This window comes from Ursus americanus, chromosome 7, assembly GCF_024610735.1.
Source record: "Ursus americanus isolate L20-20 chromosome 7, mUrsAme1.1.p, whole genome shotgun sequence".
In the NCBI taxonomy this organism is placed as follows: domain Eukaryota; kingdom Metazoa; phylum Chordata; class Mammalia; order Carnivora; family Ursidae; genus Ursus; species Ursus americanus.
This window is the reverse complement of record NC_142133.1, coordinates 30,982,762-31,104,484: the sequence shown is the minus strand read 5'-3', so window position 1 is coordinate 31,104,484 and position 121,723 is coordinate 30,982,762. Positions and strand designations below refer to the sequence as shown.

Below are 121,723 nucleotides of genomic sequence, written 5' to 3'. Positions count from 1 at the left end.
TTGCTTAGCAATACACATTTAAGGTTCCTCCATGTCCTTTTATGGCTTGATGGCTCATTTCTTTTTATTGTTGAATAATATTCCACTGTCCAGATATACCACTATTTGGTTATCCATTTACCTATTAAAGTTGCTTGCAAGTTTTGGCAGTTAAGCTGCTATAAACATTTGTGTGCAGGTTTTTGTGTGGATATAAGATTTCGATTCTTTTGGATAAATAGCTATGTGCATGATTGCTGGATCATATGGTAAGAGTATTTTTTTTTTTAAAGATTTTATTTATTTGAGAGAGAGAGCATGAGTGGAGGTGGGGGGAGAGAGGGTGGGCAGAGGAAGAGGGAGAAGCAGACTCCCTGCTGAGCTGGGAGCCCGATGTGGGGCTCCATCCCAGGACCCCGGGATCATGACCTAAGGTGAAATCAGATGCTTAACCGACTGAGCCACCCAGGCGCCCATGAGTATTTTTTGTAAGAAACTGCCGAACTTGTCTTCCAAAGCGGTTATGCTACCAGCAATGAGTGAGAGTCCCTGTTGCTCCACATTCTCTTCGGCATTTGGTGTTTCAGACGTTAGCCACTCTAACAGGTGTGCTGTGATACCTCGTTAATTTGCAGTTCCATAATGACATATGATGTTGATGATCTTTTCATATGCATATCTGCCATCTGATATACTGTCTATTCAGATCTTTTGCCCATTTTTAATTGGGTTGTTTCTATTCTTATTGTTGAAAAGTTCTTTGTATATTTAGGATACCAGCTCTTTATCAGATATGTGCTTTGCTAAGATTTTCTCCCCCTCTATGACTTCCTCTCATTCTCTTAGTAGTGTCTTTTGCAGAGCAGAAATGCTAAATTTTAATGAAGTCCAACTTCTTAATTTTCTCCTTCATGGATCACACTTTTGGTGTTTTATCTAAAAAATAGTCACCAAACCCAAGGTCACCTAGATCGCCTCCAATGTAATCTCGTAGAAGTTTCAAGTAGTTTTGCATTCTACATTTAAATCTATAATCTGTTTTGAGTTGATTTTTTGTGAAGAATCCAAGGTCTGTGTTTAGATTCGTTTGGTGTGTTGTGAATGCTCAGTTGTTCTAGCACCTTTTGTTGAAAGGACTATCATTTCTCCATTGAATTGCCTTTGCTCTTTTATCAAAGATTAGTTACTGTATTTCTGTGGGTCTGTTTCCGGGTACTGTGTTCTCTTCCACTCAACTGTGTTTCTTCTTCCCATACTGTGCCGTCTGGATCACTGTAGCTTTATTTGTAAGTCATGAGGTCAAGTGATCAGACCTTAAACTTTTTTTTCTCCTTCAACAGTCCCAACTCCTTCCCTGACCAGTCCTCCCCTCGCAACCTCATTTTTCCTAAGTGTTTTCCCTTGATTGGTGCCCCATGAGTCCATTAACCTTTCTGAAGTTGGACCACCACTCCAAGCTTGGTTTTGCTTCACAGGCATTTGCTGTGCCTTTCTCCTCTATCCTTGTATTTTGTTGGACCCTATGAAATTAGTATTTTTGTAGACAAAAAAAAAAAAGGTTAAATATCCGTGATTAGGTGGGGTTCTACCTAATATATTCCATTGTTTCTCATCCTCCAAGATTCAGCTCAAATGCCACCTCCTCAGAGTGGCCCATCCCTGACCACCCCACCCCACCCTCAGCCAGGCACATCGCTCTGTTTTATTCTCTTCATAACATTCATCGCCATGTGAGGTCATCTCATTCATTTATTTCCTTGTTTATTACCCATTTATTTCTTGTAGCATATAAACCTCCTAGCAGTAAAGACTTTATCTTGGCCAAAAAATTCTTCAGAGACCAGATGGGCTGAGGACCCTACATATTTGTACCATTCTAGGGAGGAGGATGCCTTCCCCCGACTCCGAAACTTTACTGATGTCATATTTCCAACCAGCAATCCTGTTGGGAATGGAGCCTGATTTACCTGACAGAACAATAGGGAAATATGATATCTTCCCCGTAAGTGTTGAGGACCAAATTCAGAATCTCCATGATCACGTGGTTGATAGTAGCATGGTTTGTTCACGAAAGGTATTCTATTGGAGGTGGAGAGCACTGGGTAAGAACCAGCTCAGCACCAGCAACACCCACTTGTTTCCTTGGCTACCACCTCTCCCCACCCGCCTGTCCTCCACTCAGCAACAGAATAGCTTCCTTACACCCCACGCGTTCCTCCAGATCTGTAACTTTTGGTGGTTCCTTATGGCCAGACCCTGCTGTCTCCTGCCCCATGGACTCTTTCTGGAATCCTTCCTCGCCTGGTACCTCACCAGACTCTGCCTGTCCTTTGGAGCTCAGAGTAAGCCCCGCCTCCTCCGACAGCCTTCCCTGCCTGCCTGACAGTGCCCGTCTCCTGGCAGCGACCTGTTATCTCGCTGGGTTCACAGGGTTTCTTTGACGATTGCTGCGGCCTGTTTCAGAGCTCAGGCTCCAGAAGAACAGGGACTGAGTCCAGAGACTGAGCGCCAGCCGGCTGCGTAGCTCCACCGCCAAGGAGTGTGACTTGCTAGAAGGGGAAGGAGGAGAGACTGAGGGGCCTCCCAGAGAGGGGGGACCTTTGTCTCCTCCTTGGTGGAGTCAGACCCCCAAGAACACACCAGCTCAGAGAGGTGGGGCATGGTTCCCCCCGCCCTCTCAGAGGGCCCTTGCAGCAGTCCCTCCTTCCTTTCCCCTCCCTCCCCCAGTGTGGAGCCGGGTTGACTCAAGTGGCAGGAAAAAACGCCCCCCCTTCCAAGCTGCTGCACATCTGTGCCCAGACAAAGCCAGCTATTAATCCTAGCTTTTGTGTGAGTGTTTGGGTGTTGAATTCCACTTGGATCTGCCGGCTTTTGGAAAGGAAGATTGGAGGGGATTTAGTGACAACAAAAGGAACCCACTGAGGGGAATGGGAGGGGGCCAGGGGAGCTAAGAAACCCAAGTGCATTCACTATGAGCCTGGTGGGGGCTCCTGGGAGCCCAGCTTCAGCGAGAGCCTAGCAAGGCTCCCAAATTCCCAGGGTCTGAGTCACAAAAAGGGGCCACTCCCCAAGAGCAAAACACCAGCTTTGTGGGCCTGCCTTGCACTCCAGATGCTGCCTGGTGCTGAGGCCACAGCTTGACCAGGCCTGGGCACTGCCCCTGGTACTGCTCCTTCCAGACTGGGGCAGCTCATTGCCGAGGGGAGCCCAAGGGTGGGAGACAGGAGAAAGGCACCAGGCAGAAGGCCAGAGCCCTGGGGACAAGTCCAGATCATCGGGGAAAGCCTCAAAGCCACCCCAGCTGAGTCAATAAAGCCAGAGACCCTGAGGCAAGAGGTTGCCCAGTGGCCTGCGTTGGGTTCTACCTAGAAGTTCTTGGGCACCTGGTCCCAGCCAGGAGCTCAACCTCCAAGGAATCCAGTCCACACAAATGCTAACTCTGGCTCAGGCATCCAAAACTCAGAATAGCCCAGGACAGCGTCCGCGTGTATATGTGGAGAGGGGTGGGCTGTGTGTCTTAAGAGTGTCAGGCAATGCTGAGGGGGAAGACCGATAGGCCGGCAGGTGTTACTCGGTTCTCTCGCTCAGCAGAAGCTCCGGTCTGGTTACTGGTGAGCGGGGAGAGCAGCCTGCCGTGGGAGTGGAAACCCCCTAATCTGCCCTGCCCCTCCTGCTTTGTTAATTTCACGTTTTTAAACGAGCTCCCATCTGTGGGTGCTTGACTCCAAATGCTCGCCAAGTTCTCAGGTCCCACCAGCAGGTGCAAGTGGTTTTAACTCCACGGGGCGTGGAGACACAGCCAGAGCTTCCTCCCCTTTTCGCTACCTTATCTCAGATGTCTGGGACGGTCGTTCGGTCATCCATTCCACTGATTGAACTGTTGCGCTGTGGGCCAAGTTCCATGTAGCTGCTGGGCAGCAAATGCAGAATGTGACTCCCTCCCGACACTTGTGTGCTCAACTAGCTTCTGGGTTTATTTCACTGTTTTCTTTTCTTTCTTTCTTTCTTTTTTTTTTAAGATTTTATTTATTTGAGGGAGGGAGAGCATGAGTGGGGGAGGGGCAGAGGGCGAGAGAGATCTCAGGCAGACTCCTGCTGAGCGAGGAGCCCGACGGCACAGGGCTCCATCTCACGACCCTGAGATCGTGACCTGAGCCAAAATGGAGAGTCAGCCGATTAATTGACTGAGCCGCCCAGGTGCCCCTATTTAACTATTTTCTAATGGTTAGACACAGAATTTTTAAAAACGGTGTTTATTTGACTGCAGTTGGCACACAATGGTACATTCGTTTCAGGTGTACAACATAGTGATTCAACATCTCTCTGTGTCAAGCCGCGCTCCCCACAAGGGTAGCTGCCATCTGTCACCACACAACGCTCTTCCAGTATCATTGACTGTATCCCCTATGCTGTCCCTTTTATTCCCGTGACTTATTTATTTCATAACCGGAAGCCTGTATCACCCGCTCCCCAACCCCCATTTTGCCCATCCCCCACCCCCTTCCCTCTGGCAACCGTCAGTTTGTTCTCTGTACTTACAGGTTTTAGATTCCACTTATGGTACTTGTCTTTCTCAATCTGACTTATTTCACTTAACATCATACCCTCCAGGTCCATCCATGTTGTTGTAAATGGCAAGATCTCATGCTTTTTTATGGCTGAATAATATTCCTCTGTGTGTGTGTGTGCACCACATCTTCTTTGTATGAATGTTTTATTCTATGTTAACTAACTCTAGAAATAAAAAAATAATTCATTTATTCATCCCCTCACTCATTCAGGATAGGTGAAGTCAAGCCAGCCCACCAGGTCATTTATACTAAAAACCCCAATTGTTTCCCCCGACTCTTTGCTGGTGCTCAGGGAAGAGGCTCTCACAGGTGCTCACTGTGTTTCCGTAAAGGTTCTTTCCTCCCAACACTGTTTCCCGGGGCCCTGGTCCCAGGCAGCCCTGCTCTGGAGGGGGGTGCAGAGCGGGCGGGCCAGTCGCTGCCTCCAGGGATGTGGCCTCCTCTGGGTGGAGGAGGGGGCACAGCTTCTCTATCTCCCAGATGGAGCCTTCTAGAAGACCGTAGAGCCACTCTGTTCCCAGTTTTGTCAAATGCGGCCTGCACCGTTGTCTAGGAGACTCCCCAAGCCCAAGGGACAGGTCCTAGCTGCTGCACTGACTGGAGAACCCTGACCCTTGCTCTGGACTGCAAAGCTGGGTCATCTCTGTGGGAACTTCCTTCTGGGTTGATAGTTGGTGGGGGGGGCTTGGCAACATAGAGGTGGTCATGGGGGTTGAGAGGATGGGTGGGTGGGTTTTTTTGAATCCTTTAGTCCCGCGTTGGGTGGTGAACAAGATAAGTTCACAGGACTTGGGGGGCTCTGAGGCATTCCCAAGTAGACCGTGATGAACGGAGGCACTGTGGAGGAAGGGTCAAGATGGGGACCCAGGCTTTGGGGGCATTTACAGGAAAGGAGGACAGGGCATGTGGGGAAGGGGCCACAGTTAAGAGCCCTCACCATGGGCGGCCTCCTAGGTGATAGGTCCAGCCCAGAGTCTAGAAGGCCCCTCCCGAGTCTGTGGGTCAGGGGTTTGGCTTCTCCTCCAGTTTCCTTCCCAAGATGGTCAAAAGGCCTTCAGTGAATGTCAGGACCGTCAGAGGCTTCCTGTGTGGCGACCCTACCTCTCGGGCAGGGAAGAGTCTGGCTTCCCAAATCAGAAATGATGAGAAGTGCCATTTATTGAGTGCTTTGTGCCAGGTGATGTGCTAAACCCTTTACATTGCATTATCTCAGTAAAGCCTTGTAATCACTAATAAGGTCAGCACTGTTATCACCCCCACTTTATAGCTGCACACAGTGAGGCTTGGAGAGGTTAAGGGTTTCACCCGAGGTTACGTAGCTAAATAGAGGTGGATCCAGGACTTCAGACCCTGGGTTCTTCTCCACCCTGATGGGGATTTCTCAGACCTTTGGATCCTCTTCTTCCCCAAAACCAACTTCCTAGCCAGTTCTCACGGCTCAAAAACGTGGGAAAGGCCTGGAAGGAGAGGAAAAATCCAAGTTGAGCCTCTCTTTTGGCTCCTTGGTCAAAGATGAGATGCTAGAGGAAGATGAGTGGTCAGGGGATTATCTGGAGATTTCATTGCTCCAAGATGTTGACCCTGCCCCTCCCAGAAGAAAACAGATTAGCAAATTTTGCTCTGGGAAGTAAGTTTTAAAATTAAAAATATTTTTTTTCCTTTTGACAAAAACAAGTATGTCCTTTGTAGGGCAAAGCTAGAAAATACAGAGAAGCAAAAATAAAAATGTAAAATATTCATTTTTGTATTAGAGGTGATGACTGCTGAAACCTTACATGTATTTTTGTTTCTTTCTAAGCGCAGACACATACGCACACATACACTTCTTCATACTCTTTATTTTTCTAACAAAGCAAAACTGTTACCATTATTATTTGGAAACTTTTTGCACTCAACAATTTATCTGAACATTTTCCCAAGCAGGGACATATTTTTTCATCTACTGTATCATATTCAGTGGCTCTGTGGCATTCGGTTCTATGGTTATACTGTAATTCATTGAACTAATTTCCTAATGTTAAATATTTAGGAATTTCTGATTTTTTGTTCTTGCTATGATTAACAACTCTAGTTAAAATCTCAGGACATCCTTATCTAGAATCTTGAAGTGAAATTGATGAGTCAAAAAGTGGGTGCTTGCTGCCAAGTGCCCTCTGTCCTCATGAACAATGCTTGCCCCCCCCCCCCCCGCCCCCAACACACTCACAAGACACTGTTGCCATTCCTAGGAATATTCTTCCATTTAAAAAAAAAAGGTTGACAATTTGATACATGAAATGCTATCTCATTATTGTTTTATTTAGCATTTCCTTAATTATTAATTGGGGTCAATAGTTTTTCATGTGCCTATTAGCCATTTTTATTTCTTCTCTGAAGTACCCATTCACATCCTGGGTCCATTTTTCTATTGGATCATCTTCTTTTTAACACAGTTGTCTTATTTAGGTAAGTAGTTCTCGACCCTGGCATATGAGAATCACCTGGAAGACTTTTTAAATAAAGAAAGGAAGAGAGGGAGGATGGAAGGAAGAAAGGGAGGGAGGGAGAAAGGAAGGGAAAAGGCCTCATCCCAGAGTAAATATTTGGTGGAGCCTGGCTATCAGTATGTTTGAAAGTGTCCTCGCGCTTCTAATCTGCAGCCATGGTTGAGAAGCTTTGTTATAAATTAGATTTCTCCCTGTCTGGCTCCAAACGCTTTTATTGCAGAATCTATTCTCCTTTCTTTGACACCCAGTTTTCTCTTGTGAAAAATGGGCAGCAGAACTGGGAAACAACACAGCACCCCCTCCTAAATTCTATAAATCCCATCAAGGAGGCCAGAGTTTCAGGAGAAAGGGTGAGGCAGATGCTGTGGTCAGGCTCTCTGCCAGGTGGATTGGAAAAAATTAAAAATGCTCACTCAGGCAATAAGGCCTTCCCTGAAGACAGCCTGAGCTCTAAGCCAGGGGCTGGGGGTTGGGGGGCGGGCGTGTAAGGTTGGATTTCTGTGGAACATGTTTGCTTCTCTATTGCATCCCCCCTTCAGATGCACAGCAATCTTGCCCTCTCTGGGCCTCGAGGTTTCCAGTGAAAGTCTTCTCTGAGGCATTTGATCTCCTTTCAGTTGTTGGTATGAGAGAGGAGTGCAGGCCCAAGGAATCAGATCGTCCAGGAGGGAACCATACCCCGCTCAGAGAGCCGCCTTGAGGGTGGGAGGGGTCCCATGGGTGGTGGGAGGGCTGCCTCCACTAAGGTCTGGTTGTCTCATGGGGTTTAGGACACTGTCAGAGCAAACTTCCTTGAATTCTGTTAAAACTCACAGGATCTGGCTGACCCGCCACCCCCCTCCACCCCGGCCTGTGCAGGGCCCACCTGGTGGACAGGATGGGATGAAAGGGTCTTTCTGGCAATGCCCTCAGGAAATTCCCTGGAAAGCCCCGGGCTGGCTCGGTGCCGCTCCAGGTGGTGCGGCTGAGGCCGTGCACAGGAAGGCCAGCGGGGTCTTCCAGGACCTACTCCCCGATGAGGGTGCAAGCCCCGCGTGGATCCTCGTCTTCCTCGTGCTGGTAAGCGACCCTGAGCCTCAGTGCCTATGGAGGTAGTAATGCTGGTGTTCAGGGTCGCTGAGAGGACCGTAAAAGCAGTATGTAGCACACTGTGGCTTCTGAGTATATGCCAGGGGCGCTCCGTGGACACCCCTCCACGCCCTTTCCCTGCATTCGCCAGTCACAGCTGAAGGCTCCGAGTCCAGCTTGAGTCCTCACCCTCTTTTTCATCTCTGTGTCCCCCACTTACTCCTTTGTTCCGGGATGGAGGAGGCAGTCTCCCAAAGTCCCGTCCCCACCTCCCCCCTGCGCTGAGCCTCCCCTACACCAGAAGCTGCACCCCTCTGTCTGCACTCAGCCCCCTGCCTCATCTTCTCCCCCCATGAGAATCCCACACGCCCGCATCGGTTCCCCACAGCCCTTGTGCTTTCCCACTCAGACTTGACTGAAGTTTTTACTGTAAATCTAATTTTATTGAGCTTACATTGTGCCAGGCACCATGCTTCATCTCCACGACCTTACGAACTGTTCACAGGAACAATTTTGTTATCCCATTTTACAGATGAGGAGAGTTAGACTAGCTCTGCATAGCTTGCCTGAAATCACGGGGTATTAGGGAGCAGGACTGAATTCTCAGGCCACCGTGCGCTGTGTTCCATGTCACGTACGCTGACCTTCTCCGTGCCTGGCCCCAAGGAGCTTCAAGTCCAGGAGGTGTTCTCCTCCCCTCCCCTGCACTCGCACCGTGTCATGCTCACCTCTCCAGGATTCATCCTACCCTGCTTTGAATTGGTATTTTTTGGGGTACCTCTAGTCTCCTTGGACCATAGAATTCCCCCCAGGGCAGAAAATATACTTTTGTTTTCTTATGCATCTTTGAGTCTGGTGCAATGCTTAGAACATTGTAAGTTCTTAAATTATTTTTTCTAATGCTAAAGTAAGAAGTGCTCATTCTAGAAAAAAATGGAAAACACAGAAAAAGTGAAATAGAAAACAAATATCACCTGTGATCCCACCACCCAGAGAAAACCTTTGTTAATATTTTGGTAACTTTCCTTCTAATACTTTGTTTTATTTATATATACATATAAATATATATATTACGATAATATGTATTTTTAGACAAATAATATGTATTTTGGATAAAGCGGAACAATATACAATACCATTTTTAAGAAAGATTTTATCTCCAAGTAGTCTCTATACCCAACATGGGGCTCGAACCCACAACCCTGAGATTAAGAGTCACACACTCCACCGACTAAGCCAGCCAGGCGCTCCTACTATACTATTTTTATGCTGCTTTTCAGCCTTATATCGTGAGCAACTCCCAGATCATTAGAAATAATTTGAAAATGGGATTTTTGATTGCTGTATATTGTTCTTTCATGTGACAGTGTTCCACCTATTTAAACTGCCCCCATATTGTGGTTCATTTACGCTTCTCTGATGATTCCCGCAAGAGAAATGCCTGAAGTGGAGTCATTGGGACAAAGACAAAGGATATTTGCAAGGCTCTTGACACACCACAGTTGGCTCTGAACAAGCCCCTGCTCTCTCAAATCCTCTCTCAGCTCACCTAACCCCTCTGACCTTTCAAACAGTCAGAAGCAGGTGGCAGGGTCACCTGGGAAATGGGACTGGAACGACATGGCCAACCCATGCCCAAATCTCCCCTCTCTGATCTGGACTCCATCATCGGAATTATTCCGTGGGTGAAGGGCAGTGTGGTTCGGTGCTGGTCGTAAACTGGTTGTAAAATGTCTCCAGTTGGAGACATTGCCCCTAAAACATGGCTACTAGGCTACCCTTCTCTGTCACTAGGTTAATAGCCAAGATTTGGGCCTTAGGGATTGGGACACCTTACTGAGCTATGCACGTTTAAAATTTTATTGAAAACATTATATAAAAATATTGAAGATTATTCTGGGAAAGAAGATGAAATATGACCATATCTTTCGTTCTTCCACATTGTTCTAGGCTAGTGAAGTAGCCTCTTCTTACGAAATGGGAACAACCGTTAGTGAGCTTTTAGATCAGCAGCTTCCAATTATCCACACCCCTCTTGGACAGTTTTCACTCCGCCTGGGAACGACCTCCGTGGAGCAGCGGCCCACGGCCCCCTCGCAGAAGGGGGGACAGGCGAGCCGCGTCAGGTGCTGCGGGCTCTTCAGAGGCCACGGCGAACGAGGGTCAGGGTGCCCTTCCAGCTCCACTGTGAACAATTTGGGGTTGAATCTAGGGAGATGCTGAGTGGATCAATTCTTTGAGGAACCCTGTCAATTTCCAAGGCCTTCCTGGTCATCATCCAGGAAAGAGGATTTTTATTAAAGACGCCAGGGCGGCCCCAGGAACACTTCTCCGGCTCCCCGCAGTCACTCAGCCGCAGAGGCGAACGGCTGCGCCCAACAGCCACGAACGGAGGGAACAAAGACGGGATCGGCGTCCCCGCGGAGACAGAGGGGCGCGGCGGTGTCTGCGCTCCAGAGCCGCGCTTCGCCAACTTCCGCGGACGTGACGGTCTCCTGCGGGCCTGCGGAGCGCGGCTCGAGCGCCGCCGACACTCGGCTGCCGGTTGGGGGCGCGGGCGGGGGTCCGGGTGGGCCCGAGAGCCTGCGCGTCCCACGGTCCCGGGGGGCCCGCCCGGTAGTGCGAGCCGGGGGGACGCAGCGGCGCCCCCGGGCGGCGGGACGGGCTCGGGCCCCGGGACGAGCGGGAGCGCGCGCGGGCGGACGGGCAGCGGCGTGGGGGGCGGGGGGGCTGGGGCCCGCCGAGGGGGGCGGCCGGGGCTGGCGGGCGGGACCCTGCTGATCGGCCCGCCGGCGGGGCCCGGGCCTCCCGAGCCCTTCCTCCTCTCCAGCAGCCTGTGGCTGGAGCGCGGCGCTCGCCCCCTGGCCCACAGGACCAGAAGGAGGTTCAAGGGCACCCCGGCCCCAGATCACGGGTCTAGCCACCTGGATCCTATCTCGGGGCTGTTCCTCACAGTGAGGCGGCCATCAACAGCTCACTTCACCTCTCTGGCCTCAGTTTCTCCTGTGTAAAGCCCCTGGGTTGGAGGGGGCATGGTTTCTGAGGTCCCTTCCAGCTGTACGGGGCTGTGATTGTCCGCCTGGACCGTGTAAGTGGGTGAGGGTGGGATGGGGTCCGCAGGAGGGCGGGGGATGGGAGCTGAGGCTAGGCAGAGAGCTATGCAGTGGGGGAGGAAAGGAGGATGAGGCAGGAGGCAGGCATCCTGGCCTCCAAAAGGGGAGGTCCCTGTGGGAATCCCCTCACTATCTGGGTGCCTGGTTTACAGTCACGTGTTTGCCTGGGGGGATGAGGGAAGGAACAGGAAGGAACGTGCAGACTTGACTGGAAAATCCAGCTGGACAGGAGACAGCTCCTGGCTGTCCCTCCCGCTGAGGCTGCAGCCTGGCCTGGCCCTGCCCCTGCACCACAGGCTGGCCCTGCTGGTCCGGGAGCCCCATCCAGGGCTGCAGCTGCCATTGGGCTGGGAGCTCCTGAACACAGCGTCTAGGACCCATGCTCCCAAGACTGGGTGGAAATGACATTATTTTAAACTTAAATCCATTTTCCTATAGATCTACTGAATGAGTTGAAAGAGGCTAGTTCTTAATTTATAAGCTTGGCAGCAGCTTCCAACACATTAACCCAGAGGCCTTCATGTGCTCCCCAGCCTACCCCTACCCCCCTCTGCAAGAAGGGAAGCTCCTACAAAATGTCCAGATGGGTCAGAGACGTATAGAACACAGTCTGGTTGCAAGTGGCAAAAATGCCCCTGCAAGTAGCTTAAAGATATATGTACGTATAGAATGTATAAATATGTGTACTATTTTGTATGTATATTTGCTTCACAGAATTTAGATAAAGGTCAAATACCAGTGGGAAGGGCAGGGTTGTGACGGGTCTTGAATGCAGTGGGACTTGGCCGGAAGCGCCCAAGCTTCAAGACTTGAGGTCTCACTGCAGCTCTTCTCCAAACATCGAGAGCAAGGGAATCCTTAGCAACCCACACAGAACATTTGAGAAAGGTCTGCTGGAGGTCCCGCCGGCTTCGGCCAGGCCTCTCTGCAGAGCTGTAAATAGGTTCCTGGTCAGCGGAAGTGGGACCGTGGTTGAGGAGGAGGTTGAGGTGAGGGAAGGTTCTGGAGGCTTGTGCATCTCTCTCTCCCCATGGAAAGGACTCCTCAGAAGACCCGGTGAATTTGACGCAGAAAAGGGAGTGAGAGGGGGTGTTAACCTTGACCCTGGGGCCCCACCTCACAAGCCATGTCTTCCAGGCTGGGGGCTGTGGAAGGAGGTAAAGCGATGGGGCCGGGGCGAGGACCCCTGCTTGGTGGCTCGCAGGAGCTGTCCCAGAGGCACCCGCAGCCGAGCCGCATGGCCTTCCAGCGTCCCATTGCTCCGTTCCCAACTCTTCCCCTGGTCACCCCTGCCCAGAGTGACCTCTCGCCCCTCGGAATTCCTCTGACTTTCTTTTTGGCTCTCAGCCCTCGCAGCAGGAGGTCTGGAAAGCCCAGGGTGACATCTGGCCAGTTACCCAACCTCAGCGTTATCACCTGTGCAATGGAGACGATCGCCGTAGACACTGCAGCGGGGCGGTGGGGAGGCTCGCCGGACATCAGAGCTGGAGCAACAGCGCAGGCACTCTAAACTCCAGGTTTCAATCCGATCTCCTGTGTGTTTTGGGCAAGTTACTTGAGCTTTCTGGGCCTCAGTTTTATGGTCTGTAAGGTGAGGTGAGAAGCGTGGCGCTGGGGGAGTGAATGCCCGGAGGGCACTTCGAGCGGTGTCTGGCCCTTACCGACCGCTAGGTGGGCACCTGCTGCTGTCAGAGAGCGGAGCCCTGTGCTGTGTGCCTGGGAGACTCGCAGGAAATGAGCCCCAACGCCCCAACGCCTCAACCCCCTCCTCGCTTCAGGCCTCATCTCCCCGTTAGCTTGCACTCTTGGGTGGGAGGAGCAGTGGCCGGAGTTTGACACAACTGTGTTGATTCACCCTCCAGAAAGCTGCCAGATGCCCTCTCTGTGTTTTTCTTACCCCCCTTCCCCCAGCCCTTTTTAGTGGGAGTGGAGGTTGAGGCTGTGTCACAAACTCTGCTGGGAAACTGATGAAAGCTCTGGACCGTCTCCCCAGAAAGGTGCTCAGAAGCAAGGATTCACAATATGTTGCACAGGCTTTCAGGGGATTCCCGGACCCCTTAAGGGCCAGGGTGAGAAGCCCCTCTTAAGATGATTCACCCTCCATGTCTTGTTTGTTGGTTTTACTCCAACAAAACAAAAGCTGCCGCTCTTCCTTTACTCATCAGTGGGTGGCACCTCGGTTTCCACCCTGGCTCCCACGCCCCTCAATCCCTCTCCCCAGGCCCCCTGGCTCACTGCCTACTCCAAGCCACGACCCTTGGCTAGGAGTTAAAGACAGCACCTGTTCAGCGTTTGAGGGCGAAGAAAAAGAAAGAGAAGAAGAAGGAGGAGAAGAAGGAGAAGAAAAAGGAGGAGGAGAAGAAGAAGAAGAAGAAAAAGAAGAAGGAGAAGAAGAAGAAGAAGAAGAAGAAGAAGAAGAAGAAGAAGAAGAAAGAAGAAGAAGAAGAGGAAAGAAGAAGAAGAAGGGGAAGAAGGGGAGGAGGAGGAGGGGAGGGGGAGGAGGAGGAGGAGGAAGAAGACTCAACTTAAAAAAAAACAGACAGGAGGAATCATCCTCCAAGCCAAACGCCATAATTCATCATGCCTTTATTCGCTGAGTGGGACTAACTGGTATTTATGACCAACAGGCCCTGGACTCACCCTGAGTTGAGCGATTCAGGAGTTGCCCAAACTCTGGCAGCAGGGAGGAAAGACACGGGGCTGGGGAGATCAGACAACTTGCAGGGGAGATTTTCTTATTCACGATTGGTGTGATTTTTTTTTATCTACTTAATGTTAAGTGTAGTTTCGGAATTTTCGTACAGGTTTCTGGGAAGATGATAACCTCAAACAGTATCTGTTCAGTTGAGGTCGGTTGTGGGCTTGGAACTGGGCTGTATGCTGTGGCCCCACGCACTCATTCATTCAAGATTTACTAGGTGCCTTCCTTACGCCTGAGAAGCTGTTGCAGGCCCTGGAGATAAAGCAGTGCTCAGGGCAGCAAAGGTCCCTGTCCTGATGAAGTTTACAGTCTTGTTTGTTTGTTTGCTTTTACATGGAGATACTTAATGATATCTTAGGTTTAGGCACCTTGATGTATCTTTTCATCTCTTTATGCTATATTTTTATTTGATATTGACATAACAGTGCTTTTCCTTATTTTTTTTTTTTTTGAAGTTTACGGTCTTGGCAGAAAGACACATAACCAAATAAATAGTAAATATATGTCGGTTGGTAATGTGTAGTGAGAAGAAAAACACGGCCCCCAGTGGCTAGAAGCCTAAAGGAAAAGGCCCCGGAGCCATGCAGAGGTGTGGGGAGGTCCCAGGGAGGAAGGAAGGTCATCCACCAGGTGGCCGATCCTGGTCGGGTTGGGACAGCCCAGCATGACTGTGGACCCAAGGGCCAGTCCCCATAGCTGGGAGTTTCTGGATGGCCGGGCTGCTGGATGCCCCCCTGCCCTCTGCTGGAACCTTTCCTGGGGCACATAGGTCCTTCCTGGCTGTGTGCTTGGGCCTCTGTCATGCTGAGAGCACCCCGAGGGCTGTTTCTCCCAGAGCCTTACCCCTCCCTATTGTACCTACACTTTGCAGAGCCCAAAGATTTCTGCCGAAAGCTGGATGGAGTCTGTGATATTTCAAGATGTTGACCTTAAGAATGGCTATACTGTTTGCTATAGACTGAACGTTTGTGGTTTGTGTCCTCTCAAAATTCCTATGTTGAAATCCTAAGCCCCAGTGTGATGGTATTCGGAGGTGGGACATTTGGGAGGCGATTAGGACTTTGGGATGGGATTAGTGCCCCCCCTAAGATCACCCAGAGAGCTCTCTTACCCCTTCTGCCATGCGAGGACCTGGTGAAAGACGGCTGAACCTAGCCAAGCTGGTGTCTTGACTTTGGACTTCCCAGCTTCTAGAATTGTGAGAAATAAACTTCTGATATTACAAACACCCCCGTCTATGGTACTTTTGCTTAAGCAGCCTGAAGAGACTAGATGATGTTAGAGGAAATATGGGGGACAGGGAAACGAACAAGCTACGTGACACCAGGAGGAGACAGCTACATCCAGAATGTGGGGCATTCTGCAACACAACCGGCCTGGTCTCTTTAAAAAAACCCAACAATGTAATAAAAAATAAGAGGATGGGAGAACTGTTCTAGATTCAAAGGAACATATAGTCAAATGGGATGCATCCTCCTTAAGCAGACCCTGGTTCGAAGAGGCAGGCTACGACAGACATTTTAGGGATGCTGTGGAGAATTCGAATAGACTGGTTTTCAAATGGTATTCGGATATTATTGTTCATTTTTGTAGATGTGATAATAGTATTGCAGTTAGATGAGAATATCTCTATTTTGATACGACAGTGGTGTGGGGGGGAGGGACATGGGATGATATCCATAATTCTGAAATTGTTCAGCAAATTAATAAGTAAATAAAATCCAAGATATCTAAGGTCTAGGATGGGTCAAGGAAGGAGAACGCGAGGCCCCACGGGCCGTGGCTCACCTTCCTGGAGCTGGCTGGGCCTCCACGCTGGCCAGACCCCAACCTGTGCACTTCCTGTGTGGCCAGCAGGGGACTGGGCGCCCGCACCTGGCCTTCACGTGCTTCATCGAAGATGGATGGATGCGTGGATAGCCTCTGTGGGACCGAGCGCGCCCCTTCACGTTTACCTCCCGCCTACCCTGCAAGCCCACCACAAGACCAGGAAAACCGTGGGCAGACTTCCACGGGTCACGTTTTACGGAAACGCCTGTGAGTTCTCTCTGGATGATTCCGGGCACCGCTGCCCTCTGCCCTCCTCTGGAGCCGCTCCGGCATGTCCAGGAGGCCTGCTCTTGGAGCCCAGTTATTTCTGTACCTCACCGTTCAGGTGGAGGGTAGGTTGCTCAGAATCACCGGGTCCTGAACAGCTGGCCTGCTGGGCCCTAATTATTTCTCTGACTCAGGGGCTGCACCCTAACAGCTGGGGCTCAAGAGGCCCCCAAGTCAGGCCAGGCACACGCAGGCGCGCGACAGAACTTGGCGTCCTCAATAATAATGCGATTCCGAACATTTCTTGAGCGCTTAGTATTTCCGAGTGTCATGCTAAGTGTTTCACATGAGTTCCGTGTTCAATTCTCCGAAGACGCCGGGGTTGGTGGTGTTCGCTCTGCCTGTGCAGTGTGCAGACTGGCTCACCGTCTCACAATTAGCCAGTGGCAGGTCAGGATGCGGACTCTCAACTCTGGTTGCCTCCTTGCTGCTTCTCTCCTGGGGGGATGTTCAGGCCGCCTCTCTGGTGGCCCTGGAAGCCCGGGGAGTCCCGTGTCGTGGGGCTGGTGACTGCTCGGACACAGCTAGCAAGGAAAGGCGCGAACCCCCAGGGCCTCGGGGCTGCAGCTCCCAAGCTCTGTGCTGCACCGATTCTCTGGAATGGTAGCTCGTGCCCCTTCTTCCACAGCCCTGCGGGAGCCACCGCAAGGCGAGGAAAGGTCGGGCTGATGGACAAGTGTCACCTTCTATGGAAGTGTCTGGGAGGACCCTCGGCCGCCAGAAATGGGAACCGCGGTGGCGGACTCTCCCCCTTCCGCTGGGAAAACAGCCGTTTCAAGCACCCTGGGCTTTCTTGTCCATCATGAGGGCAGGGCATTCCCGCCGGGTCCCCACGCGTACCGGAGCGGGGACCGAGCACCGTGTTTCGTCCTTGCTTCTCTCCCGGGGCGGGTGGCCCGTCCATCTCCGGGTCAGCTAAGGCGGATATTAGCTAAATACCAGTTGTCACCGGTGGGCTCTGCCCGGATTTGCTACCCTTGAATGCATCCTTTCAATAGGTGTTTGGTGACACAGGGCCCATGAGGTCCTGCCTGCCTCACAGATGTGAGGTTCCAGCCACAAAACCAAAAAAAAAAAAAAAAAAAAAAAAAAAAAAAAATCTGGGGTGGGAAAGAAGAGTCCAGATTTCACTGAAAATGAAGCTTTCCAGAGCTGCTGACTAAGGAGTTTTCTTTCCAAACATCTGAAACAGCAAACAGATTGTAAATTAAGAGGGAGTTACAAGATAGTAGCTGCAGGGAAACAACGCCTCCCTGTTCCCTGGGCCGAGCTGTGGCTGCCCCGCGGCCTGGCGGCCGGGAAAGGTGACTCGCCAGGCCCGGGAGGGGGACCGGGGCGCTGGAGGGTCCGCCACTGGTAGGAGGTGGCTGGGAGAGCTCTGGCCTCTCCTCGGAGCCAGGGAGAGCGGTTTCTTCTGACAAGGGGTGCAACGCTGGTCTGCGCCGTTCTCTGGAGCCGATGAATGAGTGACTCCCACCCAGATCACAGTTCAGGCTCCCACGGCAACCCAGCAAAAATAAAGGGAAGCAAATCGTAACCCATCAAACATGCTTCCCACGGGCAGAGCGTGAAGGGGGGAGCTGGACGGTCCTTGGGCCACGCTTCTCTCCTCCCACAGAGTAAAAATACTGATTTCAGTGAAATGTCTGCATTCGGTGGAGGCTTGAATTTATAGGGGAAGGTGAGCCCTGGGGTAGGTTGCTCTGGCAGCCGTCCTGCTGGGTCTGGGGTCCTGCGGCCAGGATGGCAGCCCGGGCCTGGAACCACACAGTCAGAAGCAATGCTCCCCACCATGCCTGCCCGCCACCAGCTCCGGAACGCAAGTCCTGCTTTGGATAACAGGACAGAAGAGAAGGGGTGGGGTAAAGGGGAGAGCGGATGGCCCGGGCAGGTTGCATCATGGAGCATGCCGCCAGGCATCCTCGTCCTGTCCCTGGGGGGTGGGGGGTAGTGACTGTCAGCGTGACCTCCCCTTTCAGGGCTCTCCAGCTTTGTCTGAGGACCCAACGGTGTGGTCATGTGAGCCCCTCTGAGTCACATCGGGCCTTGCTCAGAGACTGGGAGGCATCTTTCCTGATTTCCCATTTCCCAGAGAGCCATCTGCTCAGGGCCCGCTTTGGGAAATGGTCAAGATGATTCTAGGTTTGGGAGTATCCTCGGGAGCCGTGTCCGTTTCAGCCGGGAGCCGTGTCCGTTTCAGCCAGGAGCCGCTGGTGGTGTAGGCTACAGAGCTGTGCCCCGAAGTGGCCCAGATCCCCATGTGTCCAGCCCCTACTTGCTGCTCGCCCGAGGCAGGGATTGAGGCAAGGATTGAGGCAAAACCAAACCAGAACAAATAGCTTTTGACAAAATGGAAGCTGCAGAAGTTTGGTGTAGTGTTTGGGGTTTGCTTCAGAGCTTGAAGGGTTGAGTCAGTGGTCAATAGAATAGGATATGTTTTGGAAAAAATTCAGATGGGGCTCAAGGTGGGGTTTACAGTATTTGCAGGCAAAGGCAAGACACAGATTCTGGAAGGATCCCCATCCATTTCACTGAGAGGCTTATGCATAAACTGGTTTAGGAAGCAAACCAGGTGAGAGTTCGCCTACGTGTCAGGCACTGTGCCAGCGCCAGGGGGACAAATCTGGGCCAGACGCTGACCCTGCCCTCAAGGATCTCACAGCCTGCAGGAGCAAGAAGAGCAGATGGGTCATCCTAAAGCCGGGTGACAGGGGCAGTTAACAGCCCCTCAGCATGCCAAGAGGCTGATACCCTGCGGGAAGCATTCAGCCTTTGGGATCAGACTTGGGTTCTAGACTCTTCCTCTTCCTGGCCGAGTGACCTTGGGGACGTGACATCGTGTCTAAGTCTTGGTTTCCTCACCAGTGAGCTGGAGTCAGGTACAGTTCGGGGACTTCTTAGGGTTCCTTGGGAGGATTTGGGGAAAGTGTGCACGAAGCTCTCGTGTCTGGGCTCAGGAATGCTCGTGATCAATGTATGCCAGGTTTATTACGAGTGTTACATTATCAGAGAGGTTTGCTGAGCACTCTGGGAGGCCGGAGAGCGGCTCTGTGGGGTGAGGGGGGTCCGGGGTGGGGGGTGCTCAGAAAGGCTCCCAGAGGGAGGGGTGCTGGCTGGCTGGTGAGGAAGAGCTTTGCCGGCGGAGGCGCTAGCCCGGGTCGGTCCCCCGGAGCCCAGGGGCAGCGAGAGGACGATGATCTCAGGTGCCGTGTGCTCACACACATCATGCCAAGTGATTGGGACGCGCTCTTCTCCGCGACAGCCCAGGCCCAGAGGATCAGCCGGAACAACGGATAACCGACACGGAAGGCTCTGGAGGTCAGGCTGACTTACTGTCGGGAACACGACCGCGGGAGGCTGTGGGGACCCTGGTGTCCACTCGGTAGAAGTCCTGCTGGTCAGTGCTGGCCATCCAAGCAAGCACGGCTGGCGGCTGTCTTGGGAGATCCGGAGCTCACGCGAGGTCCCCGCGAATGTTCACGGCCGGCCTGGCCAGCCCTTCAGAGGGGAGACGCAGGAGAGTCAGGAAAACGGGGTTCAGGTCCTGCCTCTGCGGTTACAGATGCATGATGCCGTGAGTCAGTTTCCGGTGTAGACTTCCCACTGCCTCAGCTTGCAGAAGGGACTCATCCGTGGCTTTTTCGAATGTGTAATCGGCGACAGCCCTGCCCCCAGCCTAGAGGCCCGGGGCGCGAGCGCCGTGCGGGCACCGCGGGGCCAGCGCGCCGGGCTTCTGGGGCGGCTTTCGGGCGCCCGACCGGCTCACCTTCCAGCCCGAGGATTCTGTGATTCTCCGAGGTTTCTTCCTACCCTAGTTTTCAATTCTGCAGACTCTGAAGTACTGGAGACTTAGAAAAGGGATTTTATTCAACATCCTACCGCTGATTAGTGGAGAACTATATTTAGAAGACACGACTCCCAGCCTAATCCGGTGTCCCTTCTGCCTCCCCAGGCCGCCCCCTGCCACCGTCCGTGCTGTCTTAGCGCGCGCTCCTCCCGGGTCTCAGCAAACCTGTGCTGCCCTCTATAGATGCCTTTCCCTTTTACAAGAAAACACCAGAAGCCAACGGATCCAGCCCGAGACAACGATCCCGGAATTCCTTCCTCTAGGTCTGACGAGCTCCGCGAAATGCTGTATGAAATGTGAGGTGAAAAGAAGGCCCCGCTTTGCCGTGGTCCTACAGCATCTGTCCTCACCTTCTTACTACTAGAAGCCCGTGTAGGTGGCGGCCCAGAGTACAGCTACTTCCCTGTCTCTTTTGTAGCCAGATACGGCGCTGCGACGAAGTTTTGGCCACGAGGTAGTCATTAGAAGTATTTTGTATACCTTATGGAAAGTGTTCTCGAGAGGGAGAACGCTCTTCTTCGCTCTTCCTTCGTCGATGGCGGGAACATAGGCATAGTGGCCGAACCATCAGCAGCCACCTTGGGCCATGAGGTAGACACTATGTGTGGGTAATGGTGGAACGACGAAATGACTGTCAAGAGCTTCAGTCACTGACGATCTTCTGAAGCCCCCTCACCAGCCCTAGACTGCAAGAGAAATGAACTTCTATGGTTTAAGCCACCACTGCCACGTTTCATCAGCTCTGGTTCTTGGCTGTAAGACAGCGTTATCTTGTACATCACTAACCGAAAAACCACTTCGGGTGAATCGGATGCCCCTCCGATTGTAGGGCACTTTCCCATCTCAGAGAAGTTCAGATGTGACAGAAGTATGAATCTTATTACATGGAATGCAGTATTTTGGGTTTTTGTTACTCACAGCCAAACCTAATCCTAACTGATTCAAGAAACATGAGGGAATGAAAAGTGGCAATTTCTAAATAAAGACCATGATACTCATGTAGAGGGAGGAAAAAGTTTCTATATAAAAGAATGACTCACAAAAATAGTAGTGACACATGACTCAATTTAGGGACATTTCTCCTATCCTTCCCAGTCTGGCTTGGATTAAATGGGGACTTACGTATGGCTACTTGGATTTGGCCATCAAGTGAGTGGAGACTCTAGAGGATGAGTTGAGCCGGCTTTAAGGTGTCGAGGACACAAAGCTGATTGCTAAACCAGTCGTCACTGTGTGTGACTGGCTTTTAGGGTCTCTGCCTCTTCAGTGTCTTCTCCCCAAGTCTGCAGGGTCCACCTGGCTGACTTTGAGCAGGACAAATGGTCAGCTGCTGTGTGCAGCCAACGGGCTCTCCCTTAGCGGAGACCCAGAGAGGCGCCTGAGGCCTTCCCTCACCAGCCACTGTTACTGCTCTCTCGTGCGACCGGAGCCCTGGTTTGGGGCGAGCACTTCTGGTCCTCGAGGCGAGTCCTGACTTTAACCCGTGATAGTCCAATACTGATGTGCCTGGTGTGATTAAAACATCCCAGGCCAACAGGACAAACAAAAGGGAAATCTGGCTTATCCAAACATGGCTCTAAGAGGAAATCTCCATTCTGTGTGTCATTGAAGCAGGGTCACTTTCATGAGGAAGACCCACTTGACCATGTCTAAATAATAACGCAATTCCTTGTTATTTTACAGGATCCTTTCATCTGTGATTGCTTCTTGAACCTGCTGGGACTCTGGGGGCCGTCACAGGTTTTGCCGACTCTACGTTCTGGTTACCATTTATTAACTCTTTCCTCACGTGACAAGTGTTTCACATTTATTATTTAATACATCACCGCCACAGGAAGGCAGTATCATTCCCATTTTCAAGTTAAGGCTCAGAGAAGGTGATTAATATCATGTATGTATTTACTGGAAAAGAAAAAAATTCCCTAGAAATGCTCACTTAACTTTGCCAGTTCTGATGAAGATACATTATAGTGAATCATGGGAATTTCTTTTATGATCTCATGTTCTACATAAAAACAGCTCACCTTAGTACTGATCCAGTTCCTACGGGCCAGATCCTAATTCCTTCTGCTTTCAAAAACGTGAGGCCCGACCTACCAGATGATTTCCTCTGGACTGAAATACATTAAAATGGAATAAACCTTCACATCCAAATTCATCAGATTTTCCCTGATACCAAAGTACAAAAACACCAGGCTAAATTTCTTTTAAATTATTTTATTTTTGTGTAAGCTAAAAGGAAATTTACACACTGAAATCTCAAAAGACCTTGGGCATGCACATTAACCTTGTCAGAGGTTCTTCTACGTGTCTTTCTTTTTTCCATAGGAATTTCCCCAAACATTTAAAACCCATAGTTTTTACTGTATATACAGCCTAAACCATAGCAATCTATGATTATGTCATTTTACACTGTGCAAAATCCTCAAAAAATAGTGGTACGATAAAACAAAAAAATCATTAACAAATAAATTTCATTGTAAGACATTCATATAATTTGGTCCTTCTCCAAACCAAACTGATTTAAAACAGACACAATCTCTTCAAACCCCTCCAATCAAGTGCTGACAATGATCCACACCCTGTTAATACAAGAGCAAGCGATCAAGTACCTTGCAAAAGGTCACACGGCAACGTGCCAGACTGAAAAGATTAAAAAAGAGTGCAAAAATGTTAACAAAAAGTCAGATCTGAAACAAACCCACTACACATAAAATAGAAAAAAAAAATTAAATGGGGACTTTGGAGCTTACTTATGATAGCAAAAGTAATTCAACATATGATATGAAAAATTAATAGAACATTCAATGCAATCTGAAAAGACTGAAGGGGATTTCACAGACAGTGGAGATTTGAGTTTTTAATTTTCTTTTTTTTATTTCAAAAGTTTTGTAAGAAGGACACCACCAGTGTATTTCACAAAGACATAAATGTATACACCCCAGCAACACAAAAAGAATAAATCTTCAAAAATGTTCACCCCCGATTATTTACATTTTTTTCTAATATAAATTTAGGACTTCAGTATGTAAATAAATATACATTACTATGTATACCTTTCTAGTGCGGCTTACCAACAAATCAGCTGAACTTTTTTTTTTTTTTTAATTAGAGCAGGTATGCTTTTGATGGTAGGTAGGGGAGGGCTGGAGGGAAGGAAAAGCAATTGAAATTGTCCAATTCAGTTATCAGTCGGCTTTCTCTTGGGACCTTGTGGAAGGTGTTAACGTGGCCGGGAACATCAACACCTTGGCATGCATGAACGTTAAGTCCGGAAGGCTAGCGATCACCTTGATGGCTTCTTCACTCAGGTGCTCTTCTTTTTTCGGTTTCCTATTGACAAATGAAAAAAGAGAAGCGTGTTAATGTGATTTTGCTGTGGGTCAAACGGGAGAAAATCCACTCTCAAGGTAGACAGTTATCGATCTGTGGGGACTGCTCTGCCAGGTCCCGCACCTCGTAAAACCTCTGCGCGAGCTTCCTGTGCGAGACGCCGAGCGTCTTACAGGGACGCGTGCTCCCTAGTTATGCGTGCTCCTTACTGCCGGCACGGACGCACAGACATCCCACGTACCCACGTACAGCTCACAGATTGGCTTAAGGCTGAACATCGGCCCGGGCACACTTTTAAAATGTTACTAAGCAGAAATATAATGCCGGGGCCCTAATAAAACTTCACCCAACCGGATTTCCCCGACCCCGTGAAACTACCAAAATTACTTCAACATAAAACAAAGCATGTCTGGCACAAGACCGTGTAAGTCATTCTAACCTCGGGCTTTCTTCGTCCCCCATGGGGAATTCCAGGAGAGAAAGCCCTCGGCTCAAAAACAGCAGTCTCGGCCCCGCGGGGACGCAGACAGCAGGTCCAGGGGCAGGAGCACGAGAGCTGGCCGCCGAGGCCGAGAAGGCACACAGGCAGGACGTGCTCGGGGAGAGGGGAATCTCGGAACCCCAGGGGTTCTGCAGACGAAGTACACTACTCACTGCTCTCGGTATTAGAGGTGAGCAGTTCAGTGCTAGCACAGACAGGAAGGACTCCTCTCCAGCCAGGGCTTCCCACATGGCGAGCTGCGGAAATGTCAAGTGAGCCTCAAATGTGGCTCAAATTGAACACGTGACTGTAAGCCAACCTTGATTTTTTCCAGGATGTTAAATATATTGAAAGAATAGTTGCGGTCATACAGATACTAATTTTTAGACCAAAGTTCATTTAAAATTGTTGATTCTAAAAAGCCCAATTCTCTTTTATGGTAAACTAGCTGGTACTACATCAGGTGTGACAGAAGTGATTTCTTCTACCTCATTATTTTCTTTGTCGTTGGGATGGGGAACAGGACGTCAGGAGATGAAGTGAGAAGGGAAACACAGATATGGACCTTTATTTCATACCTAGACTCTTCTGTTATCACTTTTGAATTCAGGCTGAAATGAAAAGATTTAATAGAATGACAGAAAAATCAAATATCAGAATTTTAGGACCGAAGTTCTTCAACAAGGGGTGGGCTTTAGGCACACCGAAACAATGAGACCAACCGATACTCAGTTCAAAGGTTTCTCAGAAGAATGGAATAGCAATCCAGTATTTTCTGCTCAAAATCTACAATTTTAATTGCATTTAAATGGTGGCAGAATTATTATGTGGATGTTTGATGAAGAAAAACCAGAGAGTGAAGTGAAAGACTGGGAGTGTCTGTATAACGGAAAAGGCCAGCCTCTCACCAATGGTCAATCTTAACATCACTGATGATGGAGTCAACCAGATTATTATGCAATTTCTGATGCAGTACAACACCTGTGCTGTGTTCCAGCCAAAATGTTTCACCTGAACTCATTAAACTTGTAGATATAATTTCTAGCTTACAGGAAATAAGGGGAAAAGAGAAGCATATTAAACACTTCTTGAAGGAAGCCGACAGATAAATCCTGAGGTGGGGATGTTCTGCAGGACATGTGGACTGATCTTTTTAATAAGCTACTGTTAAAACTGAAAACAAACAAAAGGGTTAGGGGTAGATAAGCTAGGCTGAAGGAGGCTGGGCAGACATCTGAATACAGCTTCGGTATTAGATGGAATTAAGATGCACTCTAGTTGACAGGTGACCTGAGACCACAGACTGCAGAGGTAAGTTCAATCCGGCATGGACTATAAAATCTCATTTTTGGTAAAAACAACACACATATGTATATATTTGCACAGAAAATGATCTGAAAGGAGTTATGTTGATCTGAGTGGTAAGAATATGAAACTAAGTTTAAATTTTTATATTTTCTAACTCTATAATCTATTTTACTGCTTCTGTAATAATAGAAAGTTATTAAAAACAGTAAGAAACAGAGAGACTCTTGACTCTGAGAAACAAACTGAGGGTTGCGGATAAGGGGGTGGGTGGGGGGATGCGGTAACTGGGTGATGGGCATTAAGGGGGGCACGTGATGTGCTGAGCCCTGAGTGTTATACACAACTAATGAATCACTGAACATTATATCAAAAAATAATGATGTACTATATGTTGGCTAATTGAATTAAAACAACAACAACAACAACAACAACAACAAAACAACAGTAACAAACAGGGGAGCCTGGGTGGCTCAGTAAGTTAAGTGTCTGCCTTCGGCTCAGGTCATGATCCCGGGGTCCTGGGATTGAGCCCTGTGTGGGGCTCTCTGCTCAGTGGAGTCTGCTTGTCCCTCCCCGCTGACTCGTGCTCTCTCTCTCTCTCTCAAATAAATAAAATCTTAAAACAAAACAAAACACAGTAACAAATAAAATTGCACCTAAACAAACTTTCTCATTTGTGAAATGCAGTTGGGGGATGGGAAAGGAGAGCAAGGTAGACGCTTTTACCCAAGCAATGGTTGGTAAAGATTACTCTATAGACTTTCTACTAATGGCCTTACTTCAGAGGCACTACTTAGAGGCAACAGGACATTGAAAAAAAAGTTTAGAGTTGATAGTTTGTGTCTTTATCTGTAGTCACTGTGCATTTATGTCATCTGGTTTTCTTGGAGTATAGGAAAAAATGCTTGTGGAGAATTTGAAAATAAAAAGTTGTCTCATGAACTTTTTTCAAATCCAAAAGCAGTGACCTAATTTTGATTTACATTCTCATTAGCTAAGATTTATCCTTTTTGTCAGTGGAATACAACTGAGAGTCCAGAAACAAACCTGTATGTTAATGAAAAATTGATTTTCAATAAGAGTGCCAAGATCATCAATGGGGAAAAAAAGAGTCTTTTCATTAAACAGTGTGAGGTATCCACATGTAAAAGAATGAAGCTGGACCCTTACCTTACCACACATTCAAATATTAAATCAAAATGGATCAAAGACCTAGGTGTAAGAGTTGAAACTATAAAACTCTCAGGAAAAAACCCTAAGTGTCAATCTTCCTGACCCTGAAGTAGGCAATGGTTTCTGGGATGGCAACAAGCAAAAAGTCAGACACAAACAAGCCTCAGTGAGAATGTGGAGAAACTAGAATCCTCACATTATTATTGGAAGAATGTAAAATGGTGGCACTACTTTGAAAAACAGTTCAGCAGTTGCTCAAAATGTTAAACATACTGTTACCATATGACCTGGTAGTTTCACTCCCAAGAAAACAGAAAACATCCGTCCACACAAGAACCTGTACATGAGTGTTCAGAGCAGCGTTAGTCACGACAGTCGACAAGTGAAAACAACCCAGGTATCCATCAATCGGTTAATGGGTAAGTAAAATGTGCTATAATCACACAAAGGAATATTATGCAGCCATAAAAAGGAAGGAAAAATACCGACACACACAGTACCATGGCCAAGCCTGAAAACACACTAGGAGAAAGAAGCCAGGAACAGAAGGTCACATACTGTATGACTCCATTTATATGAAATAACCAGAACAGGCAAATTCCTAGAGACAGAATGCAGATTGGTGGATGTCAGGGGCTGGGAAAAGTGGCAGATAGCAAATAATTGCTAATGAGTATGGAGTTTCTCTCTGGGGTGATAAAAATGTTCTGGAATTAATGGTAATGGTTGTACAATGCTGCTAACATACTACAAACCACTGAATTGTATACCTGAGAGGGTGGATTTTATGGTATGTGGATTATATCCCAATTAAAAGGTTAAAAAAAAAAGACAAGAAAAAGACGTATGTATCCCTTTTGGCAACTAGTTGTTTGGCTTGCATAAACTTGAGTCAGAGGTCTACTGCTACTAACTAGGTGGTCACCCACTGAGTAAGATAAGAAAGTAATTTTTCTCTGTATTAGAAAGGTAAAGCCAGAAGAAGGAACTATTTTAAAACTAAGATCTTGCATTTCTTTAAAAAGTAAGAAGTTGCTTTTAACAAGCTGTGTAGGGAAAGAGCTGAGCACACGCACACTTCTTCCTACACACGTAGCAAAGGCACTTAGAAAAGAGTCTGTGTTTGTTATGCGTCAACTTCCTCTACCTACACCTGGGTCTCTTAACCCTGCGGTACCCTACAGTCGCTCTCCCTTCTGTGTGTTGTCAATAGTCAAGATTTTGCCAAGCTTTACTTTTGTAGCTTATTTTATTCAAAAACAAAAAGAAAAATAGAACAAAATGTAAAAACAACAAAGACTCTGAAATTTTCTGAAAGGATACATGCCATCCACCTTTGTCTTCCCTGTACAACTGAGAATCATTCATGGGGACATTTTACAGCATTACCTTCTAATTTTAAGACTTGTGAATATTTGCATGTCTTACCATTTTCAAATAATTAACTCAAAACAAAATACAGAGTTGGCAACTTTTTTTTTCTTTCCCAGTCTGCTGTGTTTTAAAAACAAAAAGCTGAACAGACACTAGAGAGCAATTCAATGCAGTTACGATACTCACCTTAGCATACACACAACGGTTCCAGTTCATTTCTTAATAGTACAGAGTAAGGGAAACAATGAAAATAATTTCTTCAAGTGACAGTTGTTGTTCAAGTTCCCTGGTATACACAGGATGTGTCAAGGATGAGTTAGGAATCAGGAGAGCAAGCAAGCTAACAATGTGGTGTAGGGCTCCTCCTAATGGCATGAAGACTGAACTCTCACCACGGGACTTGGGAAACTACCACAGTACGTTCAGTGAGACTGCAGAAGGAAAAAGGTAACAAAATGGTAGGACTGTCCTTAGAAAAGGTTGTCCTAAAAATGGCAGGGAAGGCCCAAACAATAAGAGCATCAGTATTTTTTTTTTTAAGTCAAATGTGCAGTAGCTTTTGGCTAATGTATATAGAAAAAGTGGACGAGAAATTTGTATGAGAAGAATTTCGATTTGAAAACATGATTTGGGGAGAGAAAAAATTGGAAAGTGAGCAAAAAGAATCCACAGAGGATTCATTTACAAATAGGTTCACTGAAGAGGAGGCTTTACCAGTGCCAGGAGGCCCTACCACAAAGAGAGGGGAACACGGAGAGCAAGAGAGTCCGCGGTGCATGCATGCTGTCAATTATCCTAGGGAAAAGCGAAGGGTATCCGCAGTTGTAAAATAAGTAATACTGCCTCTTCATAATCATGAATATTAATAATAATACGTATCTGTTGAATGAATGGATATTTAAGCACCCAATACAGTTTGAAAGGCAATGTGATAATTCAAACCAAAGTTTTAAGACTGGTAAGAAAATAAAGGCTTTTTGGGGCGCCTGGGTGGCACAGCGGTTAAGCGTCTGCCTTCGGCTCAGGGCGTGATCCCAGCGTTGTGGGATCGAGCCCCACATCAGGCTCCTCTGCTATGAGCCTGCTTCTTCCTCTCCCACTCCCCCTGCTTGTGTTCCCTCTCTCGCTGGCTGTCTCTATCTCTGTCAAATAAATAAATAAAATCTTAAAAAAAAAAAAAAAAGAAAGAAAATAAAGGCTTTTTAAATGGCTGTTTCTCTATGGAAGAATTGATTCAAAAGATAAGTGTGAATCTGACATGGAAACAGAATGTATTTATTTAGGAGTAAGGGCTATAAGACTTCTGCCAAAGTGGGCAACTAGCAGTGCTGATGAACAACGGATTTGGAACAGGGAAGTCGGTGCTCCTATCAACCAGTATTTGCTCCCGCAGTAGTGATTTCCTGGTTCACAGTGACTACCTCCTAGTAGGAACTGGCCTATTCTTATGGCCAACACGTCAAAGTAATGGCTTACTGTTCTTGTGCTAAATTACATAAAACTAAAGGTTTCCCGGATCTTGAGCACAGGGCCCAAGTGACATTCCTTCCATCTGGTTCCAACACTGCTTTTCTAAAGGCCACATCCCTGAAGGGCCTCCCAGAAAGCTTGGCAAAACAAGGCTTCACATCCCAAATCAGAGGCGCTGCACATCAGCAAAAATGCAGAAAATAAAATAGCAGCCATCGCCTATTCCAGCTTAGGTCAGGAGTAGAAAGGTTAGCCTAAGGGACTCTGCGAGTGTGAAAGTGGGTTCCTACAGATGGTCACCTCAGTGGTTATGAAGGGAAAGAGGGATTGTTTCTAAAACGGCTTATGATCTCGATACCTAATCAGAATTCTTCTCTACAAAGTTTGGGGGTGGGGGGTAAAAAGAGAAAACCACATCTGTCAGCCCCTTCCAGCCTCTTAAGAAATAGCTCTGCTCTAATAAAGTTCGTAATTAAACATAATTTGATAACTGTTTTCTGAAATTAGGCATCATCTACTGATTTTTATAAATACAAAGTGAATTTTAACACAATATATTGAAATAGTGTCAACTTATTTGCTTTCCCATTTGGGCTGTTTTGTTTAACACAGAATTCAAAACAGGGTGTGATGACCACTAGCTGTTTACCTGGTAGATGTGCTTGTCTTCTCTACGGTGGACATGAGTCTTGCAAATGCATCAGTCACTCGGAGGCTTGATGTGGAGATTTCCAGCTTGGAAGTTGTTAGCTCGTACAACTCTGGATCCACACCTTACAGTATAAAACGACAGTCAGTGAGGGCGAGCCGCAGCGCCTTCCTCAACCAGCCACGATCCAAGATGCAAAAGGCACTCATTCTGTAAACATCTGAGTCTTTACGAGCACAACAGTCTTTAGACTACTGCAGTATTGCATTTATTTTTAAATTATAGATTCCACCTTTCAGAATTTTTATAAAGTAGGAAAATACTTTTAAAATCTCACTTGGGTATAAATACAGCCTTAATTCACCTAACATTTATGTAGTAGATATCATGCAAATACTTCTAAAATTTCTATCTGCTGTAGAAAATTCTCTCAATTTTGGATGAGCGATATGAAAGTTATCAACGTTTTATAGAGAGCGCACACGATTTGTTATAGGATACCTCAATGTTTAAATGGACTGATTAACCTCATTTTTGAAATTTTCTCTCCTTCTACACCCCTCTAACCATTTTATCCCCATTACACTTTCTTCCACACCAGAAGATTTAGAAGCTAATCTGAAGTCTCAAATATGATAAGTGACTTGGTTAAATGTATTCTGACCACCTGAGGACATGAGATACTACTCAAAGCATCGAATTATTACTAAAGATAAATTATATACATTGCTCTTTCTTCAGGTCAGAAGTAGGGAGGGTAAAAGAGTCCCAGAAAACATAATAAAAGCACTACTTTTAGACAAAATGAAAACTGTCTCAAGGGTTAATTATACTTTATGGTCTCATATCTGACCTGGTTTTAAGGAATTCAAAATGAAGCGGAGTTAGATTTATTTGACTTCACTAAAATATACATATATATTTTTATATCTCCCTTGAATATAGATTTATATTAAATAACAATGACTACAAAAACACTGAAAAGAACAAATATTTTCAACTCAAGCTCAACTTTGGAGAATAGAGACTCAGATTAAAAAAAAAATAATCCTCTACTCTCTATGGTACCAGTAAATTACTCGAGGTAACAAGTTTGGTAGTTTCAGAGTATAGCAGAAAAGTAGATTGTAAGGAAGAATGTCTTATAGTTTCATCAATTTTTACTTATTATTTCTAAAAAAGCTCTGATGATCGGCAGAGAAAATTATATATAAATGTAAATACTAACGTTATTAACAAGTTTCCCCCTTTTAAGATATTTTAAGGTTAAGAAAAAAATCAGGCACTGCCTTCTATTAACGAACTTTGCAGATGACTGGCAGATGTAAACACAGACCTCAGATGTTTATAGAAATCAAACAAGCAAAAGCAGCTTCCACAGTTATCATGTCCAACACGGGAGGAAGGCTATAGAAAATGTTTGTTGACTCTCCCAAGTTCTTAATATTTCATTAAGGCACAGTTTCAAAAAAATACTTAATGAGGCCCTTTCTTGGTATCTCTGTAAGGATACAGGTTTCAAGTAAAATCTAAAAAATTGTAGATGCCTGGAGGGGACCAAATGAACCCAAAGTACCTCTTTCCTCCACTGTGAAAGGTTAGGTTCCAAGTAACCACAAAATTTAAGCTGATGTCTACTATATAGTGCAGAATAAACTGCATTCTGACTGGCAACAGAAAAGTGGTAGTAAAAATTTGGATGGGTTTGTAAAATACTGGATGTCAAAGAATAAAGTGGGAGATTAAAAAAAAAAAAAAAAAGGTAACAATAGACCCAACCCCCCCTTGCCCAAAACAAATCCACCACCATCACAAAAAAACCAAACCAAAAAACCCCAGGAAAGTACCATGACTATATTTTATATTTTTCAAAAACAAGATAACTACTTACTCTACACTAATAATTGGAGAGTAATTTTCTTAAATGGAAGAGTCTGCCTTTTTTTTTTTTTTAACAGAACCTTAATGAGGCATAGTTTAGTTACATAACTAAAGCTAGCCAACCAAGTTCTATGCCAACCTCCTAAGTCTCACACACAAAATAATTAAATAACCGCAAGCTAAGACAAAATGACTTTCCCAGAAACAAGTCAGAAAGAGTGCAAGCAAGTGGTGAAATGGAATACTGAGAAAGGTGCTGATACCTGTAGGTTGATGGTAAGTTTTAACAAAACCCAATAGCAATAAAAAGAAGCCAAAGCAAATTTATAGTAATCAAGTTTATATAGCAGCTAGAGCATATTAATGAAAATATGGAACAAAAATACTTCAAAGGTTCCAAAGTAACGAGGACTGCATTTGAGCATGCTAAATTTCACTTCCGTCACAACTCTACGCTTCTGAACCACTTGCTCTTCTTGAAGCTGTGTGTACTGAGCTTGGTTATCACGTAATTTCTGTGCTTCTTTACTTGTGTTCTTATTTGAAATGTAACCAAAAATTAAATTTAAACCAGGTTTTAGGTGTCCAAAAATAGTGACCTCATGGATATTATAGCACGGTTCATGACAAAACAAATCTGAGAGCAAATTAAAAATGGGAGTTTGGTAATTCATTCTCGGGAATACAGTAATAAGGAAACTGATACACAAGTGTTTGTTGTCTTTTCCCCCCAATTAAGTATTAAAAACAGCTAATTAGGCTCACCCCGGTCATTCCACAGCTCAAATGTATTTAGAAGTAATTTGAGTAAATAGTAAAATATCATTTTGAGGTCAATACCAGACACAGATTGGTTTTTCATACACTTGCAAAATCTTGGAAATAATGAAAATGATAACCAGGGGCTTAGATCTCAGAAATCCAGTCATTCTACCAAATGGCCTTGGAACTTTCTTAGAGCAGGATCACATTTCCATAACCAGATTTTGGAGAAGGAGGTTCTGGGTTCCAGGCTCACCCTTCTCTGACCCCATTTCCCATCATGGCTCCTGAACTGCTGGAAGTGGGTGGCAGGGTATCAAGTGGAGGAGAACAAAACCAGCAAATTCTCAGGAACCAGGCCGGCTGTGTAACTGGCTGCTAGTGGGGACAGAAAGGGACCCTTGCTATGCGTGCTAGGCATCAGCATCTGTACAGCACCCCAACAGCTGTCCGGTGATCAATGCGCATGATTACCAGATCACAAGGAGGGATGACAGGGACTCATTAAAATCATATCAAATAAAATGTAAACATAAAAATGCCATTATATTTTAATATTTTATTCAGTTAAAAAAAATGACAAAGTACATTAGTCCTTTGGTCAATAAACTGAACTTTGCAGGGCTGAACATTAATTTAACAGGCACTCCAGTAAGTTTTAATTTCTAGCTTTTAATATCTCATAGCAATTATTTTCTACTATTAACTTCTGTAACATTTCTTTTTTCTCTGTGGAAAACTAACAGAATACTTTTTATTTAGGAGCTACATAAAAACTACATAATAAGTTCTATGTGGGACCTATATAGAACTAAGTGCTAGACTCTACCATTGTGGAACCTAATTATACACTTAGCATTAATAAACAGCTAACTGAATACCCGAACTGGTAGAGGTTCTATTACCACAGGCACTACAATGTAAAGTCATCTTCGTATACTAAAATATTCTTCTATCTCTAAACCTGTATTTTTGTCAAATGGCTTTATAGAATATGCTTTCAAAAATAAGCATATAAAATATCACATTTTCCATTTACAGGAAAAAAAAAACCCCACAAACAAACCCTGCCTTTAACTGTCTGAGGACATTAGGGCTACTTTATTCCTAGAAACTACGTTCAGCTCTGACTGGTACACTGAGAAAGCTTTCCTTAAAACACATTTCACAGAAGTCATTTGTTATAGTCAGATACTAAAAAATAACAATAGATAGATAAAAGAAAAGTATTAGAAAGATATTATACAGAATACAACTACTTGTTTCCTTGTTTATAGGAAAGTCAAGTGATGTGGTCATGCTTTTAGTAATTAAACTAGAATTGTGGTTTTAACACTCTGCTGACCTGGGATTGTGGTGCTGCTGCTAGAGCTACTGTCATCCACGGGCCCAAAGAAATCAAGGTTCAGAAGAGTGGAACCTCCACTAGCTTGAAATTCAGTGACCGTGTTGGTAGGCAGCCACACAGAAGGTAAGCCAAGGGAGGAGGGGTTATGTGTAAAAAGGGGTAAGACACACACTTGAACATGCAGGTTATAATTAGTAGTCATTACATATTTTAAAATCAACATTAAAACAATGTGTACAGTATTAGTTTTTCATTACTAAGGACATTTCTAAAGTAACAATTTAATAATTCAATGTACATTTTCTCATGTACAAAGTAAATAATTTAACACTTAGTAAGGTTTTAGTTAGGAGTTCAGTTCTTTCAATCAAAACTCAAAGCCATACCAGAAAGACCAAGGGGAAAGTGTACCCGTTAAAGGGAAACAATACTTTAATCTCAACCCAACAGTAAATCACTGTACATGCCCAAATCAATCTTCCATATTAGTAATGTTGGTTTCGAATTAATGATTTTTAAAAAGTGACAAAGTTGTCAGTTTCAGGACACGCACCGATACATTAACTTGGTTTAAATTAAAATAACATTACTAAGGACTGTCATAACTGCCCTACCCTGCTGTGCAACCTCAAGCTGTACTGTTCCCCTTTAACTCTGAGACAGTAATCAGAAACAGCATACAGTTTTAAAGAAGTTGTTTTATGTTAATAAAAAGCATGATGATTTGACTGAATATTTGAGACACCAGACAACAGCAAAAGGTGCATCCAGGCTTTCCTTCAGCACTGTTATTCAATTGGACGCTTTCCAGATGTCCCAGGACCCCCAGTCTAAGGCAAAGCTGATAGAATGACAGGTGTCTTAGACAATGGCTCAAATAACTTATCAAGTATAAGGAATAAGAATAATTGCATCTTAGGGTCCAATTAAAATCTGTGGTGTCAACGCACTGGAAAACTAGCATTTTGTGTCACTTGTTTTAAAGACCCACATTACTAGGATAAGTTACTCCTTTTTCAGGATTTTCTCTTGAAGCCATGAGAGAAACCAATTATTTCTGGAACTACCTACTAGTATTTTGAGATAAGTTTTAGAAAAGGATCATGAAAATCATTCATTTTCCATTTGCATAATAAGTGCTCTATAAAATATTATTAAATCTGAAAACTACTTTGAGTCAATAAATATGGATCTATTTGCACATTGTTTTTGGTTATATAATTGTGCTTTGTGCTTTTTTAAGCAGCCTCTAGCCACAAGACTTTGCATCCAAGAAAATTCCATAAATTAAAACTATAGAAATGAATTTCAAGTAAACTGGTCCTATCTAAAATATCGTTTCAACTACTTAGATATTTGTAAAAAATAAAGAAGCTTGTTTTTGACTTAAGATAAAGAAATTAAAATTTTACCTAGCTACTGCTACCTACTTATGGACATTAATACTGTTAATAATAGTAACAGCTGTTTTTTTGAGCAATTACTATTCAGAAAGAAAGCCTGAATTTCCAAAGATAAGAAGTTATGTTCAAACAAAAAAGGAAATCAGCAGAGAGAAGTCTGTCTGAACTTTGTAGCTTTCTTAACTCTAGCTCTGGTGCTAGAGGCTCTACGGAGAGACGTACCATCTAAAGGGTTAGTAAGGCCACTGCTACTCCAGTCAAACTGGACGGGTGGTAGAGACTCCTAGAGTTGAAAACCAAAAAATCAAAATTAATCAGTACAGGCTGTAGCAACATAAAGAATCCTTAAAAAAACAAAACCAAAAAAATAAAAACTATTATAGCAATATCATCAGGCAATAAAGTACCTAAAGACAAAATTGGGATAATTTACAATTTCAGAAGGTTACCTAAAAATATGAACACAAACTGAAACTGAAAAATTGACAAACAATATAGCTTACTGATATAAAAAAACTGTCTTTGAGAAATGGAATTCACTTTACATTTTCAAATAGATTTTTATGGACTGATTCTATGTCAAGATTTCAATCTATTCTCAAGTTATGATTTATACAACTGGCCAGATTATAATTCAAATAATAGGAAAAAAATCACTGCCTTTTATTACTAAAAAGTGATCTACTTTATATTAAATGACTAGCCACTTAAAATTTCTCAGTGGACGGTCTAATGCAATAGAGAAAGTACCATACTAAAAATGAGATTTGACTTATTCAAGACCAAGTAACTACTAAATAACTAGTTGTATGACCATGTGTAGCTTAATTTAGTTGGTCTCTTTGTACATAAAATGAGAAGGTTTAAAGTCCAAGGTCTCTGGTTCTTTACAATTTCCCAGATTACAAGAAAATTATGGGCTAGTAAGAGGAACTACATTTATATAAAAAAAAACCAAGTCAACTTTAATTACTTATAATCAACATCAGAATTTAATTTTTAAAATAATGTACTTAAAAGTATACTCAGAGCTCATTTGAATAGTCTAGGTTTTTAAATTTTGTTGACTGCCAAACACATAAAGATAAATTGAGCAAATGATTCATGTAAGATGGAAAATAATACAAAACATTTAAAAAATGATCACTGTTTTAAGAACAATCTTAACAAGAAAAAAATTGGGATTCCTGATTTTCTTTCTTCTTTTATTTTGGGGTAGTGTTGACATCACTTACTGAAATAGCCTGTGTTCTGATAAACTCTTAATACCAACATGTTGCTTTTTTTTTTTTTTGGTATTGCTTACCACTATGCTTAATTGTAAGGTAGGTACTATTAAAACTTTACATTCATTTTTTGGTGTGTAGATAAGACTTGTTCCCTGTAGGAAAGGAGCATGAATTGGTTATTTTTGAAAGTCTAATCCCATGATATTATAATACAATGGTCTTGATAACTGGGATACCAATGACAGGCATGTTACTATTATGCATTTAATCTTTCTTTAATCAGGTCAGGCCTGGAGGTTGAGAAGGGAGGTACAAACAAAGCAAAATCCTCACATTAGTGGTTGCCAGGGGGCGTTAGGGATAGTTGGGTGTGGGGAGGGCTTATTAAGAGAGTTCTTTATGGTGATGGAAGAGTCATGTATCTTGATTGTGGTGGTGGTTACACAAATCTATCCACATGATAAAATGACACAGAGCTATACACACATAATCAAGTCATATCCCTCATTTTGATACTGTGCTATAATTAAGTTAAGATGTAATTAGGGGGAGAACCTGGTGAAGGATACAAAGCATCTCCTCTGTATTATCTTTGCAACTTCCTGTGAATCTATAATTATTTCAAATAACATTAAAAAAATGCTGGTGGAAATCTAGTTTATAACTTATCTGCAAAACTGATAAACATTTAGAAAAGATCTTCTTTAGCTGATCTCAAAAACAAACAAACAAAAAAGTCTAAGTTTCCACAGATTCAACTCCTATTATTCTCCTTAGAGATCAGTGAAACCTTTAGTCCTACTGAATCCTGACTGGATGGACAACACCCAGGTTTATGCCATAGCAAAATTTCTGGTTAAATGGAGCAAAGCCTTTTCATTAACATGTTTTATCTAAATGATGTCAAGTAGCTGGTTGCTTAGAAATATTTCAATGATTTGCTGGAATTTTAGATTCTTATACAGGTGTTTGGCATTTTGAAGACATAGCCGATATTAAAATACTGAGGTGCTAAAACACAAATCAACATTTAATGGAAATAAGACAGAAGTAAAACAGAAGACCTTAGCAATTGTAAGCTAACTAATGGCACTGGGGAGGAGGGCTACTTAGATGAAAGCACTGAATGAAGCACTTAAAAACAACCTCAAGCAATGTGGCATAAATGAGCACTAGTGACTAGAATCACTAAGGAAGAAAAGGTCATGATAAAAAAAAAGCAAAAACACTGTATGTCAACTAACTGGAATTTAAATAAAAACTTGAAATAAAAAAAATGAAAGGAGAAAAATTAAGTACATTTGGATTTATCCCTAAGTATTTCATGGTTTTGTTGCTTTGGTAAATAACATGCTTTTTATTTCAATTTCCAATTACTTGTTTTTAGTATAATAGAAATATAGTTCATTTTTATATATTGATCTGATATCCTGAAATTTTGCTAAATTCACTTATTGGCATTACTATCTTTTTTTTTGGTAAAATTATTGGGATTTTCTATGTAGATGATCACGTCATTTGTGAATAAAGACAAAGAATGTGATAAAAAAAAAAAAAAGCGGACCTCCTCCTCCCCCCAAACCAATGGGGACTAGAGATCATAGACTTGGGTTCTAGTCCTAGCTGTACCACTGACTGATGATTTTGGGTGCATCATTTAGCCGTTCCAAATACGTTCTCTAAGTGTAAAAAAGCACAATGCCACATAATCATTTTTTTCTTTCTTCTAACTTTAAAATTCTGGTTCACAAATGAAAGAGCCACATCAGGTAGCCTAAGAGGAAATTTGCTAAGTAGTGACTAGCTGGGTAACTGCTAGCCAGAGAGCTGACTCTGCTCAGCAGTGGATAAAGTGTGGTTAAGATACTGATCTTACTAAGAGGGGAATCAGTAATGGCATCATGAATAATGGGACCTTGAAATACAGTGAATCAAGATTTTTTTTAAAAAACAAAACAACAGAAGTATCACTACTGCTTTTTGCCCATAAGCTGTCTTTTCAGGTAAAAGTATCCTGGCAAAAACACCAGGAACAGTTGTTAGTAAGTCATCCAGCTCCTAACCAAGAGATGCAATGGTTACAAGAGTAATGAGTACAAACTAATTTGGAAGAAATTATAAAAATCCAATGGGCATCAAAACTGAGAACAGACAGATCAGAAAGCAGGCAGTCATAATGAGAATTAAACAATGATGCTAAGTTTGAGAGTCCCTGTTAGTGGTGCCAGTATAAAAACGTAAAAGCAAGGTTTGGTGCATGGTTGACCAAAAAAAAAAAAAAAAAAAAAAAAAAAAAATTATAAACAGATTTTCCTTGACACATTTTGCTGAACTTCCAGCACTAAAGGTTATGGCTGTTTCTTCTGGATATTATGATTAGTGGGAAGCTGTAACAGTATTACTGCACGGCCAAAATGTAAAGTAAAAATAATATACCCACTAACTGCCAAAGAATAGTGGTAAGAAATATTGGTTTATATAAAAAGAATCTTACAATGCATTTTAGATGTTTTAAAAATATTTTAACCTGATTCAGGGGTATGGAGTCAAGCAAAGATCATACAATTTAGTGAAGAATGTCAGGCATTTCAGCACAAAATTCTGATATAAATACTGAAATGTTCAGTTTAATTGTGTGTATGTTAGAATGAAGACCTAGAGAGGCTCAAGTTGAATCAGAAATATGTTTGAACGACTTCCACTGGGAAATATTATTTTCACTGGTTCCCAAAAGAGCCTAAAGTGAAAGCTAATGACGATCACAAACTACCACAAAAAAAGAACAGAATAAACTTTTAAAAAATTACACGTAAGTATTGGATTAACAAGAGAGATGTGTGCACTAAACAGAAGGATGTGATTAAGAAGTTTTCTATATAGTTAACAAGAGACCAAAGTTCCATCTTCCAAGAAAAAAGTTAGATATGCTTAAATGCTGCTGAAAACTTCTATACGTGCCTATGAATAGGAGGACAGTAGTCTTTTGATTATAAATATAGAGGCGTGTGTGTCCACGTAGAGATAGCGGCAGCTAAACACATATATGGAGCTATGACTAACCTCCATTAAATTAATACACATTAATTTCCATTAAATTAATATTTTTTATTAGATCATCTAGACTTCTAGTCTTTTATAATTAAATTCTATAAGAAAGGTGATAAATACGAGGTGTGACTAGAATGAAATATATGAGATTGATTTAACCAGCTAGGGGCAAAAATGACAGGTGAGAGCCATCTCTGAGAAAATAAGCAATAGTTTATGGGGCTGTAACACAGAGAAGTGCTTGGATGGGGGAGAAGGGGAGGCGGTGGTGTCGGCAAGCAAAACTAGCAATGAGTGGCCCCAAGTAAAGAACGGCTTCATTTTCAGTAAACAAACCAGATAGTTTGAACCAGGCAGTTCAAATTACTTTCTTAACACCCGGCACTGCTTGGAGAAAAAATTGTTGCTTAAGGCCGAGCTGGGAATGTGTTGTGGGAGAAGTAATTCTGAAATCTGCTTACGTAGGGCAGGCCTGGGAGGGGAGCTGATAGCCAGAGAACAATATAAGGGCGATGAAAGGAAGATAACTAAGGACAGAGCCTACCTACGGAGACAAATTTGCCCAATCTCCTGGCCTGCTGCCCAACCATCAACAAGGCTGGGCATTTTATGCTTCAGGCCTCCTTGCCCACTATTTCAGTGCTAATAATAAATTGGCTTCAAAGGGATGTTTAAGCTATGTTCAAGTGTAAACCAGTGGCACAAACCAGTAATATTAGATGTTCCTTGAAACACACATGAAAGGGTAGGACTTTGCTTTATATCATTATTTTCTAAAGTATATTCTTTAAAATACTAGTTCTATGGTGTTATGACTCTTTTCCTCTGGTCCCTGCAGAGAAGGGTCCTGTGGCCAAGTAAATTTAAGAAATAATTAAAATTAAATAGGGTTATTCACTGCAGGATTCTCCAGAGTCCTTAATGTGTGTTGAGAATCTCCAAGGACGGTTACAGGGTATGATATGAAAAATTTTCCAAACTTATTTCCCCTTGGAACCCTTCTTTAGTGGAGCAACTCTGGGGATTAATGTTCGATGGAACACACATTTTGGGAACAGCTGTCCAAATACACATTTTTGTGTTAGAAAAAACTGAAGATGATATTGAAGGTAAGAAGTGACAAACACAGCAAATGTTTTACAAATGGTAATGTTCACTTAAAAATATTAATCTTCTAAAAAGAATTCTTAACCAGCACTGTGTCAGTTTCTAATTTGATGTGGGAAGAGTATGCAAATTTTTTCCCAGATAAAATGTGAGGGGGGGATGGCTCTGATAATAAACATATTAGACTGAAAAAAAAGTTTGTGCTTAATGGTGCCAAGGAGGTAAAGGATAAGAAAGGTAGGACAACTTTTTTTCTTAATCCAAATAATGTTTTGTAAAATGCCACATCCTTTTCAACTTAAGTAACACTTTTTTTTTTTTTTAAGATTTTATTTATTTGACAGAGAGACAGCCAGCCAGATAGGGAACACAAGCAGGGGGAGTGGGAGAGGAAAAAGCAGGCTCCCAGAGGAGGAGCCAGATGTGGGACTCGATCCCTGAACGCCAGGATCACGCCCTGAGCCAAAGGCAGACGCTTAATGACTGCACTACCCAGGCGCCCTAAGTAACACTTTTATTCAAACTCTCAAAATAGTTTTTGATGTAATAAACACACCTAATTTTATTACTTTATAAAATTTGCAAGCTTCAGAAAAAACACACATTAGCAGATTTGAAGAGCTGGTGTAAACGTGGTGTTTCCCAATTATTTTGAAAATCAGTACTTACCAGATTGGTGTGTCAGTAATTATGATCATACAATGTTCAAGCTGTAAGGGATTTTTAGAGATGCCTGCTTCAAAGTCTTCATTTTATAGGTAAAGAAACTAGGGCCTAGAAAGATTTAAAGGACTTACCCATAACCAGCCAGTTCTCAAATTGTTCCTTTTTTGAAAATTAAAGATAGCTTGTTTATTGTATTCCAAGGGATGTTAATAAGTAATCAAAATCATGTCCATCATTAAATCAATTTTTAAAATATTTTAAGCTAAAAGTTACATATTACAGGAAACACTGTGTCTGGACATATGTGTGTACACAATGCATAAAGGTATCAATACACATACAGATATTTTTACCTGGAATTGGTCAGATGTACATGTGTTCATTTCTGGTGACACGGTGTTTGTCTGACCAATGGAAGCGATTTTTTCTGCAGCAGATAGTGGTTTCAATGGTTCCTTGGTGGGCTCTAACATACCCTGAAAAAGGCATATTAGCCATTAGTGGAAGAGGGGGAGAAATCAACTCAAACTTCATGAGAAAGTCCATCTAGCAGAAAGTAAAAAACCAAGTCATTTGGAGAGTACTAAAGACAAAAAGGAACTATTCTTAAATTTCGTTTAGAGATAATCTTCTAGCACTATAATGAAAAATGTTTTACAATAGTATCTTTGGAATCCAAACTTCTTGAAGTAAGACCTTGTATTTTAAATCTGACTGGTTTTAAAGTGCCTGGTTATCACTGTTACACAAAGTATAAGCAATGTGGGTACGGCAGGGATGGGGAAGAGGCGAGCACCACAGATTATATCCAGGCCCTGAGATTCCAACAATTTTATGATGTTTCAGACACTGAAACTACAGAAAAGGACACCCTTTGTACCCTCTACACCATGCTGGTGCTTGGAGAAGTGAGAATTCTAAAACATGTCATCTAATGTGATGATGTCTACATGCTTCAATGTAAATTTAGTATTTGATCCTATTTCCACTAAAGGATGGTAGCCTTAATACTTAGTTCCTGGACTAGCAAAGCAGAGACACAGCCATTTCAGAGGCGGAAACACCTAACATGTTCCTCTAGGTGTGTTACAAATCTAACACACTTTTTGAGTAAGAAAGGCATTCAGGGTGCAGGTAGGAATAAAGAAGGAAAAAACAAAACCCCAGCATTTTGTATCAATACTTTACGAAATACTAATAATAATGGGTAATTCACCAGTTAATGGCCTGAAAAAAAAAAAAAGCTAAGCTTTAATACATTTTAAAATAATACTCAATAAACTCTTGAATATTTATCAACCAGACCACACAAAAGTCCTCCTTTACTGGGGGAAAAATATCAAAGCGGCTAAGACAGTAAGGTCAGAATCTGTAAATTTCTAAAAACAAGTTTTCAGGACAATCCCCCCTCTTCTCATAAAATAGGGCAAATGCTAACTAAAGCAATTTACAGATTCAATTCTTAACAATGGTATTTGTGAAAGGCTTTACTCCAGCGGCTTGAACGAAAATAAATTCATGGTCTAACTCAACAGCTTATACATTATACAGGCTTTCTATCTAGTGCATCTTATACAGAGAGACAACGCATTCAGCAACAATTCCCAGCCTTAGCTGACTTTTCCAGTGGGAACTATCCCTTAATTCAGTGGTTCTCAAAGTGGTCCCCATCAGTAGTTTTTGCATCACCTGGGAACTTGTCAGATGTGCAGCCTCACTTCTACTGAGTAAGAAACTCTGGGAGTGGTGGCCAGCATTCTGTTTTAACACGTTTTCCAAGCAATTCTGATGCACATTAAAGTCTGAGAACCAGTGACTTAAACGATCATTTCAGGTCTTATTCCTCCAGATGAGACCAAAAGATACTGAATAACCTCATCTGTGTGAAGCACCATGGGAAAAATTCAGGTATAATTAAAACTTGAAACCAGATATGAAAAAGAGTAAGTTTCTCAATGTAAGGCATCATCTTTATGGAGTAGTACGAGAGGTATATTCACAAAATCAACTCTGGTATTAAAAGCTCATAAAAATTGTAAAATTATTACTAATAAAGATTGTTATTAAGGTAGGAAAATTGGGCAAAAATATTAGTCTCTAACTCCTCACAAAATTTAAAGAACTGGTTAATGTGCTGAGCCCACACATAAGGATTAAGTGCCAATGTGCTGAATAAAAACTCCTACAAATTAAATTCATACTTTCTACTCAGAATGTGACAGTAACATCAACAATCTCTAGAATGCTACTCCTTGAGAAAAAAAGAAATACAAATAACCAAGAAGTTAAAGAATGTTCTCCATTATATTTACCACAACAGAAAAAAGTATAAGGATAATCAAGGTGTTTTGAAAATACCAGATAAGTTACATTTACATTTATAAAGGAGCAGAAACTGATTAAAAGGCTGAAGCACAGAAAAGTTTTTCTCTAATTCCGTAAAACAAACAAAACTACGAAAACGAAACAAAAACATTCCAATTCATGAGAGACTGTGGACTCTGGGAAACAAACTGAGGGCTTCAGAGGGGAGGGAGGTGGGGGATTGGGATAGACCGGTGATGGGTAGTAAGGAGGGCACATATTGCATGGTGCACTGGGTGTTATACCCAAATAATGAATCACGGAACATTACATCAAAAACTAAGGATATATTGTATGGTGACTAACATAACAAAATAAAAATTATAAAAAAAACCCAAAAACATTCCAATTCAATATCAATAATTACAGTTTATTCAAGGAAAAAGCTTGTAGATTAAAGAAAGTCAAGTTTCACAGCAAATTCATTTTTGCATGCACAGAAAGGGTTGTATAAACTCCATACCAAGTTAGTTACTTTTTTTCTTAAACACTGTATTTTCACCTTATTTTCAAGTTATTGGTGAAAACATTTAAAAATATTTTTAGTTTAATAGAACACTTTTGTTCACCAATAACTCAAAGACACACCAAAAAACACAAACACATCAAACTTTAAAGTGTGACTGAGTCCTGATAAGGTACAGAAAGAAAATTCCTCAGTTATCCTGGACTACCTGGCATATCTGAAAAAACAAAATTCAACACATTTAAAAAAATTAATAGAAAAACTGAGGACCAATTATGGATCCTGGCTCATTTTCAATTACTATCATATGGCATTCCCAAGCTTTTATACACATCCGTAGCTTCACTAATGCACCATTTAAAATTTATCACAACTGGATTAAAACACATGATATTTAAGCCTTCAGATACTTCAGCTTCCACTTTTTAAAAGCAAATTTAGAAAGACAAAAAAAAAAAAAAAAAAAAGAAGAAAGAGCAAAATCTCCAAAGGTACATTTTATAGAGTTATGAGCACTATATTACTAGGATAAAAATAATCTTCAACCTAAAACAAAACAGTGTCTTTAATTAATAGAATACAGAAAAATGTCCTTAAATCAAGACTTGAAGGGATTTATGAGATCAAAAAGGAAATTAATATTCATTTAATGTTTCCACACTAAGTGCCCCTTAAAATATTCTTTCCATGTCATGCCACGTAAGATAATTTTACAGAATGCAGCAATGATAAATTTGCACAGACATTTTTGTACTTACCAATCCTGCTGCATACATGGGTACTATAACAGGCTGCTTCTTATTACCCGTGAAGAGCTACATACATGTGTTAGAGAAAAAGAACACATATTTAGAGAATGTTATGGCATACAATGAAACAGTTAAAATATGCCTGCAATGCTTTATTATACACAGTGTGAAACATAAATACAACAAATTATCAAACTGCCCATATGGGATTATGTTTTTGATCTCTTAGTCCAATCCCTTCATTTTATAATTAACAAAAAACACCAGAACAACCTTTTCCTAAAATATGAAATATTGACTGGAGAAAATATAGATAGATTTAGGTTTAAAAGTTGGCATAGTCAAAATACATGAGCATTTTAGACAACTAATAATTATTTTTCTGAGCAACTAGCTTATCACAGCTTGATCAGAAGTTGTAACAGAATTTAAAAACACTCATAGGTCCACTAAAGGATTTTCCAAGACACTAACAAAACTCACAATGTTTCGGGTGTCTATTCCCAAGGAGCACAAAAGCTTCTTGTTGCTATGGGAGCCGCCCCACTGGTATCTCAAGCCATGTGCATCGTGGATGTCCTGTAGCTCGGTCCACACATCCAGCAGTTCCCTGCAAAGGTCATGACGAAGCCACCAATAATGGGTTACTCAATAGCTTTCACCATGAATTCTAGTTTTTAATGTGATGGTGAAATGTTATACATTCCAATTAATCTTTACGTGAGTATACAACTATAAACTGAATAAAATCAACAGCCACCACTTAGTCATTAAAGTAGCTAAGTTAAACTCATTTAGAACAATATGCCAGTAATCAACCAAAATATAGCCTGTTTTTTTTAACTGTAAAACAAAAATATTTAAAAGGAGGAAAGAAATCACTCAACCTTCCACCATATTACTACAGCCATTTAGTATTTGTGCTTTTTTCTCTTTGAGTCTTGACCCACAAACACAGCTGCAATTGTAACATATAGAGAATTTTGTATTATTTTTCAGATTTTAAGCATTTCTTCATCTACACGTATACCTTTTTCAATGGCTGTGTAATGTTCTGGTAGACAAGAACGCACCATTATTTATTTGGCCACAACCCTACAGTTGAAATAAGTTGTTTTTACTGTTCAGCTCCTACTGTTAGTTAGGGCAAAAGCATCTTTCTGAATTTTATGGTGTGTTTTGTTATAGAGTTGTTATATCCCAAAAATGAATCTCTTGGAGAGATTCCTGGGTGTATTTGGACAACTAGCATATTTTTAAATAACACATCTAAACGGTCTTAAGATGATAAAGCATACACCTTTTTGTCCCCTTTTCTTCTCAGAAATCACACCCCAAAAAACCAAGAAGCAAATCATAATCTTCATCTTTAAAGAAATTGAGAGGTACTTAAAACCTTGCACCACAAGCTTTGAGGTTACAAAGAGGGATGAAGAAGAGACTTACACAGAGGGAGAGAATGTGTCCAGAGGTGGAGAGTAATGAAATGCAAGAGAAGAGTACAGGAATAAGAATAACTTTGAAATTAAAATTAGAAAATCAATCTAGACCCTCTAACATCTAATAATTAATAGGAGCTCCAGAAAGAAAACAGACAATGGAGGGAAGGTAACTGTCAAAACAAGAGAACCGCCCAATACTGAAGAAGTCTCTAGACTGAAAGACTGTACACCTTGCGCTCAGCCCAATGAATGAAAAGACTCATCAAGACACTTCACTGTGAATTTTCAGAACACCACCAACAAAAAATCCTAAATTATAAATTTAATGTGAGGGTAGAATAAAATAAAATTTTACCACCTATGTACTTTATTTCTCAGGAGGCTATTAGAGGATGTACTCCACCAAAATGGGCTCTAAGTGAAGGGAAGTTCCAAGACAACATGTGTTAAAGAAGCCTAGATTGAAACCATTCCAGATTAGAATAGGATGATGGAGGACTCAGGAAAAAAAAAAATGGAATGGCTAGCCTGATAGGTCTGATCACAAGTAAAATTATTAATAGGTTGTGGGAGGGTAGGAGAAGACTTAGTAAATGAAAAAGAGAGGCAACTATACGTCCAGGAAGAAGCTCTAATAATGAGCAGTGAACACTATTTACATGATTATAATAATGAAAATATCAAATATCAACTTAATGAAAAACTGATATAAATATAATGATGTACTACTACATGTTGGCTAATTGAATTTAAATTAAAAAAATAAAAAAATAGAGATGGTGAAGGGAGAAGGATATAGATGTGAAGTCTAAATTCTCATTTATCATACTAGAAGTCAAAAGATAATATATAAAATTGAGAATACCGATTTAGAAATATTTTAAAAAGCATTAAAAAATGGAGCAGGGATTGTTTTTTTAAATAGCACAATCTGACTTTTTAAACTTCAACACAATGCTACAAGAACATTTCAGAATCTTGAAGCTTTAAGATAACCTTATAAGATAGTTGAAACTAACAAATATCCATGCTGTCTAAAACCGTCTACTACTTACCCACTTTCAGCTAAGGCCTCTCTTGTTTTTATTGGGAAGGTGCTTGTTTCCAGCAAGTGCTTCAGGGAAGTAACTTCCTCTTCAGTATCAGGGATAAATATTGAAGGAAAACATGCTTCGAAAATTCGCTCCAGGCGGTTTAGTAAAGCTGTCTGCATCAAAACACCCCCCAAAAGTTTATTTTCATTTCTCTAATTTTAATGATGTCAGTTTTATCATCAACACAAACACACATACCTCTAACCCCACACCCTGTCCACTACTATGAGAGGTTAACTACCAGTTAGGTACAGGAAACACTAAGTGAAAGGACCATAACTACTCACAGAACAACTGTTCTAAAAGATTACATTAAGTAACCATAGTGATACAGTAGTGACAAATGTAGTAACATGCAAACATATCTGATACTTTATTGAATCTATTACAGAATTCACAAAGAAGAAATTATTACTCAATTGTACAGTGAGAAAGCATCTCAAAGTGTGAATAATCTACCCTAAGCAAAAATAAAAACAAAGAGAAACATTCAGAAAAACAAACAAGCAGCATTCCTATTCTTTCCATCACTAGGTGTTCCCTACTACCACTCATGTACTCTAGATTTAAGAATAATTAAACTGAATGTTTATGAAAAGCATTATGCTATTATAATTGAACAGAACCCTTCTCTTGAGTATAAACATCTGAATTTTAAAAGCCTTTTAAAAATATCTCTGCTGCTAATAGAACAAACCAAAGTAGGAAAGAATGTCTCAGTTTTTACTAAGAAATCCAATAGTTCATTTAGCATTTTGATAATCTGTGTTATCTTTCAAAAATTCCATTTCTCTACTCTTCTATCTATGGTGTGTATAAATGTATTTTTGAATAGAACACTGCCTTTCCTCCAAGCAAAGACTGGATATTCCCTAGAGAATTTTCACTGAGAACATTGGCATTTTGGAGTATTTTCATTAATTAAAACTTGTTGAATGGAGATTAACTTACATTTTTTGGGGTACTACTAGCTTATTCTATATGTGCACCTACAATATTTCTTCCTACTTTCTTAACTATATGTCATACACGTAAAATATTTTCAATTTAGCTCAATTTACTACTTAAACTTCAAATAGGAATACAAACTGTTACGTTAAAGATTGTTGGAAGTGTCCTCCTGAAATGATACTGAGTGTACAAGAAAATGCCACATCATGGTGGTATTTCCTGCCAAGTAATAAAAACAAGTTAACGCTTGATTTCTGCTGTTTTGCATAGTCAGCAAACAGGAAAATGAAAAACAAAAGGAAAAACCTTCACAAACATGTTTTCCAAACCAAAATCTCTTTTGGAAGCTGTATCAGAGCAAAAAACTTAACACTGAATAATTAGTCTCAGGGTACTCTTCTGCTATCTTGACAAAAGTTACTCTAACGCCTTCATTATATTCATGTGTGTGATATGGGAAAAGCTTCTCAGTATCAATTATGAAACCTACAGTAAAGAGTAGACTCCAGATCCCAAGGCTTTTGAAACCTGAGTGTGTCAAGGGGACTGGCACTTACTTGCGTCAACAGAGGGAACGGACAGACATCACTTTTAAAGGGATCAGATAACCATCTAATTGGAAACATGATGAGCCCTGGCTCCTTCTGGGCAGGGAAGGTAAACAAAAACTCACATATGACCAAATTTTACTTGTCCGTAAATTAAAACTGAATCTCTTCGTATGCTCTTTGTTATCCTTTTAATGGGAAAGAAAAAATATTTATCAAAGGAAGGAAGAAATGACCCCAAAACACATTCAGTCAATTGGGCAATATTATACCTAACTACCAGTCTTAGCTACACCAGTAAGCAAATTCTCAAATCCGTGGAATGTGCGTGAACAAACAGATCACATTCACCTGAAGTTTTTACTTCTTCCCTAACCTTTCCTCATACAGAATGTAAATTACATGAAAAATTTAAAAGAAAGTTCCATTTATCTTTACAGTTAGATACTACACTCAATTGCTTCAAATATTTTGTTGACTGAAGTAGAGCAGGGGTCAGCAACTCTTTCTTTTCTTTTAGCAATTTTTTTCAGTATAGGGCCAGATAGTAAGTATTTTCAGCTTTGCACCATCTATAAACAAGTAAGTGGGGTGTGTTCCAATGAAACTTTATTTACTAAAACAGGCAGCAGGACAGATTTGTCTCACAGGCCACAGTTTGCTGACCCCTGAGGTAGAGCAATAAATAACAAAGATTCGAATAATCAGAATCCACTAACTGAACAGCACCACCCACCACAAGGAGGGATTGTAACAATTCAACAAGAAAGCAGCTAACAGAATTAACAAAGATGGTGATGAAAATTAAATTTCCTGACATTTTCCTTTAAAAGTATATCAATTTCCAGCTATCCACAATGTATGTAATCTGATGTAAAAGGGAATCCTCTAAAAAGGGTTTCTTACCAATATGTTGTTCATGGTAATAATACCAAATTTCATTTGCTACTAGTTAATTCCAGGAAGTAAATGGCTGATGAACTATAATGCTTCAATGGACGACTGTGGACCCAGGGGTGAGACTCAGTTTCTGGATTTCTAAACTGGAAATATCAGGGGCAATCTCACAGGTTGGGTGATGAATTACAGGATCAAATACTTGGCACCCAGTGTGTACCTGAGAAGTGGTAACTTTCAGCACTACTATTGTTATTATACAGAGGGTAACATAACAAAAACACAGTGGCCTACCAGGGAAGAAAATAAATGTCAAAACTAGGTTCAAATCTCATAGGGATGTTTCTCTACCACTATTTAGCATTCTACATCATTATGAAAATACTTGTTTCAATCTATCAATTTCTACCATAAGAAGAAATTAAATAATCCAAATTTTTGCAACCTCCCTAAGATCCTCCTACTGAATTGGAAGATAAGTACCAATTTTAAAATGTCTATCATTAAGAACCACTTATATAAACAGAACCTCTTACTGCTACTCCTTGTGGATTTTATTTATTTTTTATTAAAAAAATTTTTTTTTGAGAGAGGGAGAGAAAGGGGGGCGGGGCAGGGGGAGAGGAAGAATCTTAAGCAGGCTCCACGCCCAGCGCCCAGTTTAATACATAAAAGAGCCTTAAACCAAATCAGTAATAAAATTAGTATTACATCAACACTAGGGTCAACAAAGTGAAATATTATTTAAACATGGACTTACTCTATTGTGTATAAGTGAAAAGGAACTTAATATTACCCTGCTTGTAAGAATTCTTATTTCTTTATAGAGTATATCTAGCCATAAGAGGCAACCTATTCCTGGTTTTGATTAAATGGGGACACTACAAATTTTTAAACTCCTTGTAGCTGATTAACTCAGAAAAAGATGTGAATTAAATAGTAATGTTTATTAACATGTTACAGTACATATGGACTTGTATTAGATATAAAATTCTAAAAGACTGTATTTTATTATTTGGAATTAGAGGTAAAGTCAGACTGGCTAAATAAGTTTCCTTAGGCAGGCCAGAATATATAAAGCAAACAATATCAGTATAACCCTAATCAGTGCAAGAAAGTGAGGGCCTAAATTCAGTAAAATATCAAAAGATTTCTCTACAACATAGTTAGAAGCTGCAAAAGCCTGATACAGTGCATTACGTGTTTTATTTAATGCTTACGCAGTGCTTGCCACATGCCAGGCATTATTCTAAATGTTTCACAAATATTAGCTCACAGAAGAACACAGAGGAACCACAGGAGGGAGGTAACAGTCATATTATTATCCCCATTTTCTAGATGAGAAAAACAGAGCACTAAGAGGTTAACTTGCCCATAGTTAGATGAATATTACATGCTGAATCCTAATCTAGAAAGTACAGTTTCAGAGTCTGTGTTCTTAAACACTGTATTAAGCTGTCACCAAAGCAGTTCTAAGTTCAATTTCTAAAAATTTAGGAGCTTTGAGGGAGGAGAATATGTCTCATCTTGAATCTCCAGCACTTAGGTTCCTGTACAAGTTGATGAAGAAGGTTAGCTAGATCAGGGCGCACTAAATTTAAGAAACAAAACGAAACAAAACACAACACACTTCACTTTTATTCAAGACTGCAGGGGGCACATTTGTTCTACGTATGAAAGTGTGTCTTATAAACCATCTAAACCATTTTTGTACATAGGCTGGATATATTTATATTATCATAACAAGTATAAATAATAACTGAATCCCTTACATACTAGGTACTATGCTTGATACTTACATATATTACTTAATGAATCTTTTTAAAAAAAACCCCAAAGATAAGTATTATTGTTTCCAATATTACAGATGAAACTAAAGCTCAGGGAGATTAACCAACCACAGTCTCATGCTGGTACAGTACTCAGCAAGGATTTGATCCCAAGTCTGACTCCAAAGCCTACTCTTTTCACCAAATCATGCTTTTGTCCACTTTTGGTGGTCTTTCAAACATCTGTAGCCATTAGATAAGGGATTCAGCTGTTAACTGCTGAGGTGATGACTATACTTAAGAAAGCAATGATTTCATCTAACACTATAATTCATAGTTTTCAACAAAGCAAATTGTAAATTTTTAATCGAGTGCTGTACTGTAAATTAATGAGAAGGTGCCAAGTGCCCACACACTTAGCATACTAGTTAGCTGAGGTTACGGTAGTAACCAAATAGCAAACTAAATGAAATAATATTCACATTAATTACTTGACTTTCAAATGCCTTTAACTCCAAAGTCAAAGAAGAAAAGTAGTCAACAGTTCTCCCTTGAACTTGGACTTAGAGAACTGGTGACTGGTTAGCTGAGTATCAGTTATGTAACCAGTTCACACGTGCATCAAATTCTCAGCTTGGCAAAGAGCACCACATCTGGCAATTACACATTGTAAGAACTCGGGCTCTGATAAATCTGTAGAGTTGAAAGTCAAATGCTATTCAAGGCAGATGCCAGACTCCATTTTATTTTCTCTACTCACGTCCAGTGCTAGGACAAAGGAGGAGGGCATTAGTACTCAGAAGAGCTCCTAACCTGTCAACACTATTCTGAGAATGGAAACTAGCCCAAAGCAGCAGCTTTCCTCTCAAAATAGTTTGACACGTGAGTATATAGCCACAGCTGGAGGTACTCCCACACAAATTCTCATTTGCCCCCATTTTACTTTCTGCCATTCACCAAAAAATTCAGTTGGCAACACTATTTCTTTGCACCTTTAAAGACCATTTTCCAAGAAGTTCATTTCTGAGATTATTCAGTAACTTTATTGAGTGCTCAGTATATGCAAGACAATGTGGTAGTAAGCAGGTTTACACGCACAATTTCATTTTACCTTCAGAATGAGAGATTTTAAATAACTACTATTATTATTCTCTAAATCTAAGGTTCAGGTAAGTGACTAGTACAAGTCAGGCTGAAACCTGGATCTCAACCTCGCAGTGTGACTCCAAAGCGTTGCTTTTAAGCACTAAGCTATTGCCAGGCCCTATACTATTGCTAAGGCCCACAATAACTTTGGGCTCGTGAAAATGTTTTAAGAGCTAATATTAACATACTCATCTTTATACCAAGTTATAAAATAGAATTTTAAATATCTTTAATGTGTAAAACACATAAAGTCATATGTGGCCCTGACTACATTACTCTCAAAGGCACACTGGCTTTTATCTTTTCCAATTTTCTCATTTCTCATATATTTGTTTTCCTATCAGGGTCCTTTATTACCTTGAATGTCTCTGTAATAATAGTTACTGCTTTTTCAAACCTGATATGATTTCTGGGGAAACACAAATGATCAACTATCCAGTGGTTTAATTCATCAATGAGGGCAAAGCATCATGTATGAATTCACTTATACTCATTCTACAAATCTTATGTTTAGGGTAGGAGGTATATAAGCAGCCATTTCATTTCACCCACTGATGCAAACAAGTCATATTATCAAATGCAGAGTTTCCCAATTGGTAGGCCCCAGTCACAGATTACAAGTCTCCCCCAAATCCTGAAAGCTATACAGGGACAAACGGCGCTCCCTCTTCTGATGGTTAAATTTATGTGTCAACTTGACTGGGCCATGAAGTGCCCAGATGACTGGTCAAACATTATGCTGGGTATATGTGTGCGGGTGTTCCTGGATGAGATTAACATTTGAATTGGTAGACTGGGTAAAGCAGATTGTCTTCTCTAATATGAGTGAGCCTCATCCAATCTACTGAAGACAGCTTTAGGACTCTATTTGGGACTTCTCTGCCTCCATAAAGACATGAGCCAATCCCTTATAATAAGTCTCTCCTTCTATGCAAACCTCCCCCCCACCTCCCAGGCCATTCCCCCCCCCCCCTCCTGGTTCTGTTTCTCTGGAGAACCCTAATATATCTCTGTTTTATAAATGACTAAACTGGAGTATAAAAAGTATATTGAAAATCCCATTCAGTTTTCCAAAGGGGTGTGTAAGACCAGCACCTAGGATCCTAGACTCTGGTTCTTATGCCACTCAAATGCATATCTCCTTTAAAGTATCTTGTACTTAAGGTAATTCCTAAAATTCCTTCAACATATTTCTAGTTAGTTTTCTTTTCTTCCTTTGGAACAAAAGTTGATTAATGTTAATAGTTTTAACATTGATAGCATTAGATCTTGTTCTTAGTGGAAGTTTAGAAGAACATAAAATCCAGTGGGTAATTTAATCTTCCATTTAAGAGGTTACCTAATGCCTTGCCACCATTAAATATTAAGTAAGATATCAAGTACAATCTACAATTGTACACTTTGTCAATTCCCAATTTCAAGCTATAACGTAAGAAGAGTGACCAACTGTAATATTCACCATGCTCCAAAAAGATGGTGTGGCCCTTCTGCACAATTTCTGGATAAATTTAATAAAGTAGTTCTACCTATTCTGGAATTAAAGACCAGAATTTCCTGAGGGAAAAACAACAAAAGAAATTGCTATCCAGATACTTCAAGTAAGCAAAGAGCTATAAAGCCAAAATCTCAATTTCTTTCTTTAAGAAAAAAACTGAGATATAACTGACATATATTATATCAGTTTCAGGCATACAACATAATGATTTCATATGTATATACTGCAAAATGATTACAGTAAGTCTAGTTAACAGCCATCACCACACGTAGTTAGAAAATTTTCTTTTCTTGTGATGAGAACTTTTAAGATCTATTTTCTTAGAGATTTTCAAATATACAATATAGTATTATTAACTATAGTCACCATGCTATAAATTACATCTCCAAGACTTATTTATTTTATAACTTATTTATTTTATAACTGTATCTTTTGACCACTTAATTTATTTGGTTGCTTATTTCTGTTTTCAGTAATAAGTACAGGTTCATCCACAGAAAGGAAAACTTGCACAAATCTTAGGTAGATGATTAAATAAACAAAGATGAAAATGTAGGGTTAGTTAAGAGTCAGTCTGAGAATGCTTTCTGGTGAACAAACCAAAAATTTAATTTCAAAATAAAATAGGCCAAACTATTCATAATTCTCTTCCTTTTTCTTTTTGTGATACTCTTAATTTTTAAGGCTCTCAAAACAAATCTTCATCCAGTTATACTTTCCCAGTAGCATTATTAAGTAGATGGCTAATAAGAAAAAATTACTCATAGCTTCCTTTTCTATAGTCAATTAATATAAAGAGATTACTTACCAATTACCTAAATTCTCAAATAACATCCATAGCCAACATTTTAAAAATTTCATAAAAGCTCAGAGTTAAATGTAGTACTTAGAATATTAACCTCATTTACCATACATCTAAGAAAAAGTAATCTTGGTTATTTCAATCAAATTTCCTTTCTGGAATATTAACAGATTCAAAAAGGAAAGAAATAAAGGAATCTGGAAAAAAGGACTGCTTTGAAAATAAGGATTTTTTTTTTGTTATCATCATTTTGCTTTGACTCTTAGCCCAAAAAGCAAACAGTTTGGACCTCTCCTCCAATTTGTACAATAGAGATACCTCTACTTGTTTTCTACAATTTATAAGAATATTAACAAGAAAATGAAATACTGAGCTCTGGGTTCTCAGAAAAAAGTATTCACTGAAAGGGAAGAATATCTCTCAATAAATGGTCATGTATGGCTTTACATCAAGGCTTGAAACTCTGAGGCTCACTAGACCCACATTTGAGAATTAGTTTGACTAAGAACATTTTATAAGTTTGAAAGATGTCTTCTTGGTTGACTTTTAACTAAATAATAAATTATTACAATAAAGCTGCAACAATTAACTGTCCCTTGACCCAAGGAAGGTATATTTGATTAAAATATTAAGGTACCTTTTTGGTAGCCTGAAAAAAGGAAAGTACTAAAAAATAGGGACCCAGATCACATCACAGTGAAAACCAGAAATCTGAAAAGACAACTGCACCATTTGTCTCATTTCTCAAAACAAAGAATTGTTCCCCATGTTTGTTTAATTGAATTAACTGAACTATGAATTCTAAAAAACTCACAACATTCTGTCAAAGCAGAATTTGGACAAAATGACTTGAAGGCACTATTCTGTTCAGGACAGAATTACTGTATCCAGGTAAGATTCAAGAGAAATAAATCATTCTAAATTTTACCGTTAAAAACCTAATGTTCACTGTCATTTGGGGCTCCTGGGTAGCTCAGTCGGTTAAGCATTCAACTCTTGATTTCAGCTCAGGTCATGATCTCCTAGTCCTGAGATCGAGTGCTGTGTCAGTCTCTGCACTCAGCGGGGAGTCTGCTTCTCTCTCTTTCCCCCTTTCCTTCTGCCCCTCCCGACGCCTGTGTGTGCTCTCTAAAATAAAAAATCAATCTTAAAAAAAAAAAAAAAGAACCCAACGTTCACTGTCATTAATACGTGAGGACTTCTGTGCTGTCCCCAACACTGTAGCAAGTAGGAGAAACATTTTAGAAAAAATACCAGTGAATCTAATCCTCTCCTAGGGGACTTAGATTAACGTACTTTTCCAGCATATTCTGGAAAAGGAAGAAACTGAAGGCCACAAGTTGCCTTCACAACAGCAGGGTAAGAATGAAAATCACTTCCAATTCAGTCATTTAACTCAGCAGGGCTTACCCATTTCCCTACCTCAACTTCCTTCTAAACTTATCTTCCAGCCTCTTCCAACAATTTCTCCTTTCCAAAATCCATCTCTAAAGTCTACTCACTTTCCAAACCTATTAAGCAAAAATAAAAGTCTGAGGGCCAAGCCCAACAAATCTCAGGCAGTCTTAAATGTATTTTGCCACATCTATACAGTTTTTGCTCTATCTTTACAAAACAGAATCATACTACAAAACTTTTATTTTTCAGTGGATTTTTTTCATTCACTTTAAAATCTACTGTCATTTTATCTTCACAAAAGTCCCTTGAAGTGGATATTATCTCTCTTTTTTTTTTTTTTTAACAAACAACTGACTTCAGAAGTAACTTGTCCAAAATCATAAAGCTTGTAAGAGGCCGAGTCAAGATTCAAACTCAGATTTGTAAGATTATATGAAGCTTATATACTTTATTACCTCTTATATCCAGTTATCAAGTTGTAAATAACTTCAACTTGTGTAATGCAAAAAATTCCTTTTTAAAGTGGTCATACTTTAAAAAATTCATTATCTCATGTTAAATGTCTACAAGTTCTAGGGCTATAAAGATCACTGAATACCAGTGTCACCTTACAGTAAGATGAAACTAAATAGGAAAGGATTAGGTCAAAATCAACGGTCTTGGTTTTGCGTTATATAATTAGTTTACTCCTTGTTTAAAATGGAAACCTTCTACTTCGATAATAAATAACAGGAAAAATACACATTTGCCAAATCATATAATAACTGAATTAGCAAATTAAGCTATTCAGACACTCAAAGTCAAATGAAAAGTGATAAGCTGTTTCCACCACCTGGTAATACCATAATAATACCTTCATGTATCAAAGCAATGATGTATAACCATTTCAATTAACACTCAGACTTTGGAAATACTTCTAATTGAAAATGGTTTGCTTAGCAAAAGATAACTGAAAGAATATGCAGATTCTGATCTTGTTCTTAGTATCTTTAAAAGAAGCTGGTGATGGGGCGCCTGGGTGACTCAGCCATGAGGCGTCTGCCTTCGGCTCAGGGCGTGATCCCAGGGTCCTGGGATCGAACCCCGCATCAGGCTCCTCTGCTGGGAGCCTACTTCTTCTCCCACTTCCCCTGCTTGTGTTCCCTCTCTCGCTGGCTGTCTCTCTGTCATATGAATAAATAAAATCTTAAAAAAAAAAAAAAGAAGCTTGTGAGATAAGTGTTGCCTATACCAACTGTCACTACAAAGCAGTGATTTTCTAGGGAGTGCTCTTTTCAACACCTGCGGGGTTGAGGAGAAGTTAGGTTTAGCACAGGATACAACTTAGGATTGGGGAACAAGCTGGATATCAAACTGCATCTCTAGGAGCTACTTTAGGTCAAAATAAATCTTAGTGAATCTTCTCAAAGAGTCTGGAACAGAAAAGGATAAAGTATAGGCGCTGGGGGGTAAAAATATTCTCTCCGACACACCTACTCCCCAAGAAGTGTAAACAGAAATGTACGTTTGCAGGAAATTATAAGCAAATAAATACAGCCACAGTAAGTCAACCCATGACTGCTTCTTGTTCTAGGTCTAACCCTTAATTCTTCTCATACTCTCATCCCAGGTCTTTAGTTGCTGTCAAATTATGAAGTCCAAATCCACTTTGTTCAAATTCTCTTTCCATCCTTCAATTCCTTACAGCCTTCAGCAGGTGCTGAGGTTTCAAATTCTGCTTGCTCTCTCCTGCACTCAAAACTGTACTTCAGGGGCACCCGGGTGGCTCAGCTGGTTAAGTAGCTGGCTCTTGATTGTGGCACAGGTTGTGATCTCAGGGTCCTGGGATCAAGCTCCTCCCTGGTCAGGTTCTGCGAGGAGTCTGTTTGAAGGTTCTTTCTCTTTCTTTCTCCCTCTTCCTCCGTCCCACCCCTAGCTCGTGCACATGCACAGGCTCTCTCTCAAATAAATAAATCTTAAAAAAAAACCTCACAACAGACTGTACTTCAATTTCCTAGGTCTTTTGGTGGGCAAAATGAAGGGACATTATTTCTGAAACTTTAAAAAAAAATCTTCTGTATCTCAGTTTAACGTTCTAAAAAATCACTGGAAAGGTAAAAACTGAAGGATTCATTGGATAGTTAATTACCTAATTAATGAATTTTTACATAAGTGGTATTTATGTTAATCAAAAAACCAAGCTGACGAATTTCTGTAAATATTAAACTCACTGAGATAAAGAAAAAGCTTACTAAGCATTACTCACTATAGGACTGTCTACTAAAGTTTACCAAAGGGTCGTGAAAAACGTAACTAATCTACAAATCAAGCAAGCATGATGTATCGTAAGAGATTCCTTCAACAGGTACCCAATCTAAAAATACTTTCAGAAAAGTCTTCACAGCAATTAATATATCATACAAAATAGGGAAAATCAGTAAATACCTGAACTGAAGTGGCTGTTTCCTGTAAATGGCCACCAGCAACTGCTCCTTTGGAAGCTACTGAAGGGACACTGTGCATTTTGGGGGTTCCTGGAGTATCAATCTTTTCATCTGTCCTATGTGACTGCCAGGCTTCCTTTCGATGGTGAGATTCAGTAGCCTGCTGGTCTCCAAAAGCAGCCCAAGAGCAACTATCTTTCTGTCCATCCTCAAAAGCATTCCAATCTACAACTTGGCTAGGCCCAGCTGAACTGAAGTCTGCAAAATCATCGGAGTCTTGAAAAGCACTGCAGTCATCTCGAATATTTGGCACAGAATCGAAATCTCCAAATTCACCTTCTTGCCCAATTTCCAGTTTTGAAACAGGATCAGTGCCTGTCCCGGTAGACTCTCCTCCCAACTTACATTCCTCTGATAAACCATCAGAAGTCTGCTTTAGGTCAGACTCAGTGAATATAATTTCATCTTGGCAAGAAACAGTATTTGTATCCCCAAATTCTCCAAAGTCATCACCTGGTTCACTAAAATGTGGAAAGTGCTCTGAGGACTCTTCAAAAGTGATATCGCTCATTGAATCTTGAGTACCAGAAACAAAAGGTGGAGTCGTGCCACTGGCTGTGCCGAAGTCACCAAACTCATCCTCATTAGTATCGTTGCAAGTCACAAAGTCGTTACTACTATCACCATTTTTTACACTTATAGAATCATCCAGAACATTTTCTTCTGTAGGATCAAAGCTGGGGCTTTGGGAATAAGTAAACTTTCTACTTTCTTCTTTGGAAGAACCAACTTCATCATCAGCATCAGAAGTTTTAGCAGAATCCATACATAGGTCAGCACACTCGGAAGTAAACAAATCAAGTTTTTCCTCAGTTTTACACTCTTCTCTCATACTGGCTTCTGAATTATCAGCTGAGTCTGCCAAATTCCACGGCTTTGACTGAACACTTGCTTTTAAAAATTCATCCTGTTGCAATGTTGGAAGGCCTTGTTTTTCAGTACTGAAACCTCTGGTACTCATTATGCTTATTTCTGAAACACAAACCTGATCTTCTCCATCCATGTCTCCTTTATCATCAAAACTTCTACCCAAAGACACTGCTTTTACAGAATTCAGTTCACTGACTCTATTAATTTTATTGTTTTCCTGAATGGTTAATGCCTCTCTATCATTTAAAACTTCACATCCTATTTCTTCTAGTTGTATCCTTTCCTTTTTGGAAAATGTGGCAAAATCTGCAAATTCCTCAGCAGGACTAGGTGCACAGTCTAAGTTATACTCAGTACTATGAGTGCTAAGAGGCTTTCTTCCTTTTGAATTGGCTACAGTGTCCAGATCATCTGTTCCCTGAGGATTTCCAGTTTCCAGTACTGCAAACCCATTTGTTAGAATCTCCAGACAAGGAGGCTTTTCACCATTGCAGCTCTCTAACTGCTTGTTTTCATGAACAACATTCACATCAGTTCTAAAATCTCCTGGAGAGAAACTTTCTGGTGTTTCAACATTCTGTCTTTGCTTCACTATAGTATTTAAATCTCTGGGACTTTCTATGCCATCAATGGAAGTATCTAAAGTTTTAGATGAAATTATTTCTTTGCTGGTGGTAGAGAGTAAAACATCAGACTGTCCTTTTACAGGAGAAGAAAGTTCAGCTGTGATGTCTTTATCATTACCATTTTTAATGGACTTAAAGCTAGTAAGGCTATCTACATTTTCTGAGAAATCATGAATTGGCATAAAATGGTTTGAAGGTACAAACTCTTCCTTGGGACGAGTATAATCTGGTGTATCAAAATCAACAAACCCTACACCAGAAGGGCTAACTTCTGAAAACCCACCAAATTCCCCAAATTCATCGTCATCGTCATCCTCGGCTCCATTGTCTAGTGGTGGTGGGGATGAAGAGTACATTCGAATGATGTCTGGCTCCATTATTCAATTGCTTTCAAATAATTAATTTACACCTGAAAAAAAAGAACAGATTTTTTTTTTTTTGGAGGGGATAGATTACATATAATAAAGTCTTTCAAAGTTCTCTCAAAGCTATTTCAAAACATGCAAATTTACAGTGCTCTGTTTTGTACCTTTTAAATTATTAGGTGAGATTACTTTACACAGCTATAATGGCAAAAAAAAATCCTCTTTTCCAGTTCCAGTGTATGTTTCCAAGAACACTGGTATTACATTACTGAATTTGAGGTTTCCAAAAACGTCTGAATAATCACAAAAGTATTATCTGCAAAATTCTATCTTGGGGAACTTGTTTGTTCTCTTCTTCCCAGTCCACTGGGGATTCGGGGCCTGCCTTATTGATTTGTATGACTTTATAAACAAGACATGAAAATTTTATCTCTAATAATTACTACAGATATGTTTCTCACTTTGCTTTTCAATGTTTATTTCTGACGCAAGTTAATTTTTTTTAAATAGACTTTTTAGAGCAGTTTTTTTAGAGCAGTGTTAGGTTCACTGCAAAACTGAGCAGGAACAGTGGATTGCTATAGATTCCCCACCCCCATTCATGCATAGCCTCCTCTATTATGAACATCCTACACCAGAGTGGTCTGTTTGTTACAAATGATGAACCTACATTGACACACATCATCACCCAAAGTCCATAGCTTATATTAGGGTTTGCTCTCGGTGGTGTACATTCTGTGGGTCAGGACAAAAGCATAAATTATGTATCCACCATTACAGTACCACAAAGAGTAATTTCAATGCCCTGAAAATCCTCTGTTCCACCCATTCATCCCTCCCTCTCCCCTGCCCTGGCAACCACTGACCTTTTTACTGTCTCCATAGTTTTGCCTTTTTTGGGATATCATACAGTTGGAATCACACAGTATGTCACATCGTATGTAGCCTGTACATACTGTATGATTGGTTCTTTCCCTTAGTAACATGCATCTAAGCCTCCTCCACGTCTTTTCATGGTTGATAGCTCATTTTCTTTTTTAGCGCTGAATAATATTCCATTGTCTAGATGTACTCCAGTTTATTTAAGTCATTTTAAAAAATAATTTTCAATACTGAAATCATTTCTGACTTAGAGTAAGCTGCAAACACAATATAAAGTTCTCATGTATACCCCCCCAATTTCCCACAATGATAGCATGGTAAATAATGATAGTACATGACCAAACCAGAAAACTGACATCAGTACAACACTATTAGCTACAGACCTTATTTAGATTTCACCAGTTTTCTGTATGTGGTTCTGTGAAATTTTATCACACGTGCAGATTAGATTCAAATAACCACCACTATTAATTGGGGTAAGAACTGCTGCAAAAATAGTTCAATAATATTCATCTATATAAAGAAACTCCCTTGTGTTACCTCTCGATATTCACACCCTCCCCAAAGCCCTAACTTGTGCCAGCCACTGATCTATTCTCCATCACTATACTTTTGCTACTTCACAAGTATTATGTACATGGAATTACACAATATATAATTCTTCGAAGTTGGTTTTTTTTCACTCGGCTTAATGCCCCTGAGATCCATTCATGTTGTTGCATGTCAAGAGCTCCTTCTTTTTTATTGCCAACTAGTCCTCCACTGCATAGCTGTGCCACAGTTTGTTTCTCCATTCACTCAATGTAGGACATTTGGATTATTTCTAATTACAAATAATTACAAATACAGCTGCTATGAATATTTATGTACAGACTGTTCCCTGACCATGAGTTTTTAATTCTCTAAGATAAATTCTCAGGAGTGCAATGCTTGGTTACAATAAGTTTAACTTTATAAGAAACAGCCAAACTGTTTTCCAAAGTTAATTTTTAAGGGGACAAATTGATCAACTTTTCTTAGTAATTTTCATTATTTTGCTTTCATATAAGCTTGAGATTTAATATTCACTTTTAGTTTTTTCTTTTAGTTGTTTTCTTTGCATTTAGTTTTTTTTTTAATTTAAATTGATCATTAGTTTCTGATGTAGTGTTTGATGATTCATCTGCATTTAGTTTTTAATACATCCAGAATTTATTTTGGTATATGGTCTAAGGCAAAGGTCTAAGTAATTTTTTTTCTAAAGAGCCAAACAATTATCATAATCCCATTTACTGAATAATCCTTCCTATACCCATTAGTTTATGATATCTTCTTTCTATATACATTTAACTCTCAAATGGAATCTATGTCTGGGTTATCCTATTCCTTTGTAATAAAAAGTCAAAAGGGCCACAAGACAGATTTACATTAAAAGTAAAGGGAGAATTAACAACAAAAGTCCTAGAATAAAACCAGACCATAAATTGATACTTTCAATGAACTGAAGCCCAAGGAATATTTCCTGCAATTCACAGTTGCAAAATTAGATACATGAAGAAAATATTTTACTACACAATTCAACCAGTTTTGTAAACTCAAAAAATAAAACAACCACTTTCTTCCAACTCTCAGAATAAAATTTCATAAGATCTTCCAGCTATAGGGAGAAGGTACCTTAGAAACCACTTAATTTAATTAGATATGAGGAAAAAGAGGCCTATTGGTAAGCAACTTTCCTAAAGGTCATACAGCTGGTTAGTAGAGAATGGCTTCAGAATTTTGAAAAGGATCTTTGAGGTCAATGACTGGTCAGTCACTGAGAGTTATTTGAAAGAAATTGAACAAGTCATAAAAAAAAGAAAAAAGACTCCATTGTAATGTATCTATTTTAAACTGCCCTCCTTACAAAATCAGCATCATAAAGAAGAAAATGATGGCTTTACTTCTGAAATACCTTCTTTTCTGCTGATTTAAGAGAAAAGGCAGATAACAGTAAAAGATACATATAAACCCTATTTTCCTCCTTTGTCCAGAGTCCTGATAACCCCTTCCAATGCTTAGGTATACAGGGTAATTTGACCTCTAATGGTTTCCCTGTGATTATGATTTCTATTTTTAAAAATACTGATTGTTAATGAGTGTGTGGAGAAAAGGACATTTGCACACACATACTGCTGGTGGGTGTGTAAATTGTTAGAAGGCTTCCAGAACGCAATCTGGCTATACTATACAAACTGTTTTTTTTTTTTTCTTAAAAACAAAACAAAATGCTCCAAAGGGATTACTTAAGCAAATCATGCTTTGTCCTTCCAATAGGATACTATGTAGCCATTGATATTATGATTCCTTTTTTTTTTTTTAATTTAAAAGCATTCACAATATTGGCAACATGTCAAAAGGACACAAAAGCCAGCCTGAAGGGATTCTTAGTGGTAAAATCAGTGAAAACTTGAGCATCAAAATAAAGATAATATTGGGGGGCGCCTGGGTGGCACAGCGGTTAAGGGTCTGCCTTCGGCTCACGGTGTGATCCCAGCGTTATGGGATTGTGCCCCACATCAGGCTCCTCCGCTGAGAGCCTGCTTCTTCCTCTCCCACTCCCCCTGCTTGTGTTCCCTCTCTCGCTGGCTGTCTCTATCTCTGTCGAATAAATAAATAAAATCTTTAAAAAAAATAAAGATAATATTGGATTATAATCCACTGAATAAAAGAATCAAGTGTCAGTCCTCAGATATAAACATGTAAGAGATACTGCAGTTTCAAAGTATCTCCCCACAATATACTCAGTTACAAAGAAAAAAGTGTAACTTTACAGTGGTGGAGGCTGACACTTCATCAAATGATCAAAGTGAACGTCATTAGCAATGGGAATACTGAAATCATGCATCACCTGACAAGATGCAGTAAGAACACAGGATCACTCCTGGAATATTCCTGCCCAAAATACACAACCTGAACCTATTCATGAGGAAACTTCAGACAAATTCAAATTGAGAGACAGTCTACAAAACAACTGGCCTGTAATCTTCAAAAGTATCAATGTCATGAAAATTAAGGAAAAGTTTAAGAACTCTTCCAAATTAAAGATGACTAAAGAGACATGACAAGTAAATTCAACACTTGATTTTCAACTGGCTTCCCTTTCTATAGAGGTCATTATTGGGACAACCGTGAAACCTGAATAGAGTCCAAGGAGCAACGTGTTGATGCTAATTTCTTGATTTTGAGGGCAGTATTGTGGTTATGTAAGAGAATGTCTTTGGTTGTCAGAAATGCACACTAACATCCTTGGGAGACAGGACATCAGGTTGGTAACAGTCTCAAATTATTCTGGAAAAAGATTATTTGTACCGAACTTGCAACTTTTTCTATGTTTGTGATCATCTCAAAATGAAAATGAAAAAATTAAAAGCATTCAAGATTTATGTTTGCATTTAAAGGTGCACATTGTATAATAAATATGTGCTACTTATATAGTATCTTATTTTTAAAAATTGTGGCAAAATATACATAAAATTCACTATTTAAAAATATAAAAAATTACTGTTTTAACCATTTTAAGTGTACAGTTCAGTGGCATTAAGTACATTCAAACTGTTGTGCAACCATCACCACCCATCTTTAGAACTTTTTATCTTCCAAAATATTAAAATGTTTTCTGTACTCATTTTTATTTATTTTTTTATTTTTTATTTTTTTTTAAGATTTTATTATTTATTTATTTATTTGACAGAGAAAGACAGCCAGAGAGAGGGGGAACACAAGCAGGGGGAGTGGGAGAGGAAGAAGCAGACTCCTAGCAGAGAAGCCTGATGTGGGGTTCGATCCCAGAACGCTGGGATCACGCCCTGAGCTGAAGGCAGACGCTTAACGACTGAGCCACCCAGGCACCCCTCTGTACTCATTTTTAAAAACAGATTTTATTATTTATTTGAGAGAGAGACACACACACATACACACAGAGACTCCACACTGAGCATGGAGCCCGCGTGGGGCTTTATCCCATGACCACGAGATCATGACCTGAGCTGAAACCAAGAGTCGGATGCTTAACCAACTGAGCCACCCAGGTGGCCCCGTTTTTCTGTATTCATTAAACAGTAACTCCCCATTTTCCCTCTTCCCAGCTCCTGCAACCAGCATTTTATTTTATCTCCATGTACTGGACCACTCTAGGTACCTCATATAAGTGGAATTACACAGTAGTTGTCCTTTTGTGACTGGTGTATTTCACTTAGCATAATGTCCTCAAGGTTTATACATTTTGTGTAGCATCCTTTTCAAGGCTGAACAGTATTCCACTGTATGCATATACTATCATCTGTTGGCAGACAGCTGGGTTGCTTCTACCTTTTGGCTACTGTGAATAATGCTGCTATGAACATAGGTGTACAACATACCTTATCTTTTTTTTAACTTTTTGTTTGGAAACAATAGATTAATATAAACTTGCAAAAATAGTAGACACCTGCACACCCTTTACCTAGCTCCCCCTAATGGTTAATCTTATACAGTTCTAGCACAATAGCAAACCTGGAAATTAACCATGTTGGCACAGAACTATTAACTAGACTACAGACCTTATTCAGTCCTCACCTTTATAAAAAACAAAAACAAAACTTGCATCCACTTGTGTTTGTGTGTAGTTCTGTTCAATTTTATCCCATATACAGATCAGTGTAACCACAACTATCAAGATACAGAACTGCTCCCTCTCTCGCACCCCATCCCTGGGCAACCACTGACCTGTTTTCTGTCTTCACAGTTGTAATTTCAAAAGTGTTATGTAAGTGAAATTATACAATATGTAACCTCTTGAAGGTAACTTTTTTCACTAAGTATAATGCCCTTAAGGTCCATCCTGGTTATTGCATGTATCAGTAGCTCAATTATTTTTATTGCTGAGTAGTATTCTATGGTACAGATACACGAGTTTGCTCAACTACTCATCAAATGACATATGGGTTATTTCCTATATTTTATTATTATAAGTAGTACATAAACTACATTAATAATATACGTACCAGGGGCATATTTAAATAGTATACATATTAAAGATGCTAACAACATTAATGTACAGGTTTTTGTGTTAACCTAAGTTCTTATTTTCTGGGATAAGTGCCCAAAAGTGTGATTACTGGGTTCTACGGTAAGTGCACGTGTAGTTTTCTAAAAGCCTGCCAAACTATTTTTCAGAGTGCTGTACCATTTTACCTTCCATAATACTTCACTTTTTTTGTTTTTTTAAAGATTGTATTTCTATTTATTTGTCAGCGAGAGAGAGAGAGAGAGAGAGCATGAGCGCACAAGCAGGGGGAGCGGTAGGCACATGGAGAAGCAGCCTCCCTACTGAGCAAGGAGCCAGATGAGGGATACGGGACTCGATCCCAGGACCCTGGGATCATGACCTGAGCCAAAGGCAGATGCTTAACCGACTGAGCCACCCAGGTGCCCCCATAATACTTTACTTTTTAAAGAACCATGTGTGATGTTTCTTATTAGAATCTGTTCACGGTTAACCTACTGCTTTTCCTAAAACTTTTCATTGTTTGAAAAATGAAATATTTTCCTTGGTTCAGGCTTATTTCAAACTCAGATGTCAAGGAAATACCAAGATCTGAATCAGAAAGTTTGTGATCAAACCAACAACACAGAAAATAGTTTTCCTGTCACATCTTGAAAAAGTACTCTCTTTCTCCTTCTAGATGCAACAGGCTCTGTCAGCCTCCCAGACTATGAATGTTTCCTTCTTTCTCAAAACTGTGTCACCTACTGATGGGAAGAACTTGGGCTACACATTCCCCTTCAGCGGGTCTTGGCTTTGGTCCATTCATCCTTCAAAAATCTTAGAGAATGCTACTCTCAAGTTCCAGTCAAGAATGACAACCAGCCAGTGTGGAGGAAGCTTGAACTTTCCAAAATTTTCCAACTCAGTAAAATTTGTTAGTTGAAGTATTATTTGTTTTTTGTTTTTTTTTTTTAAAGATTTTTATTTATTTATTCAACAGAGATAGAGACAGCCAGCGAGAGAGGGAACACAAGCAGGGGGAGTGGGAGAGGAAGAAGCAGGCTCATAGTGGAGGAGCCTGATGTGGGACTCGATCCCATAACTCCAGGATCACGCCCTGAGCTGAAGGCAGACGCTTAACCGCTGTGCCACCCAGGCGCCCCAAGAAGTATTATTTAATTGTTAACTGAAGTATTTGTATGATGAATTAGCATAGGAAGTTTGACTTAGACAAATCCCCCCCCTTTTTTTTTTACACAGAAAATATAGACTTTAAATAGCTATTCCTACTTAACAGGAAAAAGGGATAGATGAGCTACTTTAATGCTGTGCCTGGCACAAAGCGACCTTAATAAATGTTTCTTCATCCTTCTTAATGCACTACGTATTCCACACCACAAGGAGTTCTAATCAGTTGTCTAATTTCTTTATAATCTTAACAAGCACATGCACAGGTGCGTGTGTGTGTGTGTGTGTGTGTGTGTGTGTAGAAGGGTGTGTTCAAATTCCCATTTTTATGCCTGCTTATTCCAAGACCCCTTAAACAAGTAATTGTTTAAACAAGTAATGGGGGTATCTAGGAAAGGGTCAAGTCATAGTATACACAAACAGTAGACATGGGGCTTTCATGCTTGGGTAATAAACGGGGTAACCTGAAGTTAGTTAGAGCATGCAGATAGAGAATTTGGCAGACCTCCTGCACTTTGGAGATATGCCCATGGGAAATCCCATCCTTAATACAGAGCCTAGGGACACTGTACGTGAAAAATAGTAAATAAAAATGCAAGCCAAAGAAGACCTTCAGGGCTACAAACCATGAAAATCAAAGGATCCTGGGTTTGGTAATTCTATTATAGGAGTCCACTACAGAGGGGCCAGGGGACTAATCCACAATCCGAGTAGCAATCAGCAGTGGAATCCTGAGTCCTGTGTCAGATTAGCAGCCAGGGTAACAAGGCATACAACGGGCCAAAGTGACTCAATATGAATCTCTCACAAGAAAGGGAGCTGCACCTGCTCAAGGAGTGCCAGCCACAGGTCTGAAACGGTCATGGAAAAGAAGAGGTGGTAGGTCTGTAGGCAGAAAGCTCTGGGCTCAAGTGGAAAGGTGGGCTTGGGAACACAGAGGAATGAAAGGGGGAATGGGGTTAACTATCATCCTCAGACTAGCCGGCAATTTAAAAATAGTTTCACAAAAGGAACAAAGTTGGAGTACTTAAGTTACCAGGTATCGAGACCTGGTTTAAAGGTACATGTTATGTGATAACAAAGATGCCACTGCAGTGTGGAGGGGGAAAGGACGAGCCTTTTTTTTTTTTTTAAACAAATAGTGCTAGATCAAGTGAATACCCACACAGGGGGATCAATCTTTGATTCTACCTAATAACTCACACAAAAATCAGCTCCAGACAGACTGTAGGCCTAAACGTGAAAGGTAAAAACAATCAACCTTCTTAAGAGATTATTTTCATGACCTTAGGGAAGGCAAGGTGTTTCAAATAGGCCACAGAAAGCAGTAATCATAAAAGAGAAAATGATACATTGGACTTCATTAAGATTTAAAACTTCTGTTCACCTGAAGAACAACATTAAGAGGGTCAAAAAGGCAAGCCACTGCCTGGGAGAAGATATCTGTGGTACATTAGCTGTCAAAGAAGTCATAGCCAGAACATACACAGAATTCCTACAAATCAATGTGAGACAACCCAACAGAAAAATGGCCAAAACACCTGAACAGGTAAATCACAAAAGAGATTATCCAAATAGCCAGTGAGCATATGAAAAGTCGTCAGGGAAATGCACATTAAAACTACAGTAAGACACTACTATACACCCACCACAACAGCTAAAATTAAGACAAAACAATTTTAATCATAGCTTCCAAAGGCAACAATATGGAACAACTGGTATTCTCATACTTTAACGGTTGGAGTGTAAACTGGTATACCCACTTGGAAAACTGTTTGGCAGTATTTACTAAAACTGTACCAGGTATATACTCCACAACAGTGAGTATATACATGCACTGAAGGCATGAACAAGACTGTTCATGACAACTTTATTCTTAACTAAAAATAACCCAAGTGTCCATCAGCAGAATGGTTAAAATGAATAATGGTATATATATATATATATATATATATATATATATACACACACACACACACGAATGGGGTACGTTATGAATTATTATTACATGCAACAACATGGATGCCTATCACAGACATGATGTGTGGAAGAAACCAGATACACACACACAAAATACATATTGTATGATTCCATTTCTGGGAAGTTTAAAACAGGCAAAACTAAACTACAGTGTTAATTCCGAATAGGGGTACCTATAGCAGGTACAGTATTGACTGGAAGGGGGTATAAAGGGGGTATGTGCTAATAATGTTATTATCTCTTGATCAGAGTGCTAGTTATACAGGCACATATATTTGTAAAAATTCACCCCATTGTACACTTAAGACTTATATACTTTGCCGTATGTATGTAACAATAAAAAACAAAAAGTGTGTCTCAGAAAATCAACATACTTAGATTAACAACAACTACATTCCAAGTGAATGGATATATAATAATAAGCATACCATTCTATTACAAAAAAGTTGTGCTTATTTATACTTTGCCTAACTCTGGGATTTCAGGTAATATATGTATGTCTCAAAAGGTAGCATAGTGTAGGAGAAAGATCTTGGACTTGGATTCAGATTCTAGGTTCAGATTCCAGTTTCCTCATTTACTAATTATGTGAGTTTACCCTCCTTGAGCTTTAGCTTCCCATCTATAAAAAAGGGCTAGCAGTTCCTCCCGGTCGATGCTGTTGTGAGGATTACAGATAACAGACCTTCGGTACCTGGCACATTCTGTGCCTCAGCAAGTTATCAACTATCATTACATTTTAACTTAAACCAAGTCTGTGGTTCCAACCATAATCTACCCTTAACAAAAATCTAAGCCAATGTTGGCTTAGTTGCCAAAAAACATTCTCATGACTTGGCATATACTTTAAAAGGTCACTGAAAGAGTAAGTCACTTAAGAAAAATATTACTAACCACACTAAAGATACAAGACATTGACTTTATTGCCAATTTCTATAACTCACCCCTGGAAAATATGAAACAATGCCCAAGGTGGAAGGACTGAGACCACAGTCTCTGAACTACTACTACTGGTAGTTCAGAGCCTCGTAGTAGTTTATTAAAGGAACGGAGGTTTTGATGAGGAACAGGACAATGTAACCCAGAAGTCCTCACTAGTAACCTGAAGTAAACTGGCTGTAGATACTATCCATTTAGTGACAAGACCACGAGAATAAAGGCTTCTAAGGTACCTGGTTGGGATGGAAAGGATTCTACATATTCCTCTAAGAGTTAATCCTTGACCATCCCTCTATCCTCCATCATTCACACAGTGATTTAACTATCTTAGGGTCTTCGGGCTCACATTTGGTGGTAGTGGTGGGGTCTCTAAGAAGCCCTTTAGGAATTTCCCAGATTCAAACACTGAGAGAACCTTGCAGACAAGCTAAAAATGCACCAGAAAGAAACTCCCACGTTTTACAGGGCACCAGCCAAGCTACATCAACATGCAGCCAGATAAGCACACCCAGATTATACAATCCCCAGCTTTACTGAGGACCTTTCACTCCAAATTTAGTTTTACTGGACTGGAATGGGGGTGGGGACAATGGAGAACACAAACAAGCAGAAGGATGGTGGTAAGAAAAGAAAAGAGACAAACAACCATATCCGAAGTTGTGCTACAAGCTTTGAGCAGCACAAACTCCCCCAGCAAGGTTTAGTTAATGGATCACACACACAAAAAACGCTACCTTCTTACCATGATGTCTGACGTTTTTAATGAGTCACTTGTCAAATCCTTTGAGTGAGTGATGGGGAAAAATGTGTATTTTCTTTAGAAAAATGAAAGAAAATGTTACATAAGCAATTAACAACACCAATTTGCATTACAAATGTTGCCTGCTACTGCAGTTCAAATTATTCAAATCTTTACTGTAATATCCCCACGGGAGTTTTAAGATATGATCAAAATATACTGTCAATGAATCTGCCCAGCCTACATTCTGCTTAAGAGTCATATCATCTTGTCTCAAAAAGAGCCTCCTTCTGAGTGATATGAAGATAAGATTCTAGTTAACTTTCTGGTTTTCGATACATCTAGAGATGACTGCACCATGCATGTCACAAACGTTTTCATGCTTCTAAAATTGACAATCTATAAGAATGATAATTTTCATTTTCTCTTTTTGAGTGGTTTGTCCTCAGCATCTTATATTGGCTCTATGGTGGCTAATAAAACAAAGAGAACCCCTAAAAACAGATGTTTTTTAGTAAAGAATTGAGGAAAGTTTTGTTGTTATTATTTGTTTGTAGGACTCCCTTCAACATAGGCTGTAAACTTCAAGGCTATTTAATAAACCTCCACAATTCTGAAACTGAATATTTTTAAGAGATCCCATAATTCCTTCAAACTTGCTGATTTAAAAACAAAACCCAAGACATCATAGATACCAACTGCGTAACATGCAGTATTATTTAAAACATTTGTTGAGGGGCATCTGGGTGGCTCAGTTGGTTAAGTGTCTGCCTTCGGCTCAGGTCATGATCCCAGGGTCCTGGGATTGAGTCCCTCATTGGGTGGGCTCCCTGCTCAGTGGGGAGTCTGCTTCTCCCTCTCCCTTTGCCCCTCCACCCCACTCACGCTCTCTCTCTCTCTCAAATAAATAAAATCTTAAAAAAAGTTCATTGAACAAATAGTATATTCCAAGTGCTTTCATTTTCTGCTCACGCCAATATCAAGTTAACATTTATTCAATGCTTACTATGTGTTGCTACTATGAGAAAAGCATTCATGAATTATCTCATTTAGTTCTCATACTATGCTATGAGGTAGGGATTATTATCTTCATTTTACAATAAAAGCTTAGGGAGGTTAAATAATCCCTCATGTTAGTGTAACTACAAAGCAGTGAATCCGTCACAAGTTAATAAAATACCTGAAATATGTCTTATTGCAGAAATAATTGACAGCAAATACTGGAATTACAAGAATAATCCCTTAAAGGTTTCTGAGTTGTCCAGAAAAAGGTTTCTGAAACTTCCACAATAATTTGGAAGGAAAAAAAAAAAAAGATTCTTACAACCTAATAACCAACAAAAATGCCAAGAGGCGAATGTCTTCTTTTAATATTAATATACATGGTAATAAAAATGTGGTGAAGAATGAAACAAGCAGCAAAATATCTTTATAACTAAGCTGATCACCCTCAAAAGGCCAGACTGCCAAAAATAACCACCGAATTGTCTGTCTTCCCGATTTTGATGTCAATAAGGATGATTCACAAAAGTGCAAATATCATACATAATGTAAATGACATAAGCAGCAACTCACATTCACTCTTCAATGAATGTTGCTAAACAGCAATAAGAGTTATCATTTTACAGATGGTCGTTTTCAAAAATTCCTAAGAAAGAGCCCTCCTTTTTCTGTATATTTTAACTTTCTACATAAATCCATAAGGCATTTTATTTGTGTTTGTATGGCTGCACAGTAAAAATTAAACAAGATAAATAAAAATAGCTGAAATTGTTTTACCTTTAATTAACCCTATCAACTGACCATATTTGAGAGATTACTAGCTACTATTCCCCAAAAGGTACTTCAACTTGAAATTGAATAAATGATATTGGATAACTGCTGATAACAAAGACAACAGAACAGAAGCAGCAGTGAGGAAAGATGCATTAGCCCTGGGATAAAGTTTTTTCCCTAGTACTCTGTACACAGTTACAGAATAAATTAGCCACCTTAACTTTTCCCTCTCATATCCCTGAAACTTGATGACAAAAACAGAATCTAAAAGCAGGAATTATTTCATTTTCATGTTCTTTCACTGAAATCGTGCCTCCATCTACAGTATTGTCTAGAGATAACCCCTGGACCTTCTGTTCTCTATCTGAATTGCTTGCTCAGAGGACCCTTTGAATTTCTCCATTACTACTGACGCTTTCTCATCAAGCTTGTAAATATTCAAGAGTCTTCCAACCTCAAACAAATCAGAGCAAAACAAAACAAACTCCTCCCTTCTGTGTCCTTCTAGCTCTCCTCCTCCTCACCACCAAGCTTCTTCAAAGGGCCCTATCTATTCGCTATCTCTACTTCCTAACCTCCCACTCACTCCTCAACCCAGCACAATCTGGCTTCTTTCCTACCACTCCACTGAAACTGCTCTTGCAAGAGGTACTTTACTTGAGCTCAAAAGACTGGAAATGTTGTGCAGGAACAGGCAGGCCTCTGTTGTTGGCCACTGCATCCTCAGGGCCTGGTGCACGGGAGGAACTGAATACACTATTATTGGTCTTGCTGGGGCATTTACTCCAATGACCACTCATGAACTGTCTCCTCCTCCACCTCCCACTAGGTTTCTATAACCCTAGCTCTGGTGCTCCACCAAGTAAGTTAGGAAACACCGAGGTTCAGTTAAGGTAAGTAAGTGTGATCTGAGAGAGGCTGGTCTGAAATGTAACACATGTAAAAGAAAGCAAATCCAATCATTTGTACTGCACCTGTCGGAAAAGAGAGTATGTTGAGAGGGGTAGTACTTATATGCAAGCTAGGGGAAAAAACAGCTAAAGGACAAATTTTTGTTCATGTGTTTTTAACAGACCAGCTAGTATGACTCTCTGCTTTGATTTGAGACAGTTTCTCACCATAAGTGGAGGTGTCAGCTGGTGTCTCCAGAGCGTGATGTGACTCTGGATGGCCCAACTAATTTCCCCTGCTCTTGTTCTCTGCTACCAGCAACTTTAATACTCCATGTTAAATTTCCCACAGATTTGCAATCAGCCGACATGAATAGCTGACATGTTTTGAAAGAAATTTCTTGCTGTAAAGCTTTAGATTTAAATTCTGGTCAAGACTGATGAGTTAAACCTCAAGATCCCAAGGTATTCTGAAAAAAAATAAAAACCAAAAACACAAAACCAACTTTGTGAACCTTCAAAACAGAACCCCGCCCCCCAGTCTGTAACTAAAATACGTGTATGTTGGCAGGCCTTTGGCAGCTGCCCTTCCTGACAGCGCTACTCTCCATACTATAAATGCCTACCATGAGAGCAACTCACCTTTTAGAGAAAAAAGCCATCTAGTAAAAGTTCTAAAACTGCAACCAAAAGCAGTTAGAATTCAATTATTTGAGCTAATGAGAAAGGATGCAGTGTCCTACATAATCTCTAACTCACAAATTTGGCTATAAAATATGACATATGTAACAGATTTACCTCACAAATTGTCTTTGCTAAGTGGTATTTGTTACTTTAATTTGTTCCCTGACCACCTATTGAGAAAAAGATAACCTAGAAACATGTGAGAAGGAAACCAGATGATGAATCAGACTTAAAACGAGTATAAATCATCCACAAATAACAACATATAATGACATTCTTGGGGTGAGTTATTATAAAACAAAACCTTTGTATATGTGAAAAATCAAATATAAACACATTCTGAAACAGCGCTCAGGAGTCTATGTGTGTGTGGTATACACAGGTAATGCCACAAGTAGGTCTCCCTGTACTGATAACTTTCGTGGAACTATGGAAGGAATTCCCATAGCAAACAAATTCTAGGTGTTTGACCTTTTAATGGTGTTGTTCCTTGGTTTAAAGTTTTACTTTCTCCTGAGAGGTAGAAAGGCTAAAGGGTAAAAAGAATTTCACCAAACAGTACTTATCCTTTACTCTCTGGGTACTCTTGATAGTTCTAGTTCACTTTTTCTTAATAGCTGTCAGGATCCCCTAAATTGATTTTACAAACCTAAATTTACAAACCAGAAATAGGACATAACCCAAAGTAAAAAAACAAAACAAAACAAGACAAAAAGGACACTGAAGAATTTAAAGAAAATGACCAAAACTAACAACTTCCCCTAAATACTATTAGTACCACTGAGGTTAGGGAAATGCAGGTCCTTCTATACAGATGTTACGAAAAATGTCAATCAATTAAAAAAATTTGAAATTTGTCCATATTTTTTACCTTTAAACTATGTAAGCGGCACGATTTAAGGTGACTTCAAACTTCTGCAGTATTTCTATTCTTGGTATTTTCTAAGACATCAATTCTTCTATGATCAGTTTTATAGGAATACCTCATTTTACAGTCTTGTAGCCATGGCTTAAAGTTTGCTACAAGAAAAAAAATTCAAAATTACCTCTGTGCAAAATCTTAGCACAGAATTTGTGTTAATAATGTATGTCTACCATAACAGTAACTGTTTGCACACATCAATTTTGTTCAAGGTTTAATCCCCCTCGCAATAATACTATCATTCTCTTTCCTTCTGATCCACTTCCTCTAAATCCAATTACTGCTTCCAGCATATATAAGAGGAGGGAACAGAGCTTCTTTCAAAACAAAGAACTCCTCCTTGATCTGGTGCTTACAAGGACAAAATGCATTCTTAAATTACATTATTTGAATGAACCAAGTAATTTGATAAAATTAAAGTGTTCCTCTTCTCTTCACAGAATTTTACATATAGTAATAAAAATTACTATTTATTTTTTAAATCCATACTACCCTAATCTAGGAAGCAGGCCACATTAAGAATAAAATTAAAGGTATTATTGGTGGAAGTAAATGTTGGTTCATATTTCGGGCAATTCTGCAATATACCAAAAATTTTAATGCATTTTTTTTTGGACTAAACAATTTCATCCACAAAAATGTATCCTATAGAAGCATTCATACAAGTATGCAAAGATCATTCCACATAAATGTTAATTCCTATATAGTTTGTTTAAAGAGCAACTGAAAATAAATATTTATAAGGAATAGCCTTTAAAATATAGCCTTTAAAAAAAAGATAAAGCTACATTACTAATTAGGAAATGTGTCTAAAACACATTTTTAAGTGAAAAAAAGCATTTCTGGAAGGCAATCTCTCTTGATTCTCCTCTTACCATAGCCTTTCTCCTCCTTCAATGGATCTGCTTCTTCTGCTTGCCTCTTAAATTTCAGTGTTTCCCAAGTCTTGGCCTCCCCATATTCTTATACCGGAGAAATCTCATCCAAGTTTTGTTTTTATATATTCATAATGCTGAAACCCTATCTATCTACAGGCTGCCCAACCTCCAGATCCATCTACCCAAATGCCTTTCTGAATATCTCTACTTGGATGTCCCAAAGATATCTCATATTCTCCAATTCCAAAACTGAAGTCAACCTCTACTCAAAGAACAGAAACCACTTCTTCCTATACAACATTCTGAATTCTGAGTCCAGAAATCTGTGGTGTCCAGTGTTAGCCCTGACCGTTCCTCCTTTGCCACCCCATCCCACAAATTAAATCTTCTATATTGCTTGCTATGTTTGTTTTAACATCCCATGACCAATAGCTTATTTCAGGGCCTCATGATTTTTTTTTTTTTTTTTTAATGATTTTTTATTATATTATGTTAGTCACCATACAGTACATCCCCGGTTTCCGATGTAAGGCTCGATGATTCATTAGTTGTGTATAACACCCAGTGCACCATGCAATACGTGCCCTCCTTACTACCCATCACCGGTCTATCCCATTCCCCCACCCCCCTCCCCTCTGAAGTCCTCAGTTTGTTTCTCATAGTCCATAGTCTCTCATGTTTCATTCCCCCTTCTGATTACCCCCCCTTTCTTTATCCCTTTCTTCCCCTACTGATCATCCTAGTTCTTATGTTCCATAGATGAGAGAAATCATATAGGGCCTCATGATTTTTGGCCAGGATTACTACAGTCTACTTAAAACTCCTATCTTATCCAACATAGCTAAGATACTTTCTCTTTGCTCCGTTCAGACAAAAGGTATCCCCTGGTTCCTCCACGGGCACTGTTTCATCTAGGTTGTCACATGTCATTTCTTCTAACTTCCTATCCTTACCTGTTTGGAGAACGCATTTACTATACCTTCACACCCTATTCAGTCATGAAGTTTTCTGTGAAGTGAGATCACCAATACTTACCAAATTATTATATCACAGGTACTATGCTAGGTGCTATTCATACACTATCCAATTTAATCTCAACCACCCATTTTTATAGAGGAAAAAACAGGCTCAGAGGTCAAATAATCTACTCAAGGTCCCATAAAGACTAAGTATGGAAAGTAGGGCTCTAACATTACAGCCAGTGTTCTTTTCATTATGTTAGGTTGCTTTTCTGAATTAATCCTTCTTTATATCTATCTCTTTTATCATATTCAACAAAGTAAATCAAATTTGTTTCCACATTTTTCTTCTCTAGTAGCCTGTAAACCAATGTTACTCACTCTTAGCTTTGTATTGTTTTCCTTTTTTAATAGAACAGGTGGACCTAAAGATCAGTATTTTTTTAAAAGTTTCCAAGATGATGCCGATTGTCAGCAAAGCTTGACAGACACTGAGTTAAGTTCCCAGAGGATAATAATATCATTGGACTTTATAACTTTGGGGATGACATAAATGTCTGTAAACTTCATTGCTGAACTCACTGATACAGGTAAATCAATGAAATTGTAATGTTCCTTATAAAAGGTTTTCCCCTACTTACAATTTAATTGTACAAACATTTCTTAAAGTGCTGTCATTTACATTTATCTGAAAATATCACAAAGAAATTCACATTCAAGATTTAAAAAAGAAAGAGTTCACAACATAAAATTTTTGATATTTTTCCTAAATAAACTTGGAAAATTTCCTTAAAGGATCAAATTTAAATTACTGCAATAATCCTTGAAACAGATGCAATTAAGTATATAATTTAAATGTTGTAGAATCCTTGGAAAAAATAAAATCATGTTTAAAAAATTTATCAGTGTCACTTGCAGCTGAATATTAAACGAATGTGAACAGCAACAACAGAAACTTCTCTACTTCCAGAAACCAAGGTCACTGGTAATCTGATTAAAATCTGTACTTTTTATTTAGTTAGGTGTGACACTTGCACTGTGTTTCAGGTAAACTTCTGAAACCTAATGAGATGGAAAGCTGTTATTGGCCAGCTCATTATGATATAGAGGAATGTGTCTGAAATATGAAAGGAGTAAGAAGAAATGATGACTTAACTGGAGGTAAAAAGTAATGAATATTCTTTTTTTAAAAAAAGTAATGAATATTCAAACATTCCAGTTTGGGCTTCAGGAAAGAGAAAATTTGAATGTGATACCCGAAACTCCTGGTATTTTTTTTTTTTAAAGGAACAAAGATGCTATTAAAAATATGCAGTGCAGAAGAGTTAATTTATCTCTTAATGTAGATTCACTACTTTTTATAAATAGCTACTAAAAACAAAAGCCTTAAGAAAAGAAATCAATGCCTCAGACTTTGAGTGTCACTGTAGCAGAAGTGTCTTACCTGAAAACACTCCAGGTCAACATTTCTGCATCCAAGTAACAAACAATTAAGATGAGAGATGATTAACTATAGCAAAACAGAAAATACTACAAAACATAAGCAATGACTAAGAAGAAAACAACAACAAAAACACCCACTTTGGTGGGTGGGTGAGGCAGAAACATTATTTATCTTATCTCTTTAAACGACTGTGGCCTCATTAAGACATATACAAATATTAAAGATCCTCCTTGAAAGTCTTGCTTTGAAAAGTATCACTTGAAGTTAGCACTTAAAGAATACTAAGACGTGAATTAAGAATGATATCCTCTAATACCTAAACATGGAACTGTTAAATTTTATTTAACATAAAAATTCAATGTTAGCAATGTAGAATTCTTACATTTGTTTTTAAACTTGTATTTTATCTATTTTTTTGCTGCTCATGTGAAATGGGGTCTCCACTTCCATCCTATTTTCTAACTGCTGAGTACTATTTATAAAACTGAAAGCTCCTGTTACTTGTAACATTTACCATCACATCATAAGCAAACTGGAGTAGTTTGACCATTTCCTTTCCAATTCTTACGTCTCTCTTTTTCTTTATTGATTGTGCCGGCTAATGCCTCCAATACCAAATCTAATAGTAGTGGTGATAGCAGGCATTAGTATTCCCCCTACATTGAGATACTGATTTTTGATTTGAGGTGTATACATTTTATCATATTACAGAACTATTCAATAATTCTTACTTTAAATTGTTTTGTTAAAAAAGTTAAAAATGAGTTTCAAAATTTATGGAGAGACTCTGTTAAAGTATTTATGGAGAGAATTACATAGTTTTTCCTTAGGGCTGTTAAAGTAACAAAAAAACCCAATACTTATTCATAATTGTTTTCAACATGTTCATAAGGGAAGCCCAGTTTGTGTTCTGCTGCAGGAAAAAGATATGTTTCCAAATAATCAAATTAGCATTGTCTTAGATTATTTGCTAGATTACACACATGTCAAACAGAAATACTTAACTTACTTGATCCAATTTACTCCTTACTTTCACTTTTACAAGTAGGTCTCAAACTTAAATTTTCTTGTTAAGTATGAAACATACTCAAATTAGTAGTGTAAGTTCTTCCAGGTTTCATCCAGGCTCTTTTCTTATTCAGCTTCCCCCCAAACAATCTCATCCACCTAAGGCTTTAATTACCACATTCTAGGACTCCCAGATTTCTCTCTACAGCCCCAGCCCTCAAACCTGAGCTCCAGACCTGCCAGGCCAACTCTCTACTAGTTCTCTCCATTTAAATTCCTCAACTCAAACTGAGCTTAACAGGAAGAGAACCCAAGCTTTTTTTCCTCAAAATCTGGTCCTCTTCCAGGGCTCTCTTAACTCCGGGAATGGCCCCTCTACCTACTTAGTTACTAAGTCAGAAACATGAAAGCCACCCTTGACAAAGCTCCTCTCACCTTCCCCTATCTTCGAAAGAATGATTTTTATCTCATAAATCCCTCAATTCTAGAATATCTGTACCTCCTTTCACCTCCTGTGACTTGTTCTGGTCTAAGCTGCCATGATCTTAAACAGCCTCTTCCTGACTGGTATTCAATCACGCCCAATCCAAATAATCTTTTTAAAAGTCAAACTGATCAGGGCGCCTGGGTGGCTTAGTCGTTAAGTGTCTGCCTTCGGCTCAGGGCATGATCCCGGCGTTCTGGGATCGAGCCCCACATCAGGCTCCTCCGCTATGAGCCTGCTTCTTCCTCTCCCACTCCCTCTGCTTGTGTTCCCTCTCTCGCTGGCTGTCTCTCTGTGTGTCAAATAAATAAATAAAATCTTAAAAAAAAAAAAAAAGTCAAACTGATCACACTGATTCTCTGCTTGTGATAAAGATTTTTTAAAAATCTTTAATAAAGTCTATATAAGCCATTCCCAGCTCTCCAGTCACCTCCTCTTCTCTTCCCCTATTGTTTCCAATGCTCTAAACTAGGCCCTCTTTCATTTACTGAAAGGCAAACATTCTTTTGTGCCACAGGGCCTTTGCACTGGCAGTCCCATTGCCTAAAACATTTCCACACATCCTTCAATTCTTAGATGAGGGATCAATTTCTCAGGTAAATTTCCTAACACCCTTCCCCAAGTCCTATATTTCATTCGGAGCATAAGAACTGCAGTAAGTTATAGTCTTATAATTTGAAAGATTACTGTGCAAACTGTGTATCCTATGAAAAACATACTAACTGAAATGTAAGAAGCGATTTTTAAAAACTTATTTACTGCTTTCCAGAGTAGTGAAGTTAATCTTATATTTCATTTCCATAGATAAAAATAAGTCAGTGTCATGCTCCAGAGCAGTACTGTCCAACTGAAATACAATACGAGCCACATATACAATTTTAACTCTTCCAATAGTCAATTAAAAAAGCAGATAAAATTATATTTTGCTTAACACAAAGCATCTAAAATATTATTTTAATATATAATCAACCTAAAATATATGTCTTAACAGTAGTTTTTGAAATCTGGTGTGTTTTTTACACTTAGAGCCCATCTACTTGGGACTGGCTTTATTAAAAGTGTGACATGTAGCTAGTGGTTATTGTACTACACAACATAGTTGCAGAAGATAATATTGTATTTCTTGTACTTAAATAGCTTGCTAACATAATCAGAGTTATTTTAAAAAGAACATGGCATTAAGAATTTTTAACTTCATATCAAATAAGGATACATCTCCTGTTTAAACCCTTCAAAAATGTTTAAATTATGCAAATATTCCATACTGCTAAAAAGCCTAAATCCAAAGTAAAAATTCAGGTAAACAGTTTAAAAACTGCATCTTTGGGATTCCTGGGTGGCTCAGTCAGTTAAGCATCTGCCTTCCACTTGGGTAATGATCCCGGGGTCCCACATTGGGCTTCTTGCTTGGTGGGGGCCTGCTTCTCCCTCTCCCTCTGCCTGCAGCTCTCCCTGCTTGTGCACTCTCCCTCTCTCTCAAATAAATAAATAAAATCTTGGAGGAAAAAAAAAAAAAAAAAAGACTGCCCCTGCAAAGGGGGGCTTAATTAAAAAAAAACCCAAAACTGCATTTTTACTGATCACCTGAGGAGATTAAATGAAGATGGGTACTCTCAAACACTGCTTGTAGGTAAGTGATTTCATTTCAACCCCTTGGAAAGCAGCTGGTTTTCCCTTTGATTTAGTAACTCCACTTCTAAAACTCAGTCCTATGGAAATAACCAAAAACAAAGTCAAAGACCACAAACTTTTCCACCAAGATACAATCTGATTCATACATACATGTGCAGAGGACACTCATATACCCACAGGGGGGAAAAAACTGAATGCAATCCAAAATGTTTAGTTACCTCTTCGTAGTGTGATGACTAATATTCCTTTTAACACATATTATTCCTTTTAACATATATTTATTGAGTGTTACTATGTGCCAGGCATTAAAACAGATGGGCCCTGCCATCAAGGGGCACACCAGTTTTTTCTTTATGCTGTTCCATATTTTCCAAATATTCTATAATGAACATATTATCCTTTCATAATTTTAATAACCAGAAAAATATATTATGGAGTGGATGCTGATATGGGCAAATCAACTGTAAAGGGACATCCACCTGGGGAAGAATTTTAATATAGCCCTGAATATTAATTTAGATGAAAATTTTCTGAAATGGTAAGAGAAATTTAGTTGACTAACACAAAACAACCTACAACACTGTCTGTATGATAAGACTTCGGTTTGTTAAAAGGGCACACACACACACACACACACACACACACAATGTGGGGAAAGATATACATTAAACTGTTAACAGGGAGGATTTCTGAATAACAGGAATGTGATTTTTCTCTTCTTCTTCTTTTTTTTTTTTTTTTGCTTGCCTATTTTCTACAATGCCCCTGTAATAAAAGACTACTTTAAAAAATCATAATATATATATACCCACTATTTCTGAGCATCTACTACATACATAACTGTGCTAGGTTCTGTAAGAGGTAGAAATGAGTAAAAGGAGTCACAATCTTAAAGAAAACTACAATTAATTAGGGGGAACAACATAAGAGAAAAATAAAAGTAATTAACACAAGCCAGAATATAAACATCAAATGAAGTAAAATGTAGTTACAAGGATTCTAAGAAAAAGATCTTACTTGATTGGGAAGAGGAAGAATGGTGAAAATGAGAAAAAGCTTCATGGAGATAGAATCTGAAATGAAAAGGATTTTAACTGATAGAGGTAACAGCAGGCACTAAAAATAATGTATGGGGCAAGTGTCAAAGAACAGTAAGTCACATAACAGAGTTTGGTTAGAATGTAGGATATATGAAGGAAGTAGGCAGTATGCTGGGGAAAGTAGGCTGTGAAGGCCTTGAATTTTCAGAAGGGAGTACCTTGTAAGTTTTTTGAATTTAGCAATGGGGAAATTACTAGAGGTTCCAATTCAAGAAATTGTCCATATCACTGTAACCACCTCCTAATGGAATCTTCCTGCTTCCACTCTTGCACTCCTATAGTCTATTTTTTGTACAGCAGCCAGCCAGATTCTTTTTTTTTCCCCCACAGCCAGATCCTTTAAAAACATAGATTATGTCACATCTCTACTCAAAAGCCCTGCAATGGCCTCCCATTTCACACAGTAAAAAGCCGAAGTCATTAGAATTTCTACAAAGCCCTGCAACACTGCCCTCTCACCCTCTAACTGTGATCACATATACTACTTTTCCCCTTGCAATTCTTTGAATAATCCGGCATACTTCTGCTTCTACCACTGTTCCCCTGTATTCTCCTCACCAAGTTCAGGTCTTAAGCTTTCTCTGAGCCCATCCTATATAAAACAGCAAGCCCCAACAACAACAACCTCCCACTCCTGTCTCTAAGACAAAAAGTCTGTACTCCCATATCCCTCCAAATGGACTGTTGTTCTCTGTGATACTTAACATCATCTGCCATCTCTATACTTTATTATTTTTATTTTTTATTTTTTTAAAGATTTTATTTATTTATTTGACAGAGAGAGACAGCCAGTGAGAGAGGGAACACAAGCAGGGAGAGTGGGAGAGGAAGAAGCAGGCTCCTAGCGGAGAAGCCTGATGTGGGGCTCGATCCCAGAATGCTGGGATCACGCCCTGAGCTGAAGGCACATGCTTAACGACTGCGCCACCCAGGTGCCCCTCTATATTTTATTTTTTTAATCCCCATAAATACGCACACACAGGCGTGCGTGCACACACACACCCAAATGCAAGAAAATGAAGCTCAATAAGGGCAATTTTAAAAATTTGTTCATTTCAGTATCCCCAGCATCTAGAATAGGACCTCACATATTGCAGCAAGAATGAAAGGAAGAGAATACCATGGTGTTAGATATTTAGTTGAAATGGTTTATGGCACTTTTTAAGTATTTACATAAATAGAACCTACAGTGAATTTATTCTAATTTACTACTTTATTTTCCTCTGGGAACTATTCAGCAAAACAGTGCTTATAAATTAAGCTTTGAGCATACAGAGAACCTTTAATTTACTAGCAATTTATCTCTGCAAGGTTTACTTAAGTTAGTTATTTGAAATAGGGATGGTGGTGATTGAGGAAGAAAGGGGAGTGTATTAAACCTATTTTCCTTCTTTTTTCATTTCTCCCAAACTAACGAGCAATGATTCCCCACCCCTCTGCTTCCTCCCCAGTGTACAGTTTCTGACTTTTTCCTTTTCCCAGGGAATAGGTCTAATCCAGACCTATGGGCCCCAACCCCAGGGTAAGGCCAGAAATAGAAACTAGGAGTGTGATATAGGGCTGTGGAGATGGTTGGAAGGAATAAGAGGAGAGCCCAGGCAAGAGAGGTTACTGCAGAGGAACCTCAGAAGGGGAACAATTCTTTAAATATTTTCAAGTTAGAACCTCCTTATATCTTAAAGGGAAGTCAATACAAAATAACACTTAACTACTTCCCTGTCCTCTTTTTAAATATACAATGCTAAAAGACAAAGTGATACTTTATTTTAAAATGAAAAACCTGACCTTTTATTTTATTGATTTCAAGCACACAAGTTTAGAAAAAAATATAATGAGTAAGTATCCACCACCTAGCTGTGTTAAATCTTAATCTTTTACCAAATTGCTTCAGATTTATATTAAAAACGGTAAAGCTATGGTTGAAAAACAGTCCCTTCCTAGATCCTTTATCCCTCTTCAGTTTTTCAGAGGTAACTTTTATTCTCATTTGGTATTTATCTTTCCAATGAATGTTTTTGTACTTTTGCTACATATTCCATGATTCCCAGAAAATATATTGTATAGTTTTGCATGTTTTAAAAACTATATTAAAACTACATAAATATGATAAGCAAAACTATCATATTACATCCTGGCTCTGTTACCAGCTGTTTGACCTTAGGCAAGTTGCTTAACATCCATGCCTCAGTTTTTTTTCTGAAAAATGGGGATATCACCTACGAGTTTATAGGGTTGTTCTGAGGATTAAATGAGTTAATATACTTTATATAAATCACTTACATGAGTATCTCACTCACAGTAAGTAATGTATATCAGCGTTAGTAATTATCATAAAGTTGCGAAAGGACCCGTGATTGTGTGTATGATATACACACACTCTGCGAAAAGACTAAGTATCGAATTGATAGATATTACAACCCATATAGTGCCAGATGTTCTTCAAATTGTGTAAAAACTATAAATACATATGAAGTTCAGGCTGGAAAGATTCACTAGCCTAATTAAAGAGGAACTGAAACTGCTCAGAGAGAATGAAGTCCTTACTTTTTAACTTATGAATTGTAGGTAACATTAAATTACAATATAAACATTTGATTTAAATGGTTTATGACAGTTTAAAAATACCTATATACTTAATGGCCTCCTTTTATGAGTTTTGGGGAGTAGGGTTAGGAGAGAAGGGGTATTCCTCAATGAGAAGCTATTCAAAGACTTTTTAGACTGCTAAGGGAAGCACTTTAGGTTTCACACAAAAATAAAACATTTGGTACTCAAATTTCACTTGTTTTCTGAACTTTTAACTAACTGCAAGTAAAACAAATTAAAATTTTAAATGATGTTTTATAATAGGATTCATCTAGATTACAAAATTTTCATAAAGACAACTGGATTCTGCAAAATTTATCAATGCAATTATGGATTCAGTATCTAATTATGGACACATTAAAGGATTATTTTTATAACAGTCTCTAGGTCAAAAATTAGAAAACAGAAAAACAAATGCCCTACATATTATGTGAATTCTAGTGAATTTCTTACAAGAGCTTTTTAAAGGTATAAAATATATCTATACTTTGAAGATCAATTAATATATCTAACTGATACATAAAGGAATTCAATCTAATGAGCATTTACTAGGTGTCATTTACTGGGCTAAATATTTTATACAAGACCTTTAAATCCGTGTGCAATATCTTCATAGACAAAATTAACAAGGCTACCATAGGCACTCTGTATAGACACATATACTTCTGCAAATTTAAAAATGACTAGTACAAAAGCCAACATTTAAGCCGGCAAAGCATATAAAATGTAGATAAACTGTGCAAATTATATCAATGGAATAGTGCTGAAACATTTGTTTCCCGTGGAGTTTGGCATATTTTAATGTCTAAAAGGTTAACTAAAAGTAACAAATGTAAATTCAAGGATCTGTCTCCCCCTCCTACCCTCAAAAGAAAAAACAAACAAAAACCAAAAAACCCAATTCGGAGTATGAGAACGTACTCCATGAAAGCCAGTGAACAGGGAAGATTAAAGTTCAAAAGTAAAGTTTTACTTTTCTTCTCCTGAAGTGAGAACTTTGAAACGGAACCACTGCTTTTGTTTAATGTGCCCCCTTCCCATGCTCCCACTAAAATATTTACAAGTCCTTTCCACGGCCCCCAAGAGAAGATTCAGTGGGAAACCAAGCTAAAACTTACATCAACCACTAAGAGAAAAACCCAACCATTCTCAGTACTTTCCTAATGGAGAAAAGACCTTACCCCTGTTCACCCTATACTCTTGTCCTCTGCCCAAGCAAGACACTGCACCTGCCAAACTGGAAGCGTAAAGAATAATGGCCCAACTTTGCGAACGCAATCTGGGGAGAAGACACAGATTATTTCTTGAGGAGTGCAAGAAAGGAGAAGGAAAGATCCTTTCAGGAAGGGATGCATGAGCTTTGGGGCTCTCCTCTGCCTGCTGGGAGGACTCAAAACCCGCTTGCTTCGAGACCCTTGGAAGCAGCCACACTCTGGTCGCAGCCGGCCTCGGGCCTGGGGAGAGGCAGGCAGTGTTTACACCTGTCACGAGGAAGGGGGAGGGAAAAAGAGGAAGCCCGAGCAAAGCCCCAAACTTCTCTACAGCTCCCGGAGAGCAGCCGGCCGGAGCTGTGGGCAGGTGGAAGCGGAGGGGCAGGGCGAGCCGGCGGCGGCCGGGGATGTGGGAACGGTTCACACTTTCCCGGCCGGTGCCCGGGATGGCGGGGAGGGATCTGTGCGCTTTGGGCGCTGCCGCCGGCGTCCTCGCACCCGCCGCGGAAGAGGGCAGAGCCCAAGTCCGGAGCCCGCAGGCCCGCAGAGCCGTCCCCGTCCCCGTCCCCGCAGTCCCAGGCTCCGAGGCAGGCAGGTGCTCCCGGCCCGGGCAAGGGTTCGGCCAGTGGGCCGGGCCGGGTCCCAGCCTCCTGTTCCCCCCGCACGGCCGGGGAAGCGGAGCGGTGGCGCTTACCTGGCTCGTTCGGGGCGGCCGCGATGGGCATGGCTCAGGGGCCCGGGGAGTAACTGGCTCCCCGGGGAAGGACCGGCTAGTCCGACGCGGAGCTGGTGATAGCGGAAGGCAGGCTGCTCACAGCCCTGTCAGCGAAGCAGCGCCATGGACGCCCACCCGGAGTTTCAGCGCTGTCGCGGGACCCCCATCCCATTACCCTCCGCCCTCTTCCGCCGCCGCCGCCGCCTCCACCTCCTCCTCCGCCGAGACCCCCCGCCCACTCCACACACTCTCCCATCATGCAGCGGGGGAACCGCTGCCGCCGACACGTCACTTCCGGGCGCAGGTGGCTAGGTCGGGGCCGGGCGCTGGTGGGTGCAGGGGGGTTGGGGGGAGGACACTCCAGGGGAATTAGTGTCACGGAACGCTTACCCCTGCGCAGGCGCGGTCGTGCAGAGTGCTGGCCGCCATTTTGGGTGTGGGCAAGCTGCCCTTTTCTTTTACTTCCTTGCGAGTCATCGAGCTGTTGCGGAGAAGGACGTCTTTCCGCATTCCGCCTCCCGGTGAAGCTGCGCTCAAGGCGAGGGACAGGTGTTTTTCAGTCTGTTAACGATATCGTTCAGTCAGGACCAAGTTAAGTCTCTTGCTCTCCAAATAAAATTGCCAAGATTTTGAAATACAGAGCCATATCTTCACCAAAAACCTACCGGAGAGCCCTTATCAGCTTGCCCTTTTCGCCCCGTAAAACGACTTTTCATTCAGTCCAAGTCCCTTCCTCTTTTTAATTTAAACTGACAGAAGAGGAAGCTGGTGGTTGATACATAACAAAGAGATTGTTATAAATCAACCTTAAAAGGGAAAGCACCCGCTGAAGACTGACAAATCGGCTTTGAGACCAACAGGAAAAAAAATTGGGAATTTTGCTAACAGATGGAGACGGTGGTAATTTTTCATAGATGCTGCGGGAGAATATCCAATGAAGCTAAAGATACCAAATCAACTTATGCATTTCCCTAGCAGGGGTCATAACGGATTCTTGAGGAGTTGGTCATTTGCGTTTTTATGACCTTTCCCTCTTTTTATCACAAATACCTGTTAGAACAGCGACCACTGTAAAAATCAGACTACAAGGCTTTAAGAATTGTTATATCTTCCGGGATGATGAGCCTGGGGTACCTACCCTGCAAATCATGAGCCCTGCTGAGTGCTCATTCTGCTCACTTTGCCAAACCTGCACCGGTAATTTGAATAGTTTAATATAGTTCCAAGACAGCAAAGCTCAACAGCTACGCAAAGAAACAAGGACGGAAAACACCCCCTCAGCCACAGAGAAGTGTCCACCCCCTTGAGTGGCGAAATTATACAAATCAGGGGAAAGATAAGGACAAAAGCAGTTCATCACGGTTTATCCCGCCTCTGCAATGTTCTAGACAAATTAACTTGGAGCGCTAAAAGAGACCCGCATTTGTCTTTTTACAACTCAATCGCTGTAAGAAATACGGAGACTGCATCACTTTAAATTGGAGTACCAATTGCTTTGTGGTGGTACTGGATTTTTTGTTATTGCTCAGTCACTAAAGAAAGATCTATATGGCTTGTCAAATTCCTATTGTATTTCGCCCCCTGCTGGTGTAGCTCGCGTGCAACCTTGAAAAAAATAAATGTATATGTCACTATAAATGTTTATTGACCAAGAAAAGAAAGAAAAATATATGTGTGTTTGTATACAGACTGGAAATGAACTGACTTTAGGTGAACACATTCTTGTCATAATTTGATAGCTCTACTAACCAGAAATATCGGAATAAGAGCATACGATAAAATCCTATAGCCGACCCTACACCAAGAAAATGTTTAAATTGAAATAATGAATTTAAACGTCAAAAAGTAAACCCTGCTTTGGGAAAAATATCTCCCTGATCCATACATAACATATGATTATAAAGTGATGATTCTTGTCAGATAAATGTAGAAGCCAATTCTATTTACTTAGGGACAACAATTTAGAAATCAGTGTCCAACTTTGAATATGGAAATTCAGTAGCTATTTGGTCAGATGACTTGTGAGTGCAATCAACCAACTTGTAATTGGCAATCTTACACAGGATTCTAAAGATGGCATTCCAAAACCTACGAAAATGTAGTACTAAAGGACAGTCTTTGTTTCTGAGTGTTTTTAAGATGATGAATCTATAGGAAACATAATTATTAAAATTCATTGCTTTTGGGAAAAATTCATTGCATTTGGATCTAATGATGGTATTATTTTTGTTTACTTTTAAAAAATTATGACCATAACTTCATTACCTACGAATTTGCATCAAGAAAATAAAAAGTAAATGATCACTTATCGTGTATTGTGTTTACTTCTAGTTTTTTATCCTGTGCAGATTTTTTACAAAGTTGTAATCATAACTTAATAAAGTTATGTGTAAACATAACTTTCCACTTAATATTATGTAGTAAGCATTTCCTTCTATTGCTTAACATTTTATAAAACCTTAACTTTAATTGCCTACATGGTATTCAATGGAGTGGACATACTGTGATTTATCCATTACCCTATTAGTAGATATTTTCCACTATTGCAAATAATACTCCAATGAACATTTTATGCATGTGGCTTTGTCCAATTGTAGGACTTTTTTCTCAATATAAAAACGATTGAGCCAAAAAGCTATTAATGTTTTATTGGCACTTTATCATCTCATATTATTTTCCAAAAGACTATACCAATTTACAATGCCACCAGTAATATAGGAATGTACCAATCTGACCACCTCCTTACCAGCAGTGGATAATAATCAAAACAAAAAAATATGGAATTATACTTTATAGACTAAAAGTTGAAAGGAGCTTAATTCATATTGTATAAGAAATCAACAAGCACAAACCTCAGCAATGTGATGTTCTGGAAAAGCAATGACATAGACCTGGATCTACGAACAGGGTCTGTCATCACTATGATTTTGTATAAATTACTTAACCTCTCTGTACTTCAGTCTTCTTATATGTCAAATGAGAGAGGGAAGCTAGGTCACGGGTTCTCAACTCCTTTAGGACAAGTAACTAGCACGTGTATCTCTGAGAATATAGTCAAAGCTTTGGCCCTTTCTGCAGAAAATGCTCATCCCACAGAGGTTCAGATTTCTTAGACTTCCTAAAGCTCATTTCATGGAAGAGGGTCTATGAGCAGCTTCAGAAACCCTGCATCAGATGACTTCCAAGGTCCTTTGCATCTACACATTTTCCTAGGATTTCATTTTACGACCCAGTAAACACGTTCTGGCTAAGTAATACTTTTTTTTTTTTTTAAAGATTTTATTTATTTATTCGACAGAGATAGAGACAGCCAGCGAGAGAGGGAACACAAGCAGGGGGAGTGGGAGAGGAAGAAGCAGGCTCACAGCAGAGGAGCCTGATGTGGGGCTCGATCCCAGATCGCCGGGATCACGCCCTGAGCCGAAGGCAGATGCCTAACCGCTGTGCCACCCAGGCGCCCCGGCTAAGTAATACTTTTTAGTGGACAAATAAATGATAACATATTCATAGATGGATTACTTTTCAGCACTTAAATAAACTAGGGCTATATGTATCAATATGGTTAGATTATAAAAACAAGAGTGAATGAAGTTTCAGAATGGGTAAAATGTGATATGAGTTTTATAGTGTCTGTGAGTTTTACAAATAAACCAATACTTTATGGATATAAGTCTTATATAATAAAGTATAAAAACATGGACTGGAATGATATGCACAAAACAGATTAAGGGCCAGTATGGAATGGGTCAGAGAGCACTGAAGTGGGGTTTATCTGTAATTGCAATGTTTTATATCTTTAAGAAAATCTGAAACAAATGTGACAAGCCATTTACAGTTTTTTCTTTTTTTTTCTAGCTCTAACATACAACTGACAAAAAAATTGTATTTACTTAAGATGTACAATTGATATTTTGATCAAGCCATTTACATTTAATTCTAGGTAGAGGGTACGTGGTGTGTGTTATGTAATTCTCTGACATGCTCTGTATTCATTTTTTCATGGTTAAAAGATAGCTTTTCCAGAGCTAGTTAGTTTAAAACCATGAATTGTGAACAGCATTCTAGAGAGAGTTCCTGACGTATTGTGCTAATGCTAGTATCTAAGATTTGTACAACTTTTCAAAATGCTTTTCAGTACATTATCTCTTCTGATTCTCACACAGTCCCCGTAGAGCCTCTAGGGTCCCTCCCTCAAGTGTCTGCTACTGCTCCCCCAAACTTAAAAATCACTCCAGGAGCCAAACTGCCACACTGGATTTCTGGAGAGCTTCCTACTGGCATTTTGGGCCTCTACTGGTATGTTAGAACTGACAGAGACAATAATGCAGGTGTTCTGGCCTCTGGGTCTGTATTAAGTATTCCAGACCCTAAATTCTTATAGCTCTGTAGACCCCCTGAAGTAAATGTTGCCATGGTACTTTTCCTAATGGGAAATCAGATCAGACATCTCCCAGAACAAGGCAAGAGAGACTTGAGCAGGGGCTATGCTGGGACCTTACTCTTCTCTGAGGTAGAGGAGGACTTGTTCTCAGACTCCAGCCAGGATCTTTGCCTCCCTTCATTAATACCACCAAGATGAGTGTCTCTCCTCTCAGGTAATTGAGTCATCCCCAGGCTATGGGCTCAGAAGCAGAGCGCAACCCCAGGGGGCTGGCTATCACTTCTCTCTACACATTTAGTCCTGCTGCATTCCTGTCTTAAGACTATTTTGTCTCACCCAACCTGTGTACGTTATTTCTGTTTGTCCCTCCCAAACCGAAAGACTAGGGCAATTGGACACCATGAGCCCCCGATGTGATGCAGATCATAGCTAAAATACCCAGATCACAGAAAGCATAGAGATGGCAGAAGTACACAGTATTCTTGCCAAATATATTTAATCTGAATCTTATCAACCCTTTAAAACTACCTTCCAGTTTATAGGAAATACTGGAGGAACGAGTTGAGCAGGACTACTAAGAAACAATTGTACCAGTCTAGCACGTGGATTATTCTACAAACAAATAACTCATTCTCTTCAAAAGGGATATTCTAGGTTAAAAGAGACTTAAGAAAAATGAGAACCTAATGCAATTTGTGGTTCTTGATAGAATCGTTATTTGAATAAACCAGTTATAAAAGACATTTTGGAGATAGTTGAGTAAATCTGACTAGGTGCTGGCATTAAATGTTCTTGAGGAATTATTAAATTTTTAAGATAGAGTAATGAAATTATGGATATGTATGAGAATGTCCTTACTTTTTGGAGAAGCCTGACATGTAATGATGTATATAATTTATTTTAAAATGGTTCAGAAAGGGGGCACCTGTGTGGCTCAGTTGGGTAAGCATCTGACTCTTCATTTCAGCTCAGGTCATGATCTCAGGGTCCTGGGATCAGCCCCACATCAGGCTCCCTGCTCAGCAGGTAGTCTGCTTGTCTCTCTCTCCCTCCGCCCCTCCCCATGCTTGCTCTCTCTTTCTCTTTCAAATAAATAAATCTTAATAAATAAATAAATAAATAAAAATAAAATGGTTCAGAAAAAAAAAAAACCCCAAATACATAGACCTAAGCAAATATGGCAAAAGACTAGACATTATTAAGTTGAATCTAGGTGGTGGATGTCTTAGTGTTTATTATGCTATTCTTTTTACTTTTCTGCTATTTTGAGTATTTCATAATAAGAAGTAAGAGAAAAGGCTATTAAAAGATACCCAAGTATACAGATGAGGTCTGGGTTTCCCTTACATTTATTTCCAAATGACTGCATTCCCTAGGCGATCATTGTCAAATACACATTTCTGATTCTGGAGCAGACCTTGTACACAGTGATCTTGTAAAGGGTTTTAAAGATGCAGAAAGGAGAAAACAAGCAAGGACTGCAACTTCCAAATCAATCGTAATTAGTTTAAATCCTCTAATATGCACAAATACAGTAGAATTACAGCTCTGCTCAACAAGGAGCAGTACTAATGCAGTGTTAGCAAGAGAACAGCGGGAATTATATTATCAAGAGTAGTACACTATTTAAGTGGCAGTCTCAGCTGAAGCCCTCTCTGACTTTCCAAGACTGTTCCTTCTGCTCGAAATGCCTTTCTTCCTGCTTCTTAACAGTGGATGGTTATCTTTTTCTTTCTTTCTTTTCTCTTTCTTTCTTTCTTTCTTTCTTTCTTTCTTTCTTTCTTTCTTTCTTCCTCTCCCTTCCTTCCTTCCTTCCTTCCTTCCTTCCTTCCTTCCTTCCTTCCTTCCTCCTTCCTTCCTTCCTCCTTCCTTCCTTCTTCCTTCCTTCCTTCCTTCCTTCCTTCTTCCTTCCTTCCTTCCTCCTTCCTTCCTTCTTCCTTCCTTCCTCCTTCCTTCCTTCCTTCCTTCCTTCCTTCCTTCCTTCCTTCCTTCCTTCCTTCCTTCCAGAGCTCAGAATCTGAACCCCTTTCCTATGTTCGGGGAAATCACCAATTTATGAGTCTAGGTGGGAGGCAACCCCTTCCTCCCAGTATAAAGGCTGAAAGGGCCAATGTGGGGAATTAAAGACAGCTGCACATTGTTGCCACTCAGCGCTTTTGAGATGGAGTTTATCACTCCTCTTGAGTGTGTGCTAGCCTGTGGTTTAATTTGACCCATGGAATGGGTGGACGTGGTGCTGGGTAACTTTTCAGGCTGAGCATTAAGAGACCTGAAGCTTCTGACTTTGCTGCTTGGTATGCTCATCCTGGAAGAGAGACGTCACATCAAATGTACAACTGCCCTGAGTACAGCGTGCTGTGGGAAGTCCAATCTACATGAAGATAAGAGAAGTGACCATGCTAAGCTCTCAGCCAACAGCCAGCCATGTAAGTGAGCCATCTTGGACATTCCAGGTAGATGAGCCTTCAGATGATTTTTAGACCCAGCAGAACTAACCAGCTGAGCCCAGTCATCCCACAGAATCTGAAGATCTAATAATGGTGATTGCTGTTTTAAGCCACTAAATTCTGGGATAGTTTGTTACTCAGCAATTGGCAACAAAATTAGTCAGATACTTCCTTTCCCAGCTTCCTTTGCTGCTAGGTGGAGCATGCAACCTGGGCTTTGCTGAACAGATGCCTCTCACCAGGCTTTGAATTAGGAGCTAATTAACAAATAGAAGCAAGAACCACAGAGAACTTTTTCTGATGGTGATGGTAGCTGTCTCGGCGACACTGAGCTTCGGAGGCAGCAGGGGCTGGTGGCCGTTTCATGTGCAGGACAGTAGCCCTGGCAATACCAGTTTTGGCAGCCTTCTCACTGGACCAGATCTCTGGCACGTTTGGGGAGATGTTTCTGGCTGTTTGGACTCTGAGCCAGGTTCTTGCCTCATACAGGAAACTCTGTGAGCTACCTAATACTTAAATAAATTTCCACATAAGCAGTCAATGTCCATTTCTGTTGCTGGTGACTAAGAACTCTGACAGATACTCCTTTAAACTATGTGGCTTCTATTTGTTCCTCAGATAAAATTCAAACCACAAGAATTACCCCTTCTGGAAACCTTCACTGACCTCTTCTCTGTACTACCTGCCCTTCTCAAATTTGTTTCTTCTCTTCTTTTTTTTTTTTTTAAAGATTTTATTTATTTATTTGACAGGGAGAGAGACAGCCAGTGAGAGAGGGAACACAAGCGGGGGGAATGGGAGAGGAAGAAGCAGGCTTCCAGCAGAGGAACCCGATGTGGGGCTGGATCCCATAACGCCGGGATCACGCCCTGAGCCGAAGGCAGACGCCTAACGACTGAGCCACCCAGGCGCCCCTGTTTCTTCTCTTCTAAGCCCCTGTCGGGCCTTGTGTGTATCTATAATATTGCTCTTTTCACATCCATTGTAATTTTCAATTTCCTAAACTGACTCTCCCACTAAACACATAACTTTAAAAGAAAGAACAGTGTTTTCTTCATCTCTGTATCTCTAGTGCCTAGTATGGTGTTTATCTAACATTTGTTGGATGAATGAGTAATTGAATGAATGAAATTGATGGTATGAAATTTAGCATGTTTATAACAGCTCTGAACATAAATAGTTATCGTTTCAAAAGTTTTTTTTTTTTTTTACCATTTATGTTCTTGTCATAATAGAACATCAATAAGGTTCTCTTGACAAGAAAAATAGAGCAAATTTTAGAGTATTGCTTTTATAAAATACCACTGCTTTGGATACTACCGATATTCATAATATTAATGGATTCCTTCTTAACCTAGTAACTATTTCCCTTTTGTGCACTGCCAGAGACATTTTCATTGTTATTCCAATGATCACTTTTATTCTTTTTGTGATGTAAAAATGTCGAAAATGTGGGTTTAAAAAATCCTTTTAGTGATATTTCCTAGAGTACTTTAATTTAGGCATTTGAGATAAAGAGTTGTGTAAAAAAGTCATCTTAGAAGTACAGCAATGACAGATACACATGATGAAGCTTCTAGTCGTATGATTTAGTGAAGTCATAGGAAACACGTTCTCGTTTGCGAACAGCATCGGGTTAAAAGTTAATGAAAATATTTGTATGGCCAAAATCCAGCTACTGAATCAGGATTCTCCCACTGTATCAGGGTCCCCGGGCTTGGGGCAGAGGCAGCCCCGTCTTTCAAAGTTCCACAGGTGATAGTGATGGGCCAAAAGTTGGTAACAGGGAAGACAAGCGACCATTTATTTACTTTTGTCTACGAGCTTATTATTTAACCACGTAACAACATTGCCTAGTATGTTAAGGCTCCGTCCCAGGTTCTGGGAAAATAAATATGAACAAAATATCCCTTGTCCCTCGGGAGTCTGAAGCCTGGTATCAGGTACATGTGAAGATTTTACAAGTTTTGTGCACATTTCTGTATGTTTTATGCTTCAGTAAAACAATTGTTAATGGTTTCCTACCTCATGGACCTATCTGAGGCCTGAAAGAGTTGCTGTAAATATGGTACCGAGCACAGGGCTTGGAACATACTACGTACCAGCAAATGTTAGCTATCACTGATGTGGTTATTTGTATGTTCATGCAGCAGAAAACTTGACATTGCGAAGGGGGCAGTTTCCCCCAATTTAACCTGTAGATTCAACATAATTCCAATCAAAATCCCAAGCAGCAATTTTTCCCAGAATTTCTTTTTAATTGAGATATAACTGACACACAATATAACATTTTACTATTAGTTTCAGGTGTGCAATGGAATGATTTGGTATTTGTGTATATTGAGAAATGATCACCACAATAAGTCTAGTTAATATCCGTGACTGTGTTTTAAATTTGAAACAAAAAACCAGAAGTATATTTTTCCTTAAGGAGAGGATCAGTTTGGGGGCTCTTGATTTCGGCTCAGGTCATGATCTCAGGGACGTGGGGTTAAGCCCCGTGTGGGGCTCCTTGCTCAGCTCAGAGGGTGAGTCTGTTTGAGATGCTCTCTCTCCCTCTGCCCCTCCCCCTGCTTGTGCACATGCATGTTCTCTCTCTCTCTAAAATAAATAAATCTTTAAAAAAAAGAGAGAAGAGAATCAGTTTTTATTCAATGGACTCTATGAAACAAATCACTTGGACCTAAAATATTTTATTTATTCAATATTGTGTTGAAAATGCCCTGCCCTTGGCTGATGAAGAAGCTGAAATAAGGACCTAATGAACTAAACGAAAAGCCTTTGTTAGCTGACTACTGGGATAGTGATGAAGGTCTCAGATTAGCATAAATTTGTCTGTGCCTGCTATCCATCAAAGTACAGCTTTCTCTGTTGTCATTGATTACAGGGGGATAAAATCACCATTGCTGTCAAAAGGTTTTTCTCCAGAGCCTTATCCTTGTCAAATATAAATCTATGACATCTCTATGGACAGAAAGGCTTGTGATAAAGGCTCATACAGTCGTGGAAGGTAGTAAAACAACGATAGGAAATGATGATGGCTCACAAATTACTTTAGTATTAATCACAGGGAGATACATATATGAAATCCCATTAAACTCAAAGCATTTTTTTTTTCTTCTCCTTTCTCACTTTTCTCTGGGTTTTTCTTCTTTAAAACCAACAGTGTGATTTCAGGTGTTTGAGGCAGCGAGAACCAGCTCCATTATCTTCCTTTTGCAATGGTTTAAAAATAAATAAATAAAAGTTCTTCTGACAATTCATAACCCTAAAACTCAATGAGGAGTCTTGTTTCTTGCAAAAATATTCTGAGCTGAGCAATTGGCTCGGGCAAGTGGCTACCCCACCACAACCCCACATGACTTGCAGGGTAGCTGAAAGGACATCCTCAAGGTAGTTCTCTCTCTGGGATCTCTCTAGCCCTTCCTTTTCTCCTGCCCATCCTCCTCCCAAACTTGCCTCCTCCCAGCCTCCCTGCACGAGAACTGGCTCTCGCTCTCCACCACCGTCATTCCTGGATTAGTACATTCAGTGCAACCCAGCAAGGCAAGAGTCTTTGGCCTTCACCCTCAGTCCTGCCCTTGGGATCTCCAGACATCTATGTAATTCTGTTTTGTTTCATTTACTTTACAAAGATGGAGTCATTTGACTCCAGATACAGTTTTGAGCTAATTACTTTAAAAAAAAAAAAAAGACACAACAGTATATTATGGATGTTTCCCCCATCAGTTCATATAGCACTTTTCTCTCCTTTTTTATGGCTGCATAGTACTCCATAATGGGCCAACTATGTATTTTTTTTTTTTTTAAAAACTAAGGGGTGCCTGGGTGGCTCAGTCAGTTAAGCATCTGCCTTAGGCTCAGGTCATGATCCTGGGATCCTCAGATTGAGCCCTACATTGGGCTCTCTGCTCAGTGGGGGGCCTGCTTCTCCCTCTCCCTCTGCCTGCCACTCTGCCTGTGCTCTCTCTCTGTCTGTCAAATAAATAAATAAAATCTTGAAAAAAAAACCCAAACCTAATTCCACATTCTCTACTATGTTTTACTGTGAGATATGATGCCATGATTTCTTAATCAGGGGAGTGGGGTAGAATGTGAAAGTAAGTTTGGACCATGTCAAAGCACTGGCTGCAAGTCTGGTTTTGGATATGATGATGATGACTACAGCAAGTCTGAGGTCACCTCCCGAGTTCAACTGGATGCCTTGGAAATGGGGTGAGGGTGAAGGAAGGAGGCAGTGGAGAGGGCAGCGGAGGAGTTGGGACAATGCCTGGACCGGTGGGTAGGTCTTGTTCTTTCCAGTATCCCAGTCCTTTTTAGGCAACTAGTGAATTCATTCAATTACCAACATGGTGTTAGCCCAGTGTTAACTCATCTCTTCTCAACCAATGCTCTAACGACTGGCTCTTCTATACCTTGGTTTGGGAAGGCAGGCTGAGGCCAATTTATGGAGGGTTTTAAATTCTGCACCAAGGAGTTACAGCAATAGGGAAGCTGTTAATGGATTGTGCTTGAGTTGAGACTTCAGATCTCAGCTCAGAAGTTTGCTTTGCGACCACTCAAGTGTTTTTAGGAGATAAACAGCACAATTAAAGAACAGCCAGCTGCGGAAAAGAACACAATATATCACCTGTCTGGTTGTGTTTCAACTCAATTGTTTACTTTTATCTACAGCGGTAGCCCCATTCTACTCATTTAACTTCATATTATTTGTACTCTTTTACTGTATATAACTATGTTCCCATGGTGTTTCCCCACCCTCATAGCTCTGTCGGTTTCTTCTCTTTTTGACTACTGGTGGACTTTAAGGCACACTTCTAAAGGTAAATACGCTTTCCTCCCCACCCTCCGCCAAGCCTGACTTTTCTAAAGCGTTTGACTTTACAGTTACTTTCCCCCTACAACAGAATCACTTTTTCAGTCAGCACTATTTTAGGGAGATGGTCATTTCCTATAAGGCAAAGAGCAAAGTAACTCTAATAATTATAGCAATATATAAAATGATATGATTTGCATATGCTAAACTACATAATATGATATGATCTATACACTAAACTACTTATCTAACTACAATCTAACACAAGCCCTCAAATAACAAAATGCTGCAAATTCTCAGTTTTGTAGAGTATATTTGAGTCTCTTAATGCTATGTAATTATTATTATAATTATTATTATAACTCTTAATTCCATTTTCTCTGCAGGCATAACTTCGTGGGAGACTCTATTCCCTTTCTTCTACTGTTGATCACCTTTTGGTTGAAGCTTGACTCTGCTTCCCCAACCTCCTCCAATGTCCACTCTGTTCTTGGATTCTGTTTTGGGCAACCTGCCATGGGGCTTCTGTCTGATCTGGGGGTTTCCTAGGCTGCATTACTCAGTCTTTTTGCTCAGGACCAAGTGAGGACAACTTTCCTCACTGCTTCCTGCAAGCTGCCTTTTGCTGAAAGCTAGAGCCCGCAAAGAACCCCTTTAGGGCTTGGAAGAAGGTGCTGTCAACCTTCGGTACCTTGCTTCTGGCATCAGTCCCTTACAACTTTCTCCCTGCCAACCTTTTCCTATCCCTCCCTGGAGAACTGTCTCCTTCCCTGCCAGGGCTCTCAGCCTTCATTTCCTCAGGAAATGATTTTCTCAGTCTCTCCACAAAAGCTCGGGAGGAAAGCAACTGGCCTTTCATTCGTAATTGGCCACTGTGTGGTATGGGATGCGGTGGGATTGGAGTAAATGTTCTCCAGAGTTGACATAAATGCATCTTCTAACACAAACCGGCTGCTGCTGCTGGAGCGGGTAGAAAGCTTACTGTGTTTGGAATGATCAATGATGAGATTACCAGAAAGTCAATGTGTCAAGGCGTGACTGAGAGTATCTTACTGGAGGAGGAAATGAAGATCAGTTTATTTTATTCATGGTGTGTATGAATGGGTACCTGTGCGTGTGTGTGTGTGTGTGTGTGTGTGTGTGTGTGTGTGTGTGTGATTTCCTTCCTTTGTAAAGGAGCTAGTTTCTGAAATTGAGAGGGCCAGGCTCCAAGGGAATAATTAGGATTTTAACAGCTTACTGTGAGTGGAAAATGTTATTTCTCTAAGTATTGAGAAGTGCATGCTAATAGTTATTCCAGCCATTGGTTAGTCTGCCAAAGATTCCTATCAAACTTGGACTTTCAGATAGATGATCAAACAAGCACTACAGTCAGCAGAGACCTGTAAAGACTTTTCTGGAGAAAATCAGTCTGTACCCAACGCATTCTCTAGGTATGTTTGTTTTTCAGATTCATACGTCATTTTGTTGTCGGAGTAGCCTTTTTGTTCCTCTTAACTTTCTATTGAATTCTTCAAGGCGGCTGTTCCAAATTCTTCTCACTCTTCTTTTTTTTTTTATTATTATTTTTTAAGATTTTTTATTTATTTATTCGACAGAGATAGAGACAGCCAGCGAGAGAGGGAACACAAGCAGGGGAGTGGAAGAGGAAGAAGCAGGCTCCTAGCGGAGGAGCCTGATGTGGGGCTCGATCCCATAACGCCGGGATCACGCCCTGAGCCAAAGGCAGACGCTCAACCGCTGTGCCACCCAGGCGCCCCTCTTCTCACTCTTCTTAAAAAACTTCTGACCTCCCCCTATTGCCTCAGATGACCTCTACCCCTAATTTACTGAGAAGGTCAAGTCCTCAGCTCTTCTACTGTCTCAGTTTTGTCTGCATCCCCATCCATCCTTTGCTTTTTTCTCCCCTTCATTCTTTCTATTTCTAGAGAAGCCGCATCTTATTCTCCACCCCAAAGCTAACCTTTCCTGGGGGTCTTTTACCAATGATTCTCCACTTAATCCCCATTGTTCATTATCTCCCTTTTCCTGGCATCTTCAAGTTGTTCTCCTCTAGCTTCTTGAAAGCAGGCCTGTTGTCTTAATTGCAAAAACCTATAGCACAGCTATGCTTTCCTGTCAGATTGCTAGCTAACCTGTCTTTCTGGAAATTGTAGGCTATAGCCAATTTATCTGGAACTATCACAATCTTTATTAAAACTGGCCTCTCAAAGGTCATCAATGCACTGCTTAAACGCCACATCCAACGACCTCATGCTGCTGATTTCTATAACCCTTGATACTCCTGACTGTGGGCCATGCTTAGGAAAGGGGGGCAGTGGGGGTTAGAGAAGGAGAAGGAGGTAAATGAGATTCCACAGGGGAGGTGCAGTGTTTGCAAGCTGCCGTGACAGAGGTAAAGCTGAGTCAGACACACCAGGGCCTTGGGCTTGGTTCCTTTTCATGGAGGCTGGAGGGGGGCAGATTTGCCTCCCAGGCCCTATTATCGGAGCCGGAACAGCAGGTCCTGTACATCCTGGTGGACTTGGGCACAACGCTGCTTGGGCAGAGGACTGGCTGTGTGACTTTTGTTTTAGGGAAAGCAGTTGGACAGACACCCCAGGGCCCACAGGGAGGTTCCCCGTTACTTTATGGAGTCAGGTATATTGACAATGTTCAACCCAAGTGTTTCTAATTGAAAGCACCAAGTCACTCCAAATCTAACACTATACTCAGGAGTAGAAGATAACCTTGGATGCTTTCTCTTTCTTCAGATTCGTACCATTCCATAACACCATACGATTCCTCCCTCTCTGGTCTTCCTCTCTCACTGGCTCAGCGGCATGGGCTGTAATAGTCAAAACACCCCAAGTTCCCCTTCATTCTCATTCCTCGTCTCTCAGCACACCACCTGGGTTTCTCTTTCATCCCATGCTCTCTGAAAGCCCTGTGAAGACCCCTCCTCCTCTGATGTGACCAAGGGTATGCTAGGTCCTAGGAGGCACAGCTTATTTTAGATAATTTGAAAGATGTGCAAACATGCACCAGTCTACCCGCCCCGCCCCGCCCTTACAATTCACCACTTTGGAAGGCTGTGGGTGGCGATGGTGGCCACATTCATTCATATCGGAAATTACAAGATCCTATAGAAACAACAGTGCTCATTCCACAAGTCCCTTGATGTTGCCACATTCTTTCATTGTTCATGAACTTTAATTTAATGGCACATCTCATAGTCTCATCCCAGAGGGCCCATTCCTTTGAGAGGCTCAAGGCGCATTGATACGTAATGATAACTAATGAGGAATGTAGGAGGAACGCCAGCATTAGAAAATCGCGATTTGGCCACCACAGTAATAACAGTTTTAGGAAAGCTTCATCGAGGAAAGCTAAAAAAATTTTTTTTAAAGTTTATTTATTTCGTTTAGTAATCTCTAACCCAATGTGGGGCTCAAACTCACAACCCTGAGATTAAGAGTCAAATGCTGTTTTGGACTGAGCCAGCGAGGTGCCCCAAGAAAAGCTAAAAATTAATGAGCAAAAGTAGGATGAGAAATAGGATATTAGTATAATCTCAAAGTATCTCCCCATAAAATGCTTATTACAAAGCTAAAATTAGTCATTTTATAATGGAGAAACCTGGCAGATACCACTTTAGCCAAGTAATCAAAGGGGACACCATCATTAATGGAACAAAAAGGCATCACGTGCCTCTTGACACGAAGCTCTGAAAAGGCTACTACATGGCTTTTGGAATATTCCTGACAAAAATGCGTAGCCTTGATCTAATGAACAAACATTAGACAAACCCAAACTGAGGAATATTCTGCAAAAGAACTAGACTGTATTCTTAAAACCTTTCAAGGTCATGAAAGAACTGTTTCAAATTAAAAGGGAAACATGACAACTAAACACTACATACGGTTTGGAATCTAATCCTAGACCAGAAAAAGGACTTTAGTGGGGCAACTGGCAAAAGCTAAATAAGGTTTGTAGATTGCATATTATTGTTTCAATGCCAATTTCTTGATTTTGGCAATTATACTATGGTTATGTAAGAAACTGGCCTTCTTTTTTAGAAAATACACAGTGAGGTATTTAGAGGTAAAGGGGTATCATGTTTGTGATTTACTCTCAAACATTTCAGAAACAATTGCATGTGTGTAGAGAGAGGCTGAGAATAATAAAGTGTGATAATATATTAACATTTGGGGAATTTGAGGAAAGTGTATGGAAATTCTTTGTACTATTTTTGCAATTTATCAGTCTCAAATTACTTCCCGATATAGTTTAAAAATACCTCATAATACCAGCTTTTATTGAAGACTCGATGAATGCTTACTAAATACTCTTCAGAGCACTTTGTGTAATATCTTTTAATCTTCACATTAACTGTATGTGGCACGTACTCTTACTACCTGCAAGTTAAAGATGAGGAAATGGGTTTAGAGAGGTTAAAAGACTGGGCCAAAGTCACACTGCTAGAAATGATTGAGCCATAATTTAGAGAGGCTGTCTGATTCATGCACTTCACCTCTGTGTCATGTATAATTTACCAAAGAGTGCTTAGATTAATCAGCCATCTGGCTGGCCAGCTCAGCTCTCTGGAAAATTCTCAATGATATCCAATCATGTAGATATAACCAGGTGGCTCTGGCTGGGACTACATTCACAGTTTTTAAACACAGTTTTCTTTTCTTTTCTTTCCTCCTTTTTAAAAAAGATTTATTTATTTATTTTAGAAAGAGAGACAGAGAGAGCGTCAGCATGCGAGTGGGGGGAATGGCAGAGGGAGAGAATCTCAAGCAGACTCCCTGACCAACGGGGAACCCAATGCAGGGCTAGATCCCATGACCCCAAGGCCATGACCTGAGCTGAAACCAAGAGTCGGACACTTAATTGACTGAGCCACCCAGGCGCCCCTTTAAACAGTTTTAAACAGAGGTAGGGAAGAGGCTAATACTTCTTACCTCTCTCCAGTTCTTCCTCCTTCCCTGGACACTGAAGGGTACATTTCTCAGCTTCCCTGCAGTTAAGCAAGGCCATGTGACTAGTTCTAGCCAATAAAATGTGAGTAGGAGTGATGTGTTTCATTTCCAATGGAAAGTATTTAAAGGCAAGTGTGTCCCCTCCATGCTCTCTCTTTCCTGTCCATGGTGACTGTGAAACTGACAGGTTGAAATGGTAGAGCCACAAGATGGAAATTATCTGGATCCTGGCCTCACTGCACGAAGGACAGATGCCTAGAAGAATTATCCCACCCCTGTTGGATTTTGTGTGAACAAGAAGTAAATCTGTGAAATTAAGCCACTGAGCTGTCTGGGTTTACTTATGACCACAGCCTAGCCTAGCATAATATGCAGACTACAAGGGCTTAAATGCTTGCAGGGGCTTGACTAGCAGACAATGAAAATGAATAAAGTAGCTATCGGTGAACTAGGAGCAGGAGTTGAATTGTTGAATTGGAGGTGCTTGTCCCATTATAGAAGAGCAGGTCTCAGATTTAGCTTGTTCTCTTGTGAAATATTTTGGGGCCAGCATTGCTGGGTCTTAACCGAATTTTTATTTTTTCAAGAGAAGCTGGAAATCGGGATGTTAGTGTAAACTCCCTCAAAATTTAAATGTTGGCAGCTCATATGGATTCAAAACAAAATGAAGTCAAAACCCAAAACAGACATCCTTGCTATTTCCTAAACATCACAGGAATGCCTCTGCCTCAAGGTCTCCGCACCTGCTGGTCCTTCCGGAATGCTCTTCCTCTTAGACACCTTATACAACCTGGTCCATCTTCTCTTCAGGTCTTTGTCCAAATGTCACCTTCTCAGCAAAGCTTTTCCTGACCACCCTTTTTAAAATTGCAACACCTTCCCCCTCCCACCTGTGCTCTCTCCCCTTTCCCTGTATTTTTTTCCTCCTCCATACTGTTTATCACTTTCTAAATAAATAGTAATTTAAAAAACTTATTGATTGGTCTGTGCATTTCCTACCACTATACTCAAAGTATATGAGGGCAAGAATCGTTTGTCTTGTTTTGTTAGCTATTGTACACCAAGTGCCTAGAATAGTGCCTGGCAAATAGTGCTCAACATTTATTTGTTAAGTAAATGATTTTTAAAAACCACCCCACTATGTGAAGCAGCCCAAGCACGTCTGGGGATTTGATTTGGTTCAAGGGCCATAAGTTTACAGCTTCCCTTTTAGACCCTTATAGAAGGTCCTTGGAGAAAAGTGCCATTTAGGGCTGGGAGCAGCCCTCCGCCTCCCACAGAGTAGACGGTTGAGTAATTTTGTTCTGGGAAATAGACCACAATGCGTTTTGAGAAAAGCCTTGTATGTTTCAGGGAGCCTCATGCCTGCCTTTGTCTTCCCGGAATACTCGAACCGCAGTCTAATTTTCATCTTGTCTCTGCTATAAATCCTGGATTTCATTCCTACATTTCTGTCTAGATCCTGGCGTGTGGACCGGTCCTGGTCTTCCCAGTTTCAGGAACCAATGGCTTCCCTTCTGGTTTGAGTTGGGTTTCTGTCACTGTGAATGAAAGAGTCCCGATGAGTTGAATGTGATTTGGGCAAGTTGTTTCATGTTTCTGAGTCTCAGTTCCTTTGCTTATAAAAAGGAGTGGGTCACATTAGAAAAGCACCAAAGCCTTTTCCAGGATTTCAACACTTTGTAGAATTCTAACACAATTAAGTCCCACAATCTATGGAGCCCAAGCATTTTTGACTGTGGGTGAACTCGCTTCCCCAGAGTCACATGCCACTCTGCCCCTATCGCTGATGTAGGAAACTTGGGGATTTGGAGCCCCAGCAAGAATTCTTGAGATGTCTTCAGAGCAAAAAGGTGGTTTTGTTGATGCACGGGGACCGGGGGGGGGGGGGGGGGGGGACAGGACCCGTGGGCAGAAAGGGCCTGCCCTGATTGTGAGGAGCAAATGATTATATACGGTGGAGTTGGGGGGGTAAAGACAAGGGAAGTTTCCAAAAGAACTTTCATATGCTAAAGACTTACAGGCTCCCGGAGGCCTAGCTATTATCAAGCTAGCGTTGTTTTTCCCTCTAGCAAAGCATTAACCTTGGGATAGCTGTGAGTTTCCTGGAGGAATGGCCTACTCTGCCTGCCTCTAGTATTTGTCCAAGGGCTGCAGGTTAGAAGGAAATTTAATTGTACCCACCTTTCTTTTGCCTTTGTTCCCCACCTCGTCACCACCAGCCCCTCTGACTAAGGCTACCCACCTGCCCCTGCCCACCTGCCCCTGCCGGCAGAGCCACTCCTACACCACTTGTAGTGTCTCCAGATGTGTCCTTCAACGGGATCCTTGTTGGCACATTTGTTCTTTCGGACCCGGCCCTTGCTTGCCCCAGTTCAGGGCATGCTGGTAGCTGTGGATAGGCTCCTTTTCCATGCCCACATAGTACCCTGGTGTCTGGTAGCTGCTGGGCCGCACTTGGACATCAAAATAATAATAACCAGTATTTCTGGAACGTTACTAAAATGCCAGGGGCTCAGTAGTGCTTTACGTGAATAATTTCATATGAGGCAACTACTCTTTGTTCTAGAACATACTTTTCCCAGATAACTCATGGTTCCCCCTCACTTCTTCCAAGTCTTTGCCCAAGTATTACCTTCCCAGTGAGGCCTATTCTGACACCTGCATCTGGGCCTCACCCCCCGCAGCTACCCATCTTGTTCCCTTGTGGTACTTTTGTTCCCAGAGCACTTTCTTCTAACATACTACGCTTTATGCTTTACATACTAATAGTGTTTTCTGTCTGCCTCCCCTACTGGAATATAAGCCCCACAAGGGTAGGATCTTTTTTTGTTTACTTCTATCTCTCAAGCCCCTAGGACGGTACCTGGCATATAGTTCAATACGTGTGTGTGGAATACATACATACTTTTCATTTTACAAGTGAGAAAACAGACACACAAAGGGATGTAGCTATCCCATGTCACATACCCAGCAAGTGGCAGAGCTTGGGTTCAAATCCAGGCCATCTGATTTCTTTTAACCATGACACCATCTCTGTGTGAACTGGGTAGTCCCCAGACTTAGATCTAACCTCCCTGGACAGGTCATTCCTCCTAGAAGCCCTGCCGTATCCCTGGGGCACAAACAGGGCACAGGGAATGGGTCCCAATCCACCAATGAACCCATGAATCTTCCTCCTCCTTCAGCTCAACCCCCACCCCTTCCCCAGACACTGCCCACTTCCAGAATAATATAGTATCCTCAATGAGATTAAACTTTCATTTAAGCCAGGGAAAGAGTTCATCTTCTAGAAACATCAGCTTTCCACCTTGCAAGTGCTCCTGAGGTTAAGAAATAGAAGGATTGGCCACTTTCTTGGAATATAGTAGGATATCCAGAAAACAAAACAGAATCAGCTCTAAGTGTGTGTGTGTGTGTGTGTGTGTGTGTGTGTGAGATGAGCAAGACTTTTATACCCTGAGCTCCCCTTGCCAAGTTTCCTCCTCTTCTTTTAATTCTATTCCCAAAGTCCAGCCATGCTACCAATACCTGCTGAAACCGCTCTGAGTGGAACAGGGTTTTCTGCAAAGCCCACCTCCCAAGAGGGCTGCAGGGAGTGGAGCTCCCACTGCAAGGGTGAGAAAGGGTTGTCCTACTACTGGATGATTACCCCAGCTCTTCCTCAATTCCGCAACAGCCGAGTAGAGCCTCCCGGGAGAATGACTCCTCCACACTTGGTGAGGAACGATAGCTTTTCCTTTGTATACAGTTCCTTCCACTCCCTGCCCTGCCCACTGGGCAAGCAATGGAACTGTGTATGGTGCTGTTTTGAAACAAAGGAACACTGGACCTGTTGCAAAGGCCGTAACTGGTGGAGAGGTAGAGAAAGACTGTCTGTGGCTAAGCGCAGCACTACAGTGCTTAGAAAAGGGAGCAGATAATTTTTCTGCTCTTTGAGAGAAAAGCTGTGTCTTAAAGCACAACCTCCCCTTTGTGACCCAACACTTCTGATGATACCAGTAAAGATACGAATATTAACAAAGATGGCATTCTTCTCTCCTTTTCTCCTCCCCCCACCTCCCTTCTAGGAAGGGAATATTGTGGGACGAGGTGGGCAGAGCATTCTCCTAATGCCAGCCTGCCGAAGAGACCGTGGCACTTATCTGAAAAGACATCTGTGCCCTATGACCAGGCTGAGGGGGATGCGTTTCCATCCTCAAACATTTCCTGTCTTTCTAGTGACTTCCTATCTCTCTGATTGACAAGTAGTTTTAGCTGCTGGGGATTGATAAAAACAAAACCAAATCCTGTTGTGATCTTTTCACAGCTGGGCCCTTTGTGTTCATCTCTGAGTGGGTGACAGGCAGGACCAGCGTGATCAAAGAGGAGAAAGCGGATGGAACGTCATCCCAAAGGAGAGAAGAGGAGGACAAGGTGGGGCGCACATAGCCTGTGCCCAGGCCCAGGGCTCTGACGTACCCCATAAGGCCTGGGAGAGGCAGATGACCGTGAGCAGTTAGGTCTGAGGAACCCCAGCTAGTCCTTTTTACTGGCCTCCCTTTCCTCTCTTGTAATTCCGGAGGGTTGGGCGAAGACTCCTTGACAGGATGGCCTCCGGCAAACCACACATCCTCCTACCTCACTGTTCCAGTTCGTTAAGGGCAGGATATGCAGCGGGTTCCTCTGAAGTGCTGTGGTCCTGAGGCTGATAGGAGGCAGGAGGGGCCACAGCTCTTGCAGCCAAGCTAGCCAGCAGGGATGCCGGACATGGCCATGCCAGGGGGTCTCAAACTTGAGGGATCATCAGAATCCCCTGGACGCACTGCGGGCCCCCTCCCCGCAGTTGCCTTTCAGTAGGACTGGGGTGGGGCCTGAGAGTTTACATGTCTAACAGATTCGCAGGCGATGCTGCTGCCACTAGTGTGGGAATCACAGGTTGAGAACCACGGCTCTAACCAGGCGGGGATGCCCTCAGAGCTGAAGATCACCTGGGTGAAGCCCAGCCCCCGAGGTGCAGCCTCCAGGATGCCCACCTTTCCCTCCCACGTGCAAGCGGCAGTTTGGTTCCGTCTCAGCCTAGAGTAAGGAACCTCCCCCCCCAACCTCCAAGTTAACTGCTGATAAAATACTATTTCCTGAAAATCCTAGCCAGGTGCTATCTATCTGGGCCCTTGGCTGGGGAGCCCCTTCGGTCTGCGTGTTCTCAACGTGGGCTGGCTGGGGCTTTAGGACAAGGAGGGCAGTTCTGCTAATGGGGGAACTCCTAAAGGCAGGGAGGGAGTGGGTCGCGTTCACCTTAGTGTTCCCGCTGCTAGCAAAGGGCTGGCTCAGCCTCAGGGCCCAATGAATGTTCCACAAGTGAACAAATTAAGACCCTGAAGTGAGTATTTGTGCAAGAGCCAGTGAAAGAGAGAGCAGAAAGGGTTGGAAAGAGGTTTAATTAGTTTGTTTGTTTTTGTTTTAGTTTTTGTTTTTTTGAGAGAGCGTGCACAAGTGGGGGGAGGGGCAGAGGAAGAGGAAGAAGCAGGCTCCTCAGACTTCCCATGGAGTGAGGATCCCCATCACAGGGCCCAATCCCAGGACCCCAAGACCATGACCCCAACCAACTGAGCCACCCAGGCACCCCAGCATGGAAAGAGTTTTAAACACGGTCAGTTAACCAGGGACACCAACCCCTGTTTGTGAAACAAGAGTGTCTTCTGAAGCTGGGTGATTCCCTCTCCCCTGCGAGGAGACACAGGACTTCACCCAGGCTAAGGCAGTCCGCCAGAGGGCTGCAGGAGCAAAACCAGCCAGCAGGGGGAGCCTCTACATTTGCTCTGTGAGTTCTTAGCGCCATGCACGGCCTTCCCCAGTCTTGTTCTTATTTGAAAAAAAAAATTGTTACACTGCAAAATGCCCCAAAAGTTTATTTAAAACAAGATGAGAATAAATAAGCAATACACAAAAACATTCCCAAGCTGAACGACAGTATTCTATTTGTACTACAGACAGCTACCGAATCCAGAGGTGGTGCGGCCCTAACAGATAACAGTCCTCCCCCTCAGGAAGCTGGCCAGCCCGGAGATTCGTCCAGTGTGGAAAGGGAAGGCATTCTGGGGACATGCAAGGAGCAGCAGAGGCTCTGAGATGGGAAGGAGGCGTTTTGGGCAAAAGAGAAAACGAGGCTAATTTGAAAGGACTCCTCTCTCCTGTCCATCCCTCAGGCTAGGAGATCAGATTTGGGGAGAGACTCAAGAGAGGGACCTGAGAAAAATCACAACAGTCACATTATCTGCCCTCCTGTACTCGCTTTTCCGTGATGCACTGATTCCTGTCCAGTCTCCAGATATTTCTATGTGAAAGTGGTACCCCGTGGGGTTCACTCTCGGTTGGAGAAGCCTTCTCGTTGGGTCTCAGAGGGAGGCCCTAGGCTTGTACTACTCCCGCACTCCCTCAAAGTTCATCCACCGCTCAAAGTGACCATGCCGTGGGACACGATCAGCACATCTGACAAACTGGCTGGAGGACAGAGTAATATTAAGTGACCCACCCACGACAGACTGCTGGAGTCATGACTGACCTTTAGGAACAACGTTATCTGTCCCCACACTGGTAATGGACACATCACTTGGTGGCACTTTGCACTAAAGCAGTTCCTTGAGCTTTTTATCGCCCCTTCTCCAAGGCTGGTCCCCCTCCCATGTTGTCAATATGCTTTAGTACCATCATCATTCACGAAGTCATCTAAACAAGAAACGTTCTAGTTATTTTTTACTCTCTTTGCTCTCCACATTGGGCCAACAAAGAATCCTGATGATTCTCTCTTTTAAATAATCTCTGTCCTCGCCCCTCCACAGCCACTGATGAGGACGCATGTGGATGGCTCCTAGCCTCTGTCTTCTCAAATTCCATTCTCAACACCAATTCCAGATGATCTAAAAGTCATATTTGATGTTGGAGTCCCCGTGTTTAAAATCCATTGATAGCTCCCCAGTGCCTATAGAGGATGAGGCTGCATCGCTTTCAGGAAGCAGGCAGGGTGTGAATAGATGAACGAGTGAATGAATAGAAACAAGCAGATGGGGAAGAAGAATTGGGAGTAAGAGAGTTTCACTGCACTCCTGTCCTGTGAGAGGAGACCACCCACCGCAATCCTGTAAGCCCTGAAGTTGAATTCCGAGCAACACAGGGGCATACAAATTGTATCTAAAATCTCTTATTCCATTATTTATGCCACCCCAGCCAGGCAAGCTTCTCGTTTCCTCCCCTACTCTCCTTATAGATTCCGAAAGCACTTTGGACTGCTTTCCTGGGATTTGCACTAATGAGAAATAAGGTGCCACCCGGTCAGACCCGTGTAGCACAGCAGATTGTACTCCAGAGGGCCTTTCTGTACTCAGCTGGGTGGGCACTTCCAACAAAATGTCCCTTCTGGTCCTACCCAGCCTCTAGCTGGACAAAGAATGTGGTCTCAAAAGTAGAGCCGTACTTTCTCCTTTAACACGGACCCTTGTGCTATACTCTCCTTAGAAAGCTATCTTTTTCTGAACACTCACATACAAGCACACAGTGTTTAGCTTCTGATAAAAATTGCTGTTACTGTGTTTTTGTCCTTAATATCTGCCTTTTGGGGATGGCTGGCCCCTGCTGCTGCACTTGACAGGAGCTGACAAGTAACCACTTGTGGGTGTCACCGATGCTGTGACTAGAGTGTCTCCGGGATGAGGCGATGAGACACTGGTTTTGTGTTTATGCACCCGGGCAACCGTCGTGTTTACTCACTGTCTCTTTGGTCAGCTTCCAGACCAGCAGCACCGCGCCCGCTAAGACTGGGCTCCGCACCAGTTACTGATGGGCTGGCCTCTTAGTTGTAAGGAATTGTTACTTTTAACTTGAGCAATTGGTGGTTTCATTTGAGAAGCACTTTTACAAACACACATCAGAGTTTCGCCTGACAAAAGCCCTTCATGCCCAATGAGGCGGTGAAACCAAAAGGTGTGGCCATGTACTAATCAGCCTGTCTCTTCCTCTTCTTGTGAGACTCATTGTGTCTATCAATCCACTTGGATTTGTTGAGCTCCCCACTGTGTGTTTGGCATTGATCTAGGCTTCAGGGACCCAAAGATAACGAAGGTATGGTCTGCCAGGAGTGATTAAAGTGTGAGCAGGGAAATGTAATGCGGGGTCCTCAGGCTAGAAAAGCAGGCAGTGGCGAAATGCTGTGGGAGTACAGAGGAGGTGGAGGGCAATGGGGGAAGGCTTGTGAAAGAGTTGACATTTGGGCTGGGTGTAAAAGGCAAGGAAGAACCATTGTAAGAACAGCCATGCCAAATACTGTGCTTGGTGCTTTACTGGCATTGATTGATTTGCAATGCTCACAACAGCCCTGTGAGAAAGAAATTGTTTTTATGCCCATTTTACAGATGAGGAACAGAGCCTTCTGGAAGGTTAAACCACTTGCCTAAGGTTACATACCTAGTAAGTCAAGACACTGGGACATGAGACATTGCCGGGTACATAGTAAGTACTCAGTAAACATTAGCTAATAAAGCCCATGCCCCTTATACTGCATAATCATGGCTCCAGAAGCATGAAAGAAGCATATGTCTGGGTCTTACCCTGGATCACTACAGACATGAGTCCTTTTCGGTGGCATTCTTAAAGCCCTGAGTTAAAATTTGGAGCCTTGACTACATTATGAAGAAGGCAGACTCCGTCTGTGGCTCCCATGGGTCACAGGAGTCCCCTGTTTCTCTCTCATGCACTCCTCTTCACTCAGGCTGCTCTTCTTGCTCTTTCTCCACTTTTAAACAATCTATTTCTTCGTAAAGGGTCAGACCATTTAAGCTTGAATCTTAGAACTCGAAATACAGGGGAAAACATGGAGATCAATTAGTTCAATTTCTTCATTTTACAGATGCAAAAACTGAGGCTGAGTTAAACAAGATTCTTTTTTGCTTCAAGAAACAACACAATTTAAACTATCTCAAGTGAAAAAAAGAGAGATACATTAGCTTTCAGGGGTGGGGCTAGCTTCAGGGAATTTGTTTTTTAATATCACTAGTTGATTTGTGCTCTCTTCTTAATCTCAAATCTTTTGTCTCTACTTCAAAATGTCATGGCTTCAATTGTTCTTGTTATAGTTAGAATTCCTTTATATGGCTGGTAGAAGATATGGCTACAGGAAATCCCAGCCTATATCATTTCATGCTAGTTATTTTAGATGAAAGAGAGAACTTCTGTCTCCTCGTTTCAGTGTATGTACATCCCGGGGAAAGACTGATTGGCTGAACTTGGGTCACATGGATACTTCTTGGACCAAGAACTGTGGCCATCTGGATGGGTTATGATGATTGACCAGACCTGGGTCTCATGCTATCCCAGTGTGGGGGAGGGGTGGGGATGGCAGGTATTATGGAGAGCAGCCCCACCAGAATTGTATGTGCCTTTATCGAGGAAGGAGTGTTGCTCTTATCAGAAGAGCAGTGAGGTAATAAGCCATCTAAGATGGTCCCAGATGATCCCCACCACCTCCTGTATCCAGGCCTTCCGTAATCCCCTCCCCTTGAGTGTGAGCTTGACCTAGTGACTCATTTCTAATGAACAGAATATGGCAAAAGTGATGGGATATCCCTTCTGCCGTTGCTTAACCAAAGTCTGGGACCCCTGTTCCCCTCCCACCCTTTTTCTTACTCACTCTGATGAAGCCAGCTCCCATGTTGTAAGTTGCCCCGTGGAAAGACGCATGTGGCAAGGAACTGAGGGTTGCCTCTGGCCAAGAGCCCACAAGGGGTTGAGTCCTGCCAACAACCACTGAGTGGACTTGGGAGTGGATGCTTCCCCACCTGAGACTTGAGTAGAGGGCAGCCCAGGCCAACTGCTTGATTGCAGCTGTGAGAGCTTCTGAGCTGAACGATCCAGCGAAGCCACACTCACATTCCCCACCCATAGACACTGGGAGATAATAAATGTGCATCACTTTAGGCTGCTAAGTTTGGGGGTAATTTGTTACACAGCAATAGAAAACCAACACAAGAAGGAATGACATCGAACAGACAGGAAGAAGAGACAGATACGCGCCACAGGACATACTAGGACACGAAATACCATCATTGTTCTTGTTTCTGAATGTCCTAAGCTTTCCTTCTGAGACTTTTCCTTCCAGTTCTGTGGTCCTCCCTGCCTGGATTATCCTTTTTTTCTTCATGCCTTTTCTTTATTTATTTTCCCATTCTCCATGCTTTTATGAGAGCCAGCAGGAAAGGGAAAGGAACAGGGAAGAGAAATATGTTAGGAAACTCACAAGAGTGAGGGCCTACTATGTGTCAAGCACTTTGTAGGCCACTTTCCATGACTGATCTAATTTAATCATTCCCCCACACCCTATTTTTGTGTTTATTAGTTCTGTTCTACAGGTAAGAACACCGAAGCCTGTAGAGTTGACGTGACTTGCTCAATCAAGATCACTTATCAGGGAAGTGACAGTGCTGGGACACAAGCAAAGCATGGCCATTCCCCCGGCAGCCTGCTGTCTCCTGGCACGCAGGTAATTGTTTTTATCCAATAATAGGCCCACTTGTTCCTGCTCACGAGGCATGGACTCCAACATGAGGCCTTCACTCAGAGAGGGCTGCCCAGTCTGATTGTACAGCTTTACAGAATTCCTCTGTTCTTTTCTTCCTGTGCCAACAGGTAAATTTCTAACCAGATCTGCTGCCAGGTGAACAAATCCCCTGGGAAGGAATCCCTTCTTCACTCTCCAAGTCAAACTGTTTCTGTGTTAAATCAAAGACCGAGCATGCCAGGGAGGACGCAGGGCCACCTGCTCCCACAGGCACCAGTGACAGCCCTTGTTTATTGAGGACAGCTGTCCGTCCCGGCAGGAAAGGGCCACCAGGAATTTCAGGGCCCAGAGCGGATGCCCCAGGCCTCCCCACCACGAAGTGGGAAACCTCTGCCTTAGCGTCTCCTGCCGCACCAAATAGAGACGGGCGGCGGAGTGGAGAGGTTCTATGTGCAGATACAACCCTGATTCCTTCACCAAGAGGCCCCATGAAGTCCCGTCAGCCAAGCAAGAGAAACCTACAACAGCGACTAGACCATAAGCCTGGTTTGAGAGACAGAGAAAACATAATTTCCCTGAAATGCTATTCTGTGCCAGATGAGTCACAGCCGAGCTGCTCAGGGAAGCATTTTTAGAACATCTCCGAGGGACAGTCACAGGTCTAAACCTTTAAAGGACCGCATTTTTTAAAGGTCAACTGCTTTCTCCCTGGAGGGGTGCTTCCAATAGGGTTACAGAGATGGCTAATTAATAATTGTGATGTTGGGAGAGTAGCCTGGAAAAGGAAAAAATTGCTGGGCGGCAGCTCCGCGTCTGCTTTGTGCCTCCCACCTCCCTGCACTGCTCTCGTTGAGGGATGCAGCGAAACTCAGCACGGCTTTCCAGAACAAAGCTCTCACCGGCCTCAGCGACTTGCCGTTGGGTTGCAATATTAATCTCATTTATAGAGCCAACAATCACGGTTCAGCAGAGACTGCTACCACAGAAAGGTTTCACACATTCTTGTCCCCCCATTTGTATATTCAATAGCCTATGTTAATTGCTGTGATCGTTTCTTCATGAAAATCTGTGCTGTATTTGTACACACGCCAATATTCAGTACGTGCCTGGTGTGTACTTGTAGCCTAATTCAAAAAGTGGGGGAAGGAATCGAATGTATGAGGTTGGAAGGCTGAACTGACTTCTTCCCATTTCTGGGACAAGTCATTTATTTTCAGTTTCCATCCTCACCGTCCAGATTTCTCTCTGCCTCGTTTTCCGTCAATCCCCACTGCCCCTGAATTCCAAGATTTTCTTCCCTGCTCCTTGGGCTGTTCTGCTGCCTTGTCCCAAATTCTCCAAGGCTCGCTTTCTGCGGTACTCTGACCTCCTGAGGCCACATCTCCCCCATATTGTGGCTGGCCCTGGAATGGACTAGCTCCTTTTTACCTCGTTCCTGCAGCTGTGGCTGATGTTGGAAGACTCGCCCTTCTCGGAGTATTGTTAATAATGAACATCCTTGCTGAGCACTTAGTAGACGCAAGACTTGTGCTGAGCTCTTCATGTGTGCTGTTTTCATGAATCCTCACAAGAAGCTTGTTCTCCTTGTCATCCTGCTTTACAAGGGAGGACACTGACGAACGGAGAGGCTAAGCGACACGCACGGAGTCACCAGTCTGGTGTTGGTCCTGGAATGTCAGCTCAGTCAGTGTGGCCCCAGAGCTGGTGCTCTTCACCACGCCGCTCTTATTGGCTGGTGCCTGACCTTAGCCCGTTTCTTGCAGGGTCTGATAGGCCCTGGTTAGCTGCAGGCCAGGTACAGCTCTATCATGAGATAAGACAGGTATTCAATAAATTCTATTCAAGAATCACAAGTTGACTATCTGTTGGGTGCAAAGCACAGCTAGCCTGTCAACCTGGGCTGTAGGTTTTGGTGTGGAGATGAACCGTGCTAATCTTCCACCGAATGATTAGAAAGAGAATCCTTTGGCTCATAAGAAGAGCAGAGCTGACTTGAGGCAAAACTATCAGATTTCTGTGTCCCAACGTGGGACACTTCTTGAGGCCTGTTCTGTTCTTTCTTCACCTTAGGAAGCTTCTCCTTCTCCAGCAGGATTTCCTCTCTGTGATTCTGCACCCAGCACTGCACTCAGAAATAGGTCAGAGGCACACCGTGCATCTGTAATGTAAGTTTTATCTTCTACTTATCCAGGAGGGCCCTTCGACATTTATTCACTTGCCTGGCTCTGGAAAGGCCACAACGGGTCACGGTATCCCCAAGCTCGCTGAGCTTATACTTTGGTAGGTGAGGGCAGGCATAAGTCCCTCTAAAGTGTAAAGAGAAAAAAGAACCCTAAAGAGGAATATGTGAAGAGAGGTAGGACCCCAAGTTGATTAATAAAGGGCATTATATCTTTTCTGGGGTGATGGAAATATTATAAATCTTGATTGGAGTTTCGGTTGCATAGGGAATATATTTTTCAGACCTCACGTGCATTGAAGACCTTACATTTCTCTGTCTGTAAATTTCACCTAAATAAAGGCTCTTTTGTTTAAGAAATAAAAAAGGCATAGTTCTAAAGGGACACAAGTAGACAAAAGTCATTCCCAAGTATCATATAGGTAAATCATCTAAGAGCCATTCCTTCAACGAATATTTACTGAGCACCTAATATGTACTGGGCTGTTAGAGGGTCCATCAGCGAAGAGACAGAGAGCGCTGTGTTCATGGAACTTACATTTCAGCAGGACGTCTGGGGGTGAAGGAAGGGGAGATTTCAGCAGGAGGGTGGCAGATTTCGGGCCATTGAGGTGGCCACAAGGATCCACAAAAAGGAGGGGGATTAGTGAAAAATGCCCAGGAAGCAGAAAGCCAAAATTCCTCAGATGCTTTGTAGGCGGCCACAGCTCTTTCAGGTGGAGCCCAGAGAGACAGCCTTCAAATCTTCCAGCCCCAACCCCGCCCAGAGTCTCCCTGCAGCTCGGGAGGGCAGCGTGCATAGCCCCTCCCCACCAGCGACTCCTCCATGGGATGAGAGGATAGTGTCTCCGCCAGAGGGCCCAGGCTCCCTTCTGCAAACAGGGGAACAGGGCGTGGGCTCTGGCCAAAGCCAGCAAACCAGGAGGTGGGAAACTCATTTTCTGAGCGCTGGGAGAGGCAGGGAGGCGTCGGTGCTTTTTTGAAATCAAACCTATGTCCTCAGAAACACCGCAGAAGGGCTTGGCAGAGCCCCTGGGAGTGGGACGGTGTGCTGTGAATCACAGGCACCCCAGGCGAGAAGAGGCCATCTGAGCAGGATGCAGCTTCTTTTGAAGTACCAAGATCTTTATTAAGTAAAGGATCCGGGAAGCCTAGATCACACAGCACCGTTTAATAGCATTGTCTATGATAAAGGACAACGAGGCAACATATGGTCATTGTTAACAAAGATGATGGAAGTGCCATATAATCTCTGAATTTACAAAGATAGCACAACTTACGCGATACGTCAAATTCTGCAGTTGGTCTTTTTCAGTAACAACAATAAGAAGATACTAGAGGAGTAGAGTTGGCGTTCCAGGCTGTGAGACTTGTCATAACATCTCTCATCTCTTCCCAATTTCTGTTCCTCCTAGAACCTGTTTTGTGTCCTTTAGTTGCTCTTACTCAGATTGTTTACTTTCTGTTCCATTCGTTGAAAATATATATAAAACTTCCAGGTGGTATGGGAACTTCCTTTTAGAGGGTGCATAAGAGAAAGAAAGGACATTCAGGAAGAATCTCCGTAAGCCTAAACAACATAAAAAACTTCATTCATGTTACAAAATGACCAAAATGCCTCCAGTGAACCCTGAGAGTAAACAAGGATCCAAGCTCTTCTCCAACACATTGGAGCTCTTCTCTAGAGGTTGTCTCGTCCTGTGGCTTGCCCAGCGTACCAGGCTGACCCACAAGGGGGAAAGAAACAGAAGAACAGACACAGTCAGGAGAGGTCAACACACTCTTGGAATTTGGAAAGCTGATGTAGTTTTGCACAAGTTGTCAAATTTTTTTTTTGTGAAAGTCCAGGTAGCAAAGAGTTTAGATTTGGGGGGCCATTCCTTTTTGGCCAGTCCTTGTATTACTGGTTAAATAACAACAGGCCAGAGACAACTACAAAGAGAAGGGGGAGAAGTGGGGCTGGAAGATGGAGTCGAGGACGGCCATGTGTTCACTAAACCCCATTTTTGTACAGACATGTCTCAGCTGGTGTTTTTCCAGCCTCCCTCAAAGTCAGGAGGGGCCATGTGACTGAGCTCTGAGAGCAACATATGGGCAGAAATAAGGTATGCCACTTTCAGGCCTGGCCTTTGTGTTCTCACTTGCTCTTTCTTTACCTGCTGGGAGCCAGGGGAGAACTCTGAGGCCCCAGAAATTGCAGTCATGTGGTTGAAGGAACTTGGGTTCCCAGATAACAGGGTTGGGCAGAGCTTCCCTGCCAACGCTGTCAGACTTAGACAGGAAGTAGCCATTAACTTTTCATTTTGCTAACTGGCTGAGAAGTGGGGGTTGGTTTGTTTCAGCAGCCAGGGTTACTTCTTTGAACCAACGCAGAACCCAAGGATCAGGTTACTTTGTGCCACAGACCCCCGGAAAACCCAGGAATTGGATGCAACACTTTTTTTTTTTTTAAGATTTTATTTATTTATTTCAGAGAGAGAGTGTGTGCAAGAGACCGTGAGCAGGGTGGAGGGGCAGAGGGAGAGGGAGAGAATCTCAAGCGGACTCCATGATGAGCGTGGAACCAATGTACCAATGCGGGGCTGGATCTCATGACCCTGAGATCATGACCTGAGCCCAAACCAAGAATCAGACACTCAACCGACTTAGCCAGCCAGGTGCCTGGCAACATATACTTTTGAATGTGGGGTAAGGGTGGGGTTGGAATTAGAATTGTTTGAATTTTCAGATTAAAAAACACTCAGACCCTGAGATCCCACCTTAACCTGCAAAGTCAGCGGACAGCCTTTCCAGAGGAGTTTTCAAATCTTTCATCTAAAATGAGTCTGATTCTAACAGAAGCTTTGTTAGAACCTGTTAGTTTTGAGAAGCAGAGACCATTTAAGCTAGTTTAAGCAAAATTGAGGAATTTATGATAGAACTATTGGGGCATTGCCACCGATTTGAAGATCGGCATGAAGGCCAGCCTGAGGTCCGCTCAGGGTTCCGGACCTGGAAAGCCACCAGCACTGTCAGCTCTGCTTCTCAGCCAGCTGCTGGCTCTTCTGCAACCCAGCTTCCGCTATCAGGGGTGGCCAAGCTCGGAAATGAATGTTTTTATTTCTCCCTCTCAAAAAAACCAGCCCCGACGGAACCGGAGTCTTCTGGTACCCATTCTAAGACGGCAGGAGGGCAAGTCGGGTTGGCACTGCGTGAGTCTGGTGTCCGCTCCGGGTCCAGTCAGTGGTGGCCCCAGGCTACAGACACGCCATCGAGGCCCAGCCTGTGGTGAGGTTGGCTCTGCAGAGGGTCAGTGTGAACTGAACTGACCCCCATGCAGGTAGGCAGGGCAGGTGTTTTTTCCCTCATTCCATACAGGTGGTCATACAGGCAGGGCAGACATTACTGTTCCTATTTTTCCCACGAGGGAAGTGTGGCCCAGAGAGGTTAATGAATTTCTGCCAGCCACCTAGATGCCTCAGCAGGGCTGGTCCCACAGCCAGCCTGGCTCTTCCTCCAGCTGCTTATCTCTTACCACTGGTGTCCCTCTGTGTCCCCCATAAATCAGTAATTGTCTTTTGATATTGATCAAAAGGATAACCTTCTTTAAAAACAGGTTTGGTTTTCCCTATTGCCCTTCCAAAGATTTTGCTTGATTTTGCCATGGTGAGTGGAATGGAGGTGTGAAAGAAAGAGCCAGGAGAACTGTGGGTTTTTAGCACTATAAGTTGGTTTGAAGACTGGAACTATTTGAGAGCCTCTGATATAACTCACCTCCTAGACTCTAGCCTGAAAAATCAATAAATGGAATGATTACTACCATTAGTACTGTAGTACTGAATAGTCTGATTCAAAAAATAATTTTTAAAAAATTGTACAAGTAGGGGCTCCTGGGTGGCTTAGTCGGTTAAGTGTCTGCCTTTGGCTCAGGTCATGATCTCAGGGGTCTCGGGATCGAGCCCTGCATCAGGTTCCTTGCTTAGCGGGGAGGCTGCTTCTCCCTCTCCCTCTGTCCCTCCTCCCCTCTCACGCTCTCTCGCTCTCAAATAAATAAATAAATAAATAAAATCTTTTTTAAAAAATTGCACAAAGTAGCATTAGACCAAAAAGTTCTGGTGGATCAGAATTGTATCTCTCAGTACCAACCCAGCATTGCCCTTGATACCTAGTAGGCACTCGATACCTATTTGTTGAAAGACTGAACATCCTTATTTCCTGCAGAAAAATTGGGAAGTACTGAGCAGCATAAGGAAGAAATGATTTACACATAATTCCACCATTACCCCTTGAAGGCGTCCAACCATATAAAAATAGGATTTTACTCTACATATTGTTTTATCTTCTTCTTCCCTCCCTTTCTTCCTCCCTCCCTTCCTTTCTTTTTTCTTCCTTTCACTTCACAGTATTTGGGGATATCATTCCTAGTGACAGTGTAGGATTTCATCCCAGGATCACATTTATTTGTTGAAGATGCTCTCCCCTTTAGCTGTTTCCAGATTTCCCCCTACACTAAGCAGGCTGTAAGGAAACCCTGGCATCTCCATCTTCAGGTCTATCTTAGACTGTTTCCGTGAGGTAAGTTCCTGGAGGTGGAATTCCTGGCTCAAACAGCAGATGCACTTTGGATGCTTTTTGCCAACTGGCCGGGCAAAAAGTCCGCTGTAATGTCTGCTAGTACCTGTGCCGTTTGACAATGTCTCTTCAAGTGCAGTTTCTTGGAGGGCCACCCTCATTACTCTCTAAGCCGGAATAATCCGGGGAAAACATGTGAAGTATTGGGAGTATCCAACTCCTAGCCTTCCAGGGCCTCCCCAGCAGCCTGGAACTTCTCTCACCTCTGCTTTTCACACGGCCTCCTCCTGT

General features: G+C 41.5%; 1 protein-coding gene and 1 long non-coding RNA gene across 20 annotated transcripts; one reads left to right on the top strand and one right to left on the bottom strand.

Annotated features, from left to right (window-relative positions):
- The first annotated feature begins 10,835 nt into the window (after positions 1-10,835).
- LOC123785993 (uncharacterized) lies at positions 10,836-15,146 on the top strand. 3 transcript variants are annotated; one of them, XR_015725207.1, is made up of 4 exons: positions 10,836-11,192; positions 12,565-12,808; positions 14,374-14,507; positions 14,790-15,146. It is a non-coding gene; the product is annotated as an uncharacterized LOC123785993 (long non-coding RNA). The 3 variants fall into 3 exon arrangements; XR_006777847.2 differs by having other exon boundaries at positions 12,565-12,734; positions 14,374-15,146; XR_015725206.1 differs by having other exon boundaries at positions 14,374-15,146.
- A 7,435-nt stretch (positions 15,147-22,581) lies between these two features.
- On the bottom strand, positions 22,582-87,976 carry AFTPH (aftiphilin). Of its 17 annotated transcripts, XM_087863446.1 has the most exons (15): positions 87,543-87,790; positions 82,969-83,024; positions 81,904-82,028; positions 75,496-75,644; positions 71,278-71,350; positions 58,640-60,603; positions 47,171-47,322; positions 45,157-45,283; positions 44,683-44,739; positions 41,448-41,570; positions 35,267-35,327; positions 33,639-33,722; positions 29,651-29,774; positions 24,165-24,287; positions 22,582-23,195 (listed from the first exon to the last, which is right to left on the bottom strand). In XM_087863446.1, the coding sequence occupies exons 6-15, from the start codon at positions 60,569-60,571 to the stop codon at positions 23,051-23,053; spliced, it is 2,928 nt and encodes a 975-aa protein (XP_087719572.1). In that variant the 5' UTR covers positions 60,572-60,603; positions 71,278-71,350; positions 75,496-75,644; positions 81,904-82,028; positions 82,969-83,024; positions 87,543-87,790; the 3' UTR covers positions 22,582-23,050. The 17 variants fall into 17 exon arrangements, 15 of the variants coding, with proteins under 15 accessions (XP_087719572.1, XP_087719577.1, XP_087719575.1 ...); XM_087863451.1 differs by lacking the exon at positions 71,278-71,350; XM_087863449.1 differs by lacking the exon at positions 75,496-75,644.
- Between the last annotated feature and the right edge of the window lie 33,747 nt (positions 87,977-121,723).

What these genes read in the sequence shown, in the direction of transcription:
- AFTPH (XM_087863457.1), bottom strand. Translation starts at nt 60,571, where the DNA reads ATGGAGCCAGACATCATTCGAATGTACTCTTCATCCCCACCACCACTA. An exon ending in GAGGCCTTAGCTGAAAGTGG is followed by an intron (nt 45,284 to 47,170) that starts GTAAGTAGTAGA and finishes TGACCTTTGCAG; the next exon opens with GGAACTGCTGGATGTGTGGA. An exon ending in CAGCAGCACCACAATCCCAG is followed by an intron (nt 29,775 to 33,638) that starts GTCAGCAGAGTG and finishes TTATACTGTAAG; the next exon opens with GTGTGGATCCAGAGTTGTAC.